General features: G+C 34.3%; 1 protein-coding gene across 4 annotated transcripts; it reads left to right on the forward strand.

The window, feature by feature from the left end:
* Positions 1 to 13,766: 13,766 nt before the first annotated feature.
* On the forward strand, positions 13,767 to 117,388 carry LOC138693212 (serine-rich adhesin for platelets). Of its 4 annotated transcripts, XR_011330252.1 has the most exons (11): positions 13,767 to 13,902; positions 34,003 to 37,794; positions 42,644 to 46,077; positions 56,627 to 56,854; positions 59,581 to 59,700; positions 63,846 to 63,984; positions 78,335 to 78,453; positions 83,789 to 83,905; positions 89,968 to 90,039; positions 90,513 to 112,027; positions 112,084 to 117,388. XR_011330252.1 is itself a non-coding variant. In XM_069817000.1 (10 exons), exons 2-10 carry the CDS (start codon positions 34,113 to 34,115, stop codon positions 90,603 to 90,605), a joined length of 8,004 nt encoding a protein of 2,667 aa, XP_069673101.1. In that variant the 5' UTR covers positions 13,767 to 13,902; positions 34,003 to 34,112; the 3' UTR covers positions 90,606 to 117,388. The 4 variants fall into 4 exon arrangements, 3 of the variants coding, with proteins under 3 accessions (XP_069673101.1, XP_069673102.1, XP_069673103.1); XM_069817000.1 differs by having other exon boundaries at positions 90,513 to 117,388; XM_069817001.1 differs by having other exon boundaries at positions 42,722 to 46,077; positions 90,513 to 117,388.
* Positions 117,389 to 121,896: the final 4,508 nt, after the last annotated feature.

Here is a 121,896-nt window from a genome sequence, read left to right on the forward strand (position 1 = left end):
AAAGACGGGCAGCATAAGAACGCAAAAAACAGAGGCAGCATAAGAACGCAAAAACAGAGGCAGCATAAGAACGCAAAAGAGGGCAAAACACGGGCAGCATAAGAACGCAAAAAACAGAGGCAGCATAAGAACGCAAAAACAGAGGCAGCATAAGAATGCAAAAGAAGGCAAAAGACGGGCAGCATAAGATCGCAAAAAACAGAGGCAGCATAAGAATGCAAAAACAGAGGCAGCATAAGAACGCAAACGAGGGCAAAATGCGGGCAGCATAAGAACGCAAAAAATAGAGGCAACATAAGAACGCAAAAACAGAGGCAGCATAAGAGCGCAAAAACAGAGGCAGCATAAGAACGCAAAAGTGGGCAAAAGACGTTCAGCATAAGAACTAAAAAAACAGAGGCAGCATAAGAATACAAAAATAGAGGAGGCATAAGAACGCAAAAGAGGGCAAAAGACGGGCAGCATAAGAACGCAAAAAAGAGAGGCAGCATAAGAAAGCAAAAACAGAGGCAGCATAAGAACGCAAAAGAGGGCAAAAGACGGGCAGCATAAGAACGCAAAAAACAGAGGCAGCATAAGGACGCAAAAACAGAGGCAGCATAAGAACGCAAAAAACAGAGGCAGCATAAGAACGCAAAAACAGAGGCAGCATAAGAACGCAAAAGAGGGCAAAAGACGGGCAGCATAAGAACGCAAAAAACAGAGGCAACATAAGAACGCAAAAACAGAGGCAACATAAGAACGCAAAAACAGAGGCAGCATAAGAACGCAAAAGAGGGCAAAAGACGGGCAGCATAAGAACGCAAAGAACAGAGGCAGCATAAGAACTCAAAAGAGGGCAAAAGGCGGGCAGCATAAGAACACAAAAAACAGAGGCAGCATAAGATCTCAAAAGAGGGTAAAAGGCGGGCAGCATAAGAACGCAAAAAACAGAGGCAGCATAAGAACGCAAAAATCAGAGGCAGCATAAGAACGCAAGAAAGAGAGGCAGCAGAAGAACGCAAAAGAGGACAAAAGACGGGCAGCAGAAGAACGTAAAAAACAGAGGCAGTATAAGAAGGCAAAAGAGGGCAAAAGACGGGCAGCATAAGAACGCAAAAAACAGAGGCAGCATAAGAACGCAAAGGAGGGCAAAAGACGGGCAGCATAAAAACGCAAAAAAGAGAGGCAGCAGAAGAACGCAAAAGAGGGCATAAGACGGGCAGCATAAGAACGCAAAAAAGAGAGGTAGCAGAAGAACGCAAAAGAGAGGCAGGAGAGAAACGCTAGAGAGAGACAGCAGAGGAGCGATAAAAAGGAGAAGCAAATTAACGGCGGATAGTGGGGCGATAGGGCTATCAAAGAGACAAGTGGCTGCAAAGAGGTGGAAGTGAGATCATGCAGACTAGTGGCGACAACCTTTTTAAGTGTTCATACATATATAAATCTTGTTTTATTCAAATAACACATATTAAAGTACGCATCTCAATTTCTTATGTCTAGTCAAATAATATAAAATGTGATGGTAAATTAATAAATATTATTAATTGCAACTAACTCTGTCTTTTCTAACAACAATTGAGAAATGTGACCAATTTCTATGGATTTCTTTTTCAAGCAGTAGCGTTTCTGTGTAGAGATTAAAAAGATATGGGTTCTATGTCCGACAGGACGAAGTTCTTTTCTTTGACAGGGACTGGATTTAATCTTTGTACCTAGTTCTATATATCGTTTGCAGCTGCATTCTTGCGCCATGCTGATGATACTACCTCATTCAAAATTTCAAGGAAATGAAGAATTCTGTTCTTAAGGAGGGTGACTATGTACTCCTTCAAACTTACTATTCCCAGTCGAAAAGCGAATACATTCAGTAGAAATATTCACAGATACGTTACTAAGTATTTTACCAGCTGCTTCCTAGAACACTGGGATACATACACAGGAAACAGAATGTAATACTCTATGGATATGGAGTTGATCGCATATGCAAGGCATAACAAACGCCTGAACTAACCAACCTAACCTGTCTCAGATTCGAATGTGCAAGGTGTATAAACTGGGTACAAAGGGAACTACGTCAGTGCTAGTTTAGCCGAAAATTGAATTACAGCGCCACCAATTTTCAAAACTGTCAAGAAAATGGCATCGAAGTACTGCTCAATGATCTATAAATTTCGGCGTTGGAGTTTTCTTTATTTTCTTTTCTCACTCAGTCAGTTCAGAGGTGCACAAAGCTAGTGACTGAAGCTTCCAGTTCCACTATGGGTAAAAAAAAAAAAAAATAGGCTAGATGATTTATAAGGACATGAATTGATTCAAGAGCAGTTTTACTCAGGTTTGAAACAAAACCAGAATACAATGCATAAAAATGAAAAAAAAATGTTAGGCCTAAACTGTTACTTAAATTGTTTTTATTCCAGTATAAATATCGAATTTATGTGAAATAATGTAGAAATATTATTTTCCTCTAGTTTTTATATAAATAATAATTAGTCATGACTTCATTTGTACGCTTTCATTTTAACAGTACCTATTATTATTATTATTATTATTATTATTATTATTATTATTATTATTGTTGTTATTATTATTATTATTATTATTATTATTATTATTATTATTATTATTATATATTTACTTACCTATTGTGAGGATTTAATTATAATTTACAAGACATCCAGTTTCATTGTTACCTACAGTAGGTATAATTACCGAGGAAATTTTAAAACTCTGAAACATAATGGGTTAACATGTTTCGTTACATTTTTTCAATCAATCAATCAATCAATCAATCAATCAATCAATATTCCCATCATTCCTAGGTGGAACATAGGGCTCTCAGAAAGCTTCTCCATCTGACTCTATTCCTGGCCAACGCCTTAATCTCACTCCATGTCTTCCCCATCTTTTTTGCTTATGTGAGAACAGTTCGTTTCCATGTTATCTTGTGTCTGAAATTTCCTCTGCTGCCCTGCGGATTCCAATGCAATGCCTTCCTGGCGGGGTCATCTGGAGGTCGGCGAAGTGTATGTCCCAGCCATCCCCACGTCCTATGCCGAATTTCAAATTCAACTGGTTTTTGTTTAGTTTTTAACCATAGATTTTCGTTGGATATCTGGACCGGCCAGGATATTTTTAATATACAAGATACCCAAAGATATTAAAAACAAACTGAACAATGTGAATGAAGCGAACTCCATATCTGATTTAAGACAATATCAAGCAAAAAACAAAGAAGTGAAGAAAGCAGCCAGAAGGGATAAAAGAATCTGGCTAGATACTCTCGCGGAAAATGCGCAAAAAGATGCAGACAAAAAATTCTCAGGAATTATACAGGATAACAAAAAAGCTGGCACACAAAAGCTTCAATCAGGATGGACACCAAATCAAAAATAAGGATGGACTAATCCTTACATCTGTGGTCTCTCAATTGGCAAGATGGACTGAATATTTCAGTGAGACATTAACCGCCCCCACTGAGTCTCCTCCCAATACTAATGTACCAGAGGAACAGCCAAACGAACTTAGAATTAATTCTAAGGAACCTACCATATTTGAAATAAAGAATGCTATCTCTAAACTAAAAAATGACAAGTCAGCTGGACCAGATAATCTTCCGCCAGAGATATTTAAGGCCTATCCAAATAAGATAGCAAAAATAATTCTTGCATTAATTCAAAAAGCATGGAAGGAGGAAAGTTTCCCCACTGAATGGAAAGAAGGATTAATCATCAAAATTCCTAAAAAAAAAAAAAAAAAAAAAAAAAAAAAGGTGATTTGACCAACTGTAGTAACTGGCGCGGGATTACACTATTGAATACAATTAATAAACTAATAGCAATAATAGTATATCAGCGTATCCATGACATATTAGATCCAACAATTCGAAAGGAGCAGGCAGGATTTAGGCCTCACCGGGCATGTGTCGACATTTTTTCAAACATTCATTTTATGCGAAAGAGCGAAAAATCATGTTCTTTCCCTTCCTCTTTGCATAAGTAGCTGCCAGTTTGTCACCTATTCCTTTTTATGGGCTTACACAATTATATTTTTTATTAATCTGTAAATTAAAGTATTATATAAATACACGGTAGGCCTAGGCTTATATTCCAGTTTTACTAGTAAATAAACTGGAACAACTGGATAATACCCACGGCAGACGAATATCGATAGTCGACGTTACTCGTCGGCCACTAGTCACCAGGCCGTACCGAGCCGTGCCAAACAAAACACAATCGAAATGGTGGTAGTAAAATTCGCGACTATATTCTTAAATAATTCACTGCATTAGTCAAGAGGAAGGTTTTATGTAGTACAACGGCGATGTTTTGAACGCATTAAAAGAAATGCAGATGTAGTAAGATCTTAAAGTGGGCTATCACAATTAAATGAATATGAAAAAAGGCGTGTTTGACGGAATATCATTCAAATGACGGAAAGTAAATTTGCGGTTAATGTTCCCCAAAGCGTTAAGTACGTAATTATGACCGCGTTGCCGTTTTATTTCTGGCCTAGAGAAAAATAGCCTGCCTTTTACGAAAAAAAAATTAGGGTCCATGAAATTATTCACCGCTTTCATTATAGGCCTATTATTGTTTATCAATATTACGAAACAAAAACTGTCATAAAGGCCATGACTGACTACAAAACATCGATACGAAAGAGATAAACACATTCGGCCGTAATAAAACAAAAGAAAATGCGACAGATGTTTTAGTTCGAGATAAAATGGACACTTTAGAAGACATTGTAAAACGTTTCCAGAAGGAAATGACAGAAAGGTACAATTCTTGCGTCGGATCTTACAACAGATCAACAATAGGCAATGAAGGTAAACCCAACAGAAAATTTTTCGTAATATTATTCACTGATATTCAAATGAGTGTCAAATTTCTTCAGGAAGTGGGTCTTATGAAAACTTCTGCCAAATGCAAAAAATGTGGAATCCAAATGAAACTCAACACGAAATGCGATAAATGGCGATGTAACAAAAAGAATTGCAATACGCAGTTGACTACAAGATAGGAGTCATTGTTCAACAACAGCAACTTAACATATGAAGAAATCATGTTCCTGCTATATGAAATCCTCAATAATAAGCCCTGGAATAACATAAAACAAGAGTACAATTTTGATGACCACACTCTCAGTAAGTGGAGATCCCTTGTAAGATCTGTGTTAATTTTCTATGTAGAAATGTCTTCCACCCAAATTGGCGGTTCAGGGAAAGTCTTTGAAATAGATGAGAGTAAATTTGGTAAACAAAAATACTACAAAGGTCGTTATGTACAGGGACAGTGGGTCTCTGGAGGTGTCGAAGTGGTACCGGACTGTGTTTTTAGTGCCAATAGAGGACCGTAGTGAACAAACACTCCTAAAACTAATAAAAAAAGTGGGTAAAACAAGGAACAACTATCATATCAGACTGTTGGAAATCATATAACAACATAAGTGAACATGGTTTTAATCATCTAACAATGAACCACTCCGTACAATTTGTGAACAAATTATCTGGTGCACACAAATACAATTGAGCCAACTTGGCGCCATGTAAAACTTCGCTCCCCCAATACCACCGGCGCAAAAGTGAATTTACAGGCTACCTAGCAACTTACATATTCAACAATGAATGCAGTGCGAAATAAGAAAGCCGAATGCTAAAATTCATCCATCTAGCATCCTGTATCCAGTGGGACTAAAAATAAAAACTGATATTGCAACCACGCTCCTGTGAAATCCCTCCTAATTACGTCTTTATATTAAAATTACTGTACAGCCCTCGGTTTTCTGCCACTTAGCTATCCCTCAAGAAACCCATTCTAACCTCATAGTAGTCCTCGGTCTCCTGTCACGAATCTATTCTCTCATCAAACCCACTCTAACCTTGTCACATTCTTCGGTCTCCTGTAACATTATTATACTGTAATTTTTCATGAAATCAATCCAGTTTTACCTTACATCGGCAAGTTACAGAATTATAACACTAACAATACATTGTTTAATGAAAAGTTTGTTTAAAGTTATATTTTTCCAAATAAGTAAAATATTATATAATTTTAACTACTACATGAACAATTGAAATCAAATTTTATGTTTAAATAAAAAAGTTTCGTCAAATACATGAAAACAATATTTATATTACATAATATGTAAATAAACTTCATGTTAAAATCTTCTGTCACTTCCCCATTCCTAACCTAACCTATCCTAACCTAACCCAACTTAACATATCCTAACATATCCTAACCTATCCTCTCCTAACCCAACCTAACCTAACCCAACCTAACATATCCTAAGCTATCCTAACCTAACCTATCCTAACCTAACCCAAAGTAACCTATCCTAACCTAACCTATCCTATCCTATCCTAACCTAACCTAACCCAACCTAACCTATCCTAACCCAACCTAACCTATCCTAACCTAACCTTACCCAACCTAACCTAACCTAATCTAACCTTTTCCCATTCCTCGACCTCATATCACTTATCACATGCGGCTCGCGACAGGATATTACCTGTCTGCGCATGCGCGGACTTGGCTAATAAAAACCTAAACTAACCAAACCTAACCTTCGTATATCCAAGGTCTGTAACCGGAACAAGAAGGGATCTCAATCGTTTAATCTTCAATGTACACGCGAAAATAATTTCAAGGATCACGCTCCCACTGCATGAGAGGTCCGCGCATGCGCTACAGCAAAACTGTTTCTGTCGCGAGCCTCTCACCTAAGCCACTCGTCATAATTTACCCGCAATATTTGCGCAAATACACCTTGTACCTAACAGTGGTGCTTAACATTCAATAAAAAAACAAATATAGCAAAACTGTTTTGTCTCGAGACTCTCATCTAAGTCATGTAATAAGTTTCAAACAATTATAAAATACGATAATTTGGTCCAGGGAGCATCCGTTTTTGATGCAAAGATAATTCGTTTGGCTTGTTTCTTAAATGAAATTACGAAATGGCGTGGAGGCACAGAAAGAAAATAAACAAATTTCTCTCTCCAATGACGCCACCCACCAACGTCGTGTTCTTATGTTGGCGAGACTGTGTATTTAGTAAAATTTGGCGCTAAACGTAACGGCACGGTTCAATGATACCGTGGGAATTCTCCAGTATAGCGCAAAACCTATTATATTTAATATTTCAGTAAGACACAACTTTACTTTCTCACACTATTATAGTTTTCAAATCAATAAAAGTTACATAACCTATGTTTTCACTCTCCCCAAATGAAGGGCACTTGTCAGACAAAGAAGTGCAAAGTACTGTCAAGTGACGTAAAGAAATTGCCATGATTAAACATTTTTTAAAAAACAATAGTGTCCTTCCTTTTGCCAACTCCTTTGTTTCAATCTCGCTTAATACATTTTCAGTAACTTCTAACTGCAATTTCCTTATTAAAACGTCGACAGTAAAAGTATCCCACATTTTCATAAGACATTTATAGCAGACTTATTTTTTAGTTATTTCATGTTGTATTATAAAACAAGCCATTAAAACAAGACACTTGTTGAATTAGGATCTACCGAAACATTTTTTTTTTATCTTAATACGTTCTAGGATATGCTGTCATATCCGCAATCATTGCAATAAATTGCTTGTTCGTAAGCATACCGTGTAATGTTTTGCCCGAGATCAGCTGATCTGAGAGAGCTGTTATTTTGGTGCCACATTCATCCGCCCTCTCTATTTACTTTAATGCTCGAAGTATTCTCCACAAAGATCCAGCCACCAGTTGCGCTGTAGCACTGCCATCGTGATCATTGATGGCAGTTTGATCGCAGTGGCTGTAGCACAACGAGTTAAAAAATCTCTCTCTTTCTAACTTGTTGGTAGCCGATATATATATAACTACAACGTCTTTGTTGCTAGCATCACAGTCTAATACTTACAGTCACGAAACTTCAACACTTTTTCTGCCAACATTCGCGACACTAGCGCCCAAGCGGCAGGCAAGACACTGGTCATAGTCTCGTTCAGCCAGCACGTGCTTTAAAGAGATGCGAGATGTTATAATAACGTTTTAATCATGCATCGGAATAAAGGCAATGTGTGCAATGACGAAAATTGCAGTAACAACAAGTCTAAATCTCCGAATTTGTCGTTCTTCAGATTCCTTAAAGACCAAGAGAAAAGCATAACTCAGTCATAACCAATAATCCACGTTGTAGGTAGCCTACGTATTGTGTTCTGTAAAACATTTATTACTTATCAGTTACCTACTTGTATGTCAGGAAGGAGAGTTTAAATAAAAACAAAGTAAATACCTGTTACAGTATATTATTATTTTCTTTTTTGCAGAAATCATATGTGTAAATGTGTAACAATTCCGATTTTGGATAATGTATTAATGCAAGTAATTCCATAATTTTTGTATTCGTGTTTCTTTCTTTATATTTTTCAAAAGTTGAACGTTATATTGCATTCAAGTAGGGATCATGGTATTAATTTTTCAAGAATTTATGGAGTATTGTAATCCTTTTGCAAAATATTCACTTCTTGAATAAATCCAGACTGTGTCGATAAATTTCTGATATGTTGGTGTAGATTCATGTGGCAGACGTATTAAGTTCTCAAGAGCCTTTTTAAATTTAATATAAAAAAGCAATCTTTTCTGTAATAATTTGCATGACTGTTATTGGTGTTGATTTAACATTCCCAGTGATTATTTGAGCTGTTCAGAGCAGAAGTGGTGTAAGTCAAAATTAGGTAACGAGGTTTAAAGTAAATATTCTGTAAAATACAGCGCAAAGTAGTAATTAATATATCCTTCGTGCTATTCACTGACTACTAATAGTTTAAATAAATTCAATATTAACCGCTACTTTGCGCTGTATTTTAAAGAATGTTTACTTTAACCCTCATTACCCATTTTGACTTACACCACTTCTGCTCTGAAAATAAAATTAGGCCTACATTTTCTGAGTTAATTGAAGTCACAAGTTTTTCAACAAAATTGTGTGTTCATTTATTAGTTCTCACCTACGTCATATTAATAGTAAGGGCATGCAAATTATGTATTATATAAGTAGGATAAGTTAAAATTAACCTTATGTGTGAAAACTGGAAATGTAATGTAAAATGCGGTAAACTTGCCATAAACATTTAAACCATAATATCAGCACTATTTGTCACTCAAAATAATAAAGGAAATACCGGTTCTTAAGAAATGAAAAATAATTAACTTCATAAATCAATGTCTGTCATATTAAGGTTTAAATCTTCCCCTTTTTTTATTTTCAAGTTTACCTCAGCGGCCGAGTTTACCCCAATTTGCGGTATGGAAAATGATTAATTTCTCAGAAAATAGGGAGAGGAGTTCACCACGCAATGTACTCTACGAGATATGCCCTACAATTTTGACTCTTCTCACAGGAAATATAGAGTTCTAATGATTCATAAATATATTTAGGAATGAATTTAATTAACCATCCACGTACGAACAATTATATTATTTCAAACCATGATACGTGAACAGGGCCATGATCATAGACACGATTCAGTTGTAAGGAGCAGAAATAATTACGTTTATTCCCAGCTTTTCAAACTTGTAGATTAACTGCGTGTGAAATTCTTCTAGGATTCTAAAGTAAAATTAATAAGAATCATATACACTTACTGTATAGAATAAAAATATAAAACAAATTACGCAAAACCCGTTTTCTGATGTGTTATCATATGTCGTGTGCACACTTTTAACTTGCCTGCCGCTAGAGGGCTACTGTCGCGCCAGCTGTCAAATGTTGGCATATTTTATACGTATGAGTTGCGTGACTGTAAGTATTAGACTGTGCTAGCATGCCATACATCAGAGCCTTCTTTAGTTACAAGTCGAAGCATGGGTAGGTTTGGCAACGCAGAGTGGAGGCGGAAGATTTTAAAGTGGTATTGTGTTTGCTCATTGCTTTCGTTATACGTAACGCATATTTTTTCAATATTACTTCATGCACAAAGGTAAGATCAAGATTCAGAGTAGTGATGTAAATTACTACGGGTTCGAAAATAGTGTTTTATTGCAATCAATTAGCTATACTTCAGAATACGACGTAAGTAGGCTACTTACATACAAAGGCTGCCACTTGAAATATATTACAAAAAACATGTTTTTATTGATAGTACGAAGATAAATAAATAAAAAAAGATATTCCTTGCACCGAAAATAATAAAGTCAATAATGCAATAAAGACGTAAGTTCCTACGCAATATTCTTAAGTTTCATTCAGTTAACAAATTTGTTGCTAGTAAATTGACCGTTGCTTACGAGATTATACAAGCTGGCGCATAGAGCTTGAAATACGGGTCTGAAGTGGTTCCCTCGTAATGCCAATTCCGCCGCTCGGAGCGCTGTTCTATACTAAATATTCATAGCAGAGACCAGCCTCATGGTCTAGTGGTCAGAGCTTCTGGCTATAGTTCATGAGGTCCCGGGTTCGATTCCCGGTTAGAGCACAGAAAATTTTCCTTAAAGTGGATTATTCCTGTGTTCGTCGATGGTCTGGAATTTAGGTTAAGTTTAGATTTAAGACCTCTCCTGGCACCACATTATCATAATCATCCTATCACATCATCGGGGTAATGTAACTCCGCCTTCCAGGCGCCCCATCCTCAGAAGTGGGTTACAATTAAGCCACAGCCAGGAGAGAAGACCAGAAATGTCGAAAAGACAACCTAATGGCATTGAATAAAAAAAAATATATTCATAGCAGAACACTTAAATGACATTGACATTTGGGACATTAAAAGGACTCACCATTGCTTATTAAATTCTTCGTACAATATTTTATGGACAATAGACGTAATTTCCAAACTTCTACGTCTCAATTATATTACATTCCTGATATTGTGACGGCCATGTGAGATTCGATCTCACGACCGACGGAGGAAGGGCTAAGTCGGCCGTGTTTGGGCGGGTTGCGCGCGCATCTGCTTCCTGGGGCATGTGTTATAGCGGAGAGGAGAGAGGAGAGGGAGCGACCGCGGCAGAGAAGGGATTATTCGAGATCGCAAACTCTCCAGAAACTATGGTTTGGTTATAAAAGACAAGACGCAAGTCAGTCAGTCAGTAAGTCAGTGTTGTTACAGTCAGTGGACAGCAAGCCATTCAGTCTTGTGTACCGGAGTTCGACTTGAGTGTGTGTCCGCAACTGTGAGAGCATCCGAAGACCTGAGTTGGAGTGCAGTGGACCGCAGTTGGAGGGACTTGAGTTCGAAGTCCAGTGGACTGTCTCTAAGGTCTGGGGTTCGAGATACTGTGAACTCGAGTGACTGAGCTAGAAGAACTGTGAACTGAGAACTGACAGTTCTGATTTTAAATAGTGCTTTGTGTACATTAGTTAAAATTAACAGTTCATTGTTGTTCTCAGTAATCCAAGTAAATTGTCATTGTCGTCTGTGGAGTGCAATAATGAATACTGTGTTGCTGTGTGGAGAGCAATCCTATTGTTGAGATAATAAAATTACATTGTTGTTCAATATAAAAACTTATAATATTAAAAGATATTACATATTATAAACTAAGGTACTACCTTTCTGTTGTTCAATTTATACACCGTACCTTTTCCGAAATAATGAAAGAAACTTAATATATTTTATATGAACACTGTAGTCTACCCTTTTCACGTATTCATTTATTATTATTATTATTATTATTATTATTATTATTCCAATGAATTAAGGTACTGTATTATCTTCCATTTCCCTGACTTCATAATTTACTCATTTGTAAGTAGGCCTAACTTATCCCTTTCTTTTTAAAAATATATTGACGTTGATGTGTTAGAATTTTTACTAAAGCAAACAGGAGTCACAATACACGATTAGTACAAATGTGTGATTTTTCTTGCACAACTTGCAGCGGTGAAATAAATATCTAATAGGCCTGCTGATTAACCTGTTACTTACAAATCTCGTAAGCAACGAAATTAACAATGTTTTGCTGCTTAATGTTGTTTCACCTCTGACGTGAAAGGTGTAGGATATCATATGCATTTTGGTTTCATGTGATAATGTCGTGTTTTTCTATAAATATTTCAGATGTCCAGGAAGCCAGTTTTAGTTTGAACCTGGCCAGTCACCATAACAATACAGTTATCCTAAATTATTTGTTATAAACTTTTTAAAATATAATTTAAATAAATATAACTACAGAAAACAAGCTAAGAATCTAAATTATACAAACAGGCCTAAAATAAAATATAAACAGAAGAGACTATTGACATACCTATTATAATAAAAGTATGAGGATGTAAATACAGTTAAGCCAAATACAAAAATCTATGAAAAAACATAACTTCAACATAATACGTAACAAAATGCAACATTATCATTAAGTACATGTATGTGTCAATTAGCGTAAAATCAGTGAACTTTAAATCCTCTAAAAAAAATACGAAGTGAAAAGAAACATGTTTATACCTAATTTATTACAAAATAAATAATATTAATAAACAAACCTTGAAAACCAACAGAGTGATTATATGCATCTACAAATTATAGGTATTTCTGACGTATAGCAGGCATTCCGAATCTTCAACAAAACTGCAACATTTATGGGATCACAAAACAGCTGTTTACATTGAATTTGAAAACAAACAGCGTAATTTTATTGGTATAGGAAGTGAGACCCAACAATTTGGCTAGAATTCTGATACATAAAAACCACAAATAAGACTATAAAAATGTAGTTACATAATATTTAATATTTAGTAGAATAGTCAATTACTTTGTCATCAATAACCGTAAAAATTCCCAAAGACTGCAACCATTTTATTTTAATTTATTGTCTTGTTTTTTTTTATCACCAACGCGCATTTAATTTATAATACATCAACAATTAACGTTTGGTACGACCGCAAACATAATTCCATCGACACACACTTATATTGTAACATTAATTTACATTGAAAATCGGCATTAGCACAAACACGTGTCCTGAATGGTAGGCCTCTGGGTGGGGAACTCCACCCGACACCGTCTCAACTTTTCCCTTTATATCCACACAACTCGCGTGGGCTGACGAAACGCCAGAGACCCACAACGAGTGCACACAAACTCTGTGTGACTTGGAATTGTGGTTTTCTGTTAACGTACACAGTGACGTATATATTATGCAAATCTAGTCTTTCAGGTGAAGCTTCCTGTAAAGCAGATTTGAATAATTTCAAGGGAAAAATTGTTCCGGGGCCGGGTATCGCTCCCGGGACATCTGGTTGAACGTACCAGCGCTCTCCCAACCGGCCCCGGAACAATTTTTCCCTTGAAATTATTCAAATCTGCTTTACAGGAAGCTGCACCTGAAAGACTAGATTTGCAAAATATATACGTCACTGTGTATGTTAACAGAAAACCACAATTATTCCAAGTCACACAGAGTTTGTGTGCACTTGATGTGGGTCTCGGCGTTTCGTCAGCCCACGCGAGTTGTGTGGCTATAAAGGGAAAAGTTGAGACGGTGTCGGGTGGAGTTCCCGGGTAGCTCAGTTGGGAGAGCGCTGGTACGTTCAACCAGAGTTCCCGGGATCGATACCCGGCCCCGGAACAATTTTTTCCCTTGAAATTATTCAAATCTTCTTTACAGGACGCTTCACCTGAAAGACTAAATTTGCATCAATGAGTTAGAAAGACTCGTTGATTTGCATAGTTAATTACAGTGTTGCCGACGTATGGCTCCGGCTTGTAACTAAAGAAGGCTCTGCATACATACACATTTTGACATATACGGGCAGTCAACGAAAGAGATCGAATGACTGTTCTATAGCTGCTTTAGAAGGCTGCGAGAAAAGCAAATGGCGGATGAAAATAGGTAAACATATGAAAATTATACTGAACTTGACAGTTTTCATTTTTATATGTTTTGGGAGAGTGACTATGCAGTTATAACTCTGCTTTTATTCCGTCTAATATGAGATTATATTAATTGTAAGTACATTAGAAATAATAATGTTGAAATAAATTTAGAATTGCTGTATAGTAAACATGAATGTTATTCAGAAAATGAGAACGTTTCAAACAAATAAACAAAAAGAAAAATAGCCCATCTTACTTTTTATAAATTGTACATTAACGAACTGGAACATATTCTTCAATTCGTAATACTCTTTCTAGAATTTATGTTCGTTTACGACGTTTTACCTGTAATAAGTAAAACGTAAAGTTACTCTTGGTGGCTTGGCCTTACATGGTTTATTTTTCAGTTTGAAGTTACGTATGAACTTGTAAACTGTTTTCATATATGTATGTGCTTTCCTTATATGCTTTTCTCTTCAGCTTTCAGTTATGTACAGTTATTAAATATAGCCTACACATGTATGTAGGCAAAAATAATAATTATAGGGCCTATATTCACGAGTAATGTTAATCAAACCAGTTAATTGTGGCTGCTGCTGTGAAATCGAGAGAGTGGTTAGTATGTGAATTATTATTATACCTACAATTAATATTGTCACTCTAGACCAGTTAAAAAAGTCAATTATGCACTAAGAAGTAGTGAATAATTAATGTACATTTAAATGCATATTAATATAACGAATTTGATTAACACAGCAACCATATCTGCCGATTTCGTACCAGCCATAATTAGTAGCCAGTTTGGCTAAGTTTACCATTTTCGTACCCAACCAGAATTTCTTAATTTGGGTAATTTGCTAGGAGACGTTGCATATAGACCACTTTTACACTAAACCTAAAATTTGTTTTTGCAAGATATACTAAAACCCTAAACTAACCTAACCTAACCTTTTCCTTAATCTGTGACAGGTTACGTTAGGCTAGGTTAGTGTTTTAGTATACGTTGTATACACTAAGGTTAGGTTTAGTGTAAAAGTGGTCTATATGCAACGACGTCTCCTAGCAAATTACCCTAATTTGTAAATTATTGGAGGGTGAGTGTTATTTCGACCTTGTCAGTCCTAGGCTTAGTAGTAGTTGTCAAGGTCGTGGACCACCTCTGGTAATTCTGTTAGTAGCAGTTCAGGTAGCCAGTCTTATATTACTACTTTGTCTTTTCTCTGCTGCCTGCTTCACTGTAAACCTCTATTTGTTTCTTTTTTCTAACCTGATTATCTGCAACCAGTGTTTTTGCATAGGCCTAGTGTTTTTGATCTCGTCCGACCATCTTATTCTTCTCATACCCTGTCTTCTGCATCCTTCTGTGATTCCCAGTTGATACATTTCTTCTGATCGGGTATCCAAAATATTTTAATTTATTTCTTGTACAATCTGTTCCTTAATGGTGAAAGGTATAGGACCTACTGGAATTACATATAGCCTATAATGCTAAAATATGTGAGATGGTCATATTGATTGATTGCTGCTCAATGTTATAAATAGAGTCTGGATTTCTATGTAATAACATATTTTTCCCTTAGTATGTACTGTCTCTCTGAAAACCTAAAATGTTGGCGAATTAAGCAAATAAGACCAATAAAGGCATAGGCCTACCTATTTAATTTTTTAATATTAGGCCTGTATATTTTTACATATTTCACACAATATTACATATTTTTAAGATAATTACATATTTTTACGTATAAAAGTAACATTCATGCCAAATGTCGATTATTAAACACCTTAATTATCAATAAGTATTTCAACAGTGGTAAATAGACTAAATTATAAAAAAAAATCTCTTTAAGTACTGGTTCTGTCTTTTCGACAAAAAAACATTCCAAAAACCCCCGATTTTTGCCCCAATAACTAAAACACTTAGAAAAAATGATCAGAAAGCGTTAAAATTTCGAAAAAAGTTCAAGGAAAATTAAAATCTGAAAACTCCCAAATTTCGGAAGTAACTTAAAAATACAAAACTTTCACAAAAACAAAAAATAAATTTTAACTCTTTCTGCTAATTTTTTCAAGTGTTTTAATTTTAGGGCAAAAATCGGGGATTATTGAAATGTTTTTTTTTTTTTTTTTTTGTCGAAAGGACAGAACCAGTAATTATAGACATTTACTCAGATTTCCAATCTGCCTTCAAACTTGAGCCACAATTTTCACATATATATTTATGACACAAAACACTGTGACAAAACAAAAACCTACATGCTCCTTCATACTGTTCTCCTTCCAATGTCAGAACTAATGTCAAAGTGATAAAAACAAAAGGAAAACAATCGAATTAATGTTACACCATCAAATATTGACTTATACACATCTAGCTCGCGATAGAATCTTGTGCGGACTTGTTAATAAAAACCTGAACTAACCAAACCTAACCTTCGTATATGCAAGATGGGTAACCACAGTACGAAGGAAACTGCTTGATTTGATCTGGAATTTATACGCCAAAATAAATTCACGTAATAAATATCACACCATTCCCACACTCCATGACAGAACGGTTCCTGTCCTCTTATAAACATAAAAAACAAAATGACTCACCACCACTTCCAGTTGGCCGATATCCCTAAGTACGTAAATATAGTAAATCTAAACTATGATTTTAGCCACCGGCGTGCCTCAGTCGGTTAAGGCGCTTGCCTGCCGGTCTAAAGTTGCGTTCGGGCGCGGGTTCAATCCCCAGTTGGGTTTTTTCCGAGGTTTTCCCCAACTGTAAGGTGAATGCCAGGTAATCTATGGCGAATCCTCGGCCTCATCTTGCCAAATACCATCTTGCTATCACCAATTTCATCGACGTTAAATAACTTTGTACTTGATACAGTGTTGTTAAATAACCAACTAAAAAAACTATGATTCTTTTCTGCTCACTACACATTAGAAATAATAATCATAAACTTTTAAAACATTAAATTCATAAAAAACCAAAACCAGTGCTTACAGATAATTACCATTTCAATGAAAAAATAATGCAGATTCACCACAATTTTCACATACATATTTATCACAAAACTCTGTGACCAAACAAACATTCATGCAACTCTTCTTCATCCTTACATAACCATGAAATTCTGTAGCACGTATACCGCAGCCTGCACACAATTTAACATCACGAGACGTAGAACAACACGCACCTTCCATACTCACAACTAATGTCAAAGTGACTGCACAGTCTAGTATATACAGTCACGAAGCTCAATACATAGGGAATATCCATCCATAGATAGTTGCTAACCACTAGGATCGCTACTATCGCCTCATCACATACAATGCAAAATAGTACCGGCACAGTCAATTGTTCCTAGTACCCTCAACAACTCAAGCTTCGTGACTGTATATGGGTCATTCTCATGAAACGTCATCTTTAGAACCCAAAAATGGCAACAATTGTAATTGTGATGAGATTAATTTTTTTATAGGTATTGGTTAAAGGTGTGAAAGATAAGTCAGGTATGTTAGTGGTCATATCTAAATCTTTGTGTGCTACGAGAAATGAAACAAAATCAATTTTCAGATTCCACGGTGTCCACAGCATCCCCACGGTGTCTACAGTTTTAATTCGTGGATTATTTCTATAGCTCGGTAAAGGCAATTTGATTCACACACCGACTTGAAATCAGTACTGAAAATGAAGTGTCACAAATTATGATTCATAATAATATTAACTGATTTTTATTAGATATAATGCGATTGAGCCATGTTACAAAATGAAATGAGTATTTATGTTCGCTCGCAAACTTATTAATTAATAATGTGAATAGTATCACCAACAGTGATAAACACATAAATTTATATGTTTATAAACAATAATGTAATATTGGAATTCACTTATTTTTCAGTAGGTTTTTTAACGACGCTGTATCAATACTTGGCTATTTAGCATTAATGGAATTGATGATAGTGAGATAGTATTTGGCGGGATGAGGCTGGGGATTCGCTAGAGATTACCTGACAGTCACCTTTCTGTTGGGGAAACCTCGAAAAAAATCTAACTAGCTAATCAGCCCAAGCAGGAAACGAACCCACGCCTGATTGAAACTCCAGATTGGCAGGCAAACTCCTCAGCCGACTGATTTCACTTATTCCATGAAGCTATTATTTAAATGGAAATAAGAAATGATTTACAGTTATAGTAGTAACAATTGCAATAATGATAAACATTTTACCCTTTAATTCTGATTCTTTTATTAGTACCTATATAAACACTTATGCCCTACAAGAAAACAGGAAGCACTTCTGTAGAAGACACAAACCAACTCCTTTACACAATAGGAAATTCTCAATGACCCATATCATGGTGAACACATTGAAATTTACAGATATAACAACTCAATTCATTGAAAATTAACAAGTTTGGAATTTCTTTATGCTACTGTACTGATGCTCCTTTATTGTATCAAGGGATGCTTTTACTCTAAACTGTGGCTACTCTTTTGTCTGTAGGAATTATTCTGACGAACAGCTGTGTGAGAAACTATATACTTCTTAATTATTTTGCCACATATGCTGTGTCTTACTATTTGTTTACTTTCATATCCGACAGAAGAGAATGAAGATTTTAATTATTGTTCTAGCACCTCTCCAAGAATCAGTTTTTTTTTTATGTCAGAAGGAACTAGACACCTTCTTAGCAAAGTGCGAACTGCAGTGCGCAAGGAAGATTGCTTTTTTCTCCTCCGTGATACAAGATGAAGTACAGCATAGGCCTATTTCAATTCTTCTTTATATGTTAATAATGCTTTTTCCATTTTTCTGTTAAATGTTTAAGCTTAATGTTTTCGACTTTCAATTTTGGAATAACTTCACTACTATTTATTAGCAGGAGAGCTTTTTGCATCCTTTCCCAAATTACTGTGGTTACATTGTTGAATACATTTTTTTATTTTTAATTTTCGTGCAATATTCTCTCGTCCATTCTCTTCATTTTTCCTTCGCTCTTTTAATTTTCTATTAGTTATGGCCAAAACTGTCTCAATTTTTCCTTGCTTCCTCCTCTCAAACCATCTCTTACTCTCTGAGGCTATGTAAGCAGCATGCTTTTCAGGATCTGCTTTCGCCATAAACGCTCTGGTTCTATTTTCCTTGCAAGTTGCACGTTTCAACTCTTGACATTTTTTTAAATGTCTGATTTCTTACTTTTATAAATTTTTGTCTTGAAGCTTTTTTTTCTTGTCCTTCCCTTATTCTCATATTTTTTCTGTCCTCTAATCAGTTTACCATCACTCATCGTGTAATACAAATGAATGATACAATCGCAATATTGTATCCATATAGAACTACGTAATCCTAGAGACCTTATGTTTCCATCTACATCATAAACATCACATCAATAATAATTATCATGGACTGTGAACTAAATATCCCGTTCTAAATAAATGCATGGTGTTTACAGCCATGGTGTCCACATTTCAGACTTTGTGCTTGTGTGTTCTAATTACTTTTAAGCATATTAATTTTTCTGGTCATATTTGATAAGTAGCCTATGAAATCAATACTTACCCAATAGTTGAAAATTCCCCTTTGTGTAGTTGAGCTGGCACTTTATCCACAGTGTCCACTTAAAAAAATTAACACTTGCTATTCGATGCTGCTTTTGAACTTGACATCCAAGTGCAGATTTCCGTATGTCTGAGAAAGCACTGGCAATTCACTGTCTTTATCTCCCGAATGTTCTGGGAACACCACATTGAACTTCTCTTTTAAAGTGGCAAATTCAAAGCGAAGAATCATCCGTTCCATGCCAAAGCCCAAAATTCGTGGACAAAAACTACACCACTTTCATAGTGACATTGAAACATTTCTATGAAACAGTTGTATATGAGCTGTTTACTTCCTTTAACATACTTTCGAATACAATGTGTTTTTTTGTAATTGGATTTATAGTTTGAAGGTAATATTTATTGAAATTTATATTTTGTAGTGCAGGACATCCACGATGTCCATATATTTGGGTATTCCTGCTATGCATGACGATAAGAAAATGTAATATGTTTAGGGTGAATAATTAGGTGTAATAGTCCTATATTCTTTACACAGGAGACATTTTTCAAGTTACAAGCCATTACAGAACTCTATGCAGGGGAAAGAAATGTGATGGGTTTCGTGAGAATGACCCATATACTAGACTGTGGTGACGATAAACTAACCAAACCTAACCTTCGTATATGCAAAATTTATAACCAGACAACGAAGGAAACTACTTGATTTGATCTGGAATGTACACACGAAAATAAATTCACATGAAGATGACGTCACACCGACACTGCATTACAGCCTCAGCACATGCATCACATCAAAATGGTTCCCGTCTTCTTATATACACATCAAAATATAAAATGGCTGACCACCACTTCCAATCAGCTGATATCCATAAGTACGTAAACATAATAAAATGAAAACTACAATTGTTTCTGCTCACTTTTTCTATGTGTTTTCACATTAAGAATAATAATCAAAAAGTTTTAAAACATTAATTTCATGAAAAACCAAAACAGTACTTACAGATAATTACAAAAAAATAGCCTATTTATACAATTTTTAAGTTGTCAGTATTTAAGTAATGGGATACATTATTTCAGCATTCAGGACAGGGCAACCACTCATGTATAACCTGGAATTTTGCTGCTAATCCTGGTATCTTGCTCTTTGTACTCAAAAAAAACCTAGATGATTGATATGTCTTTCTACATAACAACCTCATGTCACTTCACTGCCCGAGCCAGATCCTCAGTGAAGAAATATGGAATTCTCTAGAAGACATTACTATCAGCCACATCCATTTGTTTAAATATGCACCAATAACTTCTTGCGATGTTACGAGATTGTTTTCGGTATATAAGAATATATTTTTTTATCATCAATGGAAATTAACTTCTGTGACACACTGTGCTTCATGCTTTGATTAATTTAGAATACCAAAAACTATATCGTGGCATATAAATATGTAATTTGTATAAAGTTAATGGTATATATTTCTTTGTTTAAAATATAATAATTTTTTAAAATAAACAATTCCTTTTGCAAATTTGATATTAGGCCTACATATTTAGTACAGGGGTTTAATTACATATTTTTAGGATCAATATTACATAAAAATCCGGATTAATTGTAAAGTTCTTGTTAAAAATGATATTTTTGTTCTATATCTGGTATTTAACAGTTCTTTACTAGAATTACATTATCCTTTCCAGTTCAGGTAAATGTATCTATTACTCTGATATCAATAATTACATAATTATCTCTTCAGAAAGTTTAGATTATTGCTGAAAAATTTCTACACTGTCTTCCAAAAAGAAAAAAACCATGGCATCTAGTTTCTTTTAATACAGAAACACCATCTGAATATGGAAAAATTAATTTTTCTTTCACAAAACTATGGAACTATTTCCACACAGATTTTGAGCTTTAAGAATGCTTACATAAATGTAATATTATCATAATCTTGTTAAAAATTGTGTGTGTGTCTATATATATATATATATATATATATATATATATATATGCCAATTTTGGCATAAATGAAAACAGACGATTTATTGGTCATCCATTTGATACAATACAGTCAAAACATCAAAACTGTTCATTTTATGATCAGTAACAAGTATTATTGGTACTTCTAGCACTTATTACCACAATGAGTTTTCTTAGCATGCCCATGGCCAAAGCCGAGATACCCTCCTGTATATTTCCTCCCATTCTTTCTGTAGTGCCTCCCATAGTGTAGTGCTGGGGTGGTGAAAACTCAGGTCTGGTTATGACGTCCAAGCATGCTCAACAAATGCTCAGTAGGATTGAGGTCAGGACTCCTTGCTGGCCAGTTCAAAGTTGAAATGCCTACCTCCTGGAGATAGTCCATGACACACCAAGCAGCATGGGTACATACATTGTCGTGCATAAGTACAAAATTTTCGTCCATGAAAGGTGCAAAAGGTACTACATCAGCAAGTATCTCTTCAATGTACCATTGTGCCGTTAGTGATCTGTTCTCTATGAATGCAAGCTCAGTACAGGCATCTGAAGTTATGCCTTTCCACACTATCATAGAGCCTCCTCCAAAAGGCCTCCTATGGGAGAAAGTATTTATAAGGTGCAAAGAATTCTTCAGATCTTCTTCACAATCTTTCCTTCCATCCGGTGACCTTAGCCAGAATCTAGACTTGTCACTGAAAAGCACTTGGCTTCACTGCTTATCAGTCCAGTGTTCATGTCTCTGCTCAGAACATAGACAGGCTGTTCAGTGTTCTGAAGTAAGCTCTAGGTCTCTGGCAGGACTTCTTGAGGCTAGATCTGTCTCTGTGTGCTTCTTCTTACAGTATTCTCATTGACTGTTCTATTGTATACTTTTATTAGGCGATCTCATACCTCAGTAGCAGTGAGGTGTCAATTTCATAGGACTTTCATCTTCAAGAAACGGGCTTCCGTGGCATCTTGGATGACTTAATGTGAGTCTCCTCTTTAAAGTATTAAGTTCCTGGAAATGTTTTACAGTTTGAAGGATACTTCTGCAGGATGTACCCATGATCTTGCCAACATAGTGGTAGCTGCGGCCTTCATTTACAAGTGCAATTCCAATCACCAAATCCTCACAGCTTAGAGGCATTTTTATGTGTACTTTTCTCCTAAATCTTAACACTAAATATTGCAGTCCTGATAGACTAAGTGACTGTATTAATAGACTCAATAAAGATCTCGAATCCGTTTCATCTTGGTCTCAACAATTCGGACTTAACTTAAATACAGATAAATCACAGGCCATCTTATTTTCAAATAAAAGATTAATCCCCGATATTAATAAGCTCAACCTTCCTCCTGTGACTCTGAATAAAGCGATCATTCCATTCAGTTCAACTGTAAAAAACCTGGGAGTTCATTTTGAATCTAACCTTACCTGGGACACGCATATCAAACACACATGCAAGAAAGTATTTTCCACTCTTCACTCATTAAAAAGATTGTACCACTATCCAGCTAAATTAAAGCAGACGCTTGTACAGACTCTTATTATGCCTCATTTCGATTATTGTGACGCTTTATTCAGTGATCTTAGGGTGGATTTATCCCAGAAACTGCAACGTGTTCATAATGCTTGTGTTCGTTTCATTTGTAATGTCCGCTATTACGACCACATTTCGCCTTCTTTCGATAAATTATTGTGGCTCAGGTTAAATGAGAGGAGAAAGTTACATTCCCTTTCTCTCTTATACCGAATTTTGCACACTTTTACTCCCTCTTACTTATCTGTCCGATTCCACAGTCTTTCTCGGTATCATAACTTAAATACTCGGTCACAATATAACACTCTAGAAATACCACTGCACACATCATCTCTTTATTCTTCGTCTTTCACTGTTGCTGCTTCTCGTCACTGGAATTCTCTGCCGCATGAAATCAAGGGCTGCCGAACTTTAATTTCCTTTAAATGTAAATTAGAAACATATCTTATGATGAGTTGCCAGACCTAACATGTTGCAAATGTGTTCCACTGTTTATTTTTATTTTATTATTATTTTTTTTGTTTCTTATTTTTATTATCTAAATTGTGTTTATTTATCACTTAATGCCAATATGTATCCCACTATGTTGTTTTTTATTATTAATCTATTTTTTGTGTACATTTTATTCAATTGTCGGTTTCTGGTTTAATTATGTAAATCCTACTTAATTGCAATCTAATATTAATATGTATACTAATGTGTTATGTTTTTATTTTTACTGTGTACATTTTTCTTTTTTATTGAATTATCGGCTTCTGTTTTTATGTGATTCGTATTTGATTCTAACAAATTAATATGTATTTCACTATGTTTATTTTTATTTTATGAGGTAAATTTTATGTAACTACCTCTTTTGATCTCATTATGTATCAGTATGTAATTACTTAATTCCGATCAAGTTTTATGTTCAACTGTGTAAGCAAGTTTTAATCCTGGTTGAGTGTAAGAGAAGGCCTTACGGCCTTAACTCTGCCATGTTAAATAAAGCCATTATTATTATTATTATTATTATTATTATTATTATTATTATTATGATAATGCAACAAATTTTAGCATGCTAGGGCTTTAAAACAATAAGGCTATAAATAATGGTATTGTTGATAATATATTTTGTAAGCATTGTTTAAGCTATACATCTGTGTAGAAATAATTATTTTATAATTCTGTGGTGATATAATAGAAGCAAATTTCATTTTTCTACTTTCAGATGGGGTTTCTGTGAAAAACTAGCTTTTACGGTTTTTTTTTGGAGGGCAGCATATTTAGAGTATTGCTGCCGTCTTTTATCATAGAAAGTTGAATTTATAAGATTTATGCTCTAGCATATGACATTCAAACGTTTGTGTAAAGATTGATTAATTGGAGGAAGATCACTATGATCCAGCACTCTGATCTTGTAGATTGTTTGTGCTAATCTCCCAACTAGATATATTCCAAACCACACCATCGGGTATTGTGTTAGGTTTCAAATCAGGCACTCCTGTTCATCCCTAGACCAGCCCTCTTAGCCAGCTGATGATCAGAGAATGCTAATGGAATGGAGCGTGGACAAAATGATGTTGATGCTTAATATGAGGAAATGGGAGAATCCTGAGGAAAACCCTAACTGTGATCTTGTCCACCATATGTGTCATTGCATTGGGTATGGTTTTCTCTCATGTAACAGCTGAGATGGATGTTGAAAAAACATATCATAATAACTCACACATATGTTATAATTATCAGATTAATAGAAAGCTTAAGTAATACCTGCATTAATAAATTATGTAATTTTCAACTTCATAATGTTGTAAACTAAGTCATTAGGAATATCGTGTATTATCTTTTAAAAATAATTATGTTTCATGTAACAGTTTAACGAGATGAGATTCCATTGTTTTAGTTTGGTTTGGTTTAGGTCTAATACAGTTTAATTTGGAAAACTTACCTTTAATGTATTAACAGTTGTCTTATTATGTGACAACTGGAACTTTGTGAAAGTGTCTGATGGTGAGAGTTGTGGGCATTATTTATTTATTGGAAGGTGGTTGTTGTTTAGTCAACTGTCCGAAGACAGGCCTGAACCTCACAAGTGATACCAACAAGGTACCACTTATGAGGCAACTAGATCAAGAGATAATGGGGTAGGATGGCCAGTTCCTTTTCCCCTCCATTGCATACATTGCTGATTAGCTACATGCAGACTGAACTTCAATCAGAGGCATTACTGGAAGGTGGTGTTGAGTAATTTTAATTAAGCTATTAGATGCTATAACATATTAATATATTCAGAATAAGAATCTCGGATTTTCAACCGTCCATTTGTTTGATTTAATCAGATGGGACAGACTGAGCAATAGGCGACATCTCTGGTTCTTATAAGACAATATAGGCGTAGTGCTAATTATGTAACTTACAAAAAGTATTTCTGATACATCGGGGAAACTAAGTGCCATCATGTGTTTAGAAAAACAATGTTCTTCTGAACACAAACATTTAAACGAACAATTGTAATTCAATCTGACTTAATTTCTGCTTCTTAAATATGCTTAATTTAGTATAAAATATTCTCAGGAATGCAGCATAGAAATATTCACATTAGTATATCCTTTCATATCATGTACCTAGTTGGGTATTAGTTATTTTCATAAATACTTATTTTACAAATATAAATGTGTTTGCGGAGGGCACAATTTGCTGCTCAGTATGATTATAGGACAACATTTGTCTGGTTCATAGATCATTTCCTTTAATTTTGATATGTTTTCCCTTGTAGGAAGATACCAATTTCTCCATAATTTGGTATAGTCAAAGATAATAGTTCTATTTAAATCTGATGGGCTAGTCTGTAGTTATTTCTCCTTCTAATCACGTAATACGTACTAATTCATAGTTAATGTATACATTTTATTGTATACATCAATTTTTGAGGTAGTAGGCTTATCATAGAGTAGATAAAAACTTAGGTCAGTTTTAACTTATTTATTGTGATGATTACATTTTTGAACACAATAAACAATACTTCAGCCTATGAATACGAAAACTGTCATAGTTACATTTCAGCAGGATGTCTGACGTCACTCATTTGTATAAAAAAGTCATAACTATTAACACTGAAGATGTTTGAATCTGACATAGATATTATTAACATTTTTTTTTTTTCTGGAAAAATTCTGGTTTATTATTCTGTTATCGTTGGTTACATAATACACTACATTTCTGCAACAGGGCCTGCTACATTTTGTGAAACCTGAAGTAATAGTGGTGATGATGATCGTCTTCGTGATGATGGTCCTTGGTTGTGGTGGCAATGGAGGTGGTTGTGGTCATTGGTTATTGTCATGGTGGTGGTAGTCATGATGATTGTGGCCATGGCTGTGTACCAGTACTTGGTAGGATTAGCAAGCAAGATAGTACAGTAGAACCCCATTATACTGCATGTGTAGTGAACATGTTTTACACCCGCATTATAATGTATCTGTAATATAATGAAGTTTTTTTTTTTTTTAGTGAATGTGAGTTAACTTACATACATAGTGTTCTGTCCAAGGTCACGTCTTTCACTGCAAACTCAGCTTTCTCCAATCTTTACTATTTTCTACCTTCCTTTTAGGGTCCTAATCCACTGGCATGACTGGTCATGTGTGGTTAGCCGCATGCGTTTGATAAACTCGCGACTTTACACATGCAACTACGTGCGGCAAGAATTCTTAATGGAGGTTAAAGAGATAGCAAACCCAACTATTTCATCATGTTCGTCATCACAATAAACAAAATCGACGATATTGGATACATCCCCCATGTTCTTGGAACATTCCACGAAGTGTATTCCCTATGCTCTAATATTATTAATGACGCAAACATGAGGATACCTTTTTCATCTTCACAAGAATGAATGTGAAATTTTTCGATCAACTGTTATCTGTACAATACAGAAAATTAATGTTCATTTTATTTGAGTGCTCAGTAAATTAATTTATACATATAATATGTATGATAGATCAAGATAATAAATTGATAACAGTAAACTATTGATAACATTGTAAGGCACGAAATTGTTCAAGGTATGAAAAGCACCACTCCTTTCTCATGCAGGAGCATTTAAATGGCGTTGTTGGCATTTAAATGGCCAGAATTATGGAAAATTAAATGAAGAAGCGTGTCAGATTATACATAAAACTAAAATTTGCGTTTTTCATCATATTTTGTCGACATTTTACATATGCATCGCCTGTAATCTTTAACACATTTTTTCATTTTTTCCCGCATTAAAATTTTTCATGACACTCTGTACAATATTTTCTGTCCAAGTATAATGAAATACATTTTCAAGATATGTTGAGAAATGCCCATTAAAGAGAATAACATTATAGGTTTCCATCTAACAGGAATGTTTTAGAAGTTATAAGCATTTTAGGGCCTAATTGTATAGGGTAAACATTGGTAATTTCGTGATAATTTCATGAAAATTAATTTAAAATGCAAATGTGTAAATATATCCTTATTCCGATTTTTTCATCTAAAAGACGATAATTTGCTGTACAAATCTGGAGACATAAAAGATTGGACACGTTCTTGAACAAGTGCCAAAAACCACTTTTACAACTTAAGCTAAAAAGTTGGTTATTTCGTGATAACCTTGGTAATTTCGTGATATTACATGGATAATTTCGTGAGAGGTAGAAGAATTGTGGAAAAATTCATTAAAGTCAAATGAAATTCTCATTTATTGTTACAAGACTTCAAACATAATAATTCCGTCTAATATTCATAGCAAGAAAACATAGAAATACATATCAACACATAATAAGAATGAAATCAAAGTAAAAATTGAAATTGAAAAGGGATCTTCTTTGCCGTGAAAGGGTGAACACTTTTATTACGGACTTTCCTATAGCCTATATTACTAGGGTAACTCCAAAAGTAATGCATAACATTTGTTTAAAAATTATATTTTTATCCTACAGCTTTGCTATTTTCACAGAATGTAGATGCATCCTTTAGGAACAAAATGTCACTTTTCCACATAATCCCCGTCCCTTTCAACTGCCTTACGTAACCTAGGAACGAGGGCCTGTAGACCAGCACGGTAAAAGTCTGGACCAACACGTCAGAGCCACTCTTTAGCAGCGTGTACAAGGGAATCATCTTCTAACCTCGTTCCGCGAAGGGATCCTTCATTTTACCAAGGAGATGGTAATCGCATGGTGCCAGTTCAGGACTGTAAGGCGGTTGTTTCATTGTTGTCTGTCTGAATTTTCTGATCTGGTCTGTGGTCTTGTGACTGATATATGGCTGTGCGTTGTCGTGCAATAGCAGAACATCCAGCTTCTCCCGATGTCGTCGAACACAACTCAGTCGAGCTTGAAGTTTCTTGAGAGTTGCAACATACGCATCAGAATTAATGGTGTTTCCGTATGGCATGATGTCCACAAGCAAGAGTCCTTCTGAATCGAAAAACACAGTAGCCATAAATTTTCCTGCCGAAGGTGTACTTTTGAATCTATTTCTTTGGTGAATTTGCATGATGCCACTCCATTGTCTGCCTTTGTCTCCGGTCCAAAATAGTGGAGCCATGTTTCATCTTCTGTCACAATTCTTGCAAGTACCGTATTGGCCCGAGTGTAAGCCGCACCCTTAATTTTAGGGGGAAAGTAGGAAAAAAAAAAAAAAAAAGAAAAATTGAGTGCAGAATGAGAAAAAAAGGAAAATTGAGTGCAGTGAAATTTACATGTCACATTATCCAGTTACAAAACTGTTTACACTATTTAAACACTTTTTCTTCAATTACGGTATTACATGGGTAAATCACCAAAAATACCGGTACAACTAATCACTGTCTTCTCCAATGTCACTGCTGACTTCACTACTACCGGTACTGGTGTTTGTTTCATCACTGTCACTTTGTTCATCACTCTCCGCCCAAAGTACGTCGTCCTCACTGCCATCCAGAGCATTAGACACGCAGCATTTCTTGAAGCCTTTGATGATTGAATCTGGTGATATCATGTGCCACTCACACATAAGGCTGACAGATGGCTTCTTGATCTTCCCAGATGGAGTGAATGCATGACCCCCTTCTAGAAGCTAATCCGAATACTGTTTTCGGAGATGGTCTTTAAAAGGCTTGTTCACGACGACATCAAGCACCTGCAATTTTGATGTCATACCTCCAGGTATGACGACTAGGTCTGTCTTCAATGCAGTAATTTTCTTCTTTACTTCGGGTGTGAGGTGACCTTTAAAGGCATCCAATACTAACATAGCCCTCTTACAGAGCAGCGCACCTGGTCTGCGATTCCAAACCGTAGCTAGCCAGTCCACCATTAGTTTGGTTGTCATCCATCCTTTCTCTTGGCAACGAATCACTAATCCCTTAGGTAAATTCTCCTTGGTCATAGTTTTACGCTTCAGAATAACGTACGGAGGCAGTTTTCCTTCATCTGCCGTAACCGCCAGCATCACAGTGATTCTTTGTTTTTCATTTCCAGTTGTTCTCAATGATATGCTTTTCGGCTCTTTATTGTCAACTGTCATATTGCTCGGCATGTCCCAAAATACGGGCGTCTCTTCAGCATTGCCGATCTGGTGTAATGGGTAAGAGTGGCGCTGACGCAATTCAATGACGTGCCTCTGGAAGTTGATGAGTTTCTCAGTAAAATCATCTGGCAGTCTCTGTGCTAATGAAGTGCTTCATCGGAGAACAAGGCCACTTCTACGCATAAACCTGCAGCACCAACCTATACTCCATGGAATTCTGTCTGTGGAATGTTTAGGGTCTTCGCTATTTCCAACGATTTTACCTGGATTACTTGTCGAGAGACAGGCATCCCTTCTTTCCTTTTGTCTTGTACAAAGGAAAGGATCCTACGTTCTAGTTCAGGGTATTTCCCAGCCTTGGGTCCTCTGAAAGATTTTCTGGTTGTATTGGCATTTTTCAGTTTATCCTCCGAGGCGATCCAACGCCGCACATTAGACTCATCCACACGAAACTTTTTGCCGGCTTCTCTATTAGACGTACTCCTAGCATGACGAATAACTGCAAGTTTGAAACTAGCGTCATAACTGCGCCAAATTCCCAAGCTTGTTGAAGCTTTTCTTTCTACGTTTCCACTCATGGCTGAACCCGTAGCTACATACAAAAGAGTACGATCACTGTAATATGAAGACTGGTACATTGTTGCGTCATATACCATACGACTGCTGACAATTTCAAACACGAGCGCGTGGCATTGTTGCTCCATTTCAAAATTATAAAATTACCGGTAGCAACATGCGCCACATTTCAAGTTTAAATTTATCGGCCGCGCAAATAAGCCGCACCCCAACTTTTCGAGTTTGAAATTTGAATAAAAAGTGCGGCTTATATTCAGACCAATACGGTAAGTCATCTAGCACTTATCATTGGGACTTAGTATGATAACAAATCAAACAGAAGCTACACTGAACTCATTGCGTCTCCCTTTTCTTTTTTGTTATCACATCTTATCTTTAGATTTCTAAAATTCGTATTGTAATATAATTTTTAAAATAGTATAAAATGTAACACTTAATGCTCAACAAAATTTCGCCTCAAACAGCTAAGATTTCTATCAGTAAAGCTAAGCCTATATGGCGACTACAGCTGTATCTAAAATTCCAAAAACATTACTTAAAATTTCATGAAGATACAATAAATCTTTGTACCAAATATCATATGCATACCTTTAGTAATAAGACTGTAATGTAATTACAAACATCCACAAAATTTGTACGCCTGAGAAGTCGACGCTAACTTGCTCTCTCCAAACATAAAAGCTCACTGAAGCAGCTACAATAGTCATACAAAGCGTAGTTGTATCTTTCTGGAAACTGGACAACATATGCAATCCCTTGGCGGAAATTTGAATCTCGTGACAATTGGTTATTTCACGAAAGAGCAAAGAAAAAGTATCACGAAATAACCACTGCTACGAAATTACCAATGTTTACCCTAATGCATACACATTCAGAAAGAGAAAGAGTATTAAATAAAAAAATTCATACTCTGCCTGTCTATAACTTAAGCTTATTTAGTATTTATTTATTTAACCTGGTAGAGATAAGGCCATCAGGCCTTCTCTGCCCCTCTACCAGGGGATTACAACTATAATATGAACAATAAAATTACAATTAACATTAAACTTACAATTACAATTACAATAAAAATTAAAGTACGACAAGATTACCTGATTAATGAAAGCTAGACATTTTATCATAGAAATTAAGAACAAAGAATATTTTTGTATTTACTGAATTACAAATTGAACCTACAATAACAAAAGTCTATAGTAATGAAATTACCGGATATTGAAATATTTTGTGATAGATTAAGAGAACTATTTACAAGAAACCATGTCTGAATGAGTCTCAATTACTGGCCAAGTGCCTAGTAAGTTTGTGTTTGAATTCAATTTTATTTCGACAGTCCCTGATGCAGCAGGTAACGAATTCCAGAGTCTTGGCAGGGCTATTGTGAAAGAGGAATCCCATTTCCCATATGTCACATTACAGAAACATTCTTCCTGAATAGAAACACAATAAATTTAATATGAACGTCTCACAAATTTAAAATTATTAGCAAATTAGTTAATATTGAGTACCTAGTAGATTTTAAACTTTTTTTTTTTACATGTTTTGGTATTCAGAATACGTATGTATTTTAGCATGTTTACCTACACATTTTCTTTATTTTTGAAGAAAACGTTAGTATTTGTGAAGTTTAAAAATCCTTTTCACCCAGTGTTGAGATGCTGTAGAAATTTATGTCTTGAAAGCATGTCTAATTTGTTGTAAATCGCTGCAATGTTCAATGATTATTCTACAAAACCAAACATATTATAACTTTTATAACAGCTGTGTTCATTTGTACCTTTTTCAAAACATATTTCTTTGAAAGTACATCTTTTTTCTTCCTTTTAATTTCAAGTATTCTTCAATAATAAAACGTATATAAAAGTTTGCTAATAAACACTTCACAGCAATTAAGTTCGGTAAAAAAAAAAAAAAAAACATGCAATTTTATTCTTTTACAGGACAGATCTGTCAAATCATTAGTGTTATCTTTAATGTTCTTATGTTATAAATATATTTCCTTTTTGAGTTGTATCTTAGGGCGTAAAGGTGAAGTTTAAAACTCCATAAAGGTCAAGTTTAAAACTCTGTAAAGGTCAAGTTAAAACTCATTTTTTACTCAATGTTGAGATGATATAAAATTTTTTCTTCATAAGGGAAAAGCATGTCTAATCTGTTGTAACCACTTCAACACTCAGTGACCATTCTACACAACCAAGAAAATTAGATCTTTATAATAGATGTGTTTGTGTTTATAGCCTTTCTAGTAGATCCTTCATCTACAATGGACTATCGACTATTAGTGACGAGCAGTTGCCTGTTGTAAAATCGACACAGGACTAGGAAATTCTAAGGCACTGCTATAAATATCCTTATCATGCAGTATGTGACCGTAATATAATATAGGGCCTACTGTTTTATGATAGGTTGTAAAAATGGAAGTAGTGATAAAGAGAGAGGAAGTGAAGAATAAAGAGTAGAATTCACTAAACAATATTTATTCGCAGCTCTTGTAAGGAGTAATGTACATTAAATGCTAATTCGAGTGAGCACGGGTTGTTCCCACATGTGACAGGCTGCATCAGTGAGTTTTGTACATTTAACTCTTCTGTCGCTTGTGCATCACATTTCAAAATTTTGCCGCATGTGATTCAGCAGCCGTGCCATGTTGGTGGAGTATGTACCATACAAAGTAATACAATACAACTAAGTGCAGCGTGCAACAAAAAGCAGCTAGCCACTTGCAGCCAATCATGCCAGTAGGTTAGGGCCCTTAATCTCCACATATGATCCATATATCTTAATGTTGTCTATCATCTGATATCTTTTCTGCCCTGAACTCTACTTCCGTACACCACTTTTTCCAGTACATCCTTCACTAGGCAGTTTCTCCTCAACCAGTGACTCAACAAATTACTTTTTCTCTTCCTGGTCATTTTCAGCATCATTCATTCTTCACCCACTCATTCCAACACAGCTTCATTTCTTATTCTATCTGTCCGTTTCACATGCTCCATTCTTCTTCATATCCACATTTCAAATGCTTCAAGTCGCTTCTCTTCACTTTGTCATAATTCTCATGCTTCTGCTTCATATAATATCACATTCCACACAAAGCACTTCTAGTTTCTTTCTTCTTCTTCTTCTTCTTCTTCTTCTTCTTCCAGTGGTCCGCAGAAGATGCTCCTTTTTCTAATAAAAGCTACCTTTGCCATTGCTATCCTCCTTTTGATTTCCTGGCAGTAGTTCATGTTACTGCTTATAGTACACCCCAAGTATTTGAAGCTGTCCACTTGCTCTACTCCTCATTTAGTATTTGCATGTTTATTATCTTCTTTATTTTTCTTCCAACAACCATGATCTTCGTCTCGTTTGCATTTATCTTCATCCCATACTGCTCACAGCTGTAATTTAGCTACAGTAGCATATCCTCTTGTGTTGTCTCTTCTTGTGCTAGTAACACCATACCATCAGCAAATCTTATGTACTTTATTCTTCTTTCTCCTTCTGTCACTTCTCCCATGTTCTGAAAACAATTCTTCACTAAATCCTCCAAGTAGATGTTGAACAGTGTAGGTGATAAAGGGCATCTTTGTCGTACTCCTTTCCCTATTTCACTTCCTTCAGACATTTCTTCTCCCTATCTGACTTTGACTCATTTCATATATTCGATTTTTAAATATAATTCTTAAAATAATGGAAGACATAATGGTGCCCACGCTATATCTGATTATGCAGTATACCAAGGTGTGGTATAATGGAGTTCTATGTAGTTTATTTAATGACCTTTCAGATACAGCAGTTACTGAAAGTCAGCATGGACGAGAAGTGGCTAAAAGATTTTGCCTGGAGCCCTCTACGAGAGAAAGAATTCTTTTACATTATTGTAAATCTAAGACATCAGTCATCTAACTTTATTTCCCTCCTGAAGAAAACCATGCTAAGTCATCACCTCTTAATATCCATTGTCCTTAACTAGGTTTAAACTCGTGTACCTACTCTGATCCAAAAGCTAGCATAGTAATTAGTAGACCACCGAGGATGACATTGAAGAGGATATACATACAAGAATAGTATGTTGGTTTGCCTTCCACTAAATATTGTTTTCTTTTTTTTTCAGGTGAAAGTTGTATGTGGATTGTAAAAGTTAAGATATCAGCTGTAAACTAATGATATTTAACGAATTCATGACTGATTTTGGATATGTGAAATTATAACTTAATATTCGAAATGAGTGGTTACAATAATTATAATAACAATAATAATAACTGGAGAAGAAGAGGACGAGATTCTGGTCCGCCAGGAGGCAGAAGTGGTCAGAATTCAGGTTATTGGAGCAACAATCATTACAGTAATTATTCAAATTATAACCAATATCAATTTCCTCAGTTGGTGTTTCCACAGCAGTGGAATGTGTCTTGGAATAATCAAAGTCAATACAGTGGACAGTATGGAAGAGAGCCTGTCTCTCATAATTCTAGACACCCATTTAATCCTAGTCAGAGTCATAATAAAAGTTCTGGTCATTCACCTTCAATTCAAAGTCAGATTCCACCATCAGACCCCAAAAAACGTAACAGTTATGAACGAAATGTACCATCTTCATCCAAGAACAGTTTTGCAGTACAACAGAAAATTACTACAAGTCCACCTTTGGGGTCAGAGGAAGCACGGAAGAAAACTCTTGCCCAAGCGACAGACAAGATAAAGAGCTGTCTGTTATCATTCCAAAATGAAAAATCCGAAGTTTTGGAAAATCTTCTTTCCAGTGAAGAACAGACAAAGGAAGAACCAGCAAAGACTAAATCTTTAAGGTTAGAAAAACCTGCTTTTACTCCTGAATTACAGTTGACCCCTAATGACTTAAAAGTTATTGGCATGGTAAACACATCTATTGCAGGGCCCTCTTCTGAGTTTGATGAGTCTGGAAGTTACCCACAAGTTACACCTCCAAGTGATTTTGTAGACCCATCATTTGGAGCAAACATTATGGCTCAAAGTTCGAATTCGACTGCAGAGTTCTGCAATTTTAGTACCCATGATTCAGGGAACATAGGAAGTGTTGAAAAAGATTCAAGTAATCTTGAGAGGGAAACAGATACTTCCAAACGAACTGGTTCAACACCGCAGAGCATTTCAAAATGGAACAGGTACACTTCTGATATAAGCAGTCCAATTCAACAAACCACCCGCAGTGAAGATCATTTATCAAACCCTTCACCATGTGCTCGACCTAGATCAGCATCATTGAGTTGCACTAATGAAGTAAGTGATATCAACCGACCTAAGGACTGTACAAGTATTACGAGTTCTTATGAACCATCATCTCATAGTAACCAAAATGAACCTAAACAAACACTGCAGCATTTGAAACAACGTATTATTCAACAATTCCTGAAAATGGGAAAAAATAATTTGAAAGACCTGATAAATAATCCCAGATCTCGAAAATTTGAATTTGCCATGAACCATTTGATGAAAGAACATAGACTGCTGTTATCTAGAGAATTGAGAGGATTGGCTCAATCAAGAATCAAGGGTCAAGATACGGAAAACCAGGAACAGAATGAACCATTGCCTGAACCTACTTCTTTATTGGATACTAATATTGCTATTAACCTGTCCCATCTCCCACAGGAAGTCATTGAACAACTTGGAAACCTATTGCAATTGGATATTCTTGATAGTGCAGAATCCGTAGATTTTCAGCCCAATATATCTGTGGATGATGAGGCCAATGTTCACGATTTTCAAAATATTCAGGCTCTGCAAGTAGCATTAATGTCAGAAGAAAATATTAAGAGAGAGATTGAGGAGACTGAAATGAAACCACAGATAAGACATGAAGTCTGTGGTACTCAAGTAGAAACAAGTGGAATTGGAAAGGAACATGAAATGAGCCCAGACCTTGAACTAAATAGATCAGGAGTAGTTATGGGAGCAGAACAAAATGAACTTCAGTTGACAAGAGATGAAAGAGAGGAAGAGGAGCCAGTAATTGAAGAAGGTGGAATAATAAAGAAACCAAGAAAAGATTCGGATAAATGGCCAGGATACATACGACTTGGAAAAGGATTCATGAACAGGGGTGGTGAATTTGGAAATTTGTTTTGTGAATTTCCAGATTTCGTGGGAATGGGTTCAACAGAGTCAGAAGTTATGGATGAGCATGACAGCACTTTGACAGCTACTCCTTCTGGCAGACAGACAGATTTAGATATAACTAAACATCCTCTTTCAGAAAATGTAATAGTACCTATGTTGGATCACAGTTCAGCCCCTGAAGTTGATGAAGTTCTTCGGGAAAAATCGAACGAAGTATTAGGTAATAGTGAGTCATGTAAGGAACATGTCACACTAACTGTAAATTCAGATGAACAGTTAAATAATCTTGTTATTGAGACATCTGCTGTTAACAATTCACCGAGTGTAATAGAGAAATTAGATTTAAAAAAGCAGTCCAACAATGGACAGAATCAGATTGAATCTTCTAAAAATGATGAAAGTTCTCGTGTTGAAATCAGTATCTTTGCTTCAGAGGAAATAATGAGTAGTCAACCAGAGAAAACGGAATGCTCTGTAAGTACTGAATCTCTGGGAAATTTTGAAGATACTGAAATAACAAAAGATCCTGCAAATATTGATAATGTACTGAAGAAATCTACAGATATTAATACACTAATAGAAACGTCTGCTGTTTCAGAGAAGACGTCTGAAAACTCTTTGCAACATTTAAAAAGTTTTATAGCATCTGAAAAATGTGTAGAAAGCTCTGCAAAATCTAAAGAAACACTGGATGTTTCTGCAGTTGCCAGTAAATCAATCGTTTCTGATACTGACCGAACATTGCAGTCCTCTGCAGATATTTGTAAACAAGCAGAAGGTCTTATCAGTAAAGAAATTGAAGACAACATTCACAATGGAAATGACATATTGAGCATTAGTACAAGTGATAGTACAAAAGAGACAGAAATTGAAAAAAATGACTATAAAGAACTGGATACAGAAATACGTGAACACACTACACAAAATACTGATATTCCAGACGATAATAATATTCTCGAAGATAGAATAATTGATCAAACAAAATCAGTGAATAACTGTTCTCTTGTAGGAAGCAATGTTGATAATTCCTTATATTCAAATGAGGTTAGTGCTGATAGTAAGGAAAATTCATTATCCAGTAGGAATGTAACTGATGGAAACATTGCTAATGAAACTTCCAACAAGGAAATTGAGTTTGAAAATGAGGAAGAAGGTAACACAACTGGTATTGCTACAGAGGGTGGTATTTCGAGTAAAACAATTAATTCGGAGTGTATTGCTGTTAATGATAATGCAGAAATTGCAAATTATTCTGAGAATACCACTTCAAGTGTAAAAAATCAGAACCCTGTTGCAAAGCACAATTCAAATGACAATACTGAAGAAAAGGTTTTATCTAATATCTGTGTGTCTAATGAAGAAGAAAATGATCAATCTAAAAAGAATCAAGAAGAAGATATCAGTGTAGATGAATTGTATGGTGATCTAAGTGATATGTCCAATGCAGAAGATGCTGATAATGATAACTGTATTGCAAATAAATCGAAAGTTGAGAATTCTATTGGGAATGGTGTGGAGGATATGTCCATTGAGCCACCCATTGTTGAAACTGAAGAAACAAATAGAGACAATTCAGATATTGTGAATACAGTTATGGCTGTTATTCCAGAAAATGTCTCTGCTGGAGATAATTTTACTTCTCAAGTTGGTGCACAATTACAGCCACAAAGTGAGGAGATGATAATCAACACAGAGACCCAAAATGATGAAATTGCTGAAGTTTACCGCTGTAATGTCATAGTCAAGACTGAGAAAATGGATGATGACCCTGATTTCAGGACTAATACAACTGAACAAACACATAAAGGTGAGTCTCTTGTTTTGCTACAGTAATTGTTTCGCAATCGAAAATTCATCACAGTTGTAAAATTCGAAAATAGGGTCATCCATTTTGTTGTTCTCTTTGGTGTATTTATTTGTTTTCAAGGTGAGAAAACATTGGAGCACGATAATTAATTAAATATGTATATCAGTCTAATGACTTACCTAATTATTACAACAACAAATGAGTAGCTTAATATCAAAGACGGACATCTGACCTCAATCGAAATTTAGATAGCTATGGTTTTTTATACAATTTTTCATGCTCTTTCCAGTTATAGTGAAACCATATGCAAACTCTAACACTTACTTACTTACTTACAAATGGCTTTTAAGGAACCCGAAGGTTCATTGCCGCCCTCACATAAGCCCGCCATCGGACCCTATCCTGTGCAAGATTAATCCAGTCTCTATCATCACACCCCACCTCCCTCAAATCCATTTTAATATTATCCTCCCATCTACGTCTCGGCCTCCCTAAAGGTCTTTTTCCCTCCGGTCTCCCAACTAACACTCTATATGCATTTCTGGATTCACCCATACGTGCTACATGCCCTGCCCATCTCAGACGTCTGGATTTTAAGTTCCTAATTATGTCAGGTGAAGAATACAATGCGTGCAGTTCTGTGTTGTGTAACTTTCTCCATTCTCCTGTAACTTCATCCCGCTTAGCCCCAAATATTTTCCTAAGCACCTTACTCTCAAACACCCTTACACCCTTAACCTATGTTCCTCTAACACTACATTTATAAAATAAATTGTGTTAAATATTACAAAGAACACTGTGAATTAAAAAAATGCCTCTAGATCAAAACTATGGAGATGACAGATGTCCGTCTTTGATATTAAGCTACTCAAATATTATAACATATAATAATTTGCTTTTATTCTTAATATTTTATGCAAACATTTTTTCCTATTCCTTGTCGCGAAATATACCCTCATCACTGTAGTGTTGTGCACTCCACAGATTACAGAGGTACATTGCCTGCTCCTGGGCTGTTTGCGTTTTGTTCTTCATTTCACTTATATACGAGAAAGAGTCAAAAAGTAACCTTAATTATTGTTTTATTAATTAAATATGTACAATAAGACTACAAACACTTCATCTTATCTTGTAGTTTTATTGTACATATTCAATTAATAAAACAATTATTAAGGTTACTTTTTGACTCTCCCTTGTGTGTGTGTGTGTGTGTGTGTGTGTGTGTGTGTGTGTGTGTGTGTGTGTGTGTGTGTGCGCGTGCGTGCGTGCGCGCGCGCGCGCGCGCGCTTTTATTTTTTTTGTCAACTTGTTTACATGTAATTGTGACCCTCACATTTCTGTAACTTGTGCCACCACAACAGTTATTTACACTATCCTTATTTAAACATTTCCAACTATGTTTCACACATTAAATTGATAACCTCTTACCTTATAATTAATATTACTGTTTACTTTATCTTCATTATCATTTAATATATATCTATCTAACATTTTCCTTTAGCTATCTTAGCTACCCTCATTAAATGTTAATTTTCATCCCATTTAAACTTATTTATTATTGTCATGACCCTTATCACTTTAGTCGCCTATCATCTCTTTATTTTAGTTCATATCTTAGAAATAGCATTACTGTCTACCTTCCTATTCTACTGCCCTACATATTTCTATCTATCTTTGTGCATGACTATTCATTATTTTTCAATAAAGGCAGTTTATCTAATAACACCACTTTACCATCAACTCTACACATTTAATTTTTCATTCTAGCATTGTTCTTTCTTTTCTTACGTTCATCATTGATTAATTTACCTACACTCTCTTCATACTTCGAGTTCACTTTTTCTCTTATTTATTTTTCAGAAGCGGATTCATTTTAGCTTCTTTATTTTTCATGACACTTCTCAAAGTTCTGCTTCTTAGACTACTTTAGTGACCATTTGTTTCTATTTGTCACTGCTCTCCTTGCTGTTCTCCCACATTACTCGTTATTTCCTGACAATTCAACTCGTCCTCCCTGTTCTGTTTACTTTCTTTTGTGATTCCCAATTCCATCTCCTCTCTTACTTATTTTATGTTTCCCAATCATTCTCTGTATTTTCCTTTAATTGATCGTTATCCTCGATTTGTTTCTTGATCATTTCTCCTATCTCAATTTATCTCATTTATCAACTTCTTTCCTTCACTGATTTTGCCCATACACTTTTAATTTTGTTCTCCACATCACTATATTTTACTGTATTCGTTCTTACTACATTGCTCATCAATGGTATCATCTGACTTAAGTTTGTTGACCCCTTACACTCTACTCGTATTCACTTGTCACTACTTTTCGTTTCTCTCTCACTTCTTTTTGTTCTCTGTCTGCAGTCGGCACTTGCAATATACAAAGGTTCTTTGAAAAGTTCATAGCTTGACATAGAAATTAAACTAGGATTATTCTGAAATAATTTTTATTTCTCAACATAATCCCTCCTGAGATTCACACACATTGGTACTGCAATGCTGTTATACCCTCCTTGTATACAGTTTCCTCGAGGTCTGCAAAAGAGCCTTCTGCTGCTGCTGCAATAACCTCTTCATTTGACAAACATTTCTTCCCAGTCAATTGAGTTTTGAGCTTTGAGGAAAGAAAGTGTCAGGGTGCGAGATCTGGTGAGTAGGAAGGATGCGGCAACATTTTGAATCGCAGTTTGTGTAGTTTAACAACCGCGATTGCAGATGTGGAGCAAGTGCATTGTTGTGATGAAACAACACTTCCTTCTTCTTGGCTGTACCCTGCCTCTTCTCGCGAATTCTCTCTTTCAATTACTGCAGGAGATATGAATAATATTCTCTGGTTATTGTTCTCCCCTTTGCTAGATAGTCAATCATATTTGTTCCTTGCTAGATAGTCAATCATCGTCCCCTTAGAATCCCAGAACACGGAAGTCATGATTTTCCCAGTCGATTGAACAGCTTTTGCTTTCTTAGGAGGTGGAGAATCACTGTGCTTCCATTGTTTCAACTGCTGCTTTGCCTCTGATATGTAGTAGTGGATCCAGGTTTATTCAGTGGTCACAAACCAGCTAAAAAAATCAGGCGTATTTTTCATTTACTTTCAATTTGTCTTCATAGATCTTGGAAAAATGCCCATTATTTCTTGCCGCCTTCATGAATGGTGATAACTTTCGCCTACTTCTTATATCGTAACTGAAGTTGTTTTCAATATTTCAATATTCTTAACAAATTTGTATACACGAGAATTGACGTTTTTGTAGATGATTGACTCAGTAGACGACTTTAAGATATATGGATCATATGCGGAGACAAAGAGGAAGGCAGAAAATAGGAAAGACTGGAGAATGCTGGGTTTGCAGTGAAAGACCTGCCATTGAGCAGAACACTATGAATGAATGAATAATATAATTCCATCCAGTTAAAAGAAACTGTTAGAAAAGTAGTGTTTTAAATTAATCACTCAGAGTGCGTGCACACACACACACACACACACACACACACACACTCTCTCTCTCTCTCTCTTTCTCTCTCGCCCTCCCCTCCCCCTCCTTCCCCTTTCCCCCATCTTCTCCCTCTATCCCCTTTCTCCCTACCTCTCTCCCCATCTCTCCTCGTCTTCCCCTCTTTCTCTCTCCTTCTCCCCCTTCCCCTCACTCTCCTCCCCTTCCCCTCACTCCTCCTCTTCCCCTCACTATCTCTCTCTATCTAAGGCGCAATACAGTAAAACCACTTGAACCAAAAATTTGTTTCTTCCTCTCCTCCCATATACATCACATAGTTACTGTCTTAATGTCTATCAGGATATTGTATGTAAAAATGCAGCTAGATGGAAACAATACCGCATGAAACTTTAATACTCTGAATGTTTGGAGATAATTATTTCAAGATTAAACTGTTTTAAATTTTACAATAGCGTTAGGTAAATACAAATAGTGTTCCATTGCTGAAAGATTAATTTTAGAACAGCAGCCACTTGCATTATTAAAATATTGTCGTCTGAAATGATTGTGATAAATGAAGCAACATAAAATAGTCTTAATAATCCTTTAATGTTAAATCTCAGTCAATAGCAAGCTAACATAAGTAGCATAAGTCAATTGTATTATTTTTTCATAAATGTGTATTTTACGTGGGCGAATTGAAAAGTCTTTTCCCCTATTTTTTTTTCAGCCACAATAATAAACATACAGAGATATGAAAATACAGGCTGTGTTCTAAATACCTTTGACTGTTTTTCCACATAGTCACCACCACAGTTTAGGCATTTGTCCCATTGCACCACTAGTTTGGAAATGTCACTATAGAATTCGGCCATTTGAGCATGGAATCATTGCCAAATAGTGGTTTTCGAGTTGTCATCGGAAATTAATCTCTGGCCTGCCAGGAACTTCTTCAGTTTACCAAACATGCGGTAATCACTGGGGGCAAGATCAGACTATACGGTGATGCTCCATAATCTCCCATCTGAATGACTGCAGTTGGATGGCGGTCCTTTTTGCCACATAGGGCCTGGCAATGTCATGGAGGAGAACCACATTGGACAGTGTGGCACGCCAGATGTTCATTTCCGATGATGAATTGAAGACTGCTGTCTGGCGGTGGTTCAGTGCTCAACTGGCTGAATTCTACAACAGCAGCATCTTCAAGCTAAAGGTGCGATGGTACAAATACCTGAACCGTGGTGGTGACTATATGAAAAAAATAGTCAAAGGTACTTAGAATACTGCCTATATTTTGATTTTCCTGTATGTTTATTATTGTGGCTGAAAAAAAAAAGGCGGTGGGGGGGTCGATTCGCTCTCATATGTATGGAATTATGAATAGTGATTTTTGTTTATTTTTTAATTTACAGAGATACAACGAATTGATGCAAGCCCTAAAGATTTGGATGCTTCTTCTCATGTGTCTTTAATTTCGAATCCCGTTCCAGAATTGACGGCTGTTGAAGCAAGCACACAGACGCAGCCTCCTGAGGAGCTTGATTCTGGTGATATTCAAAGAATGTTACAGCTATTGGAAAAATCAAGTCAACTCTCACCACAATTAGCTAAGTTACTTAAAGATCATTTTTCATCAGCAAAAATAACTGACGAAGATACATCTAAATTATCTAACAGTTCACAGTCTGTTGACAGCGAGAGAGATGTATCATCTGCCACAAGAGATAAGTCTCCCTCTTGCTTGAATCAGTTACTTAATACAAGTATTTCTCCACTTGTTCATGTTTCGGAAAGTCATGGACGAGATTCAGCAACACCACCAACTCAAACCTCAGGAATTACATATCCTGTAGGTGGATTGGAAGCAAATTTTAGAGCACCACCTATAGTTAGTATTAAGGGAAAGAAGAGTTATCCAAAAAGAACACAAAATTTAGTGAAATCGTCCAAGCCATATAATATGAGAGACACGCACATAGTTCGTGAGGGTCAAAGTGTTGTTGATCTGGGTACTAAAGAAATGGAAAGTCCAACTAGCATTAATGCCATGGGAAATGTTGCACAAGATGCAAGCAGCCCAGGAGAAGTCAGTGCCTCTTCTGTCAGTGTTGGAAGTGGTGTAAATGTTGGTAGTTTGGGCTCTTTAAATGCAAGAAGGGATATTAGAGAACCTCCAGCAAGTTCAAACACCAAATATATATTTTTTAAAATGTTGGAAATAGACAAGGAAATCCAAAAATTGATGGAAATGAAACTGGAATTATACAAAAAATTGCAACTGAGTTTAGAGATTGAATCTCCTTGCACAAACAGAAATGGCAATCAGTCACCCAAGTCAAGAGGATTGCAGTTTGCGAGTCCAACAACATCCAAAGAAACTACTAGCTCAGCAGTGTCATCTCAAGCTTTGTGTGGCAAAGCAATACCAAGCAATAACTCTAATATGCAACATACACAGATGAATTTTGTAACAATGAATAATAGTGAAACTGTAGGAAACTCATTTACTAATGATAAACCTACATCTACTTCAACACCAATGGTAATGTTACCAATAGATTACGTGTTGGGTTCATCAAATGACCAACAAAATTCTCAATTATCATCACTGCTGAGACCGAAGTTGAATGAACGTTTAAAAACTTTTGACACATCTGTTGTAGAGGCTGTATTAAACAGTTTTAATTTACCAGATTGTCATAGTAAAGAAGACACTAATACAGTTCACCCTCCAGATCATAGTGTACAGAACAAGATTAATGGTGATGTAAGTGAAGCAACTCCATCAAAGTCAAAGACAGATCAGACAAATAATACCAGTACTAGCAGAGGTAGAAGATATTCATCTCCCCGACTTTCTTCTTCTCAAAAGGAACCTGAGCTGTCTGAAAAGACTCCCTCACCTCCCACACCTTCCAAACTCACAAGCCCAAAAAAGCAGTTGTCAAAATCGAAACCTAGTGTAGGCAAGGAACAACACCCTGTTGATAAGAAAAAGCAGTGGAGTGGTATTTTGACTAGAAATAAGAGTATTGATAACTCCATGAAAAGTAGCATCTCACCTGATTCAAGTGATAATCCAGTTAAAGAACTTCGGAGCAGGAAACAAGTAGAAATTCATGACAAAGAGCATCAAGAAAATTTAAGGAGAGGAAGAAGTGCTAGGCAGAAAACAAGCAACACAAAATATGAAGAAGAATCTTCACATTCTGATAGTAGTTGTGTAGTTGAAGAGAAGAAAGAGACTCGCTCTTCTGTTAAATCTGTGAGTTCAAAAAATGATAAGCGGTTTGAAGGTGACAGTTCACCTTCAACTAACAGACCAAAGAGACTTTCTCATAATAGATTAGATGCTATTAAATCTAGTGAACAAATTTTGTCACAGACAGAGCACTCAACCCACCATGACAAAAGAGATACAAGAACACGCTCTGCTAAAGAGGTGGAGCCTCAACCTGAAGTTGCAGAGGCGTTAAGTAACAAAAAGGAAACACGATCCTCAAAAAGAAGCAATTCAGCAAGTTGTGATGAACCAGAAGCAGGTGATGATAACAGAGGGAGAATTACTCGGAAAAGGAAACTTTCTGTAAAAACTGAAACTGACAATGATCAGCTTGGTTCAAGTTCTCAAGAAGAAATGTCCAAACCATTATCAAGAACTAGAAGTGGTAGAATCTCAGCTAGAACTGCATCAGATTCTCAGGACTCACAGCCAGCTATTGTAGATGAAAATGTTACTGACTTAGGCAAGAGAAAGAAGAAGGGATTGAAAATAGATAATGCAACAGAAACAGCAGAAGTTAAAAGTGATATTTGTGAAAGGACTGCACTTTCTGGCCGTCAGCAAAGAGCAACAGTAGTGTCTGATTCAGGGCAGTCTCAAGATACAGATAGCACAGAAAATGCTGTTGAAGAAAAGGTTTCTCCTAAACAGTCGTCATTATCGAAGAATAAACGACCTGCTCCTAAGAGAAAAATAGAGCAAGTAGATGGCCCACCTGCCAAGATTCAGCGTATGAACTCCAAACCAGACATATTGCCATATAAATTACAAGATTGCTTTGTCATGGTGAAACCTCTACCAAAAGAAGTGGTTGATGACACTCAACCATCTGAAAACACTTGCATTGAACTTCCTGTCATAGATAATTTAGGACCACAGAGATTAACAGAAAGAAGGTCATCGAGCTCTTCAGAAGAGTTTCCTTTGACAGAATTTATAGAAAGAAGTAATAAGCGTGGTATAAAACGACAAGGTGGAAAAACTAAGTCTGATAGATCAGATACTTGCCATAGAATAGATATACCAGAAACGATGGAAGATCAACTTGATCAAACAGGAGGTGCAGACAACCAGCAGGATCCTCTTGGTGATATACCGGATGTGCCTGATCAGGCACAGCCCTCAGAGAATGTTGAATCATGTGGAAGTATCACATCAAGCCCAGTACAGTTACCCCCTGACCTCCTCATGCCTTCAAATTCTCCAGGACGATTACATGGACAATGCATCCTTCCTGAAATAGCAATTCAAGACGAAAATAGTATTTCAACCCTCATATCTGATACAATATCTGTTACAAGTGATGGGGAGCATTCTGTTGCTAGAAGAAGTAGATATGATGATAAAAATGAAGTGGATTTATTTGGTCGTGGTATTGATGGAAAAGATGACTGTGATCGTGATTCATCATACTCTTATGATACAACACAAGAGTGTAGAGAGGGAACCAACAGCAGGGCATCCAGACATAAATCCTCAAAGAAGCATAAAAGGGACCGCAAGTCAGATGGTATAGAACGTCTGATATTTGAAGCACATGAAGGACCCATCTTGGATATTGAAGTGAGTTGAATTTCAGAGACTGCTTTGACAAGAGTATGCAGTAATAATTTAAAAGTTACACATTAAAATTCTTTTCAAGTGTGGAGTTGTATTTTTTTCTATTCCATAAAATAATAATACAAGTCTTGCATATTTTAGTAGCAAGCACATTATTTGTTGTTAGTGACTAATATAATTTATTTGTTTATTTATTTGCATTACAAACAATTTGAAATATTTTGTATATTTTTGTTGTATGATGAATAAGTATGCACCAATGTAGTTAGAGTTGTCTAATTGACAGAGTGTTGCTTCTAAATGTGGGATGTTCTAACTTATAACTCATGTTATTAATTAATTTTGGTATTATCATGCCTCCTCTTCAAAAATAGAGCCATTTATTTCTTCTCTAAAAACACGCTAAATGTTATTAACCCTTATGCTCTGAAATAGATAAAGCTGTCCATAGTTCATTAAATTGAAATGACCAACATGAACATTGTCTAGTTGTTTAATTAAATTGGGCCCATTTAAAACTCCAGCTCTCTTCAAGTAATGAGAAATTAAAGGTTCAGTGCTTAAAGTTAACTTCACAATCATTTTTGCTATTGCTACTAGACCATATATTTAAATAACTTTATCTAAATACACTCAGAACCAATAACACTTAAAACAAGCACCCTGCTTTCAGCAAAATCTGGATAAAGGATGCTACCAGTACTTATATTAATATTTTTGTGGGACAGAATAATGCATACGTCACTTGGAAATAATACGTTCAGATTAACAAAATACAAATGTACAAGGAGCTTTCGTGGAACACAGTTTGTTTCTGCTTTATATTAGTTATAAGCAGATTTATTTGCAAAGTATTACTCCATACTTTTTAATATGAATCTCATATAAGATGTCATACTTTATGTATGCATTATTACATTTAAAAAAATGTAGATGATGAAATATACTGGTTGTCACAGTAGTGTTTACTAAATGCTGATTAGCCTGTATTCTGCAGTTTAAAATAATGGAAAATTGTACTAAGTCAAAGTCTTTTTTTTTTTTTTCTTCAAAGTAATAGTACCTACCAGTACCTGACTTGTGTAAAAGATTTTAGGAAAGTTAAAAGTCAGAATAAATTTGTGAATTCTGGTTGCTTTCAGTGCAACTGCTATTGATTAACAGCAAAAAAGCTTTGTACAATATACATAGTTCTGTGAATTTTGCTTAAATACAAATATTGCAGTGCTGTCAAATATCACTTTTAATTGATGTTGTTAAGTTGCTGACATTTGATGTTCTGTATAAAATCATAGATTTCTTACTGCTACTTTTTCACATAATATATTCTACTTGAAAATGTTTAATAGTCACAAAATAAGTGCTTTATGGAGCCAAATTCTTATCCAGATTTATAATAATGTGGCATTTTTATTTTCTTGAGTCATAGAATACACTCTTCAGTGTATGAGCCAAGATTTTGAGGCATATCTGTCTTCCAATTGTGACAGCCAAATATTTCATAAATAATAATGTTGCTTGTGTAAGATATTTTCATATATAAGACGCATGCATGTAATTGAGATAGAGTACATGTGAAGGAATATGTATGTGCAGTGTTTGTTTTTTTAATAGATTTAAACATTTTTTTTTATATATAATTTCAAAATACAGTGTCTGACGAAAAAGTATTACAGTGTTAATGCTAATGTCACTGTGTTCATATTTGCGTAAGCCTATAAATATTGTTCTATTAATTAATAATTCAATTTAATAATTTAGATTTGGATAGAAGAGGAGATATAATGGAATAGCAGTCACATTAAAAGCTAAAACCGGAATAAATTTCAGTCTGATGATATTGCAGAGAGCTTTAAATCTTTACTTTACTTCATAATATAAGCACATTTTTTAAGTTAATGTTAATTCAGTATTGAATAGATAGTAAAGTCACCTGTAACATTTTAGAAGATTTCTGTAATTTATTACGCTAGCCAACAAATTTAACTTTTTCCCCCCTTAACATGAATGAAATAGTTTGATTTTACTAATTTTGACATGCTGAACACGAAAAAGACAATGAAAAGGTTATAACATGTCACGTTTTTTGTGTTACAGCTATGTACTCTTTAGTTGAAAATCCAAGCTTTCTGACATACTAAAAATTATATTGATCTTATTTCTTGTATATAAATCAGCAAATGAAACTATGCTATGATGAAAATTGTGACATTAATAAGAAGCTAATTATTAAAACTTTTAAACACGCAGATAAATTAACAAAACCCTCACAAGCCTAATAAAATAGAGAAAAATGGAAAACTTGCTTCTTTTTTCCTCTTACAAGAACTCATATCTTCCCTTTTATAAACCAGCTGTAATCATTCATCGTTGTTGGATCCCATTTTTCTTGATAGTGTTGCTTCATTGTAGTGATATCTTGATGAAATCTCTCCCCCTGTTCATCACATACAGTCTAGAAGTTGTTCAGAAAGAAGTTCAAATGTGAATGTAAGCAGAGGACTCAACAATATATTATAGCATCTCATATTTTGATAGTTCCTCAGTAAGTAATTGGTGATAGTGTTCTGCCTGTGATTCCAAAAAGATTCTTTGACAACATATGCACAAAATGTCCATTCTTCTAATTCTTTAGATTTAAGTTTTTTCTAAAAGGTTTTCTAATTTGTAGAGCAACAAATACACCTTCTTTTAGTTAAGCATCACTTGGTTTAGGGAACTAAATATTTAAGTATTGAAAAGCATCACCAGTTTTTATCTAGATCTTTCGAAAATTGTTTCATGAGGCCTAGTTTTATATGGAGTGCAAGAAGAAGTTTCAGGTTTCACTTGTTGATGGTATTTAATGTTATGCTCGCCAAAAGCATAGTCTTCTTCTCGAGCAGGCCAGGGCTTTTACCACATGTTTTGCTGTTGGTCGACTATCCCACAACATAAGAAACAACAGAACTTTGTAAACCCCCTGCAATCTAAGCAACGAAGTATCAATACTACTTTCGAACTATCACAAATTAACCAGCAGTTTCCTTATAATTTATTGAATTCAATAATAGTGGTATATTCTTATAGGTTTCTTTCATAGTCACTGGAGTGAAAGGTTTTGTGTTCCCATTGTGCAGTAAAACTACTTTTAAACTCACTTCTGATGAATCAGTGAATAGTCTCCATTCTTCTGAATTATACAGTATGATCAGTTTTGTCGGAATGTTTTGCCTATGAGCGAGTGCGCCACTTGTTAGCCAGTTAGCCGGGTCTCGGTGTTTAGCAGGAGGGTAAAACAATAAAACAAACCAATCATACAACAATACACAAACAAATTTAATAGTCTCATAACTTACCAAATTATCAAATGAGGTGTTGAAACTGCTTGCCTTCATTTTCCACAGATTTTTCGCATCTCTTAGGAAATTATTCATCACGTTTTCCAGAATCCACTCACAAAATGTGTGCCTACGTATGGGGTCATCTGGCTGAAGAGCATATGCCACAGTTATTTTATATGGCTTGAAGTGCAATAATTTAGTAGCCTTTTGCACAGACCCATATCAAAGTCTCACTTGTTGTGCAAGACAACAAAGAGATTTTCTAGCAAAATTTTCTAAACGATTATGAATGTCATGTAATCTTCCTTTGGTGAGAACCCTACACTGCTTTTTTGGTTTCTTAGGCTGAACACTTCCAGTTTCCTGAAATTTATGATAAAGATTATGGACTATTTTATGATCTAGAGCTGGAAATCTTTCTTGAACCTGGCTTCGAACTTCACAAGCTGACTGAGTTAACATATATGAATCGTAAATAAAGACACACTATGCTGTTGTAAACTCACGAGGCATAATGCACTTTATGTATACTGTCGAATTAAGAAATGAACAACACAACACACACTCGGGAACAGCTGCGCTATGACTGCGACAATCAGCAAGATCAACAAGTAAGTGAGCAGGCTTGCTACTCCCTCCAGTGCACAGCAAACAAGTGGTGGTTCGCTCATAGGAAAAACCTCGTGCCACAAGGAAAGCATAACTGATTGCAGTGTACTAAATACATAATTCATCCATCAACCCATTCACATTTTTACAGATGCAAACAGAATCTTCCATTGCAAAATAAGTTTTCAACTTATCGTTTCATTTTGTGAACACTGATAACTTAGTACCTTTTGCCAATAAGTTTCATTGTTGCAATCTAGAAGCTAATTTATTGTTCTGCCTTTTGCTGGGAAATACTTAAATTGCTAACAAAGTCATTAAGTTCTGGCTGCCATATCAGATGTGGTTTATATCACGTTCGGAAATATAGATGGAATCTGCAAATGTTGAAGGATAGTCTGAGAATTTTGATGACTCTTGATCCTCTAGGATGATGAAATCTTCTTCACTGTGTGAAGGATATGGATAGGAAGTTCGGGTGAGCGTGACATGAGTCTTATATCTGAAGAGAGATTAGGATATACAATTTTATTTCTTGTTTTCTTTGAAAATTCCTCTGTTTTGGTGATGCAAAAGTAGCAATCTCCTGATGACTGGTAGGTTCCCACCAAATCATTGGATTAGCAAAAGACATATTGTTGTTCAGTCACCATTAACTTCACATAACAAATTACATAACGTGTGGTGACCAACTTTTTCCCAGTTCACCCATTGAATAACCAAAATAAAAAAAATACGCCTTTGTTACCCTGTACTTGATCAGCATTGTGATTTCAAGATAAATTGACCACAAACATAAAACCTATTTGGATAATTTTTACACAAGCGCACTTTGTGACCTATTATAACACTATTGCAAAATAATAGTACCGCACACAAACCTTTCAACCTTGTCTCAAGAATAACAACTGTACTGGTATTTCCTTTTCCAGTAACTGGTGATCAAAGGATATAATGCACATATCCCCCCCATCTTGTATAGTCACATAATAAGGATGATAAAACAATAAACCACCTTGTGGAGTAGTGCTCATCCAGTTCACAAAAATGAATGTTTTAAACAATATCTTGAAAGAATGAAATTGTGTGAAAGAACTACATTAAAAAATGGAGCCAGGTTCTTGTAGGTTAATTTCAACAAATTTGTATACTACTCACAATAGTAGCCACTACATTGAAATATTCTGAGGCCCAAAATAATAACGAAAATAGTAGTATTAATAGATTCCAAAGCAGCCATTGAAGCCACAGAGAACTACAACATGGACTTAGAAACACTGAAATATATTAGACATGCCTATAAACTGCTAGCAAAGCAAGGAAAAATAGTTAAGTGGATTCCCTCACATGTAGAAATACAGGGCAATGAACAGCCCCAAAAAAATAAATAAATAAATAAATAAAAGGCAGTAGACCTATCATTGTCCAGAAACCTAAACATAACATAACAAACACAAGGTTAGAGGAGATAAAAAAACTCTCACCAACTACCAATATCTACAAGGAGAGAAATACCAAAATAATGAAACAATGGCAGAAACAGAATTTGCAATAAATGTCTCCTATGAATCTGAATCTTTGCAAATGTTCTTTCAAGCAGTAATATCTTGTAGTTAGTCTAAAGTGAGCCACTGCTTCCTATCTTGAATTTTGTTTTATGACTTTAACTGTTGAAATAGCTTTTGTTTTATATTTCTTTGTTGAGAGTATCTCAATATATGTTTCTTTCATGGTATTCAGTTTTTCATTGACTGTGCTGTGTCTGGTTTGAATTCCAGTAGAGCACCTTTTTTTAGCAGACTGATCAGCGTTCTCTATTTCCTGCCAGTCCTACTTGGCAGGAACTCATTGTAGAATTATCTGTTCAAATTTTGTTTTGAGTAGTTTGTAATATTATACACTGCTCAAAATTGAAAAGTAGTCATTTTGTAACTGCATCACATTTTAATAATTTTATGAAATATACTTACTCATTCGTAAACTGAAAAATGATATATTAGACATTTCTCTACAAAACTGAAATGAAAAATCAATTAAAGCAAAGTGACATGTACAGGGTGTTTAATACTATAGGTACTGAATACAAAAGTGTAAATGAGTTCAAAAATGAAAAATTAACAATTTAACATTGTAAACACTGAAATACTAAAACAATTGTCTTTAGAGACAATTAATATTAGGTACCCTCCACAAAACTGGCTTCATTTATACACTGACAGATCTTTGATCTCCAGAGAACAAGGTGCCGGAGCAAGTGTTACATGCTGTCTCTTCTCACTTTATAGATCTCTTGGGTATGGAACAACAAGTTTTGATGGAGAAATCATTGCAATAAGTGAAAGTCTCAGGAATCTTCTATGCCACATCAATAAATTTAAAAATGCAGTTATATTGTCAGACTCCAAAGCAGCTATTCTATCAATCATCTCTAAACACACACTTTCTTCTCAAACAGCAGAAATAACTAAAATGCTCTCTCAATTAATATCACTCAATAAAAGAATTGTATTCCAATGGATACCATCCCATTGTGGAATCCTGGGAAACGAGAATGCGGATGCTTTAGCAAAGAAGGGCAGCACTGCTACTTACAGACCTGTTACTAAATCTACATATTACTCTGTGAAAAGATTTATTAAATCTACATACTTAGACTTCAACAAACAAAATTTGATAACACAATCCCAAGGGAAAAAATGGAACTCTGTGCATCAAAATCCACAGTTAATTCCCGATTTACCACAAAAATCGTCTGTAGCTGCATTTAGATTGGCAACAGGCCATGATTGTTTGGCCAAACACCTGCATAGAATTGGAATATATCAGTCCCCTAACTGCCCATTATGCAACTCAAACCAAGAAATGGATTCGGAACACCTCAAAATCTGTGCTTCAGTGGCTGGCCATGATGATATCTTTGAAAAATATTGGAGTGCAAGAGGTCAAATGACTTTATTGTCAAACACCTGGCATTAGAAAACAACAACAACATTGTAGACAGTGTTTTATATCGAGTATTGCCTCCACTGGCTTGCATGACTGCTGTACGATGATGATCATGCTTCTAATGTGGGTCCAGGTGTTTTTTTAGGTAAAAGTCCTCACTCCTGCAAAAGAACTTCTTCCAAATCTTGAAAGGTTTCTGGAGTGTGTTCCCTCTTCTCTACCCGTTGTTGAAGATGATTCCAGACCTCCTCAATGGTATTCAGGTGTGGGCTCAATGAGGGCCACTCCATTGTGTTGACATTTTGCTCCTGCAGATACTCTTACACAGTGCTGGCTACATGTGCCTGGCATTGTCGTGCATCAGAATTAAGTTATTCCCGGTGTCAGTCAATAAGAACAGTACATATGGTTGTACAATTTCCTTTATATAACATCTGGCTGTTAAAGAATTGTTGTGAATGATGAAATGCTCTGTTCTATTGTCAGTGCTGATTCCTCCTCACATCATAATTGCACTCTATCAGGAAGAAACCTTTAATTATGTCTTTTCCAAACACGAAGGCATCCATCCGAGCCATAAAGAGTAAATTTACAATTCATTTTAATATATCAATATGCCTGGTAAATTATTAATAAGTATTTAATGAATTTCAATCTTAAGGCATATAAACTTGCAAATGTTTATTTGCTATTTAATAACAATATATGAACGTTTTCGCCGTTTAGGGCATCTTCAGATATAACAAAACATATTATCTGGACCTATAATAACATATTATGCACATAACAAGGAAAATGGAGAACAATATATGTGATACATGAAATTCATGAGCTTTATGTAGATATATCATGATACAGGATGAATATTGAGATAATCTTTGAATTTGAACTTAGACTGGACGAATATTTCAAATTCAAAGATTATCTCAATATTCATCCTGTATCATGATATATCTGCATAAAGCTCATGAATTTCATGTATCACATATATTGTTCTCCATTTTCCTTGTTATGTGCATAATATGTTATTATAGGTCCAGATAATATGTTTTGTTATATCTGAAGATGCCCTAAACGGCGAAAACGTTCATATATTGTTATTAAATAGCAAATAAACATTTGCAAGTTTATATGCCTTAAGATTGAAATTCATTAAATACTTATTAATCATAAAGAGTAAAACATGATTCATCTGTTAAGCCAAGCACTATTGTCTGAGTTGCCAGTGTTGAGCCCTCTAACAAAGAATATTTTCACTCTACATTGTCGTCTTTCTACGTGAGGCACTTTATCACGTTTTCCTCAGTCTATTTCTTACAGTTTGATCAGTTACTCTTGTGCCTGTGGCTTGCAGAAAGTCATCCTGGTAGTTCACATACTGTTGACATAGGTCTTCTGGAGATTCTTAGTTGCAGAAATCGATCTTGTGCAAGTTGGTTTTTCTCACAGCAGGAACCCTAGAGACTTTTCCTGTCTCCCGAAAACATTTCCACAATTTCTAAATGGTGCCTGCAAGACCTCCAGAATTTTAGCTACCTGTCTCTGTGAACGCCTGTCCAATAAAAATTTTAATTTTTAAACAAATATAATAATCCAAAAAACAATTTCATAATTATCAGTACACATTCAAAACATAAAAAAACATCAAGTGTCATGTTTTAATTCTCTTGTAAATTTAACATAAAATAATCAATAAAAAAATTCAAAACAATCGATTTAATTTCGTTTTTTGGCTTTCTTAAAAACCTTATAATTGTGACTACCGCACTTAGTGAAATAAGATACTGATATGCGAGTTTAATGTAGTATAGGAAACTGGGAGAGAAGTTTGCTGCCTATCCATTGAAATGAAAATAAGAGAATTTAAGAAAAAGTATAATGACTGAAATGTGATTAATGTTTTTTCATCATGCTTATGAGTAATTGTTATTAAGTTATGATAACTGAAAGTACTAATTTTTATTTTGTATTTTCGGTGGACACACTGACTAACTGTACAACCATATACTTCATCTTCTATAATGTGCAACAAGTGCAGAAATAAAACAACACAGAAGTTCACTTACTGCTCATTAGCACAGCAAGCTAGGCTAACAGGAGCAACTGATTACCTATGCTTATCCCCATCATGCTATTGGACCAGTGATGTATGTTACCCAATTGAGCAGACTAACACATCAGAGAACAGTAATTCAGCAGGCATATAACACTGTTGACAGCAGAAAGAGAAAGGCATATGGTCATGAAATTGAAAGGCTATGCAATCTCTATATTAGGTTTTTATAAGAATCGGAATGTAAAATCCTTATTTTTGATACTAATATTCCATCACTGATTTGTAACTTTTATTTTCTTATGTGTTTGGACTCAACAAGATGTGTTCTTCACTATCAAGGATATTAATAATGTTGGTAGACTGACAGTATGTCACAAAAGAGTCCAGATGAAACTGTATGTTTTATATTATGAAATGAGACACATGACATTTATCAAGTTAGTGAGGGAGAGCTTAAAACAAATTGCTGTATAAACATAAAGAGTTTATATCACATTTAACCTAATATTGTCAACCTGTTTATGCACTTCACGAATTGTGGATTTACCCTCAGATTATTCTTTTTTTCCTATTGTATCAGATTTTTTTTTCACTTGGACTTGGAACTTTATAATCAACAATCTCTCCGTTCATATCTATGATGAATATCTAAAAATATTCTAAATTACAGTGCAAACACAATATATAACTAACTGTATATGTAGTATATTATTAAAAAATACCATATCAGCATCATTAGCAATATTTTTAGCATTTTGTATAGTTGAAAAGATGACAAGATTTCGCTTTACAATCTGGAAATTACAGGTGGGGAAGTCATGTGGTGCATGTGTAAAATATGAAGTGTTGCTTACTGAGGATCTGTAGAATAGAGGGGAATTGTTGAATTGTATGTACACATGATGAAGGATGAGTGGAACAGAGAAATATCATATGTACTTCAGTACATTGTAATAATATATATGTACACAGCTAATTGCCTGGGAGAATTATCCTGCAGAACATCGCTATCAAACAGATAGGCAACATTAAACTTAATTAAAATATAAAATATGAAAACCATTTATCTAGAAGGAAAGCGAAATTAATGGTCAGACAAATCATTGAACATTGCTTTATGTTAACATGCAGATTTGACATCTGTCATCTGTCTTGTTTCATAAATACAAACTTAGGTTTTGATGGAATTTTTCATTTTGCATAACTTCAGGACAACTCTCTTGTTCATTCAGCCCCTATGAAATTGAATATTAGGTTTTTTATGGTAAAAAGCAGTTGGAGCTTGATGTGATTTACATAGCATCTCCTTTTAGTGTGAAGGTTCAAGAAAATGCAGAAAGTTAATTTCTGTACCACTTTGTTCATAATAAATGTAGTGGTGCATTATCTTTACTTATAAATTATTTGTAATATTATATAATAATTTTGTTTATATTAGCAGAATATTTTGGAGTATAAAATATTGTAAATAAATAACTATATGATGAAATATTAACTTTGTTACTGCTATATGCTTGTTATAATGAAATTAATTTTATTGACTACAGATAAATATAATCATGAACTCCAAATATAGTCATCTGCAATCTACAGTAAATATTTTCTTTTTTCTTTAAAGACTGTAGGCAGGCATGTTCTAGCTGCATCAGAAGATGGATGTGTATACTGCTATTCTCTGAAGAGTGGAAAATTCAAGAGAAAATATGAAGGTCACAATGCTGCAGTCACTTGTTTGTGTGTCATTGAGTGCAGCATTGAGGGAGAAGACATAGATGGGAAACAGATTGCACCTGATTTATTTTTCACAGGCTCTCTTGATAAGCATCTTCGTTATTTCAGGTTTAAGGTAAGTAATACATTCATTCCTGTGTATACTTGGAAAATAGATATTATTTTCTTTTATACATTTTCCACACTTACTCGTTTTTTTCTGAGGTCCCATCAAAATTCCTAATACTTTCCATGTTAATTTTGTTTGGATATATGTTTTTGGTTTATTCATTTGCTACACTTACATGATCATTAGGGACCACATTTTTTGGTACCGTAAACTAAAATTATTTCGATTTTATACCTGCTACTATTTCGGTGGGTATTTCGTTAAATAAGTTACCAATTATGTTTCTTCCCAATCTCTTCACATCAAAATATAGTCTTCGGTGCATAACATACTGCAGCAAAGATTGAAGACTGCATATGTAATCGCTGATTACCAACTACTGCAGTCGACTACAGAAATCAGTATTTTTTTTCATAGCCATAGAAATAGTAAAAGTGAGTGTACACAATTTCCGTAGAGAAAATACAAAAATACTGGATTATCAAACGATTGACAAATTAACTAGAACAAAAGTCACAAACATGTTTTTTTAACAATATTGAAAAGCATTTTGGTGTATATTCCTTAGTTTTTGCACCAGAAGAGGTATATTTTATGGTTATTGACGTATTTCCCACAGTGATCCAAATTTCGCGTTATGTTGCTAGTTTGTTTTGCTTAAGTGTGGTATTTTAGGTTTCTAGAAGAGTTGATTGATTGTTTAATCAATACACTACCACTATCATATACATGGATGTACATGTCATTAAAAGCATTGGTGAAAATACATTGAAACACAATGAGATTAAATACATTACAGACTAAAATACATTTAAAAATAATTGACATATTAAATAGTATCACATACTGTATATTGTCATTTAAGAATTCTTTTACAAAAAATCAAAATTAAAATCTGTTTCACCTTCACTTTGAATTTTGTATAAGATAAAGTTTGTATCTCCAGTGGTCATCATCATCATCATCATCATCATCATCATCATCATCATCATCATCCTGTCAAATACTAGTCCCAAAAGAACTGTTACAGTCTGAAAAAGCGATTTTCGTGCCATCTTTTCATAAGTCGACCAAGTGACCGTTTCCCATTTGGACGATACTTCATTATTACCTTAGGGATCCTAGATGAAACCATTCTTGAGACATGTTCCTTCCAGTTTAACTGATATCTGGAGATATAGTCCAGTATTGATGAAACATTAAGTTCTTGAAGGATATCTTCATTTTCCTTTCGATCCCATTTAGTGTAGCCAGCTGTTCGGCGGTAACTCCAATGGTAACTTATTAAAACACATAATGTCAGTATAAGCATGCGATTTTTCATGATTTTCGATATTGAACCAGATGTGGATTTCATGTCCTATAATTATGAAAATCTGTCGGCCTTGGTAGCATACTTGATACAGCGCTGACCTTCTGTGCCGAGGTTGCGGGTTCGATCCCGGCCCAGGTCAATGACATTTAAGTGTGCTTAAATGTGACAGGCTCATGTTAGTAGATTTACTGGCATGTAAAAGAACTCCTGCGGGAAAAAATTTCAGCACACCGGCGACGCTGATATAACCTCTGCAGTTGCAAGCATCATTAAATAAACCATAATTTAATTTAATTATGAAAATCTGAATTCTTGTTGTATTTATTCTCATTCTGTTTAAAGAAAATTAAGCATTTGTAAATATAAATGGATGGCAGTGTTAAAATTTTATATTGTTTAAAGTAAGGTTTACATGAGTCATTACTCTTTAATTTAATGATGGATTGTATAATTCTTTTTTGTGCAATAAATATACGATTTGCATTGATAGAATTACCCCATAAAAAGACTCCATAGCTAAGATATGAATAAGCGCAACTGAATGTAATAAAGAAAGTAATTGTGGAAAATTTTGCCTGAATTGCTATTACCAAAAAAATATGGTCTCTAATGATCGTATTTTAAACCCTAGGAAATATGAAACTTCATTTATGCATTCTAAATCAATTTTACTCGAAATTAGGTTTGTTGTGAAAATGTAAACGTGAAAATGCATTATGTGTTGGCATTGTTAAGATGTGGCCCGCTTTGAAATTCGTGGAAATTCGAAGCTGCCCATGCTTACCTCCATTAATCTTGTGTCCTTTAATGATGATGTTACTGTTTTAGAAACAGTGAAATGTTTCGTAACACATCATGATGTAACTGAACAAATTATGGAACAGTCATCACAGTTAGATGGCATGGTTTATTCCTTAGGAGCAAGCAGTCCAAAATAACTGACTTTTTTTAAGGCAATCACATGTTATTAAATGCTATTTCACATATTATTAAATGCCACTTCAGTTATATGTTTCTCTCACACGTTTTTTTTTCAGACCCCATAAAAATGTATAAATGAAGTTTTACTTTACATTTACTCATGCTTACAGAATTTCATTATTTCTGTTAATACTGTTACTGTGATAAAGTGATCACAGAGGAAGAATTGTACACCTTACACAGATCTCCTTTTTGTACTCTAATAAGTATACATTGAAGTGTTCTACTTTATGTGTAATATAATCTTGAAGAGGAATGAATATATAATCTTATTTTTATGTTAAAGGTCATATGGAGGCCTTTAATAACAAAGCTTTTTTTGCCCTGTCCTGATTGTCACCCCATCTGTACTTGATTTTATGACTGAATTCATATAATATATTACGACTGGTTTACATTCATTCTAAATTACATCATGTATGTAATTGCCTTTTAGACTGGAGAACTGGTCCAAAATCCTATAGATGTTGGAAGTCCAATACAGTGTATGGATCAAAACTGGGGAATAGTGTATGTTGGAACAAAGATGGGAGAAGTTGTGAGGTTTAACATTAAGGTAAGATTAATACATACTATATATAAATTAAAAAAAAAACATTTACAATAAAACACGCCACATTTTATATTAAAAGATAAGAGATTAAAAGTCTGTGTTATTGAACAGATTTATTATAAATAGGGCTCATATGTAAAGAAATATTCCATTCTTTAACATCTTTTTAGTCATGAAATGAAAGATTAAGTACTGGAATACTGGTCTCCATTGCCTCTAGATATAGTCAACTATTATCTTTCTGGACTCTGATGTGATCGTTATGTTAACGAAAATATAGGACGTCTCCAAAGACGTTTTATAAATGCATACCCAGGAGTACTGAATGAGTGGATGGATGGACAAACTGATAGACGGATGAATGGATGGATTAGTTAATACGTTATTGGATTGCACTTAGTCCAAGTAATCATCAACATAATCACGAACCAAACTATTTAGAAAGTCACTGTTCTGTCAGACGTCAGTTTTATTGTTGCTCTTAAAAATAGTTTCAGAATTTATTCTTAATTTTTTCTTCTTCTTCTTCTCCTTCTTCTTCTTCTTCTTCGGCACTACAGCCCTTGTAGTCTAACCTTGGCCTCCCATAGGATTTTGTTCCACTCCTGCCTAACCACAGCCTTCTGCCTCTATCTTCTGACTCCTAAAGTTCTTAGATCATCCTCTACTTCATCCAATCATCTTAGTTTCTGTCTGCCAATATGCTTCATTTAACAGCCTGTAAAACACAATAATTGTAGGCCATCTGTTCTAAACCATTTAGAAACTCAGTTTTACCGTAGGAAATACCACTGCCATTTTTGCTGTGTTCATCATTACTGTCTGCTCTTGTTCAGTGCGGTATGCTTATTTTTTTATCTTTTAACACCTTTATTTTTATCACTATAGCAATAAATTTCTCCTTAATCATAATAGTCTGCTTTGAGTATACAAAGATATAATTTATTACAGTTGTATGAACACTTTTTGATAATTAAATTAAACATTAGTGTAATCCATACCACTGAAGATGGAGGAGCATTCCTCCGAAACATGTTTGGTTTTTAACTGATTACACTAATTTTTAATTTAATTATCAAAAAGTGTTCATACAACTGTAATAAATTATATCTTTGTATACTCAATATCTCATTTATGAACACTGTTGAATCTGACCTTACTTGTGTAAATTCAATTATAGTCTGCTTTCTTTACTAAATTCTGCGCAGTCTTCCTATTGCATTTTAGGTCAATCAGGATTATATATTTTCCCTTTTCTCACTCTTTTCAGTCCTAAAGATATGAAAAAAATATGCTGTAGTAGGAAGCCATGCAATCTGCGACATTCTAATTAACTGTTACTGCAGTAATTATAAAGAAAATACTTCAGAGGGGTAACTTAACTTGTAACAGTAAATGTCATATGGCTTCTTTGACACCATTGATACTTACGTAATAATGATTTAACAAAATCAGAGTTGGACTGAAACTGGGAGAATTTTTATATGTTAATTATGAATAGTTGATTGAAAGGTAGAGGGAATTTCAGAAAAATAGACTTAACAGACTTCCTTACAGTGACGAAAAGAAACTAGTGTGATGTTTCCCAGATGCTGTGTGTCCAATGCAGGATTAATTTTACATTTATTTTTTTTAATAAATTCTGTTGTCCATATACAGTATAAACATACAGGGTGATTGACGAAGTTCCCCACTGATTTATGGAGGTGATTCCTTAGGTTATTTAGAACAAAAAATGTAAATAAATTAATGAGATCACATTCATAATTACTGAGTTACGGTAATTTGAAAACAGCAGAAAAAACTGTTATTTCAGGATTTCACTAACAAAAATGCAAAGAATAATTAAAATACAATTGATTGTTTATACAGAGTGATTCAGTGACTGTATTACAAACTCTTAGGGATGATAGAGGAGACAATTATGAACAACTTTCATATAGGAACCTATGTCCCAAAACATTCTGTTTGGTAGTTACAAGTCTAGATGTCCTTCCACCCCCAAATGCAGTAATCTAAGAGTAATCTGGGGATCTGGGAAGCCAGGTGATAGGGCCCCTGTGTCCAACCCATCGCTGTGGGAATTGGTGATCCATGTGTGGTAGAAGTGAGCAGATGCCCCATCATGTTGGAAGTACATTTGGTGTCTTCTTGCTAGAGAAACATCTTCAAGAAGCTCTGATAACTGTTCTTGTAAAAAGTGAAGGTACATCTCACCAGTCAATTGTCCAGGGAAAACGAACGGCTCCAGCAGTTGGTCATCCAGAATACCACATCACACATTGAGACTGAATCGGCTTTGAAAATTAGATTCTAACACATAGCAATTATCGTCTCCCCAGACATGCAAGTTATGCTTATTGTTGATTTTGTCTCACATAAACTGTGCCTCACTGAACATAATGAAGCTGATTCCCATTTAACCAGTTACACAACTGCAAGTGCTGGGCACGTCTTTGGTTCTAAATGCTGTACTTCTTGCAAATAAAAAGGATACAGTCTGTTATCATGAAGAGTTCTCCATGTCTTGGGCTGTGAAACGTTAAACCGGCTAGCTAGGCACCTTGTACATGATGCTCTACTGCATCAAGAATGTTTTCATCTTCTCGCACATCACGAGTTCTTTTGTATTGAATACGAATGCTGGGAAGAGTACCAGTTTGTCGTAATGTTTCATACGTTCCACTAAAGATTTTGGAACTCGGAATCCTACAATCAGGATAATGACGGTGGTATTCGACAGCAGCAGCTTTTGTATTACTGTTGCACACGCCCATAATAAACAATATATCAACATACTCCTCAGAAGAAAACTTGTAAGGCATCGTGATGTAACTTACACAAGAGATAACAGCTTAATAAATAGCAACTATCAACAATGTGCATGTAATTGTGGCAACAAACATGCCTAGTACTCCATTCACTGTGACACATTTTGAAAATGTGTTGTAACTCCATAATTATGAATGTGATCCCATTAATTTATTTACATTTTTTGTTCCAAATAACTTCAGGAATCACTTCCATAAACTGGGGGAGAACTTCGTGATTCACCTTGTATATAATTTAAAAATAACATTGCCAAATTGGTGATAACATCAAAATTTTGAAATTTTAAAACGAATTTTTCTTAAAATTAAAACCACTTTCATGGGACTCTATTGGACATTCATTGAAATTAGGTTTGGACAGCCCTTGTTTTCAAACAGTATTTTTGTATGTGATGTTAATTTTTTTAATCAACAATACCTCTAAACAACATCCATTAATGTTTTTCATTACCTCTGATTAAGGTTCTGGTTGATATGTACATCTATTATTAGGCAATACATCTCACTTGACGACATGTATCAGAGGAAGAAGAATTGTTTGTATACATTTGAAGTCTGATTAGTGTAATATGTAGCTAATTGGCGATGTATGCAATGGAGGGGGAAAGGAACTGACCACCCACCCCATTATCTCCTGACCTAGTTGCCTCATAAGTGGTGTCATGTTGATATCAATTATGAGGTTCAAATCTGTCTTCAGACAGTTGACTAAACAACAACAATCATCATCATCATCATCCTTCACGAATTAGGCCTCTGTAGACCTGTTTCGGCCCCATCTAGCAGTCTTCTTAACGGTCTTCCTGGTCGACGATGTCCTCTAGGTTTATATTGCATCATAATTTTTGGGATTCTTGAATTTTCAACAACAACAATGTTTTCATTTAATAATACACTCATCAATATCTTTTCTTTCAAGAATATTCTGGTTTTAATGTAGTGCATGGAGAATAAAAATGGCAGAATCTTAGAGCTTAAATTTCATTTATCTCAAAATTGCATTCATGTGATATTCCTTGTTTTCTCCTGACACCTGTTGTATATTAATAAGATTCATTCGTGGAAAATCTTAAGGTACAGGGCTTCATGAACTTAAGAGTAAGAAATATTGCAGTACAGAATATGAGTATTCTTTTAATGCAGTTATTAAACTACAAAGTTCGTGAACTTTATTTAGTTTTTATTTATTTTTTTTTAAATATTGCTGGTAATAAATGAATGAAAGGTCTTTCAGTAACACTGTTACTTTGAAGTATACATGTCTGTTGTTTTAGTAATGGAAAATAGAAATTACTTTGTGTTTCCATTTAATTTCAGACATCTTCCTTAATTGGTGAACCAATAAAAATTGGCAGAGAGTCAGTACTGACACTAAAAGCCACAAAGGAAGGTCCTCGTCAAGTTCTGATTGTTGGAACAAGAAATAAACCCATAGCAGTAAGAGATGCAGCAACAGGTACTTGTAGTTTTCAATTTGGGTTTAAGCATGTTGTGTTTTTCTATTTTTTTTTTTTTTTTGCAAACAACATTGAGCATGCAGATTACGTAAATTATCTTAATCTTGAATATCTACCTAAAATAGCAAATGTATTTTACACTGGTATGTGTATTAATATTTTTAGTAATACAGTATATATTAGACTGGTATATGTTTTAGAACTTAAAAAAAAAAGAAGAAGAAGAATGAAAGAAAAGATGAAAAAATAGGAATATATACAGTGCATATATTTAATCTTTTCTACACTTTCAACATCGTCTTTGGAAGAAAGAAACAAACATTATTTAGCACTTTCACAATTTCATATTGATGGTGTTTGGGATAAAAGGGCTTATTTTACAAAAGAAAGATTTTGTTTGAAACAACAAAAAATTAAATTTTAACACGTAAACATAATTGTCAGAAACATATCTTCACATTTTAATTAAATATTAACTATCTACACTAATTACAGAAAAAAAAGTCAAATTTAAAGAAATTAGGTTTAAGCCCTTTTACCTGAACACCTTCAATATTGTAAAAAACCGACGTTCTACAGTTTGTCTCATGTATTCTTGACTCAATAATCAAGCTCTTAGTGCGGACCACATGTGGGCACCTGCACTGTATGCTGCTACTTCTACTCTACTTCTGTGAGCATTGAAAGATAAAATGTATGCACTGTACTTTTACTGCAGTTGTTAAACTGTGAAATTTGTGAATAAAGCTATTTTTGAAAAAAAAAGTAGAAACAGTAAATGAATGAAAGCTCTTTGTTACATCATGAAGTTAAGGTCATATTATGCAGTGAAATTAATTTTTTAGTAATAGCATTACTTTTTAAGTATTTTAGTAATGGAAAATAGAAGTTAATTGTATTTCCATTTAACTGTAGACTTGTTCTTTAATTAGTGAACCAATAAAAATCGACTCTTGGTAATTGAGGTTCTCTGAGTGTAGATCTGGTTTCAGTTTTTCTCTAGCATTCATGTCAGGCCTACTTTAAGACTTCATCTTTGCATTATTACAATACACAAGTTCACCAGTTGTAAAAAATAAAGCGAAGAATTCCCTCTCTTTGTGCCTGTACCACCAAAATGAAGTACTAGAATCAAGTTAAAATGTTTACTATTGAAGTTGTATTGACCTTCCAGTATTATTAGGTGGGGCAGACTTAGGGTGTCACTAGCATGTAGTTGAATGGGGCTTCCTTCTTATGAAAGATTACGAGGTGAAAGGCTGTTATTGTATTATCATTGTTATTATATTATTGTTGTTATTGTTATTATTATTATTATTATTATTAAATGAAAACCTTTCTATTCGAAGAGGAGCCAGGACTCTTGCCAGCTTCTCTACCAACAGGAAGGGAGAATAATGTGATAATACCAACCAATCAAAAGAGCACAAAATTGATTGGATGACACATCACTACATTTTAATAAACAGTGTATCATTTCTGTTTAGTCTAATTACTGAACTATGTTACTAGTCAATGATTTATGCAATGGAGGGGGAAAGGAACTGACCACCCTAACCCATTATTTTCTGGTGTGTTGCCTCGTGAGTGATGCCTTATTGGTCACTTACAAGGTTCCTTTCAGTCTTCGTATTGCTGACTAAATATGTATTCTGTTCCAAATGTACTGGCCCATATTAAACCTTCCCACCAATTTATTTTATGTTAGACTTAAATACAAGTTATTGTAAAGATAGAGTAAGCTCCATGATTTTTTTAAAATTAGAGATCTAGAACACTTTTCAAAAGTAAGATTAATTTTATCGTTTTTCCAAATAATCAAAAGCTGTAGATTTTTATCCCAAAAATTTGTAGGCCTGCTTCAGAATCTACTTATCCATTATGTCGTAATTATTACTTGGATTTATTTACGCAATATTGTATGTCTTTACGAAACTAAATTTAATAACGTTAGCAAATGAATTTGGACCAGCATAGGGAAGTGAGAACTTTAATGTTGTCTAATTTTTTATGTATCTTCATTAAATATTCGAGTGGGCATTTTCATATGACACTGATGTGATTGTTTTTTTTTATGACTTACTGTTTTCCTCTGACAGCTACATTTTTCAACATTAGGTACACTTTTCTCAGAAAGTGTTATACTCGTATTTATTGTTTGGAAATCAATTCATGAGGAACAAAATAATACATTATGAAAATAACACAGTGGATAGTCATGAGATGTCGAAACTAAAACTTGAATAGAAAGGGAGAGAGTTAATTTTGAAAATTAGGCATATATATCTTTCATGTTTTGACGAGGATCTCATCATTACTTGATTTCATAGACATGTATTCATTTCGATGTTGAAATTTTGTCTCTTGGGTTTTTTTTCTTCTATTGGCGGGTATTTGACTTTTCGTCATGAAGCCTATTGTATAGACCAATTTACTGACAGAGTCGTTGCCCAGGGTGTGCCATTGGAGACTGACGTATTCCTGTGATGAGATGAGATGAATTTTACTAACTTTATTTTACTTGTAATCATTAACTACACACAATATGGTTGTTGTTGTTTAGCCAACTGTCCGAAGACAGGTTGGAGCCTCATAATTGACACCAATAAGGCATCACTCATGAAGCAACAAAGCCAAGAGGTAACAGGGTAGGGTGACTAGTTCCTTTCCCCTCCATTGCATACATTGCTGACTAGTAACATATTAGAATAATCAGACTTAAAGGGCCTGTTAACTTATACCCAGGTAAAATGCATTTTTAGGTGGAAAATGATTATAATAGATCAGGTGTAGAGATAAGTTTCTGTGAAAACCTTAGCATTGTACAATTAATAGAATACTCGCAATACAAATTTAAAAGTTGCCAGAGTTGGAGTAGTGACATCACACATCCCAGCTCAGCTAAACTTCTTCACAGCGTCGTTAGTCTGTTATGGCTTTCCTAGTTCAAGTGCTTGGTGTTGCAATGTATCTTACAGTTATTTACAAGAGTTATGGCCGGTATTAGGTCATGGGCCCAGGAGAAATCATATTATAAGAATATGGAAAGAAAACAACGAGCATACAGACCATCAAAGAACCACAGACTGGCATGTGTGTCTGCAATGAATGTATCCCTTCAACAACTCATGAACATTGCTCCTGCTGTTGTGATATTGTCGTGATAAGAGATGTGAAGGGAAGTGCTGAGTGCATTACATTTTATAATGCCTTTACACTGTTGTACTAATGAGGGACACATTGAACACTGCTAAAATAATAGCTTACTCTTACTGGATTAATTCTTGCAGCCCCCCTCAAAAGAAGAAAGAAAACATAATCAACAAAAACTGTGAATAATACTCAGAGTCTAACAACGAGTATAGACACTTTCAATAATCATCATTAATAGTTACAGGTTGACCAAGAGGACATGGCAGACATGATTCCAGAATTCGCCTACAATGGCATCTGTCTGCAGGAGCTGCACATATCCTAGAGAAGCTGCAGGGGCTTCAAATCAGCAGACTGCAGTAGACAGGGGGAGTGTAGCTTCCTCGGATAGATGATGCCTTGGTGATTCGCAGAATCAATGTGGCGTGTCCCTCTGGTTAAGGGTGCGACAGATTCATGCACGTGAATTGCAAACAGATGCCATTGATCTGAGGAGGCTGCAGAGGAACATCACAAGGTGGCGGAGGGGCGTTCTTTTTCATGCAGACTCCGTCAGACCTGGATGTTTGGCTGAATCAATAAGATGGCACCAAGCAGTGAATCACGTATTTGACGAGCAGTCCTAAGGACTCCAAAAGTCATCCCAATAAAGGAGATTGCACAGTAAGCCTAAGGCTGTGGTGCTTGCCTATGGGCCCTCCTCTGAAAAAAAAAAATAGACACTTTCAAACTGCCGGAAAAGGAAATGTCGTTTTTTATTTTATTTTACTGTCTGACTTATAGCTGAGCTCGCCATATTGACACACAATAACAAGTAATTAGGACAGAATGTACAAAGTAATACATCAATTTCAAGAGTGAAAAATAAAGAATTGAAATAATAATAATTAATTAGTAAATAATAAAAAATACAATAATAAAGTAAATGAGAACTGGAAATTGGTTTAAATTAAAATGTATATCCAATCACTATTTCTAATTTCTTTCAACTAACATTCAAAACCTTTAAGAAAAAGAACTAAGGTCTCTATATGTTTATAGTAATAGCTGTATCTTAAAATATTATTAAATGCTCTTTCTTTTTAGAAGTTTTTAATAATTTTACTTCTCAAATATATCTCTGAACATTTATTGCAGTGTTAGTGACAACTTGATTGATAAACTGTTAATGATAGATTCCAAAAACCTCTTATAATAAAATTTTTTAAATAAACAAATTCAAAGTTTTAATTCACTTATGAAGGGTACACGAGAAAAACGAACAATGTCACATTTCCATTAAGGGTGAGATAATGATCTATTTCAGTATATTACTGCAAAATTTATTGGTGTTTCCACTTGAAATGAAGGAAATGATGAGTGTTTCCGCGGTTTTAATTCTTCTTTACCACTTTTGGTAAAAATAATACTAAAGTTTGTAGTAATACAGTGAATTAGTTAACGACATCACCCTTAAAGGAATTGTGACATTGTTCGTTTTTTCCCGTGTACCCTTCATATCCGATAGCAAAAGACGAATGACTTTGTATTAAGTGTCTTGAGTATTAAATATTTGATAGCAATATACGTATTGGAAGTTTTTATTAGACAAGTTACTATCACCTTCAGAGTTCCTTGAAGCTCGAGAAAGAGCAAATCTTTACAGCTTTCAGCAACTCAGGGCAGTCCACTGAAGCAACACGTCATAGAACATCTTTGGCCATGTAAAGATCTTCCTCCAGTTCAGTGTTTAACCCGTTCACATAATTTAATGTTAAGAAAACTTCCAAACAATTTATACACCATTCGGAAGAGCATCCTGAAATATATTGAAATCTCTAATATTACATCCTTCTTCTTCTTCTTCTTCTTCTTCTTCTTCTTCTTCTTCTTCTTCTATTCTTCACAGTTTAGGCTGTTGCCTGTTCTGTCTTCACAGTGTCTCTCTCTATCTTTTTCTTGGCCTTCCTACACTTCTTCATCTGCGGGCATAATGGAAAGCTGCTTTCGAAAGTCTAGTTCTTCCATCCTTTTGACATGTTGTATACACTTGCATCTATATCTCTGCATTCTTGAGTTAATGGCTTCAAATTGTAGTTCTTTTCTGATGTCATCATTTCTAAGTATGTTCTCTCTCGTACATCCTTTAGTTTTCCTCAGAAACTTCATTTCGCAGCTCTGTAGTTTTGGTCATTGTTTCCAGCATAGATACACAGTTTTCACATCCATAGAGTAGTGTAGGGACTACCATAGTGTTGTAGAATTTGATTCTTGTTTTATTTCTTAAAGTTTTATGTATAGTTCCGCATTGTGTTTGATACTGTTCATTAATTTCTTATCTGTATCTTTGTCTTTTTCACTGCTAATTTCACAACCCAAATAACTGAAGGGAAGACTTGCTTTATAATTTTATATTCAGCTACTATTTTTGATCTTATTGGTGTTTTTCCCCAGCATGTTACTATCTTTGTTTTTTCTCTTGATATTTTAACATAATCATTTTTACCTATTTGGTTAAGATGGTATATTGAGCATTGCAATTCATCTTCTGTTTTTTTGAATCAGTACCATATCATCTGTGTATAATAGTACATTTAAAATATTTCCTTTGACTAATTTTATGTCTGCGTTAATTTTATGCTTCCAATTCTGGATATGTCATTAACATAAATGTTGAAAAGTGTCAGCATCATGAGGCATCCTTGCTTAATTCCTTTATTTATTCAAATCTCTTATGATTTATCTTTTCTAAAATTGATTACTATTTTGGTTTCTTCATAAAGACTTTTCACCACCTTTATCAGATGTGTAGTGTAGCCTTGCTCCTTTAAAATTAACCACAACTTTTCTCGTTTTATATTATCAAAGGCCTTCTCGAAATCTACAAAAGCAACCCTGATCTGCAAGTTGTATTCTCTTCTCTTCTCTAATACTCGTGATATGAAGACATTACCTGTTATCTATCTTCCCTTTCTAAAGCTGCTTTATTCATCTTCTATTTTGACTTCAGCATTGACCTAAGTCTTTTTGTATTTACTATTCTATCGTGTAACTTGTACTGCACATAGAGTTGAGAAAGCATATTCCTCTATAATTCCTGTCACCTTTTTTAAACAGTGAGATCACCTCTGCGATTTTCCATCTTTCTGGTATCACCCCTTTTTGCCAACATTATTTATTATATACAATAATCTTCTATGTAACCTCATTTCACTGGATGTGAGAAGTTCTACATTTATTTTATTTATTCCTGCAGCTTTTCTATTTTTCATCAGTTGCAGCTCTTTTTTTAGTTCTTGTATATCTATTAAATCAATTCCTCCTCCATCATCTTCTTCTTTTGCCAACTGTTCTTCTTGGCTTTCTTGTTCTTTCTTAAACCACAATTTTTTGTAATATTTTATCCATTTATCTTTACTTATAAATTCTATTCTTGCCACATCTTTTTCATCTTTATTTAGCTGTACAAATACTTTATAAGCAAGCTTTTCTCTTCTTTGTATATCATACTCTATTTGGCTAATGAACTTTACCCATTATTGTTCATGTGCTTTTTTCACAATTGTCTTTTTTGCATTACATATTTCTTTATATATGTTTGTTGTTTCTTCGTTGTTTTTCTGCAACCATTGTAAATATGCCTTTTGCTTCGCTTTGATAGCTTGAGCTATTTCTTCATTCCATATCCATAAGGCTGGCCATCCACTGGAACTGAATTCGGCCGAATAACAACTTGGCCGTTTACGGTCGTACACAACCGAATGATCCCACAACAAGAGTATGCATTGGCGTGCTGCCATTACACTCGTCCTATGCCGAATGCCGATTCGATCCAATTCGGATGGGATTTCCCAGTCTCATTCAGCCAAACAAGGCAACATGTGATGACTGTTTCCATAAATTTCGCCATGAACGCTGAAAAATTAATTAGTTCTTGTGTGTTTCTTTTTTTTCGTTAAACAAGTGAAATAAAATTTTTAAGGCTTAACAAATTATTATTCATGTACTACTTACCTTAAGATCACTGACAAACGTTTCTCAGGTGGTACAACTTCTCTGAAATTTGACCATTTTGAGATTGATGGACGAATTACATTTAAAATATAGCTATTGAAATGTATCAACATTCATCCGATAGTAATCGGAAAACATAGCACTATGCTCTAAAAGTTTATTGTGTAGGCGTAGATTATGAAAATTACCCAGGCGACACCTTTCTCTAAGCATCGGATATAGCCTACCCTATATTTTCGTCATTCCTTAAAAGCCATTTGTATATATGTATGTATGTGTGTATGTATGTATGTACGTACGTACGTACGTATGTATGTAATTTTTTAGTTGATTATTTAATGACGCTGTATCAACTACGAGGTTATTTAGCGTCGATGAGATTGGTGATAGCGAGATGATATTTGGCGAGATAACCCGAGGATTCGCCATAGATTACCTGGCATTCAAGTTACGGTTGGGGAAAACCTCGGAAAAGTCCAACCAGGTAATCAGCCCAAGTTGGGATCGAACCGCGCCCGAGCGCAACTTCAGACCGGCAGGCAAGCGCCTTAACCGGCTGATCCACGCTGTTGGATGTATGTATGTATGTATGTATGTATGTATTTATTAAGTATAAGCATGTAGCACGAGGACATACAACTGATAATTGACGGCCGAAGTGTCGGCTCCAGTGGACGATTGATCGGCTCTTCTGCCGGTCGTCCGGTATTCGGCCGTATACGACCTAACAAATATTCGGCTGTTCACAGTGCCAGTGGACAGCTAGGCTAAACCTTTCCTACTTCTTTTATTTTATGCCATTTGCTTCTCTTTGATAGCTTGAGCTATTTCTTCATTCCATATCCATAAACCTTTCCTACTACTTATTTTATTTTTCTTGCCAAACACTTCACTTGAAGCTTTTTCTATACTTTTTTTAACATTTCGCCATTCCTCTTCCAGGGATTCATCTGTTGGTGTTTCTAGGAGATACTGTTCTAGTCACTTTTCATATCGAACATTAATACTCTCTTCCTGTAGTAAATATACTTGTACACATCTTCTTGGGCTGCTTTTTACCTAGTTCTACATTTGGTCATAAAATATGATGATCTGCTCTAATGTCGCAGCCTCTGTAAACTTGTAAGTCATTCATCTGTGGTCTCAATTTGTCATTTATAAAAAAATAATCATTTATCAATCTCTGTTCTGGAGCTATTCAAATATATTTATGAATATTTTGTTTTCTAAAAAACGTATTTGTAACTTTCACATGATTCAGATTAGCAAATTGTCGGAATTACTGCCCATTTTTATTTAGATGTTTCTCTCCATAATTCACAATTATCGTTTTTCTGGTATTGGAATTCTCATTACTCTTGCATTAAAATCACTGCAGATTATTAGGTAATCGTTTTTCTTCATTTTGCCAATTTGATTTTGTAATTGTTCGTAGAAAATTTCCGTTTCTTCAGTCCTTCCTTCTTCAGGAGCATATGTTCCTGTTACTGTTAGGTGACCTCTACAGATTTTCAGTCTACATTGTGCGATGCACATGTGAACAAGCTAGAGAGAGTTAAAGAGACGGGAATGAAGATCTCCACCATCTAATGGGAGTTTATTATGTTTGACCTGATGGGCACGAGGATTGAATACTTATGTTATGTTGTCTGAAGCAGTATAGGGAGCGAGCGGTGATGGCAAGCAGTGCACTTTCTAAATGTAGCAAGGAAAAGTTACATACATTAAAAATAATAAGGAAACATAACTGTATGTTAAGCAAAAGTCTAAACAATTTATACATCATTTTTGAAAATATAATTCTGGGACAACTACAACTGATAATAGCCTACTTCTATTATATTGTGAACATGTGGGTGAGTGAGTGAAGGAGGCAGGAGAGTTTTATACATATTACAATGAATGCATATGAAATTCTCGAAACATACATAAAATCGAACACGTACTCACCAATAATGTCACAGTTTCTGTTTATTCCACTTCAACAAATTCATTTCCCTGTGAATGATAATGATAGTTAACAAAAAAATGTTCGAAACATATAAGTTTCTTGCACCAACTACACTTTACCAAAGAGAGTTGATGACACTTTCTTCCATATGAAATTCACACTTACCAATTGCCCTTCTAATACAATGATCAGTGCTGTTTTCAAATTTTTCGTTTGTCTTAATTAAACCTGCCATTGCTTGTTGATTCCTGCAGTACTATAAAGAGACAGGGAAGGAGACATCCCGTGCATGATACAGTCAGCATAACTGCAAATGAATGTGTCTATGCACTTTGTGATTGGGTAGCACCATGAACTACCCTCTTATCACAGCTACCAAGTGTTCTGCTGGAATATGTGTATTGATGCCAGATTGATCTCCATTATATACATTGTCAGGGCCGTAATGTTCAATTAGCAACTTTGTCTCTTCTTGCTAGGAATGCAGTAGGTTGTCACTTTCCTCTCCCTTTCGTATTACATACTGCGTAATTTTTCGTGCCCCTATGTGATAATGGTGCTTAAATTTCCGTAGTCATGTTGTACTTGCTGTGAATGATAAATCAAGCACACTGCAGCTACGAATTTCACAGGCATATATTCTTAAGTTCATATTGTGTACTATAAAACTGTTTATGCAAGCTGCTGTGAATTTCTCAAACACTAACTCGGGTAATTTTTTATACTTCTGTGTCGATATTAAATGAGGTGAAGATGACATACCAATACTTTCTACAATCTCAACATCTTCCTTAAATCGATGCAATTGCATTTCATGTTGCAATCGAGGATATCTCTTCTTCCTATTACTCAAGATAAGTGAGCAGATTTTTGCTTTGTCTTCCATTTCTTTGCACTTAACCACATATTAACTATTTTTCGTTTTTCGTCTAATGGCAATTGTACTCGAGGTTTTTCGGGCTTCGTGCCCCTTCTGATGTTGATACCTGATTTGATGGTGAAGTAGTATCTTCTGATAGTGACTCACATTCGTCTGGCACAAACTCCATTTCAGCATTGCACTGGTTCGAATTCATTGATATCTAGAGTCTGCATATGCATTATTTCTGTATGAGACTCTAGTATCTCTAGAAATGCTAGAACATTGCTTCATTCCTCTTTTGATAACATGGAAAGTTGTAAATTCTTTGTTTGAAAGTTAGTAAACAACTCATGTGATACGTTTAGTTGTCATGTGTCAACTTACCTCACAGTGCTTCACAGACAGTAAACAGAACACAACTGATCCCATCCCCGCTTGTCACTAATTCAGACATGTTAGCAAACTAAACGCACTCCAATTGGTCCATGTATATCACCAGCAGCATTTCTCACTCTCTCATATGTATATTCCAGAATATACTATTAAAAATTTCAACACTTTGCAGGATGCTCATTTAAATGGTGTTCGAATTGTTTACGAGTTTTCTTAGTGATGTTGCCTTATAAGTGATCAGAACAAACGATGGAATTCTGGGTAGGTTTGAGTTACGCCGATTTATTTGATTCAACCATGCCTTGAATTTACCGGATGACCTTTTGTGATTAGGAAATCAATGAATACTTATTTCAAGGTGTGTATTTGTAGTTTTTGAGTACCCAACAATACAACTTCAAGGCATTTCCAATAGACCAGCACACACACTTATGTATAAAATAAAGCAACAAAAGTTGCATGGCTGTGAAAAACTCAACTGACCCACAATCGCTCACACTATTACATGAAATCTAACAGTCTTTATTTTTCTGTTATTATTTCATGATTGTTGTAGATGTTACTCCAACAATGCCTTCCTTGAAACTTCTATTTTCATTTTTGCGATTATCTTATCCAGATTTAATTAGAAGGCTGTTGGTGATAAAATTATTAAAAATGTATTTATTGCATGTACATTATTAAAAGAATGGATACAGTAACTTAAAATCTTCTTGTGTATGTAATATACCTATCATTGCGAATATAAACTAAGAAACAAAAAAATGAAGTTCGTTAGATAAAATCTAACACTGGAGTTATGATGTGACAGCAATAGGCACGAGTGATTCTGGGTTGCGTTGCAATCAGCAGTAAGTGAATAAGAGAGCATCTCTACCGCCATGCTCACCAAGAATTTTCAGGACTATATTGGATTGGTGCATAAGTTCGAAGCATTTTTTGTTTTGCATCTTGGTACTCTGGCTGCTATGGATTAATTTATCGATTGTCATTTTTTATTTGAAGTTCAATTGTTGTGCTTGAGTTTACATATTGAAGTTTTCATTTTTGCAGATAGTGAGTGGAGTGTCAAGTGGATAAAATGGAACATTTCCGACATAATATTCTTCTTTTTGAGTTCAATAGAGGGACGAAAGCAGCCAGAAACATTTGCGCCGTATATGGGGACAATACTATCAAAGAGAGCACGGCAAGAAAATAGTTCTCTCGTTTTAAGGAGGGTCCGTTTTGACATTAGTGACACTCCATATTCAGGAAGACCTTCGGAGTTTGAAGAAGATTGTTTAAACACATTAATCCCCAATGATTCATGTCAGTGTACCCGAGAACTGGCAAATGTGATGAACTGTGACCATTCCACCATTGTGCGACATTTATTGACACTAACTGAGAGTCCACACCTGTGGAGTAACGGTTAGCGCGTCTAGCTGCAAAACCAGGTGGCCCAGGTTCGATTCCCGGTCGGGGAAAGTTACCTGGTTGAGGTTTTTTCCGGGGTTTTCCCTCAACCCAATATGAGCAAATGCTGGGTAACTTTCCGTGTTGGACCCTGGACTCATTTCACCGGCATTATCACCTTCATCTCATTCAGATGCTAAATGACCTGAGATGTTGATAAAGCGTCGTAAAATAACCTACTAAAATAAAAAAAAACCAACTGAGACATCTTGCACAGAGGCGGCACTACATAAAGGCAAAATAGGCTGCCACCTAGGGCCTCACACCTCAAAGGGCCTCGCAACTGCGATTATTTAAAATTTGATTTTTCATTCAGATATCTGTATTTCCTTTTATTTACGTGTTATTTCTTTTTCTATTTCCACATTCTTATTTATTTTCATCCTTAATGGAATAAGAATAATTGACACTAGAGTATAGCTTTCAATGTGCATTCACTTCCTTCTCACTCGGTTAGGTTTCTTGGAACTCGTATTTTAAGTTATTATGTCATGTTTTCGTTGTAATGTCCGAGAGAGAAGGCAACAGAAGTAGAAAATTCGAATCAGGCCATTTAAAAAGGCAGAAACGGACGGCGACAGAGCAATTGAGGAAGCAGTTATGCTGTTCAATGTTAAAATATTAAGATCAATGAAACAGTGCCTGTAACTGAGTATTCTGCGAGAAATTATGATTTGACTCTTCAAGAACCACCCACTTCTACAAATAAATGTGAATACCATCAATTTAATGACAGTAATATAAACATTGAGACTGGTGGTGCGTCTTCTAATGAAAATGTTAATGTAGCAGGTTCAATTAGTGAAATATGCACTTTTGATAGCACTGACTCTGACAATTGAGGACCGTTTTTGCAAAACTTGCTAACTGAAAAAACTAAATTTTACAGGAGAGACAAAACACTATAGTAAGCAAGTTTTGCTGTATCTCTTACTTATAGCAGAAACAAGTTTTGAAAAAACGATCACACTTTGACACACTACAATGAAGAGAAATAACCCAATTTTACTAAGACTCTTTGAACATCATGTAGAGGCCTGCCTTATGTTAACGAATCCATCAAAATCTCTATTTTGCAAATTTTGCAGTTAGAAAGTTTTGCAAAAACGGTCCTCAATTGGCCACATCCAATTCAGGACAATAAAAGGCTGAAAATTGTCATTGAGAAGAAACTGCTGTGTTTCCATTGGACGTCAATAAGAGACACTTTTAATCTATCCACTATTTCAGGATTTTAATCAATAAAGAAAAACAGGATTGACGTTGGCTTGTAGCCTATATTCTAAAAATCGAGGTAGGGTATATTGCTTTGCTAGCCGACTTTTTTCGACCTCAGTGACAGCATTATCTTTTCAGGGGTGTCACAACTGGAAAAACCTTAGTACTCGTTTAAAATCCCATGAAAATAGTTCAGACTCTTCAGATGTAATTCAAGAATTCAGTTCAGTGAAAAGTAAAAAAAATGGAATGAGTTTTGATTTCATGTGCAAACATTTTAGTTCCTTTAAAAAGTATTAACCTAATAGATTACTGTGATTTACTGTTAGTGTGTAAGAAGATTTTTTGTAAGACTAAAAATGAAGGCATGGTCAGAATTCAACTACATAATATGATGAGTAGTTTAAATACTACTATTTTTGTTGTTATTATTATTATTATTATTATTATTACTACTACTACTATTATTATTATTATTATTATTATTATTATTATTATTATTATTATTATTATTGTCATATTGAAATGTGGCCTTGAATACAGGTTTGCATAGGGCCTCGCAAATCCTAACATTACCATTGGTCTTGTAGAGGCAATCCAAGAAAAACGACCAACAAGACTGCGTGAAGTGATACTACTCCATGATAATGCCAGCCCGCACTCTGCTAATCTGACACAAAACACTTTCCAGGAGTTGGGTTGGGAAGTCATTCCGCACCCACCTTATTCACCTGATCTTGCGCCCTCAGATTTTCACCTTTTCCACTCTCTATCGAACAACCTTCAAGAAACATCCTTTCCGAATGAAAATGCGCTCCAAACATGGCTTGACGACTTCTTCAACTCAAAACCACGCGATTTCTACAGGCGTGGAATCGAAAAACTACTCCAGCGTTGGCACACTGTTGTAAATAGTGAAGGAGAATATATTGTTGATGCACTTCTCTCTTAAGTATATCTGATGTGTTTAATAAACTTATGAAAAAACGCTACGAACTTATGCACCAACCTAATATATAGTGGATAACTTCACCTTTTCTTTTCTTTTATGCAGTTAAATTTATGGAAGCTTGCAAACCATTGCTTTTAAGAGTCAAGTACCCTACTACTAATATTTACATGACTATTATTATTATTATTATTATTATTATTATTATTATTATTATTATTATTATTATTATTATTGATAGTGTATGTGGAAACATTTTAAATCTGATATATGCTATTATAGTATATAAGTAATTTTCATGGGGAGCGAACATTTAGTAATCTCAAAATGAAGGTGGGTATCAAGCTAATAATGTTTATTTCCTGTTTTTAGGTTTGTTGTTGCGCACTGTATGCAATAACTGGAGTCACACTGTGTACAGTTTAGTTCTCAGCACGAGTGTTGTGTACTGTGGCACCAAAACAGGGGACATTCCAGCTGTTGAATTTACAGTAAGTTTGTGTTTTAATTACAAATTCTGAAATGTCTTACCTAATCCAGTAGGAAGACCAAGGACAACATGGGAAGAAGAAATAAAACGAATAGTATCTAAGAGAGGAAAGACATGGAGCCAGTTAAATAGACTGACAGAAGATAGAGTACAATATAGTAGATGGATTCGAGGAAATCCCCAACACCACGATAGTGATATACTAGGGAAGTTGAAGAAGAAGAAATGTCTTACTTTCAATAGGACATAAGAGAAATTAATTTTTATGAAGATTCAGTGCTGCTATATCACTGCAGCTCTCTGTTTATTCATTTAAGTTTTTGTTAAATTATTGAAATATTGCAAAATGTTTGAGGTGATTAACATTCATATATAAGTTTTATAAAATGGTAGAAATTTCGCGGTCTGCAGTGCAATATGGTTCAAAATTACTATTCCATGAATGTATTAATATTTATGACAAAATATTTTCCTTCTTTGTCATATGCAGTTGATCGCTGATTCTGACATCTGAGGATAGGTTATAAACTGCAATGTATTGAGAATGTAAAAATGCAGTTTTGTGGAAAAAACATACTGGGGTTAAACTATCAGCAGCAGCAGCATTCTGCCATGTATTGAGCCTAGTGGCCTGTTATGGTCTCTTGCCAGCATTTTAATGGTCTTCCCAAGGATCACTTGCCCACAGAACGATAATTCATCATTTAGCGTGGAATTCTAGATTAAAGCATACTGTTTATAATAAACAAATAAATCCATGGTGCTACAGCTCATGAAGGGCCAAGACCGACCAGCTGGCTGCTGGCTTCAGATCCACATGCCGAAGCAGAGGTGGACGATCATCCAACCAGAATGGAGGTATCGTGTGGTTAGCACAAGCCCCCAAGCCATTATTCTGTTTATATGTGACTTCCAGTTTTACTTGTAATTTTGTAGGTAATCTAGGATTGGTTCAATCTGCAGTTCCTTCATAATGTCACAATTTCTCATGTGGTCCATTCTTGTGTATCCCTATGTACATCTTGTATATTTCATTTCTGCCGCAGTTAGTCTCAGTACTACGAATTGTCCACGCCTCACTGCCATAACATAATATAGGTCTGGCCAATGTTATGTAAATTCTAGTGTATGTGTGTTTCTATATAAAAGTTGGTTTAAATATCATATTAATGGTTCCCATAGCTCTGTTAAATTTCATAATTTTTCATTGAGGTCTTTTAGGGTTAAAGTATAAATATGAAATTAAGTAATAGATTAAGTTTCTGAGATTATTGGCGAGAAATTCTATATTTTCGAAATAAATTGAATGTAATTTTTATTGTCACATGACAATACAGAAAATGTTAAAAGTACACACAATTTCAGAAATACTGAAATATGGCATTAAAGTTTGGATTTCAAAGAAAAGACATGTCCAAAAACTAAAAGTTACACAACTGTTAGGGTTCGAAAATTGCAATGTTAATGAAAAATACAGTATGATATGATATGATTTATTGTCATTAAGCAAAAATATCCAAGTGGTTGATGGCCCTTCACATTTCTGTATTTAGGACTCACCATCACTCTTTATTAAACTATCCAGTTCCCAAAATTACATTCCTACCCCTAATTTAACACATTTCCAACCCTATCTATTCTAATGATCACTCTCCAAATTCCTCTAATATCTGACTATTCCCCTGCACTCTAAAGAAGCTTTCTATCCTTCTCTATACATTTATGATAATCACTACAACAAAGTTCACTCAATATTATTGTTCTTGACCCATTTTCAGTTCTATTCAGTCATTTACTCTCGTTTTAAGACAACGTCCACACTCACACTCCACATAACACTAAATTAACCAGTTCTCAAAATTATATTCCTACATCTAACTTCATACATTTCCAACCCTCTCTATTCCAACGACCACTCTTCAAATTTCTCTAATATCTGACTAACTAATACTATCCTCCCCTATATAAAATATAGTAATTAAAAGTATAAAACATAATGAAAGACGCAGATTTTACTTAGAACTATAATATGTGGGAGCGCAGCCGGTGTCTTTCGAATCCCAGGGGCCTACTGTAAGCTTGCTCCCTAAGTGGAGCTTATCAGTCGCAGTCATACTTTGCATTGTGTTTCTTGAGCGTCTTTGAAATTCCAATTTATCACCTAACCCTTAAATTGACAAAACTCTCCTTCTCATATCAATTTCTTACCATGTTGGACTGCAAAGAAAACAACTAATGCAATGACCACGAGTCTATTTTGCAGCCTCCTGTGCCAACTTCTCTCAGGCACTCTGATCACACTTTTGTTGAGTCAGTGTCTTGGCTGACCTCGGTTTGCTGACTAAGTGCAGCTCGTTGTTGTAATAATACTTTTCATCGTGCTTCTTGTTCATTTTTTAAATGTTTAAGTCGATCTGCCATTGGACCCCCACCCACCTTGATCTAAATTTAAGTTTTTCTGCTTGTGCCATGTGAATCCGATAGCACAGCTCAGTAGCTATGAACTGAGGAGCTGACATCAATGCTATGACATGTGGTTTAAACTTGGTGACATCTAACGTAATATATGGCAGCTCGATGATGAGCCAAATGTGGGAAATTTTCACGATGTTGTCAGCTTGCTTAGACCCAACCGGCAGCAGCCATTCATATCTCATTTGATGTGATGTTCCTTTCTCTATCCAACGGCATGTGCACAATCTTTTTTCAATGGCTCCACAAATGTCATCCAACTGAAATCGTCTGGCTTTCACACTCTCTAAACTGTACTCCAAGCATGTTTCTGAGAGATTTTGAAGAAATGTGTAGTCCTACTTTAAGTATGCCCCGTCTCTTAGAAGACTTGGAGAATTGGATATATGTTTGCTGAACTAAGCCAAAGAACGTGCTTGCCACAATAGAATATTTGGCAGCATCACCCAAAAGAAGGTTCCAGTTATGACAATCGCATTGTGTGAAAAATGTTCGTGGGTTCATTGCTTGTGTCGCGTTCTCAAGCCTGAATTTACATCAACCATATTTGTCCCAATATTGTAACCCTGATGCATCCATCAGTTACTGATATTAAGATCTAGAATCTATTTCTTTCAAAATGACGTCTGCCATTGTAACAGCATTAGTTTATTTTCCAGAAACAAACAAAATGTTCTCCTCTACAATCTGTTTCAAAATCAACAAATCTCAAAATAATAGTAATTTTCTCAATATGCAGAATCCGTGGTACAGTCAACCAATATAGCTAATTTGACTTCTTTTTTACTATAGCTGCCTTGACTTTGTTGCACATTAATTAAATTAATTTTGAATATCAGTGCTTAAATAATTACCTCATTTTTTGTATGCTTCAGAAGTGTTATTGTAGCACTGGGTTATGTTGTGAAATCAATTTTATCAAGCCTATAATATTTCCTGAATATTTTACCGTACCTGACACTAATGGTAATGGTAATGATTCTCTGTGCCCTCAAAATGCTAAGTCAGTGTGGTCCAACCTTTCATTGCTTGAGAGCCAATCGAAATATTTTATGAGCTGGCAAGGACCATGACTTCAATTTAAGATTGTATCTGCCTATCATTTACTCTACATTTACACTAAAGGTCATTCATGGAAACTTCAATTTACTCATTTACAGACCTTAAAAATTGTTAAAAATAGATCAGTATTAGATGCAAATACAGTTCACTTGTTTAATAAATAGACAGGCAATTTCACGCAAAACATTATGAAAACTTCAACTAATTTACTCATTTGACACACTTTAAAATTAGGAAAGTTAATGTGAAGATTGGTACTGATTTTCTGACACAAGTTTTTCAATGTCCAGTTTAAAATCTGTGTGGAAGTCTCAGACTTGATTCTAGGGCAGCATTTTCAGTGTGATTTCTCTTCTTTTATTTAATTGCTGAAAAACCACTTCATACACATGTACTGCCAAATAATGATATTTCAGATGAGAATTTATGCAGTTTAGGAAAACGAGAAACATTACATTTTTTGGTCTGGAAGAATGCATCAGCCTGAAAATAACAGAATTCCATTTGAAGGTCAGAGGGCATGGTAAGTTTCCATGGGGTTGTTGGCTTTAGGGCGTCGAAATCTAGGAATCTGTTCTTGATCTTATCACTTATGATTTTCTGAAATTCGCAGAAATATACGTCATTTTTCTTCTTTCAACTGTTGACAAGATGGGAAGTGTACTTAATTATTTGGTTTTTAGGAAATTTGCATTGCATTATGTTTACTGCAGAATCCTTCAATATGTCCGAAGAAATGGAAGATATTTTGTTTTCTACCTACCAATTTCAGATTTAAATATTTAGATGGATGCTAAATCAGTCAAGAGGACAAGTGTATGTATGAATTCATTATCTCTCAGCTTATCTTGATATTCATATCCAATACTTTCATTTTTCATAGAGGTAAGAATTTCATTTCTTAACCCAATGAATACCTCTGACTGAGGTTCTGGCTGATATGTACATCTATTATCAGGCAGTACATCTCACTTGACGATGTGTGTCAGAGGAAGAACAATTTTTTGTGTACATCTGAAGTCTTATTAGTGTAAAATGTAGCTAGTCGGTAATGTTTGCAATGGAGGGGGAAAGGAACTGGCCATCCTACCCCTACCCCTGGCCTAGTTGCTTCATAAGTGGTGCCTTGTTGGTATCACTTGTATGGTTCAAACCTGTCATCGGACAGTTGACTAAACTACAACAACCCAATATATTGCTTCAGACAATATTCAGCACTAAACCAGCACACTTCAGAGTACAATATTCAGTTTTTGAAGTATTCAAGATTGCAGCAAACACTCTGTGCTTTGAGCTTTTTACCTTCCCTTATTAGATTTGCAATATTTAGAACTGTTTTCATTGTGTTACTGAGTCTTACAATTTTTCCACAGAGTGCATCTTCGTGGATAATACATTGAAAATAACAAACATTGTATTCCTTTTCCTCTAAAAAGTCCTACTACCCCAGTATTATGGCCAACCATAGCTTTAGCTCCACCTTTGCTATGCTAGAGCATTTACCAAAACCTTCATATTGAGAAATTATATTATCCAATGCCCTAAATATGTCAGTTCCTTTGGTACTGGTTTCTGTGTTGTGACATTGTATTGAGAAGCAGGACGACGAATGACAATATGTCAAGTGCCTAAACATAAAAAAAATTATGATAATTTTTTTCCGCTTGTTGTTGTTGTTGTTTTAAAATGTTGAAAACTGTGATGACTAAGAGGATGATTGATGTAGTGGTGGCAATAGTAACAGTAGCAACAGAAATAATGATAGTGTTACTCATTAGATCATATTCATGTAATGATTTCAGAGTGGTGAACAATTGTGCAGATTCCATGCCAATGCTGGTGTTGTTTGTATGAGGATATATAACAATTTGCTGTTTGCTGGTTGTTATGATGGCAACATTTATGTCTTCAGCATCAATGTAAGTATTTTTATTTTATTTCATTGAAATATGTAATAAATACATTTATTTCTACTTATTATTAGTCATTTTCGCGTATTTCACAGATAAACTGTATGTACTCATAATTACAAACTCATATATCATATAATTTTGGGCATTGATACGGGAACATTAAAGTAAAGTAAAGAGTAAAGCTATCCCTGTTACAGGCCATGGAGCCCATATAGTAGCGATAGATTAAAGCTCACACTTTGCAGAGAATTAGCATTAGTAACAGAAGGGATGCATTTCTACATGCATGCTGTCTTTACATTCAGAGAAACACACCTGATGCTCATTTCTGTTAGAGATTGAATGAACTCCAGAGTTATAGTTCGGCTAGAAGGATTAGATCAATGTAGAAAATTCATGACCCCTTTGGGAATCAAACCCATGATCTTCCGGCTTGCAGTGCAACATTTTAATTCCAATGCTACCACATGCTTCACAGGGACATTACAGAGAAGAAAATATGAAAATTCATGTTAAGCGTTGAATATTGTTTTATAACTTTGATTATACTCGTATAACAAGCAAGGATGAGTTCTTTATGGAGTTTCTTGATTTTACACTATTGACTCTTTCTCTGTGCTCCTTCTGTCTCCCATTCTCTCCTTTTCTATTATTTCCCTTTTCCCTTTTATTATATATGCAGAGTACTTAGTAGAATTTGGGATGGTCAGACTCAGTTCTGTGCCTGCATTATATCTCATGTTGCAACTGGGAAAAGAGAGCCAGTATCATCACTAATAATAGCTCGCATTGTAACTATTTTTACTGAAAGCATAGTTATTGAATTTTACAACCGATAATAATGAGCACTAACACATGATGCAAGAAATTAGCTAAAAAATTATGTTTCTTATACACATTCTCGACATTTGCCTAGAAAATTCCCATTAACATAGAAAAGTTCTCAGATGTGATTAAAGCAACTTCTCCAATGATATTTTCTTTTAGTTCCTTGATTATGTGAAGTTTATTTTTATAAACTTTGTCTTTAAAGTTCCCTTACAAATAAGAATCACACAAAATGAGATCAGGGTTATGAGGGCCACAACAGTGTTGATAACTGTATCCTTAAAAATCTCTGAAATAAGATCTAGTGATTCATAAGCAGTGTGTACAGTAGCAGAATCCTTCTGAAAGAATGATTGCTGGCATTAAATGTCTCTTAGCTGTTCTGGAAAAGGTCTTAATATTTCTGATCGAAATCTTGCAGCTTTGATTACTTACTTTGGCTTTTAAGGAACCCAGAGGTTCATTGCTGCCCTTACATAAGTGTGCCATCAGTCCCTATACTGAACAGTCATATCCCACCTTCCTCAAATCCATTTAATATTATCCTCCCAGCTATGTCTCGACCTCCCCAAAGGTCTTTTTCCCTCTGGTCTCCCAACTAACACACTATATGCATTTCTGAATATGCCCATATGTACTATATGCCCTGTCCATGTCAAATGAAGGGTACACGGGAAAAACTAACAATGTCACAATGCTCTTAAGGGTGATGTCATTATCTAATTCACTGCATTACTAACAAACTTCAGTGCTGTTTTTATTAAAAGTTGTAAAGGAGAATTAAAACCACGGATACACTCATTATTTCCTTCATTTCAAGTAGAAACATCAATAAATTTTGCAGTAATATACTGAAATAGATCACTATCCCACCTCTAATGGAAATGTGACATTGTTCGTTTTTCCCGTGTACCCTTCAAATGTCTGGATTTAATGTTCCTGATTTACAGCAACCACACAACACAGCAATCTTTTAATCATGTAGTGAAGCTTCATGCACAAGCTGGAGGTTTTCTGTGCTTCAGTACATGTTTGCTTTGTGTAATGATGTGACCATGTAATTCGAACTATGCTTCATTCCAAAAATATGATTAATTCAGCATCCACTCTCCTATCAGCAATACTCTTTGGCATCCAGTTACAAAATCAGACTTTCCTCTCGAGATGACATGGTAGCAATTTGTGGACCAATGTAATTTTATAATATTTAAATTTAAAAGAAATTTAATGGCATTTAATTTTTTATTGGTTATTTTACTACACTTTATCGATTATCTCGCATCTGAGTGATATGAAGTGATAATGCTAGCAAGATGGGTCCAGGGTCCAACGCGAAAAGCTACCCAGCATTTGCTCTTAATGGGTTGAAGGAAAATCCCGGAAAAAACCTCAACCAGGTAATTTAGAATTTGAACCTAGACTCACTCATTTCACGGTCAGATGTGCTGTTACTCCACTGCACAGTAGGCCAGAATCGACTCAAAATGGGACAAAATTAATTTATGTCTCTATTGTTTTCTTGGATGGATAAAATCAATAGTTATTCAATAGTTTTCACTTTTTCTTTAAGTTAAAAGCAATTTCACAACATAATAATTTTTTTATTCAATATCTGATTCCTCATCATTATATTTTCATTACTGACATTTTCTTCATGAATGGCACTTTCGTCTTCCTCCTCACTAGAGTCTTTCAGTAGCTGTAATGCTTCCTTCCACAAGGGAGTTTTGTGTTTTTATGTGATTTTCTGATATGTGAAATGAGAGGATCGGAATATATGATAAGGTTGTTGACTAAATCTGTCATTGTGTTTTTACGAGAAAATTTCCTTGTGTGGGGCTCTCGATATATTAATTTAATATCTTTTATTATGATCTTCCTGAGCCTCCTCAGATAACTGTGCAATTTGAAGCAGAGCTGAGTTAATAATCTGAGACCCATGGGTGAGAATTTTGTGTACGCTAGCTGGGAGGTTAAACTAGTGATACTTCTGAATGAACAATTTTGCATTTTCTAGCGCATATTGATTGAAAGAACCAATTTTAATGTCTCTTCCACTAGAAATTACTCGAAGAACAACTGCAAAACGTATAATTCTTTATCTATGTTAATTCGGGATTTGAGAAGAATCTTCTAGGGCTATTCCCGTTGTTTGAGTTTCCACTCTCTCCTGGTTTAGGTTTGTCCACAAGAAGTCCCATCTCATTTGGAAACCGACTCTGAATTTCGTCCTTTCTCCTTTTCATAAATTCGTCTGGCTGTATGATCTAACAGACTCTGTAACTTCACTTCTGCACTTATTTCTGTCAGAGTAATATCACATGGATAGCAATGCAGCTTTACTTCTCGAACTTCATTGTATGCTGGATATAAATCTACATTTCTACTGTACATTTTGCTTGTAGTCTGGTACTTAGATAATTTCTCATCCATTATCAGGGCTAAAACGTCATCACCACTATATTTTGCAACATTTTTGCAGGAACCACTATGCTCGTTATATGCAGTTGGAATTTTTGCAGCACGGGTTGGTGTACTTACAGCATTTTCCATTAGTTTAGCTGGTTCTTTTTACCAGAAGCCTTCAGACTTATCTGAGTAGCAAGAGCAAGCACAGCAGGATCAGCAGCTTCTCTGAGGTGTTCAGTTTTCCTCCTCTTGGTCTTCTGAGATGATTCAGAGAACAATTTTCTTGGATGACCAGAATGTCTATACAACTATGAACATCCAGCCACATGTTCAATATGAAATTTATTACATGGGAGCAGCTTAAATTCTTGATCCAATGAACTGCCATAGTTTTCTTCCTATTTATTTTTAATTCTGTAGCAATTCTGCTATCTGTTATTCAAATTACTGCAGAATGAACTATTTTTTTCTTTAGTTCTGAAGAAAAATCTTGTTGACATTTTTCACGTAATCCTAATTATGAAATAACAAACTCATGAACAGCCGTCTTATCATTATTATTTTGTAGTAGGGCTTCCATGATTTCACGGTGTAAAAAACAGCAGTCATCTGGAATAGTAATGAATAATACTGTACGTAGGTATCTGAATTTTCGCACATTAAACAGAAAAGTACAAGTAGCTGCAGCTGAATACGACTTTTCTGCAATCTATAAGGTCTGTTTAAACAATCGACACAAAAGGTTTCGTAACATCGAGTGACACGCACTTTATAACCCTCTTTAAATATTGAAAACTAAAATATATTAACTTAAATTGCATTCCTCCGAGTTATCACAAATATTTACACTCTATATAAACCAATTCAAAATTACATGTAGTCCTAATAAAATCTACCATTTGTTCTAACATTCTCAGCCATTGTTATTTCTTTATTCACGAATATGACCACGTAACACACACCACTATCTCAAGCGCACGGCCTAGGACTGACTGGTGCGCTATCGCCTGGTTACAATAGCTCTCTTTCAAGGCTGTAGCCACAGTTGTTAAAACATGTTATCAATGATGCATCATGAGTTTAGTGCTCACCAGGATCCCTACTATGAGTATACACTGTCAAAAGTATTGTAAAAAAAAGTTCATTTTTTCAATTTTGTCCCATTTTTACTCAATCTGGCCCACTGTGCACTGTGGTGGACGGTATTTAATTTGGTTATCTGAAAAGCAGATAGTATTCTTTTTTGTCATAAAATAAAAGAAGGCACTGTTGCCTAGCCTTGAATATGCAATAATTTCAACAAGATCGAAGGCCAGCTATCTTTTCCAAATCAAAGCTCTCCAGTTAACTCTTATAAGATCACATTCCTTGGTACAGCCTTTAAAATTCGTCACAAAACGACAATATGAAATAACTGAAAAGAATTCTTCTAATTCTGATGAAAACTTTTTCACACCAAGTAAAAAAAGCAAACAATTTCTGCTTCTAAAATAAATTCTAAATATGTAGTCAATCTAATGACTGTCCATAAGTTTTCCTGTCTTGAGAAGATGGTTAATGAAAATGATTCTGTGACTCTAGCATCATCATAAGAATTTACCTTTACTAGGGCTATTTCCAAAATCAGAGTACAGTACCGCCAATATTTCTCCATAAAGTAAATAACTCCTAGCAAGTAATATGCGATATAGATTCCATTGTTTTCAGTGAGTCTTCCACACAACAACAGAACAAAGTCCTAAAAATTAACACTACTACTGCTACTGACTTTCGTTTAATTACAAAATTCTTAGAAGAATCATAGCTCCCTTATCATACTTTTTGTAATCCAGATACCAAGAGACTGGAAGTCGTTTTATTCAATGTTGCCCATTCTTTAACAGATGAAGATGTCCCTTAGAGCTTAATCTCTTAACTTGCTTGTTATTAAAGTTATCAAACTTTTCCATAGAGGCAGACAACGTATGTGGTCTGCTCAGTGAAAATGGAAAAGTTGAACAGTGTAAGAAGATTTTTGATAAGAAAAAAATTCAGCATGCTCTCATCAGAGTAGAATAACTCCGAAAACCTCGCAACATTCCTCAATGTACAAAATGTCAGCATTATATTATAGTCACATTAAAAACTTTTGACATATCACTTTTTTTAATGTATTTGAACCTACAGAAGCTGGACCAACATGTGTAAACTGTGGGGAAGCACACTCAGCAAATTTTAAGGGTTGTAGTTATTTTGACTTAAAGAAAAAGTCTGACAAATCCTTCACAGCCAAACCTCTCAACATTGCCACCAACCTTAAATTTGCAAAACTTTCCTAATCTTACAGTAAATTCTCCTTCTGGCTGACCATCAACACCTTCTTGGCCACATTCTGTACCCATTAAATCCAATGTCATTAATACTACAATTCAAGATACCTCTCCTGCTACAGATGTTATTTGAAACTTATTTCAGTTCATGATAGCTTTCGATCTTCCCAGCTGTAGTTATTACATTATTTTCTTACTTACAAATGGCTTTTAAAGAACCCGGAGGTTCATTCGTATCCTCACATAAGTCCGCTATCGATCCCTGTCCTGAGCAAGATTAATCCAGTCCCCAACTTCAGATCCCACCTCCCTCAAATCCATGTTTATATTATCCTCCCATCTATGTCTTAGCCTCCCCAAAGGCCTTTTTCCCTCCGGCCTTCCAACTAACACACTATATATATTTCTGGATTCGCCATATGTGCTACATGCCCTAGTTATTACGTTATTTAATTATGCTCCCATGTTTATAAAATTATTGAATATATTGATTATATTGTAAGACCGAATTTTATATTTCAGGATAAAACTCAAGTGTCCACTATCACAGGTCCAGGAAAAATGCTTTTGTGCATGGATATTGTAAAAAATAGGGTAAGTAATGGTAATAAATTAGAAATTCACATAGATCAAGGTTTTTACCTCTTTCTCCATAAATAACTTTACACATCATGATTAAAAGATGTATTGTTTATTGCTCTAACTCTGATAGTCCAATAACTTTTTCTACCTGAAATACCTTCATGTTTGAGCTGCTAGCAGCATTTGCACGGTATCAAAGAGTTCTTGTAAATGAGAAAGACAAATTTGTGTGTGTGTGTGTGTGTGTGTGTGCGTGCGTGCGTGCGTGTGCGTGTGTGTGTCGCGCGCGAAAAATGTAATGTCATTAACAAAACTGATTATGATCTTGATATCTCAGAAGTGCTTATCACAAAAAATGTATTTTGCTCGTTAAATACACTCTTCAATAGTAAAAGTTATTGTACCATTCTGTATGTCTTAAGAATTTGTAATATAGTAATTCCGATGTTCATTTGAATTGTTTTACATGATAATTTTCATTTCAGATCATTGCTGGAAGTAAAGATGGAAATAAGTTAGAAGCATGGGGATTTCCACAAGAAATCAGAAATCACCTCAAGGAAGCAAAACATAGATGAGATTAGACATAATGATGGACAAATCTCAAGCATTTTGAGTAATAGTGTGTTCATATTTGTGACGTAAGGTCTTTTGTTATAAAATATTTCTCATGTAGCATAAACAGTACTAGAGTAGCATAAAATGGAACTTTTACTAACATTACATTAAATGTCACAAAAAGTAATATACCACAGCATTTGGTGCTGTCGAATTTTCCATTTACAGTCCCCTGCACTAAAAGTATTGATATTTTATAATTCCTACAAAGTAAAAAAGAAAAGAGTATTTGTACTAGTGGTGGAATACGACATTTTGTAATGAAATGTCACTTACTTGTTACTTCATGTTCTGAAAATATACACATATATCACAGTGAAATTATTATTTTATTTTATTTATTTTTTTTTTTTTTGCCATTTCAGGCGAACATTTATTTTCATTTTATCAATAACTATTGTTTTACTTTAATAGGTAACTTTCCTAGAAGAGGTTAGTTAGCCTAAGTAATAGTTTGTAATAAAAGTGCTCTTTGAAAAGCCGAAGATAATATTGAATAACAGCAGGAAATGCTCTCTCATGCCTCGTAATTTGATGTTGATGCTTTCTCTTAGATTGAATGAAATCTTCATGGTTTTCATTCTTCATGTTGCTTAAGATAAGTCTTTTCTTCAGTTTTCTGATTTTCCGAGATTGCTCTTCCTATATCTGTTCTTTTCACGAAGTGTTTTTGTATTCTCGTATCTCATTTCAGGATTTTCTTAATTTATAAATCTGTTTACTTTTAATTTGTTCCTGTAGTCTTTGATTCTCATTACAGTTTTGTACTAAGTATGCATGTATGCAATAGGTCTTCCGAAATCAGTTTACTTTTAGTTTTTGCCTATAGTCATTGATTTATATTAGAGGTTTATATTAAATATACATAATAGGTCGTGTGTATGTGTGTGTGTGTGTGTGTGTGTGTGCGCGCATGCGTGCGCATATATATGTAGTTCACTTTCTTTTATCCTCTGAATTTGCAAATACTTTTTATAGTTCAAAGCACAGAGTAAACCGAAATATTTTATTATTTTTATATACAGTGAGTCTATTTGAAGTAATAATGAAGAGTTAGCTTTTATTCTTCAGTGAACTCTCTTTCGTTTGCTGACACACGCTGCAAATTTATATTAACACTTTGTATTTGATATGGAAATGACTATATCTAGACAAGATTGATGAGAAAGAAATAAAATAAATATATTAACACAGAACCTAAATCGTCTTAAAGTAGACACTGTTTGAAATGCTGCCTTTTCACATATATTTTTGTTTTCATTGACGCTCTCAAATCCTTATGAATTCTGTCCTTATATTGCATTTTAATTTCTTTGTTTTACAAGGAATGTGTAAGATATCTATTAAGGCTGGCAGCATACTGCATCAGACATTGTCTTGGACAGGACGGTTTTCTCTTGAGCCGTTAGACTTGATGGGATTACATGCATTCTTATGAGGCTGCAGCATACTTCATCAGACATTCGTCCCAGAACATTTGCCTGATACTTATGCTGCAGTCTTATAAGAATGTGTGTAATTACCGTCACATTGAATGGTTTGAGACAAAAGCTCCTATCCAAGACAGATTGTCCAATGCAGTATACTGCAGCCTAAGCGAATTTTCTAGTTTAGCATAAATTTTTATCAAACTTCTCCGTGATGAGCGTAAATGTTTCTTATTGTTTTTTTTTTTTTTTTTTTGTCCAATATAAAATTTTGTTTCTTTAAACTTTCTGCTAATTCTTTTACTTTCTTATTATACAAAGTAGGTTATAATCAAGTACAGTATTGAGATGCAGCAATTTATTTCGCGATTTTCACGGAAAGATGTGATAATGGTTCATATTCAGTATCTAGAACAACTTAATCTGGATATGTTGCACATGAAATGTAATAATTTTCACTGAAAGAATAATAGTCTTTATTTGAAATCAACAACACATAATGATAAATTATTCCAAATGAAAACAAACCATTTTCGTTATAATTTAACTGATAACTGAAGGTTCGTATAAAAGGAATAACTTTTTCCTTGGAAGAATTATAATTATAAACACACTTTATTCTTTGTTGTAATTTTGCCTCTTAAGTCCTCTCAGCTTGGAAAACAAATGAGATATCTACTCTGCAAGACCAAAGGATCACTCTTCCTTAAAGGATTAGCAGTCACTAGTTCTCAGCCATCCTTGTTGTGTGTGTTGTTTGAAAAGAATACTTAGAATACTTAGGTTAGAATCCCATTACGAACTACATACCAATATCTTCTAAATTTTATAATCAGTTTTTCATAAATAGAAAAATATTACACACAATTATTTTATGTTAAACTCTGCAAAATTAATTGTAGGATCTACATAAACTATACAATTTGTAAATAAAGTCAAATGATTTAATTCTTGACATTATAAAGAATACTAAAATGTGTCATCATCTTATTTGGTGCATAATAAATCATTTTCATTTATATATAAATGAATAAATAAATAAAACAAAATAAAGTGTAAACAGGGATACCATTGGCAATAGGATAAAAAGACTGGATTGTTGCAAGAGTATGTTTCTACTTCATGACACCAATCTCTGTGGAACAAGAATACCTAAGTACTGTATAAAAGATGTTCTTCTTACCTTTCCCACAGATCAGCATACAGTTCGTTTACGAACTTTTTTTTCATTTTCAATTTCATAGTGTATTTCTGATTTGCCATCAGTAACAAATACATAGACATATGAGATTGTAAATCTGAATGAAAACTGCAACACTATGTATTACACTTTCTAAAAGTAAATTATAGTACTGATCTGAATGAAGGGAGGGAGAGCAACGGTGAATTGTTCAATGGTTAAGCTGTTTGGACTTTTTTCATTGCTAATTTTAAAAAATTGTAGCACAACGTTTTGAACAGTGAATTTCTCTTCATTGTCAGGTGAAAACCTGCTGTGGGGATCATTACAAACACCTGGCTTCTCTGATCAGTCACCTGATGACAAAGAGAGATCCACTCTCCGAAACATTGTGCTACAATTTTGAAAATTAGCAATGGAAAAAGTCCAAACAGCTCAACCATTGAAGAAATTATAGTACTGTGTATTGTTTCGCGAGATGTGATCTTAATATGCTAGGTAGAGGTGTTTAAAGCAACCTGTAGAACTAACACTGAGTCATCATTACCATTTTTACTGTGTAGACAATTTTTTTTATTGAAGATACAATCATATGAGGGGCAGTCAGAATGTAATTCCTCCTATTTTTTTCTCTTTTAATTTACAAAAAAAAAAAAAAAAAATGAAATTTATGTAGCATAACAGTCACAACATTCATGATTAATTTGTCACATTTCAATATAATCTCCGTCTTTTTCCACAGTTTTTATCCACCTTGAAACAAGAGCATGTATTCCAATAGTGCAGTAAAAATCATGGTCCTTCTTCCTCAGCCATTGGCACACGGAATTTTTCAAAGTCTCCTCATCTTCAAATTGATGCCCACAATTAGCTTCCTTTAGTGGACCGAACAGATAGAAGTCTGATGGTGCTAGATCAGACTGTATGATGGATGAGGCAAGACTTCACAACCAATTTTTGCAATCTCGCCAATGGTGTACCGACTGGTATGTGGTTTTGCATTGTCATGCAATAGAAGAATATCCGCTGTAGGATGAGCTAACTCGCAGCTTCTTGTGGGTTTTTACGTATTGGACAGAATTTAGTATGTGTCCTCGTTCCAAAAAATCAACCAGAATCACACCTTCCACATCCCAAAAGACTGTCATCATAACTTTCCCTGGAGATCACACAGTTTTGAATTTTTTTCTTCTTCGGTGATGTTGTGTGGTGCCATTCCATCGACTGCCTCTTGGACTCAGGTTCAAAAAAATGAATCCAAGTCTCATCTTCAGTCACAATTTTTGCTAAGAACTCCTTCTCCTCTACATTGAAGTGCTGCAACAGATCGGAGGCTATTGTTTTCCTTGCCTCTTTATTCTGGTCGGTCAGCATTTTTGGTACCTAACATGTACAAACTTCAGAGTAGCCCAGTTTATCATCAATAATGATCATCACACTGCCTTTACCACAATTCATCTGTTTTTACCCGGCGGTCATCATGAATGATCTTGTTGACTCGCTGGATGTTGCATGGAGTCACTGCAGTCATCGGCCCACTGCTTCGCTTTTCATCAACCGATGGTGTTTCCCTTTCAACTTCTGTACAGTGACGAACACATCGCCTAACAGTGCTGATATTCACTGTTGCATCTCCCTAAACCTCCTTCAGCCTCTCATATATGTGAATGAGCGTTTTACCTTCCACATTCAGGAATTCTATCACAGCACACTATCTTGTATATACATCGATGTCAGCCATTTTCTAACCTAACTGATACAGTGCTGCCATCTGTTGACTTAGGAAGCTGTTACTGCAGTTGACTGTAGAAGAAGGTTTGAGGAATCATGCCAAATTAAAGTTATTCACATTACCAACTTACTTAAGGAGAAAAAGATTTAGAACCCATTACTTTGTGATTGATCCTTACATTATTATTTGTTCAAAAAGTACCGGAAATACTAATTATTTAGTAAAATATTATGTGTGCAATGAATTCATCAGCAGCTATCTTTAGTATGAGAGACTCAGCTAGAGTACAGGGAGACATTTAGAATTTCTAAATTTAGTGATTATTTGTTATTGTTAACTAAAGCTGTCCTAGAAAGGAAAACTAAATAACATTCAAAACATTTCAAAAACAACTCCCAATTTCCAAACTGAACTGAAACTGAAACACTCAGAGCCACAAGACCAGATCTGAAAATAACGCAAGTACAAAAGTAATGTAAAAACGAAACTAGTTTTGCTGTACCTGACTGATTATGTGAGTACGAAATTAAAAACTTTCTCTCTCTCTCTCTCTCTCTCTCTCTCTCTCTCTCTCTTCATCACATGTTTTGGGGTTGATATGTCATGGATTACAGGTTGAGGGTGGGACAAGTTCACGCGCACTTAGGCCATTGTTATGGACTCCTTATGCCACCTTCAAATTTCGACATGCGGTGAGTGAAATGGATGACAGATTTTGCCTGGAGCCTTCTATCAGGGATGGAGTTTTTTTATATGCCATAACACTACGACACAAGTCTCCCAGCTTTGCTTCCCTCCTAGAGGAAGTCCTTTAAAATCTATTACCTTCAGCCAGGTTTGAACCTGCAAACCTCAGATCCAACAGCTAGTATGGTAACTGTTAGACCGCTGAGTACAACACACGTATTTGGTTATATAAAAAAAAAAAAAAGATACTGAATGGACTCTTAACACGTGTAACAGACTTTAAAAGTATCCATGCGAAAGTAAAATAATTAGTAACATTTAATTTCCTGTGTTAAATCACTATATAATGAGGATGTTTCTAGAAACTGGTACATGCTTGGCAAATTCATAGACTTCATAATATTCTGTGCAATATTTGAGCCTGCGTTAAAAAACATTTTTTCTTTAATAATTTGCCCTGATATGATCAAATGTTATTTGCCAACAAGCGAACATTTGACTTCCAGTAACAAAATGAAACATTAAAAGCCAAGGCTAATTGGAGTTTTCTGTATTTGAGAACAGATTAATTATTTTTATACTTTGGTAGAACCCCACTTCTCCTAGAGTAAAATCAAATTTTTACGTGGTTATCATTTGTACTAGTGTTGTAGATCAAGGGAGACAGAATAGACAATGTCTACCAAAAATGTAATACAGAAAAATTGTACAAAATCTGTAGAAAAATCATTCTCTATCACGAACAGAATTTTAACTTATTTCTTTAAATAGCATTTGCTGTCTTGCATGAAAACCCTTAGCAAATGCCTCTCTCTGTGGAAATAAAAGCTTCTGTCATATGTTACTTAAGAGACTTTTATGAAAGTATCTTTCAGAGCTCAATTTTTAAGTATAAAAAGCATACTATATTCAGTTCCCTTACACCCCTCACAGGTATCACCTATTATTTCCTACATGTAAAACATATATATTCAGTGACAGTCATAATTTTTAAATTATCAGCATGAGTGGACTTTTTAATCTCCATTCATTATTTAAATTGTGTCAGTGGGTGAAACTATACTATTATTTGATTCTTAAATATAAATAGTTTGTGTTATTATTTTACACATTTTTTATCCCATACAGACTCGAAGTAATAGAATTAAGCATAATATGTTCAAATAACTTTTATATTACGGACAAGAAAACTTCTAATTCTGTTTTTTTTTTTTTTTTTTTTTTTGCAAATACTGATAATTTAATGTTTTATTAATATTGAACCAGTAATTGAAATATAAAACGTATCATGCAGAGATGTCAAAGAATTACAAGAAAATTTCATAACATTTTCTTTGTGGCAGCAGTGCAAAAATAATCTCTTCATTTTTTTTTTTTTTTCTGAAATTTAGAAGTGAAAATTATGAAACATACTGTAATTAAAATACAGTAGAACCCCATTTTAACGAATCTCTGAGGAATTACTTTTCTTTTACTTAAATAGGTGTTTTCCTTAAAAGGGGGTTTACATAAAATGGGAAGAAAATGCTAAAATAACTAGTAATAACGTGTGTTATACATCAAATATTAAAATCATTTACATAATGAGTCCTACAATTATTATTTACAATACATTTCGTTATAATATTTTCTAACTCTTCAAATAGTGAGGCACGAATGTTTTTCCATTTGGTATAAACTGAACAACACAGAAACTGGTACTGAAAATTTCTTCTTTCTTCTTTTTTATTCCCTATAATGAAGTACTTGGCAAACCATACTTTTTTGGCTTATGCAGTAGTGTTATTTGAGGATTAGCCTCAACATCCTATAGTATTTTCACTTTATGTCCAATAGTTATTTCTTCTATTTAGTCGCCATTATGATGCATAAACAGCATAAATTAACTAAAAAAAACTTGGGAACAGGATGCACACAACTCACTAGAACAAAGCAAGCAAAGCAACACCATAAAGAATAATGCCGCCATTTGGCACCGCATTATTGTCAATTGAGATGTGCTATTGAATATGCTGGTACTATTGATTATTGAAAGTCAAGTCGATATTTCGGGCTTCATTATCACAAAATCCACTTGAAAAGTATTCTTTAAAAGCAGGATCTTCCTTAAATCGGGTTTCATACAAGTGGGAATTAATGACACTATTCTTGTGGTAATTTGGCTGGGACCGAACAGATTATTCTTTAAAAATGGGAACGTGAAATTGGGGTTTTACTGTACGCTTTAAAGAGGTGAAAGTATTTTATATATTACATATAAATGTGTGCGTGTGCGTGCGTGTGTGTGATCATTAAATTCAGAGACTGTGGCAACTGAAACCCATGGAATGTTGAAGCAAGCCTATGGGAATGAAGCAGTGAGTCAGGCGAGGTGTTTTGAGTGGCATTCACGTTTCAGAAATGGCAGAACATCGCTGGAGGATGACGAGAGACCAGGTTGACCACACATGTGCAACACTGCCTAAAATGTTGAACAAATTCGAAGAATTGTGCATGATGATCAACACATCACCATCAGAGAAATTGTTGCCATCGTCAACATGTCATTTGGAGAGGTTCACGACCACAACTCAGGTCAGAGAACAAATGGATGCTCCATGACGACAATGCACCAGTTCACAGAGCTCTCGCAACATACCAATTTTGCACCCATAACAAGATGGTTGTCTTTCCTCACCTCCTGTATTCACCAGATTTGGTCCCCTACAACTTAGTTTTGTTTCTAAAGATGAAATTGAAGCTAAAGAGTCGCTGTTTTGGCATGGTGGAGAGATCCCATGCGAATCGAAAAAGGTGCTTGGCAGGCTTCAAGAATGCGAGTTCCAGAAGGCATTCCAAAAATGACAGATGCGCTGGGATCAGTGTATAGCTGCCCAAGGGGACTACTCTGAAGGGGATGGCAGCCAAATTTAAATTGGGTAATTTTATTTCCATTTATGGGACAGGTCTCGGAATTTAATGATCACACCCCATGTGCGCGTGGTGTGTGTGCGCGTTTTTTTTTACCTTATACAACGAGTTTGCATATCATTGATATTTACCCAACTTTTTTTTGTCTTGTCTCACCGAATTATACATTAGATATTTGTGTGGTAAAAGTAACACAAATACAGTGTGAGAACTGACACAGATTTTATTTTAAATTTGTCTGCAAATGGGACATACAAAGACCAGGTACTTGTCTTTACTATTACAAATCTGGCATTAATAGAATGGAAGAATTATTATCGTGGACAAGAAGTTCGAGATAATGTTTCTAATATTTTTGTCAGAAAGAGTATACCTGTGCAACACCATTTCTCCATATTATTCTTTAATTTCATTATGAATCTTTCCAACTTATTGGTTAAGTTGTGTTTCATTTTAATTAATTATAGAGATCAAACAAATGAGTGAAGGTCATGATGATATAATTAATACAATAACAATTGAAGTGACGTTATGAGTGTGTGGGGTTATTTCTTGACAGTCAAAAATTGAGATTAAATAGAGTAAGAGTGATTCTTAATCATTTTGAAAATATTTGTCAATAATTTGCATTTTCTTGTGCTTTTTCGTAGCTGCAAGTAGAATAAATATACAAAATTGATGAAGACAAATCTCTTTTCTGTAACTTAGAAGGTGGTGGAATGTAACGGTCTGCTGCTTTTACCAGTAATCTTGTATCTGAAATTACAAAGGGGATTAGTAGCATTAGAATTCTTTGTATATTAGCAGAAGTTCTTCTTCTTTGGTGTGGATTTTATGAAATTGTGCCATCAGGTAACATATTTATTTTCATATTACAGGCATTTAAAGTACTCTTGCTCGTGTAGCGTAATGAAAATATAACCAGTAGTACTTCTTAATAAACCGCAGCTTAAATTTATAGATAAATATATCAATATTATTTCTGCATTATATTTCACTGCTGATATCAGAGACAGAAGTCATGTGTATATTTGCACATTTGGTTTTATTATTAAGTAGAGTAAAGTTTATTAGCTTCCTTAACTGTAATTATTTTTACCTACTCCAGATTGTATATACAGTAATCTTTCATAACAATTTTTATTATATCATACTGAACACAGATTTCTGTTGACACATGCTAATTTTCATTCTTAAGTTTGAAATGTCACTAAGTCTTCATTATGTGCACAGAATATAACATTTCATTGTCGTGTTTATATTAATTTACATAATAATTTTTATACGACTACTGTAATTATATTAAATCCCTGTACTTAGTTGAAACAAACAAGTTATGGCAAATTTAATAATAATAATGGCACGGATTGTACAGAATGGTTATTAATGTAGTTCAAATAACCATTTTTATTGCTATGATTATGTAACAGGAATAAATTCATTGTTTGTACATTTATACTTTTACAGTAATCATCCTGTGATACTATTTCTTGGGTTGAAAAATTGTGGTTTCCTAGAAACACACTACTGACATTTTGTTTAAATTGAAAGAAAAGAGTTGCTACATATTATTTTGCAGAGATTTGCAGTTATGTAATATAAATGTGTTCACAAATTCTTGGGATTTGTATGATATGATGAAATATTATGCCCGATTATATGCGAAGGTTAGTTAAGTAAGATATACAGTTTATGTAGAAGTGTTGGTTTTAAATACGATATATTTATTATATATATGAAACATAGAATGTAGAAGTGTAGTCATACATTTATTTGAGAGAAACTAAATGTTTTTCTTTATATGTAAAGTTCTGAATTTATTTCATTTTAAAACTTAAAAATATTCCTGATAAATAAAGCATGAACATAATGCCGTGGAAAAAGAGTGGTAGAAGAGTAGATGATCTGCACAGTTCTATCTTTAGAATACGAAAGGAGCAATGTTACTATCAAGTATGACAATTTTATACCACTCACTATATCGTACATAAACATTTTTATTGGTGGAAAAAAAGTAATCTGTAATTAGGAAGATATGGAGCATTAAGTGACAGAGGGAAAGGCTTATTTCTCACCATTATTATATTTGTGCATTTTCATATCTAATACTGTATTGTAGTGCCAAATTCCCTCCTGAATTCACCTTCAATCCTTTTCCTATCTTATAATTTGCATAATTTAAATTCGAAGTAGTACAGTTTACTTATCCAGTTACCCTCAGATACATGTGAAATGTGGCATGTGCAAAGTGTTTATATATTTTGTAGTTGTAGATGTATGTTAGGCGTTCAAATAAAACATGTGAATAGGAGTTGAATTGTATCTCGCAAAGTACAATGAATTTTAAGCGTTTATTTTTTTAATATATATATAAATATTTTGAAGTTAATGTAGATAATTGAGTGTAATCACTTGCCCTAGATATGTGTGAATGATATAAATGCGTAGTTTTGCTGTGAATCTCGTTAATTTTAGTCATATGTATGTATTTTGTAACATCTAAATCACATTGTATTAGTGAAAACATCATAATACAGATTAAACATTGAACTTTATTTATGATCCATTGTTATTTCTAACCTTCTGAACCATATTGATTTTTCTGTGACATTCTTTTTGAAGTCACTCTGGCTACTTTATAACTGTAAAAAACGTGTGTAGCTTGAACAAAGCTCTTATATAATGCATTTTCTTCCAAGAATTTCTCGCCATATTTTTTAGATTTTTTTGAGGAGGAAATATACAAGTAACACTTTTCAAATTCAATGAAATGTTAGTGTTAAAAAGAATTGTATTTTAACTGGTCATTTATTGGTATGTTGATAATAAAATTAAACTAGGAAGTTGAAATCTATTCTGCACTCTAAAATGTACCATACATTAATGACTGATATTTTACCTACATCTTACTACAAAAATCATTTTTCATTTATATTTTCGTCATAGCCGAATTTTAACTCTTATCTTATGTAATACAGTGAACTTGACTGATTTTTCTATTGAAAAGTTGTGAAGGAGAAACAGTATCTTTGTTAGCAAGACAAGTAAGTAAATATATTTCTCTTCTTCTTGGCAGCTTTTCATACTCACACACATGAAAAAAGTGTAAATCAGAATAACACAAGCTCTTTGATAGAAAATTAAGTTGCTTAGTAAACTATAGGCAACAGGGGAAGTTCAGTTTCGTACCCTTTATAGAAGAGTTATTGTTATTATATTATACAATGTGAGCCAGACACATTTCAAAGGCATATATTTTATATATTATTAAATTATTATTGCTGCAATTAATTATATATAATCTGTACACTAAAGCATTTGCTAAATACCGATTTTTGTTCATTTCTTAAATACTGTATGCTTGATATAAGTGCCACCATAAATTATGCACTCGTGCACCCTGTCTCGCACGGCATCCATCACATTACACAGCATGTCTTCAGCAGTTGCTTCAATTTCAGCTTCAATTTGTTCCTTTTGCGCAGCGATACTGTTGGGGTGGGTTGTGAACACTTTGCTTTTTAGATAGTCCTAAAGGAAAAAAATCACATAAATTAGATCAGGTGATTTTGCAGGCCATGGAATATTGCCATGTCGGGAAATGACTCTGTTTCAAAACATCTGTCAAAGGATCCCCATAGATGCCTGAGCAGTGTGAGCTGTGACTCCATCCTATTGCTACCACAACTCTTCAAAGTTACGTCGAATGTTGTTAATCCAGGGAATCACAAAGTTCTGCAGCATGTGAATGTAGTGATCTGAGTTAACAGTTACTGCAACATTATCCTGGTTCTCAAAGAAATATGGTCCAGTGATCCCAAATGAACTTACTCCACACCATACAGTAACCTTTGAACTATGCGGGGAACGCTGATGCATTGTCTTGGGGTTCTCAAGAGCCCGATATTGGAAGTTTTGCTTATTGACATACCCCGATAAATGAAAGTGGACTTATCTGTCATGATCAGATTGTTTAGCATGTTATCACCTTCCAATATTTCCATGAATTGCTCACAAGCATATGCAAATCTCAATATCACAGCTGTTATTTCTTCAAAAATCTGAATCTTTTATGGCTGAAACCTAAGATCCTTATACAAGTGCAACGAACAGTGGTGTTCGTCAGCTGCAGAGTCGTCGAATGACATCGAGCAAATTGCTTAGGACTTTGAAGGACTGCTTCACGAACTCTGTCTAAGTTTTCTGGAGTACGGACATTACATGGCCTTTGTGGTTGTCATTTCTTATTTGTTGATGTTGTTTCTCGGAAATTTTTTACCCATTTGATGGGACAGCAGCATTACAGTGAATGTTAAAGTGGCGTCAGAACAAGTGATGAGTTGTCACCAGTGATTCACTGTTTTTAAAGTATGCCTCTAGTGCAAACACATATGATGAACTTAGTTCTCCACATTTATTTATTTACCATAGCAACTGAAATGCTATTCTTCTACCGTGTTCTTTAAATCCTTTTTTCCCTCCTCTTAATTCTTCAAGCTGAATAAGGGACGTGCAAAATGTGTCTGGTTTTATGGCTCACCTTGTATATGTCGTTTTTTTGGAAATATCGATTTTATAGATGGCAAACACTGTTCGCTGTTAATGATGCTAGTGACTTTTGAATGTTCTCTTTACTTGACGATTTTATGTTTCTTTTATATAATCTTAAATTTTCATATACTGTATATTGTATAAAGTGAGACTGTTGATATGATATGTGGCAGTAGATCATTAGGAATGATGGTGAAAATAATCTTGCTAATTAATGGATTCTTTTTCAGTTTTGGTTTTTTTTTCAGTATTCTAGGAGCTTCTCGAATAATAAAATTATTCTAAGTGAATTTCTTGGTTCTTCGATTTGGATTAAAATGTAATTTAATGTAGCTACCTTCATTATAGTAGTGTTTCATTTCATCTGCTGAAAAAATTGGTCATTAATACAGAGATATATACCAACAGAAAGGCTCAGTGTAGTGAAACAGAGTTACTGTTTTTGGCAGTTATGAAGTGATGAAAACTGATATGCTAAAAAAACTGACCTAGAATTGAACATTTATAAAAGACATATTATAAAGATAAGTAATGTGAAATTGTCATTTGTTAGAAACGTTTAGAAAGGAGTTTCCATTTTGTGTTATTTCATATTAACCATTTCAATTTACATTTGAAAGGTAACATTATACATATTTAAGACAACATGTAAACTTGATTTTGAAAACGAAATTTTCCAATTTATGACCTAAGTTTCCTTTTTATAAACAAACTTTACAAACAGTATTTTGCATCAGCATTATTATGGTCATTATGGACGAGGCATAGATATTTTTTCCTGGTCTCACTGTGTTGGTACTGTATTTATGGCACCTTTCATTATATCAAACACATTTCTCTAGTATGATTCATAAATTAATTTTTTGGTACTGAATAAAAGGTATATCATTCATTCATTGGTATATATAATGGTCATTATTTTAAAGATATGTCGTACAAATAATCTTTTGTAATCGAGTCACTGCCATCTACCTTTTATTTTCACAAAAGTGTCCTTAATATTTATAATTTAAATTCTCTCGCAATAGTAAGCACTGCAAGTACATTTTGACTAATACTAGCATCATTTGTACTTCAAAGTTCGATTCTTTACCATGATGGTAAAGAATTATAAAATATGATACAATGGAAATGGGTAGAGAAAGTTCCATAAAGTTCCTTCCCCCTCTTCTATGAAAGAAGATATGTGTAATAGCCGTAATGTTGAGGGATATCACTTTGAAAACACTGTAAAGTTACATTGACAGTTTTATATGAAGTTTGTAGACATATATTCAAAGGTGAAAGAATTTTTTAATGGAATTTTGTGTCACGAAATTTAAAATTTCCGTGTTTGTTGATTTCCCTTTTCCGACAAAGTGAAAATGTAAATGATAACATTTCATGTCTATATATTTAGTAAAACAAATATATTGGATAACTACATAATTTATATCATATTTCGAATAACCTTATATCTAGCCAACATTTAGCTAAATATAATTAAGATCCTTTTATGTTCCACATTGTAAAAATGGGATGAGAAATGCTGATATATTACGAATTGTTTCTAAAACAAAACATTGACTATGAAATTTGACAGAGATTTATTTTTTCATTCTTATTAAACTACGGTTCTGCTATGGTGCTCTTTGCCAAGCATACACTTCTGGCAATTTGAATCATTGGCGATCTTCATTCTAGGGTGGTTTCTTTACTAGCGAAGATCATCTATCAATTGTCTTTTATTTTATAATGTATCTGCCCTATTCATGTCTATGGATAGCTATAATAATTATGATATTATTAATATTATTATTATTAAACAGCTGTTTTTGTATCAAGGGATTTTTTAAATAATTATACGTGAATTTCAATAGAGAAAAGTTTGCTATTTTGAAATATATGCTGTATCTATTTGGGATTTACCAGAGGTCATATATGAAAAATGTTATTTCCTGTGTAATGCCTAATGACTATTAATAATATTTTACCCAATGTAATTATGGCCATGAAGCCTTTAATTTATCATAATATTTAGTGAGATCATATCCAAAATAGCACTGCATAACTGATAACACCAGCATATATTTAATAAATGCTTGAGTCGAGCCAGAAGAACAGTTCAAAATGCATTTGGTATAATGAGCCAAACATTCAGTGTACTTTTATGAACCAATAGCAATTAAACCAAAAACTAGACCTACTTATTATAGCATGCTCTAGCTTGCATAATCTGCTAAGAAACTAACATTTCAATAAATATTAAATAATGAATCCAACAGAAAATTTTTTACCACTTGAGCAATTCAGAAACTATTTCTGTAGCAAGGGAGGAAATGTTAAATGACTTCAATAAAGAAAAAAAAAAACTTATGATACCTCAACCTCATTTACTAAAATATAAAAATATTTGGGGGGTTGTATATACATGAATTTACTTATAAATATGATCATATTACATAGAATAATGTATATTAAATATGTTATATTTATATTATGTGTGGTAATTAGTGCTGTCGATCGATCAGAATATTTAATCGATTAATCGAGCTTTGATCAATTTGAAAAAAGTTCTAATATACGGTTATTGTTAAATTTAATGTGTGTTCGGTGATAAGCATAAGTATAAAATGTTGTATATCTGTTTATACTGTATCGTTATATTATAAAACAATATTTTAGTTATTTATTAACATATTTATTATGTAGGCTTGTAATTTATTGTGTTGATTTCTCCAGGGATTTTTGAGACAAACACAAATAAAAAAAAAAAGTATGAAGACTTACTGCTTCATCCATGACTTTAAACATGTGAGTGCATTCACATGCTCCAAATTAAGTGCCTCTACGTTTACTAACAATGTTTCCTCCATCACTAAACATGAAAGAACATTTTTCTGCACTTCTCCACAATCGTTAAATTTAAATCCAAACATTTCACCGAGTTCCCCTCTCAAATTCTCACATGACATAATGGAGTTTTCCCAGATCACAGAAATATGACTTTTTTCTTTAGCAAACTAAACACACATGCTTCATCTGCGGACTCAGTAAGAAACTGCAGCGGTCAAAACAGCAGACTGGCCCTTACTGTAATCAGATTACAACATTTTAGAAAGAGAAGAAGATAGATACTCTCTCAGTTGCACACAGTGTAGCCATGGCTAAGAAGTGAGGGAGGCAAATTCCAGAAAAGAGTGTATTTCATTAGCTGACAACAAGGTGGAAGTTTTCTTGGGAAACTATAAAACTTAATAAGGGTTTTGCATTGTGTTTCAACTTTCAATAGAGGTAGACCAGGTCACTGTCGTCATATCCCCATCTCTTTCTGAAGTGTTTGTGCAAAAATTTGTCCTATACTACCTACTTTGCAGTTACAAAATAACGGTACTATTATGCTTTGAAGTAAGTAATTTCTGAGAGACGAATATTGTCGAAATATTTAGTCTGAGTTTGCATTAACAAAATAATAATATTCAGTACAACCGATTAATTTTAATTGACTCGATTATTCGATTAAATCCCACAACACTAATGGTAATTATATTCTCACACAATTAGTATGTTTAATAATTCCACCACTTCTTGCCACATCTCTTTTGCTTGGGTGTTCTTGTATTCTTTCTGACTCACATCATACACAGCATTGTGTTCAGGAATATAATCAATATTCATCATCACTCAGAAATATTACAGAATGACTTTTGTTTTGACGCCATATTTGTACAATGAATGTGCAGATTACGTCACTCTTCACCACACCCAGCTATTTTTGGAAAGAATGATCGCTGTAAAGCATATAGAGTGTTAGTTGGGAGACCGGAGGGAAAAAGACCTTTGGGGAGGCCAAGACGTAGATGGGAGGATAATATTAAAATGGATTTGAGGGAGGTGGGATATAATGATAGGGACTGGATTAATCTTGCACAGGATAGGGACCGATGGCGGGCTTATGTGAGGGCGGCAACGAACCTTCGGGTTCCTTAAAAGCCATTTGTAAGTAAGTATGATCGCTGTAAAGAAACTACGCCCAGTCATTGTAACACCTAGCAACCTCAACGGAAATCGCCAGCAGCATTTGCTTGGTGAAGATTGCTGCAGCGGGACTATAGTTTTAGATTCTGTGCTGGTTGTATTGTCTTATTTATGTTATAATAATTATTGTGATGATTGCCTTAAACTGTTAGAGTTTACATTACCAGGCACTTTCTTTGAAAAATAAAAGGTAATTGAAGTCATCTTCAGTAATAACTCGTTGTTTACTGCTTTTTTTACATTAAAACAAACAAACAAAAATGTGATTGTTGACACGTTCTCTGCTTGTATTGCTTTCCAAATAATTTTGAGATATTGTATGTTATAAAATATAAATTTATGAGCCACTTGTATCATTTTTGAGGGTGACTGGAATGTAGTTCAACTTATGGACTATCAACATTGAATAAAGTAGTACAAATTTATAACTGTCACTTATAGTACATTGCAAGTTTAGTATAATTTTACCTTGGAGCAAGAACTTATTTAACATCCAGTTAATAAGCTATGTGCATGCTAATAAACAAAATCTTATTGGTTCTGTTCATTTCAGACATTACATCTTAGTACAACAAAAGACCATTATTCTATAATAAACTTTTCGAAATAGCTTTAAATAGTTTTGAGCTACATTTAAATAAAACATATCCATATTTAGGAACGACAAAGATTTTAGTACAATGAGTCTGATATACCAAACTTGCACTGTATGCATTTTTGTAGACAAGCATTAACCGAATACAATTCTTATCTAACACAATGTTTTATGCTAAATATGGCTACCAGTTGAGAAGAATTACAGTTAATAGTTATTTGTGTTACATAAAAACTTTGTTAATATATTTCTACATTTATATTTTTCACGTAATTTATTATTTACTATGAACCTTGTAAAGTTGTAATCCTTCATCTGGGTTGTTCCATGTCAAATTAGTATGTATACCTCACTTAATTAGATTTTGATAAAACTTGTCATACTTAATTATATTACTATGATGTACTGAAGTACATACAATATTTCCGCGCAGGAATTCTGCATTACCATATTGGTGAAGAATGGATAGAACAGAGAAAAATTCTCTCCAGCCCCGGGATTCGAACCAGGTTTTCAGCTCTACATGTTGACGCTTTATCCACTAAGCCACACCAGATTCAAATTCCGATGCTGGATTGAATCTTCCTCAGTTCCCCTTTGGTGGCCTACTCTCATGTACTGTGTCACAGAGTACCAGTATGTGAGAATGGCACAATGTCCAACATTATGAACAGAGGTGCATTCATTAGGAGTGACTAATTATTAATTATCCTATCTATATATTTAAGAAATATATTTCTTTTATTTTCAAACTTAAAGGGAGGGGAGGGAGATGATATTCAAAGTTAAAAATTTTATGTACCAAATGGTCTACGAGTGATATTTTAGCCACATGTAAATCAGCCACTGGTTGACATACAGATAGGGTGGCCATTTTCAAACTTTGAAAGTGGAGGACTATTATATACTAAGCTAAAACATTTGTGATGAGAACCTGGTTTGCGGTAAAATTGTTTCACGTCACTTTCTGTTGAATGGCCAATTTTACATTTTATATTTCTCCTTTACTAACAGACTCCAGAAGTCATCTGTTGGTCAGGAATTTCTTCTACATGGCTGAGCACTCTTCTGAGAAATTGTAGATTTGGAGTTCTGCTTTAATGAGTCCACTTGTAGACTGTTTCTGTTGTTTGTTCATGCTGAGGTCATCACAGAAAAAGCTCTCAGTATGAGCATTGCTGCATGGAATAGAAAATATATAGGTGCTAACCTTCTTCAGATTTGTGAGAGCGACTTCAGAGTTACTGAACAACTTCAAAGAACTATCTCCACTGTTACTTTCAGTCATCTAGGGTAAACAAGTACTGACACTGTCTCCACAATGCCATACTGTTCATATAATGTGTCCACATTAATGTTCTCTACGTTACATGCCTGAATTGCATCAGAGAATTCTTCGAAAGATATACAATTTATTAAAGTCAGTTTTGACACTTTATCATGAAAGTTGTTTCCGGTGGTCTGTTTTCAATTTCTTTGATAAGTCTGGGGTTAACTGACTGAGCTTGAAATTCACTGCAGAGCCAAAATATTCATCATTTACTCTCCTCTCAAGTTTATTTTTTTGGTTCAGTCATTAGCTTATATACTGAAGTTATGCTGAATGACTTGGTCTCTAATGAGTAATGGTGTCTGAACAATTTAAGAGTATTACTGAGGAAGAGGAAGTATATCTCTGATATTTCACAGACATTTGTTTCATCTTTGAAGCATTCCCACATATCCTTGGGGCACTTATCTTTGCCTAAATTCTGGAAACAACTTTTTAAAGCTTCCCAACACAGTTATTCTTTCAATTGATGGTAGAAGAGACAGCCATTTAGTCACATGTTTCAAGAGATTACAATTATCAATTTCCACAAATGCATAGAATTCTTGCAATTGTGTCATTCAGTTAGCTGAAATGCTGAAATAACTGTACACTTTAAGCACAATATTTTTAGCATTGATTTGTAGTTGTCCTGTGGCAAATCTTGTTGCATGTACTAAGTTTGTGTTTATTTGATGCAGCATTGCAGCTTTTCTCTTGCTACCAATCTCCACATCACACTGCAAAGCTAAGAATATACATGAAAGTCATCTTTACGACTTTAGATAAAAATCCAAACAGCTAAACAGCAGCAGTAACCTTTTTTTGAGCCACTTTTAGTTTTTGATAAATACTGTCGTATTTTCCACAGTTTACACCAGGGCTGGGCACCTGAAGCGAATCCAGTCTCTAAATGGGGACGCTTAATATTCATCCGTTACTGCTTCAACGCTGTGCAATGTTTGGCGGGGAAGAAGGGGTTGAAGAGAAGTCATATGGCTTCCTGTGAGAGAGTAGAATTTTCTCTTGGTGCCCAGCCCTGGTTTACACTGACACCATCAGCAGAATATGCTGACATCTTAATCACATCTAGGCCTGACATCTCTAGTTTAGTTAGCAATTGATTCGTTATGGCCTCTGCTGTTTCATTATCACTGTAGAAGTCCAGTAGCACCACATGTTATATTCCCTCTTCGAAATGAAAATATCTCAGGTATTTGAAAAACATTTAATTGCATCTTAATTTGAAGCATCAGTTACTACAGAGAAATACAAGTTATTTTATTTGATCAGTTGACATGCTTTTGTACCGAATGTGGTGCAAGAACATTTTCACATACAGCTTTAGCTTTAGTTTTTCCACATGTTACATCCTTCACTATCAATGAGTCACTATATATTTCTTTGATCACTTTTACTCCACAATCAACACCTTTGACTGATTGGTGATGTTTCACAGCATGGTATAGTTTACACAATTCTGCAGCTAAGATTTTGTCATCTTCATTTGGTCGAGCTGAGGAGAAAAATGTTAACAATGACGATGCACTGACACTACGAATACTAAGTTTGTGTTTATTTGATGCAGTATGCTTTTCGATTGCAACTTCTCCCTTGTTACGAGTCCACATCACAATGGCAAAGCTAAGAATATACATGAAAGTCATCTTTACGACTTTAGATATAAATCCAAACTCCTTGGCTCATTCATGATTGTAACTTGTCTTTCTTTTCGACATTTTTAAAAAATAAAATGGGGAAAAAATACTACTCTCTTCCACAACTTTATTAGACTATCTTCATGCATGTGGTCTCATAAGCTCATTGTCTCGCATACCATAAAGTCGTACCTGCTCCCACCAAAGACATTTGTATGTACAAGCATACGGCTGTTATTTAGCATTAACAGTGTACCCAACCCAGCCAACACAAAAATAACTACCAGTAGAATAGCATAAATTCGCTATTATAATATTTTTTTATTTACAAGCAGTTAATGGTATCGTAATTTACTCGTATATAGTTATTTATGATCCGATCTCAAAAAGGAGGATAAATTAGTGTTTATGCCGGACATATGGCCACCCTACATACAGAGCTGGCAGTAGCCCCATTTTAAAGAGTTTTTAAAAGAACTTCTGTATGATATATGACACAACAGGATTTATAATAAAAAGTTTCTTTTTCATCACCACATCCAGATTAGACTTTATAAGATCCTAGTTTCTTTTTTAAAATCAAAATTAGAATTTCGTAATCAGTTTTACCAAAAACGAAGTTTGAAGAAAATCTAAAAGTTAATTCATACTTACCTGCAACTATCTATAGAATATTTTGTACTCTCAGTAGGTACTGCAACTTGAAAATTGTGATTTGTAAAGATATGCTATTTCCTAGTAAAATACTGCTGTAAAAGTATTTTAATATTTACCAAAACCTATTTTACTTTTAGAATTTCATACCTCCAACCAGTGAAACAGTGTTGGAAATTATTTACGAAAGTAATATGTACTTTTCGACATATGACAGTTTTTTATTGGGGGTGCAATTTCATAAGATCATGATGAAATCAATCATAATATTTAAGAGAGAACTCACACATAAATATGAGAAAACTTCTTAGACTTTTTAAAGAGCAAATTTGTGAAATTGTCCGAAATAATCTCTTATTTTTGAGATGGTACTGCTGAACAATATAAAACAAGATTAACGATTTAGTTTATACTGCAACAAAAAAGATATCAATGTTACGACTGAGTGACATTTTTACACATATGGCAAAGGAGTATGAGATGGTACTGGGGAAATTGTAATAAAGTTGGCAGTTAGAGTAAGTTTCCAAAGACTAAATAATAATAATGCCAAAACAACTCTATGATTAGTGAAAGTATTTTATTTATTCATTAAAGACATCAGCTCAAAGAATTTGAGTGACCATAAGGGTCCTGAATACAATAAACATGTACAATATAATGTGATATTTGAAACATTAAAGGAAAAAGAAAGTTAATTGTTGAAGGCAAATATAAGTGAATATTTACTTCATATTTGTTGCATAGATTACATAAAGCAACTTATTTTCGATTGATAGCTTCAGTGAAGTATAAACTGTGTCAGGATATAAAAAAAACTACATGCTTTCATATCTTAAAGTGAATAACAAATCTGGTCAAACGTTAAACCAAACATCAGTTAAATATGCTGTAACAAGTGCAGGAAGAGTTGTATTAACTTAATTCATATATGTGGTTATATTATTATTCTCTGCAATTGTAATTGGTAGCTGGGTTATGTTTTAACAATAACAAATCAGGTAGCGCAAGATGAAGTAAAGTTAATATTCCTTTTTTCCAGGAAGTCCATCTTCTTCATTCGTTTATTTAACAATGCCAGATGTTCCATCGACATATACCTTGTGCAAAGTACACTCAAGGAAAAAATGAAAATATGACTGCTTGTGGAAAAATGGATTGCACTACAACAGTCATTTTTATAAATGACTCTACGTGTGTCATTATTATTATTATTATTATTATTATTATTATTATTATTATTATTATTATTATCATCATCATCATCATCATCATCATCATTCTTTGAGACCATAATGGGCCACATGGCCTAATACTTTGAGGGATTATTATTATTATTATTATTATTATTATTATTATTATTATTATTATTGCTCAATCTTCCTCTACATCCGAGAAGTTGTCAGAGACAAAGAATAACAAATCACTTATCATAAATAAATAAAAAAGTGAAATTTTTAGTTAACAGTAGTAAGTTATAACATAATTATCAGTAGAATCTGGTCAATTTTGATGGCTGTAATCATTGCTGTACATACAGATGGTTTTTAAGTATGGTATGGATAAAGACCCTTTCCTGGCTTGAAGACCAGTTTCTGCAAATGGGATGAATAAATCTATCATCTTTCCAGACTAAAATACTTGCGAGAACTGGTAGAGCTTATTGGAATTTTCTAGCAGAGAAGGTTCGTGTACAGCCAGTTGGCAATATAGGGTTTTGGTATGATGCCCCTGGTGCCTATCATTAAATCCATCATTGCAATCCTTTCCAGCTGGTAGGATTTAATTTAGTAGCATATAGTCAGTTCATATATAGCCTTCTTCTCTTTATTGACCTCAGAAGGTTGACCCAGATGATTTTAAAAGTGAACAGTTGGATCTAGAATGTATGCTGTTTTTTTTTTTATGTTTATCCTTCTGCCATCGACTAAAGTTCCATGAACCTCTTCGTGTACTTGAAAACACTTTATTTTCAGGGCATTGGCAACTGTAGATCTTATCTGATGTCTGTACTTGTGTAATACTGCACCAAAAGGACAAAAGCCTAAAACTGCTAGGATTTCTATCTCATCTTCTGCAGTGGTTGTCTTGACTCTTATCCAGTACAGCGCACACTGCTGACACATTAGCCATCATTTTGATGACCTCTTTCCATTCACCACATGTCAGCCCATTGTGATTCCTCATACATTTATTTGCAAGACAAAATTTCTTAAATAAGCATCTTCCTTTGTCCTTTTGTGATAGTTGACACTACTTTTCGTATTCCTTTTCACAAAGAAACTTCCTGACTTTGAGTATGTAAAATCCTTGGCGACTAGATAAATTTGAAACAAGTTATATGGAGCTAATGTTTAATTGATTTGGTCAGTGTTTAGAAGATCGATATTGGAGAATAATCTCATTACCTGAACTATGAAGTATTTGCTGCAATACTGCTTACCAAGAAGGACCAAATAGTCTTAGTCCTTTATATCGTTTATCTGAATAGATCATGGCATCAGAGAAACAAAATTATTTCAGAGTTGTCTTAATCATTCTGTCAGCATCCAATAGAAATTTATTAGATATTTCCTCAAAGAAACAGAGATGAATGTATAAATTGGGCATATAGAAAAGTTGAAAATATTAAATTCCTGATTTGTTTTAAGCCAAGGAGATGGTAATAGATCTAGCTTTTGTTTCAGTTATTATTATTTTCTTGGAGCTGAAAATGGAGTAAGTGAAATTAAGAATATAATATATTCCAGTCTGGGTTACATTTATCTTATCCAATATGTTCTTTCTTGTATCTTATGATACAATCATGATGAAAAATATTTTATGGTTAGTTTAAATTAGGTTTGAAATGATTTTGAGATTTTCTTCAAAATAAAAGGTTCTTGTTAGAAACCCGATTTGATGAATATTTGGTTGGATTTTGAAAACCTGTTTCATTATAAATGTTACTGAGTATAACATAATATGAAAGCTCAATAAAAGAGCTTCAAAATAGTACAACTGGCTCTATATCTCAACTTAGAGACCCGCTGGGGGAGGGGGAACTAAAAAAAAAATTAAATATTACATGGCTTTAAATTTTGAATAATGCACTATACCATAGGACCATTAAACTCTTCAAATTTCATAAAAATATAAGGAGGTAAGTGCTGTATTGAGATGGAATGACCCAGCTTTGTTTTTTATGTAAAAAGAAGTATTAGTTGTGGAAGTCCATGTCTTATATAAATACTTTCACAAATAAGGAAATTTCTATAAATAACAACCGCATGTCAGATATATTATGAATTGAAAGTACTCTACATTCTTCAGTCTTTATTGACTTTCACTTGTTTTTCATGGATTTCACTGGCAGTTCAAATTCAGTATCAACCTATTATTTTAATAGAATTTTTCCTGTAATGAATTATCTGTTCCTTTTGTTATTATTTTTTTTACTTCATCAGTCAGTATTCGCTTCATTTCTGATGTACACAAATATATCTATATTCTGGCAGTAATATTTACTTTGAATATTACTTTGTATGTATGCTCTACAAAACATCTTAACATTTCTTTACATGCCTAAATCTAAGTAGTCCAACTCTCTGCATTCATTTACTTCGTTTTAAAATGTTTAGTGTTTCTTTCGCTTATGTTATATAAGAAATGTTTTGTATTTAAATATAAGGCCTACTCGTTTTGTAACATATCACATTGACACATTTTCTGAATTGAGAAAAGTTGCTGTTAGCAGTTAATATGGTTTGTACTAATTTTTGGTTAATCACACACACTGAATGAATAAACGAGATGTAGTGTTAACAGTAAAATGGTAGTATCAATATCAATATGCTCAATTAATATGTTAAGAAATTATTAAGTATTTATACCAGCAGTATGTGTATGTTTATTTGTGTTTGTTTCTGTGTATGTATGGGTACATGTGTATTTGTTCTTTACATACATATACACACACACACACACACAAATAATATACATTGTACATGCTTTCATACACTTTTTACGGAGCAGGGACCTAAAGGCGAGCACTGCAGTCTTAAACAGACTTATTGTGCTTACCACTTCTTTGTGTGAGAATTGTTGTTTGAGTCCAAATGGCCGTTTTCTTGTAGGTATTGTGACTCAGCTGTGTGATGACATCTGTCAATTCAGCCGTGTAGACTCAAAATCCAGTGGTCCTGCTAGACTGCTCTTTCACTGCCTGAGAGTGCACTATGCTTCCTCAAACCTGATATAATTTGCCAGTAATAATACAAAGCACTAAATCTAGCTGCACTGTTATAGATGAATATTATAGAAATTGTTATGAATATTTAAATGGAGAGTAGTGATGGAATGATGGAGGAAAATGGGAGAACACTGAGGAAAGCCTTCAGAAATCTCGGCTTTGTCCACCACAAATACATCTCCGCCATTACAGGGACAATCATCATAAGTCAGTACTTTGGCGACCGGGCTATTCATACGTGTATACATACATAGAAATTTTTTATTCTGTAGCTAGAACGAATTTAGTGCTGTAAGTGTATAAAGAAAGAATTGTTTCAATGTTGGGTAATATTTCACATACATTTCATTATAAGCACGGAACACATGTAGTTATTTAAAATCCATTGTATTCTTTATTGCTTGTCTGAAAGTAATAAGTGGATAGGTTTAGCATGTTTTTCTTTATCCCAAATTTGAGCATAATACATATTCTCTCTTCCTTCCTTTCTATCACTTTGACTTACCCACTTTTTGTAGCATTAGTGAAATATACTGGAAGTTTTCAGTAAGTGAATGCACTGCATTTAATTAATTCTGTTGAAATAGCTCATAAAATGGAAGTAATGGAGTGAGTACATTAACAACAACTTAGTTATACATTATTATCTTCTTCACTCTTCATTAACGTAATATAATAATGAAACATGAATAAACATAGTGAATTTTGCAGTATTTTACACACTTTTTTTATTTTATCTTTATTAGTTTTATCAGGCTGTTTAGGTCAGAAATAAAGATCTTAACGAGCACCAGTACCCATAAGATGGAAGTAATATGTGTAGCCTCAGTAATAAGGGCTTGTCCAATTTTAATAAATACACTGTTATGCCAATACCACTTGTACTGAAAACAAGTTCTTAGAGACACAGGAGTCTTAATAAGAAGCAAGGCTAAAATTGTGATAAGCTCATATAATACTTGAAATAGCTTAAAAATCTCGAGGTTTTGCATGTAAATTTATTAAATTATCCGTCCCATATTTACTCATAAAGTTATTTGATGCATCTATTATACTGTAGTACAAATATATTAAAATACATTTTTTATACTCAAATAATGAATGTCTGGAAGCCGAAGTTTCATAAGTCTAGAAATGAAATGCAGAGAGATGTCTACTGGACAGTTAATGTTAACGAATCGTATTTTCCTCTTCATAAAAATTAATTATTTGTTTAATGAATACTGGATGCATAATGGTAATTTTCTTTTCTATTAAAAACCTTTCTCACTTACGCCAAACTAGCATGATTCCACGTTTTATGTAAAAATTGCACATACATTTCATAATCATTTTAAAGTAGCCTATTTAAAATTACTGGGCATTAAATTATGTTTTATTGCATAGTAATAACTGGAAGTTTTCTGTAAGTGTGTGTTGCTAATGTATTCTACAGTCATCTCCCTGGTTTCTATATGATCATGATTTTATTACATTAGATATAAAGACTATCCTGGACAGTCTGTCAAGAATAGCATCCTAATGGTCATAAGCAGAAAACAGTGAGATCACTCTGACTGGAATGTATACTATATTAATAGTAATTACATATTGTTTGCTGGACAGTATATTTTGTTGCCATTTCATAAAACTGAGAATCCTTACTTATTACATATGTATTCTTTTAATTATATACTATGGACTATAGTCAGTGTTGTGAAATGTACGAGTAGTGTTGCGTAAAATTAATATAAATACAATATATGTGACTCAGATGTAATAATTTTTTAATAAACATTATTTCATATTGTAACAGTTTTATGTTTTAGTTCTGATCACCTACTGCAACATATCATTTGGATTAGTGTTCCTATACTACTATTTATAAGATGTTATGATGGAAAAGTTGAATTCCATTCAAAAATGCACACTGTAACAATAGCGGCTCGCCGTAAAAAAATAGGTGAAGTGCTGTTCACATACACAAACGCATGAACAGTTTTACCAATATAATGAGTAGGCCTACTATTCGTAAACTACGTACAATTGAGCCGTTCAGAGCAGAAGTGGTGTAAATCAAAATTGGGTAATGAGGTTTAAAGTAAAAATTCTGTAAAATACAGTGCAAAGTAGCAATTAATATGTCCTTCGTGCTATCCACTGACTACTAATAGTTTAAATAAATTGAATATTAAATGCTACTTTGCGCTGTATTTTACAGAATGTTTACTTTAACCCTCATTACCCATTTTTTACTTACACCACTTCTGCTCTCAGTGGTTCAAATTTACTAGTTCTAGAACCCATGCAAACAAGAAAACTAATTTATTTCAGGACTCACCCAATTTCTTGCATACCAAGTCAATCCCCTATCTTTTAAAGCAGCAAACCTGTCGATGATGTCTTCATAAAATGTCTGAGTTTAACTGAGGGTGGGCAGCTATGGGGCTAATGATGAAAGTCCCTCCTGTGATGTAGCATTCCGAGTTGAAATGTTCAATATTTTCAAACAGAAAAGCTTCTTTCATCGGAAGAATATTTTTAAAAGTTATTTTATACAACTTCTATATTCTCTTAGCACTTTTTAAAACAAAGAACAAATGGAACTGTAGGTCATCAAGAATTAAAAACTTATTTTTTATCCTCATATTTAAGTCTACAAAACAACGTCTCTAATAAATTACAAACTGTGTCATTTTCGGGATACATATTTCGCACTCATTTATCAACATTTTCTATGTACTGGTACGTAAGTCTGTCTATAATAGCACTATAGTGATTAAATATATAATATACTCTTGGATGTAGGATTAATACTCTATATATATTTATCACTAATATGCTCTAAACACATTAAATAGTAAGTTAATATATACATACACTGTATTAAACTACATGTGTACATTTACGCGCGTGTTAAACTTCCAAATAAGAGCTGAGCTGGAACAAAACTGGCGAGCTCATGAAAAGAAATAATACATGTCGTGGAAAACAACTTTTAAACTTTGCTAATCTATGTGGGGTGTATTTCTGATAAAATAACATAGAGCCAGCTAATTTACCACTGCAAGGGTGGCTGCTTGGACACAGGGAATGAGAATACTATTCTCGAGTCAGATAGTACATACTGTAAAATTTCACAGCACTTAAACAATAGCCCCCAGCCTTGGAGACCAGCTTCAACCCTTCTCTACTTAGTACCGTTAGATCTACAAACTGGTTACTCCACCTACAAGTCTGACAGTTCTACGTAACTGAAAGACTCAGAAACGCACTACACTCATACAACCTTTCTTTAGTGCATGATGTCACATTACCACGGAAACCAAGTGCTGTATGAGAATGGGAACCCAAATAATTTCACCTCTACAGTATTGTAAGTTCTAATAGACACCGCACGGTGCTCGTAACAGTTGACATTAGTCTATTCAGCAGACGGTTACAGGTACTATTTGTACAACTAAACACTCTTCATAACGACTGAAAAGAATTTTTTAAAATTTAGAAATACGGTACCAGTAATAACTAGAATTAATTATTAATACAATAAAATTGTGTTTTACACATAAGTAAAGTGGCACTTCACCTACTTCACCTGAATAACCGCCCCTGCACTGTAAAGCATTTCAATATTAGTCTGACATTGTCATAGATGTCTGTATAATAATAATTGAGTCATTCCATAGTGACACACGTAACATTTTTTAAGTACCTAACTATGATCTTCACAGGATATTTAATTAAATACTTAGTAATTCATGAAAAAGACATTACTGTCTTTTAACATAAGTATTCCTAAATATAAACAAAAATTCTTAATGAAAAGGAATAATTAATAATTAAAAAAATATTAAATATTGTATGGTGTGACACACGAACATTTTCTTGCCACTAGATTTATTACCAAAATGGAAAATGTTCATATTATTGTGCCAAATGACATAAATGCATTCAGTTGTTTTCCAAACAATTAAGACACTTGTGTAGTACATGTAACTGCTAAATCACGAACTTTAAAAAAAATTAACAGTGCCAATAAGAAACAAAATATTGCAAATGTGTTGTGACACACGAACGTGACACACGAACATTTCTGTCATGTTGGTTACTAATTGTTTTAAATACACTATAAATACATCACTTCTTGTGGAAGACTTATACACTATGCCTACAGTTCTTATTATACAAAACAACACTAGATTACACTAAAATACACTTTTAAATTTTAAATATCCGCTGTTGTTTACAACCATATGTGGTCATATTTCCTGTGTAATATACCAATATGTCAACCATTTGTAGTACTTCCCTTCCTTGGACATCACAGACACTTTAAATTCTTCGCCAGCACAAGATTTTGTAACTTCATATGTAGCCTATATTTGACGTCTTTTTTTTTTTACTTGGTCATTTAACGACACTGTATCAACCACTAGGTTATTTAGTGTCAATGGGATTGGTGATAGCAAAATGGTATTTGGCGAGATGAGGCCGAGAATTCGCCATAGATTACCTGACATTCGCCTTATGGTTGGAGAAAACCTCGGGAAAAAACCCAACCAAGTAATCAGCCCAACTTAAATTCTTGAAAATACTATCAAAAAATGTTCAAAATGTATTAATATTTATATCAATAAAAAAACTAATATACATTTAAAAAAGGCCTAACTTTTACAATTGCTAAATGATACCTAGGATAAATTAATTAATGTTATTAAATAAAACGATTTTAAATTAATATCAGAAATTTAGTGCCATTTACCTAATGTGCAAATAATTATTCCAATTTATTTATACACAGGCCTAGTGTGGTGGCTAGGTACCTATTTACGATATAAATGTACTGCATAAGCTTGTTTTTAATATGAAATAAATTAACATAAACCAATTTTTTAAGTTTTTAATTCAAGGAATTAAAAAAATAATAAATATTTTATACGAACTTTAGGCATAAATTGTCTTATGCTAATTTTAGGCCTATACACTACATTTTTACAACAGTTGTTTAGTCTGTCCAAAGACAGGTGTGAACCTCACACCACTTATGAGGCAACTAGGCCAGGAGATAATGGGATAGTGTGGCCAGTTCCTTTTCCCCTTATAACAGTGTTATGGAACACATATTTTCAAGAGTGTTTAACTTACAGTTTATGTAGCCTACATTGAAAAAAAAAAAGGCACAGGTTCGTGTGCGTGCACGCACACACAATTATCTAAATCAACAATAAGTATTTGAAATTCCACTACTAATTATGTTTAGACGTAAAGACTTCCAATAACAACAAAAATTGTAACTGGATTTTAGGATAAACCTTAGTGACACACGAACATAACATTTTTGTTCGTGTGTCACAGTCATTGTGTTGCGTGTGTCACGTGTTTTTCTTGTAGAATACGTACATAAATCAAAATGTTGTCCATATAAGAAGTTGATTGTTATGTGATGTTTCTCACTTTTACATTTATGAAACATGAAAAAATGAAATGGTTTTGAAGAAATATAAACAAATGTCCATTTGAGCGTGACACACGAACTCTCAACCTTTCCTTGTAATAATTGCAATCAAGCACGAAATAATCATTGTATTACGGTTTCTATGCATTGTAATTATTAACAAAGGTCCGCACTTCATTATTAATTGCATTTAACATACAGAAGTAATGATTTATTTGCCTTAAATGTGCATTCAAATATGTGTTTTCTAGTAGATAATTTCGCGCTCTTAAACCACAGACTTCTTGGTGGTTTTTCTCCCACATACGTGTTGTTACACAATGAGTGTTAACAGATTCAAAAAATTCGGAACGAAAAAAATGACATATAACAAGCAGAGATTCGTGAGATTTTTATTTTTCGTGAAAATGTCGCATTTTCGTGGAATGACCCAATTTAATAATCCTTGGCGAACTGTATGATGGTAAAATCTACTTTTGATGCAAGCTTTTGGACTTTTACAGTAAATGCATTCAGAGGTACTGGTAAACTTTTGGATAGTCCACTGTGTCCTGGAACAGTTTCGGAACTACATGTGGGTTCTATTATCATGGTACGACCTGTAGAGTCGCATACTCTATTCTTTGAAGTAACCAGACATAACAAGGCCAGCAGGATAGGTGGCCCTTCAGATCGTTCTATTTGCCCTGATATCTTGTTCCAGGACGTAGTGAAATACCAAAAAATCTGTATCTGAAAATATTACATTTTTCACTTACAATAGCAGCAACTCTGTAACATTCAGTATGTCAGTATTGAAAATAGAGATTTTAAGAGAGTCAAAGTTAACAGACGTAAGTGGGTAAATTTTTTAAACTACACATAAC

Source organism: Periplaneta americana, chromosome 17 (assembly GCF_040183065.1).
Source record: "Periplaneta americana isolate PAMFEO1 chromosome 17, P.americana_PAMFEO1_priV1, whole genome shotgun sequence".
Lineage (NCBI taxonomy): Eukaryota > Metazoa > Arthropoda > Insecta > Blattodea > Blattidae > Periplaneta > Periplaneta americana.

Bases quoted from the DNA above. Each gene is read 5' to 3' on its own strand.
- LOC138693212 (XM_069817000.1), top strand. From the start codon at position 34,113: ATGAGTGGTTACAATAATTATAATAACAATAATAATAACTGGAGAAGA. The intron at 56,855-59,580 runs GTAAGTAATACA...ATTGCCTTTTAG, and splicing joins TTCGTTATTTCAGGTTTAAG to ACTGGAGAACTGGTCCAAAA. The intron at 63,985-78,334 runs GTACTTGTAGTT...TCCTGTTTTTAG, and splicing joins AGTAAGAGATGCAGCAACAG to GTTTGTTGTTGCGCACTGTA.